This window comes from Biomphalaria glabrata, chromosome 7, assembly GCF_947242115.1.
Source record: "Biomphalaria glabrata chromosome 7, xgBioGlab47.1, whole genome shotgun sequence".
In the NCBI taxonomy this organism is placed as follows: Eukaryota; Metazoa; Mollusca; class Gastropoda; family Planorbidae; genus Biomphalaria; species Biomphalaria glabrata.
Genome location: NC_074717.1, coordinates 38865655 through 38992163, shown reverse-complemented (window position 1 = coordinate 38992163; position 126509 = coordinate 38865655). Strand labels below are relative to the sequence as shown.

Below are 126509 nucleotides of genomic sequence, written 5' to 3'. Positions count from 1 at the left end.
GATAATAATAAAAACCACTTATTAATTGTTGTTTTAAATTATATCCAACTTATATGCATACTAAATAAAATTGTTCTCTTTAAAAAAATGGCAAACATTTTTTATGTCTAAATATAGTACTTAGTATAACAGAACTTAGGCTACATAACGTAACAATACAAATGTTAAAAAAATAAAAACATTTTTGACAAAAAATCTACAACCATTTGCATAAATGTGTTAAAAATATGGTAAATAGTCATCTCCCCTAATAAAGAGCCTCCCGTATTTGTTACTATTAATAGTGAATAGTTGTAAAAGTTGTGTATTTTTTATGAAAAAACTGCTTGCATAAGTGATTTAAAAATAAGATTTGTTTTTCTAAAGCATGTTCTTTCATTCGCTAATCGCTATAGCTGAGAAGCCGTGTTGACAAACATTTTATAAGTTCCATTCATGAGTCGTGTAGGCCTACATCTAACAAAAAAGGTCACGCATGCGCAGAGCGAAGCCTCCATGCACGCGCAGAACGAATTTTAGATAAGTCTAGATCTATCTCTAACTCAAGATCTAATTCAATGATGATAGATCTACTTTATACTTTAACATATGAACATACAAAATAAAGTATATTCATTTCATATTTTAATCAAATATATGTAGGCCTACAAGAAAATGATTTTATTTGAAAAATGGATTTAGGTCGATTAGCTATTTTGATAGCTCCATTCATACTATTTTTATATTCACGCATTCGCTTTACTTATAACATTATTATTTCGTTTAATTGTTTACAAAACACTCTCAGTGACTATATCGACAGTGATACGCAAATTAAGACCCGCAGGTAACACATGGCTAGTATATATATATATATATATATATATATATTTCTCTCTATATATATATAATATGCATACAGAACACTGTTTAATAAGTGCAATTACTGTTTCACTCTATTTTCCTATGGTGACGAAATTGTCAAAATCACAATTACTAAAGTTTCTAAATTTAGAGATATTTTGGGAAAGAAGACTAAACAAGTTAAGTAGAAGCAATACGTAAAAATAACAAGGCTGCTAAGACAGTTTGTGTGGAAACACAACTCAAAATCGGCCCCCGAAGTGGTCCACCCAGGCGGTAAAAAGGCAGGTTTCAATATTTTCAGAAACAATATCGGAATGAAATTCTATCAAAGGCAAATGACAGAGAAGAATGGAGAAAGAAAGTTTACAGATCTTGTGTGGTGCCCCAACGGTCCAGCAGACCAAGAGATAGGTGAAAGTGAAGGAGAAGTTCGATGTAAACCTGACTTAACTAATGTCATATAATGATTATCTAATTGATCTAATTGTTTCTGTAAATCGTCAATTTCTTATTCAAAGCCTCAAGCCTCAAGGAAAAAAAGTTTTTTAAAAAGTTCTCCTCTCTATTTACTCTAGTGTAGTTGTGTACATGTTTTCATATAGCAGATCATGCTATAATAGGAAAAAAACTACTTATGTATTGTTGTTTTAAATTATGTTCTTCTTATATGCAAACTAAATAGATTTTTTCTCTTTAAAAATAAAAGTAAACATTTTTTGGCAAATGTAGTAATAGTTATTGCAGTAGGCTACTTACTTAGCTAGCAATACCATTTTAATAATAATAATAATAATCGATAAAAAAAGAAAAGCTGCTACCATTATCGACATCGCCGTACTACTATCTCACAATTTAAGAAAAAATGAGCTGGAAAAACAACGAAAATATGGGAACCTTGGCTTGGAGATTAAGCGTTTATGGAAGTTATCTAAAACAACAATATACCCCATCGTTATATCAGCCAAGGGGATAATAACAACTGACCTCACAGATACCTTCAAGGCCCTTGGCATTTCTACGAACATCCTCGTTGCCTGTCAGAAGGCGGTACTGTTGCAGACCTGCCACATCACCAGAAAATTCCTCAGTGGAAACTGTTAAAGGGACTACAATGAATTTTGTTTCTCTTTAACGAAACTCGACCCTGGCTGAGAATGAATACTCGTTCTTTTCTAAAATAATAATAATAATCTTTATTATCCATAAGGAAATGTATGCATTACACCAAACTAAACATTATAATTATAGAAAACCAAAAATATACATTCACACCAGACTCATAATCTACATGCGAAAAGTTTATACCGGATAGTTTTTATTTAATGATTTGATTGCCAGGGGAACAAAAGTGTTTTGTGTCTGTTTGTCTTTGCTATCGGTGTCTTGTAGGCCTACCTCTTTTGTGATGGTAAAATCACAAAATCCTGACCCAAAGGGTGATTTTTTATTTCTAGAATCTTTGTAGCTTTTTTTATGAATGTTTGTCTCAAACAGCTGCCCAAATGGGTTTTGTTTTTTGCCAATGATTTTACCAGCTGCATTTAGGTTTCTATGAAGTTTATTTTTATTTTTAATGTTAAGATAGCTATACCAAGCAGAGATATTAAAACTTAAAATATTGCAGATGTGAGCGTGATAAAAAAAATAGCCAAGGCCTTTTAAATTCGACATCCCCTTTGGTTACGCTAATGGAATTCGATGACTGTCGTTTGCGTTGGGGCAAAGGATGGTTAACATTAAAATTTCACCTAAAATAAACAAAATCAAAGCAAAAAATCAGTCACAAAGTCACCTCCCCCAACCGGTTTGGGGGGGGGGGGGGATTTCATTTCATTTAACCCCAACCCCCATGTCTACGCCCATGACGCAATTATCTTATCTTTTTTTTTTTATGGAACGTCTCTAATTTACAAAATGTAAACCTAATGTGTATAATGTTGAAATGACATAGACCTACACCTATTTTATATCACTAATAATAAAAATATAATAATCAACACTTATATATTCTTTTAAATTAACCTTTCCAATGCAACTATACCTCTAAAACAGGATATACTAAACAATAATTATAGAGAGGATACGCTTATCATAGGGGGGGATTTCAATTACATAACTTCTGCATTAGATTAACAGACTACTTTGGCAGTGGGTCCTCCCTCTCGTAAAACCTTTCCGAATCTTAATTTCTTAGAGGAGATAGAGAGGAATTTTAATTTAGTTGATGCTTACAGGACACTAGAACCTATGGGTCGTGACACCACCATGGTGCATAGGTCATACCCCGTCTCGACGCGCTTAGATAGAGTGTATGCTCCTAATCATTTCTATATAAGTGGGGTGTCACATCTGGAAGAAACACTAGAATACACAGACCACAAAGCGGTGTTAGTTACTTTGGACATAAAAAACAAAGAAATTAAAAGAAAGTCATCCCACTGGAAATTTAACAATTCTCTGTTGGAAATTCCCCTTTTCGTGGAGTTAGTTTCTACTAATCTAAATTCTTACTTACAAGATATACAAGATCCACATTTCGATTTAACACAGACATGGCCTCTCCTAAAAAGTTCTATCAAGCAGCAAAGCCAGTTAATATCTACATTAGCTCAGGGACGTAGGAGGCAAGAATATGAACAACTCAAATACACATTATTACATACGGATGATGAAATCGTTAAAACAGAAACTCTTTTAAAACTAGAGGAATTAAACAAGTATACTTATAGGGGTGCTGAGATTAGGTGTAAAAATTACTTAAGTAATGAAGGTCCTAGTAAACTATTCCTATCGTTTGAACAGAATGTACAATCAAGTAAAATAATAAGCAACATCATAGATAGTGAGGGGAATAAAGTAGATGATTATGAAGATATTAAGAATATTTTTACAAAACACTTCACTACTATATACAGTGAAGAGCCAGTATATACTGATGCTCAAGATAATTTTCTAAAATTTTGCAACCAGCTGGACAAGACAGATGAAGATCTTTTAGGGAGTGCATTTACGCTAGACGAACTCAGGACTGCCCTGGACTCGACTAAGAACAATAAATCACCCGGTCCAGATGGCTTAACATTTGAACTCTATAAAACCTTCTTCCCCCTGCTTGGTCCTCTCTTACTGCGGCTATATAGCGACGCCATTAAACTGGGACATTTTCCTCCAAATTTTAACGAAGCATACATCACACTTTTACCTAAGAAATCTGAAAATAACACTTCACCTAGCGACTATAGGCCCATTTCACTTCTCAACACGGACTATAAACTTCTCACAAAAATGATTTTCCTAAGAATGAAACCACTCATAAACCAACTTATCGGACATGACCAGTACTGTTGTATCCCGGACAGAAACATTGACGACATGACGCATTTTTTACGGGATTTTATCATGTACAGTAAGGATAAAAACCTCAATGTGTCTCTTTTATCTGTAGATCAAGAAAAAGCCTTTGACCGAGTAAGCCATAGCTTCTTGTTCAAGGTGCTTGAGAAATGTAAAATAAGTTCCCTGTTAATCAGATATATAAAGCTTGTCTATACCAATGCAACAAGTAGATTGATAATTAATCATTCTCTCAGTAGGAGTATCCTCATACAAAGGTCTGTCAGACAGGGCTGTCCCTTATCCCCCTTCTTGTATATCCTTTGCTTGGAACCCTTCTTGGAATCTGTAAGATCTGACCCATCCATTATTGGGATAAATATACCGGGTCGTTCCTTCTCAACCATCAAAGTCAAAGCCTATGCGGATGATACAACCTTTTTTCCATCTTCAGAGCAAGATATTGAGAATATACTAAAGAAATTTACACTTTTCGGAGAAGCTAGTGGTTCAAAAATAAATATAAATAAATCCTCTGTAATGGGACTAGGGAAATGGAAATTCAAAGAGAATTGCGCTTTCAGAATTGTTGATAAAATCAAGATTTGTGGTATTGTCTATACCTGTAATCCTTTGTTCTATTGTAAAGACCAGTGGGAGAATATTTTTGTCAAAGCCTCAAACTTAATTAAACGTTATCAGCACACAGGTTCTACAATATTTGGTAGAGCTGTATTGATAAATAGTTTGGTCATTCCAAAGATTGTCTATTTAGCTAACATTACAGAGCCAGCTCCTAAATTCATAAACAAGCTGAACAAGTTAATTAGAAGCTTTATATTTAAAAACACTATTAGGAGCATTAAGCACACTACACTCATTCAAAACAAAGAGGATGGGGGGATAAACTTGCAAGATGTTAAAACAAAAATACAGTCGCTAAGGCTAAAATTTGTAGGTCAAGTAGTTAGAAACCCAACAAACTTTCCCTTGACAATTTACTATTATGGTTTAAGATTAAGTAGTCTTCTTCCAATACACAATGATACTCCTCACTATTTTGGTACAGTCACTCATCCATTTTACAGATCTATTTCAAGAGTTTTACCTGGTAATGAACATTTAATACACAACAAAACTAAAGAATCATACACAACACTTAAAAAGCTGTTACAGGAAAGCCTAGTGAATAGGATTAAGTGGGGGAGAGTTCTTGGGGTGACAGAATTCAAGGACACATTCATAAACCTACACAGTAAACATATCCCACCAAAAGCTAGAGAGATCAGTTATAGACTTATCTTTGGGATGACCCCTATGGTTAGAAGACGGGCAAATGACCGTTAATGTATATTATGCCACCTTGAAAATGCTGATAACGAAAAACACATGTATTTGGAATGTCCATTATTCCTCTAAGTTAGAAGTACTGTAATGGACCTATTGGAAGCAAACAGTGGCAATTATGTAAATGTTAACTTGTCTATTATTTTAAACAAGCTGCCAAAACTAAAAAATAAAATGATACATAACTTTAACTTGATTATTGTTTCCGAATACAGGAATCTTGTTTGGGCTACCTGGCTCAAATGTCTACATAATAATAAGGTGTTTGATCCTAATCACTTGGAATTAACATTTAGAAAAAATAATGGACTTTAGGGTAGAGAATTATCTAGTTTGATTTTCATATACCTGTATAATGCTCATGTAGTTTTTCAGAAATAGGGTGTTGGGGGTCAGGGATATCTGATATTGGGTTGATTGTTCTGGAGTAGAGTATACTTGTATCATTTTTCTGTCTTTAGGTGGTTCATTGGTTAGGTAGTATGTCTTTGATATTAAATTATATTTCTATTACTGTTATTATATTTTTAGGTTAATCACTTTTCAATTGTTTATGATTTAATACTTGTGAATTATGGTAACTTACAAATAAAAACATATTTTAAAAAAAAAAAAAAAAAAAAAAAAAAGCCCACAAAAGAGGCAAGATGGCCCATAAAAGAGGCATATAAAGCCCAAAAAAAGAGGCAAAGAAAAGAGGCATAAAGCCCAAGGATTCCTATGATGATAAAGCTAAAACTGAATAGCGCAAATTCTGAGGTTTCCTTTTTAAAAAAAAAAATAACAACAACAACAACAAACTTAAAAATAAGATTTTGATTGAAAACTGGATTTGTAAGTTAATCATTTGTATTTAGGCCAGCGGAGGTACTGGAAAACCTTGACGACCTGATAGCCGGAATAGCTGGAGTTAGCAGAGTAATGTCGGAGAGTGTTGACAGAAATTTTGTTGAGGAGATCACCAACCATTTGTTTGAGCCTCCTGCCGCACCAAAGGGTCGCGGCCTTGACCTGGTCTCTTTGAACCTCCAAAGAGGCAGGGACCACGGAATTCCTCCATACAGAGATTACAGGAAAGTGTGTGGTCTTCGTCCAATTGTAGACTTTGACGACACCGAAGCTCTCGGACCTTATGTTGCTCAGCTGGCAAGAGTTTACAAGTCAGTTGACGACATAGATCTGTTCACTGGGCTAGTGCATGAACGTCCATTGAGGGGGGCCATGGTTGGACCAACATTGAGCTGCATTCTGGGCACCCAGTTCTACAATCTCAAGTATGGGGACAGGTTTTTCTTTGATACCGATGATTCAGCTATCGCATTCTCAAATGCTCAACTCAAGTCATTGCGCAATGTCACTCTAGCCAAGGTCATCTGCGCTAATACCAATGTAAGGGCGCTGCCAAATAACGTTTTTAGTCCCGTATCAAGAACCAACCCTCTGGTACCATGTTCACAGTTGGTGAAGGAAAGTTTGGATCTAAGATATTTTTATTAAATTGAACCAGTTATTACACAAGTCAGACAGATGTATATCTGATGAAACATAAATGGAATTTTACACTTTTGTTATGAAATAAATAATGCCTACACACGACACTTGTAGCACAGAGTCGCAGCACTAAAGGTCCAGAGGCGTCTCTGGTCAAATGTTTGTACGTTATTTCTCCAACACCCAATACATTTAAAAAGCGACCATCTAGATACCCCATTCTTTCTCCCCCTATAATTTTTCAACTAGGTCCAGATAAGTGATAGGATCAAAGCTTATTGAGAAAGCTAAAAGCATGAAATTGCGCTTAGCAACAAAAAAAAAATGGTAAACAAATATTTCTAATCGCACAGATTTATTATTGTTAGTCCTGATCTATTACAAATTCAAATACATGATTGATTCCAACTTATTAATACACTTAATACAAGTGTTTAAAGTGTTTGTTTTTATAATTTGATTTGTTTGTTCTAGGCTTTCAAACAATAAAATGTATCGCAGGATTAAAAAAATAAAAAATAAAAAAAATAAAAAAAAATAAAAAAATAAATTAAAAAAAAAAAATAAAAAAAAAAAATAAAAAAAAAAAAAAAAGCCCACAAAAGAGGCAAGATGGCCCATAAAAGAGGCATATAAAGCCCAAAAAAGAGGCAAAGAAAAGAGGCATAAAGCCCAAGGATTCCTATGATGATAAAGCTAAAACTGAATAGCGCAAATTTTGAGGTTTCCTTTTTAAAAAAAAAATAACAACAACAACAAAAAAATGCCAATGAAATGCAATTTGCATTTACAAACTCTTAGATAAAATCTACTGGATTTGTTGTATAAGAACCTCTAACACATAATTATGATGTCCACAAAAAACTCGGCGAAGGTACTAAAGCGAAAGAAAGTCCCTACTTTAAGAAAACCTAGAAGCGTGCATAAAAATGATTAATAGACGAAGTACGCCGAAAGACCTTAAAGAAAAGGCTCGTCCCCAAGAATCAAATGGCGTGAAAGCGTCATAAGAACGTAGCCTATCGAGGTATAACATTGAGCTGCGGCAATAGGCGAGTGTCGTTATGGAACATGAAGGGTCACGGTGATCAGCTGGTATACATTTAGCTTCGCTGAGCTCTCCTATGAGGACAGGTTTCGTTTGATGCTCAGACAAACAGGAGAAGCTGGCATGGTATCTGCAATTTAGGACCCCTCCTTTATACATTCTCTACAAGTGGTTCTATCCAATGTCTATTTTTTTCGCCCAATTGTTAGTGTTAATTAAATTTAGAAAATCTTAATCGACCACCAGCGGACAATGGTTATGCTTGTCCTAGATGTTGCAAAATATGTAGGTCAAATCTGGGGCTGCGTTGCCACGGGAAATACTTCCTCATTAATCTTCGGACACAAGTGTTTGTTAGTGTCATGGAACCATGTACACGAATAATTCAAGAGTTGCCAAAAACAAAAATATTCTATCAATTAAGGAACAAAGCGTCATACGTAGTAGCCTACCACTATTGAGAGAAATAATCACTGACCTGCACATGCAAGACCACTTAGATACCGTAGTTAAAATAACAACAACAAAAAAAAAAGGCAGTCCGTATATTTGACGTTCCGGATAAAAGACGTGCTACTTTAATGGAAAGAACGAATCTTGCAGTTATCAACTGGGTTGAAACTTGAAACTCAGGACCATCGAAACCACCAAACGTTAGTCCAGAGCGCATACCACACAACCAGGTAAAGTAAGGACCTTGTGATCTTTAGGGCAGATGATGTAAAGGTCATCTGTTTCTGTGGTAAACGATGATGTCATGTGGCCAGCACAACGACCAACCGCTTTTACTTTTTCCAAACTAATGTCAGGTACCCATTAGAGCTGGGTGGACTCAGAGGCGCTCAAAGATCCAGAAATTTAAAATCCCAGTCTCCGCCAGGATTCGAACCAGGCAACCCTTGAGCTTTATCGCTCAGCCACCAATACGGCAAGGTAGCCATCTAATAAGATATATTAGTATCTGAGATCTTTTTGTCTGTGAGATCTATAAGTGTGTGCCATTTATTTGCAACTGATATCTATTAGTATTTTTAATCTCTCTGTTTAAACTCCGCTTTCCAATCTTCGAGTTGAGCTAAGGCTAGCTTTCTACAAAACTGTATTGAAGCATTTAATTTTCATTTGTTTTTTTAAATTCCCTAACCTGAGGTCATCGTGACCGTTACCTTTCAGGGAGGTCTGTAGCCGACTCGTATTGAACTAAAAGGGGAAGGGGGGCGACAAAAAACCTGAGTCGCTATGTGGGAGGTAGAGTGCTGAGGGAAAGGGGTGTGATCGAAAGAACGCAGGTAATACTCCCCCGCCTTTTCTTATCAGTGCAACGAGACACATTTGTCGGTGTAAAACTTGTAGACTATCATTCAGAGTTGGCCGCGGCGTTGTCTTCCCCAAAGACCCCAAACAGTAACGACGCACAGACTAACGACACAGACACAAGACCTTGGGCTGGATAGTGTGTAGTGCACACATAGCAGGCAGTGCGACACTGTGTACTACATGGACCAGACCAGACTGAAGGATATTAAACATCTCGAATTCTCGATAGTCTAGGAAGTGCTGTGTGTGTAAACATTGGATAAATACATTTAAAAAAACAACAGCATTTCAGCGATGGAGGTGTTCCATTCGATTGTTTGGATGTTATTTAGATACAAGGTTATTGTGCATTCGACTTTTTCGAGACATTTGACATAGACTCAGCAAAATATAGATCTAGATCTACAGGTAGGATTATTTAGAAAGTTTGTTTTCCTATTTTTTAAGTGCGTGTATTAGATTTATAGATCTACATTAAATTAACCTCATTATAGTGAGTGTAAAAATTAAGCTAGATCTTTTATTAATTGATTTATGATTGGATGGATACAGTGACATTCTTCTGAGAAATAAAACAAAACTTACATAGATATCATCAGTACCATATTTGGAAATCCCTAAGCTATTTGAGCCATGGGGCCTTTTTATAAGACCAGGTTGCATATATGTCAGTGCTAAATATTTATTTGGGGCCCATAGATAAATGATAAGGTAAATCCAACCCTGGATATCATCAATATCATCATAATATCATACTTTTTAGTTTTACAATATATTTAAGAACCATGTTATATAAATTCCAACAGCAATAATCTTTTAACTTAATAAGTCCCTGGTGCATTGGGGGCACGAAGATGTGTAGATCGAGAAGGATTTTAATATTATTAAATTATAATATTATTAAGGATTATTATATATAGTATAGTCTATGATTGCAGTCTTTTTAATATTAGCTTTTATATCGGATGTTTTTTATGCGTGAGAAGTGCACTGTCTGTTACTGAAGCATTTCTCTTAGTCTGTTGGACCGTTGGGGCACTATGCAAGATTTGTCGACCGTCTTTCATCCTTCCTCTCTGTCTTTTGCCTTAGTTAGAGCCTTTTTCAATGGCTATGTTGTGTTCCTCATCGCTTTCTGTCTGCCTCTTCTTCTTTTTCCTGGTACTGTTCCATGAAGGAAGGTCTTTGCGAACTCCGAAGATCTTGTAATATGGCCATAGATTTTAAGCTTGCATTATTTTTTACTATAGTTAGCAGGTCATCAAGGGGTCCGATCGCTACAGTAACCTTGTCTCTAATCTCTTGGTTTGTGATGCGGTCTTTAAATTTGATACCTAGGATAATTTTGTAGCCATTGATAGGATCCTCCTCTCTAGCTCTGCAGTCAGCGTCCAAGACTCACAAGCATAAAAGAATGTACCCTAGTCGTGGTTATGAATCGAATGTCCTATTGATCAGTCCAGATATTTTAATTGCTGCCCATACCTGACCATGCTTAATCACGTGGAAGGTGTTGGTTGAAATTAGTACCTAAAGACGATACGACGGCCATTTCGTGCGCTTCATTCAGGTCTTTGTCGTATCGGTAGATCTATAACTATTAGTACCCATATCCTAAAGCAATATAGATCTCGATCTGTAATACTACATAGATCAGATCTGAAGACTTCTTGTTGACCGAAATACATTTTATCTGATTATGTATAGGCATGGTGGGTGACTCATTTGGTGAAGCGCTTGGCTTCTGAACCCCGGGTTCGAATCTCGGTGAAGACTGGAATTATTTATTTCGCTATTTCTAGGGCGCCCCTGAGTCTACCCAACTCTAACGGATACCTGACGTTAGTTGGAGAAAGTAAAGGTATTTGGTCGTTGTGCTGGCCACCTGACACCCTCACTTGCTAATCATTGGCCACAGAAACAAATGAGCTTTACACCATCTGCCCGATAGATCTCAAGGTCTCAAAGGGCAACTTACTTCTATTAACTTTTTGTATAGAGGTGATGCAATCTTTCTCTCCTAATTGACAATATCAACGTTGATTTGACCCCATTAAACTATATTGATTTTTAAATTTATAAACTTTAATTTGTGTTGTGTAAAAAAAAAGAATGCATTCTCCTATAATTTGATACCAAGTATAACATTTCCTAAATAACAAACAACAAAAGTTATAGAAGTTTATCATAAGAGGATAGTGAAATACAAAATGAGCAAAATGAATGATGCTATCGGAACGAGGAACATAATTAAGGAGAGAAAGAGTTAATTTATGTATGCACGTGTATGAGAGAGAAAGCCGCGCTCATGTTAATTCGCGCGTTATAGAGCACCGAAGCTTTAAATATTATATATTAATTCAATAATTGTTATACATTTTAAATTGGTAATTCTTCCCAATAGATAAGCATAGGTAGATACATCAGCACTCATGATCTAGCTAAGGGGCTTTTCTTGCTACACACATTGAAATGTCCTTGGCGCCACCTTCTTCACTCGTCCTAAATTTGCATATAAGCAGGTGCCATGTCCAATCACTCCCACTACCTCCATTCGTTCTGGTGTTGCTTGAAACGGATTATTTCCCTTCTGACACATTATAAATAAAGACTTTTACTTACTTCTGTCTAATACTTTAAACTAGAAATTAATACATTGGGGATTTTGTACAGATGCGTTTTAAAAACAGTTATCTCCTTTATATAGGTTACAGGTAGATTTTTAAGGATTTGGTTGTCATTATTTAATCAATAAAATATTGCAACATAGAAAAGAAGTACAAGCGATAAAGTCTTTATGTTTGGATTCAATTTTTTTTCCTATTCAGTTTGGCGATAAGAAAAACAAAAGTTGTGTGTGTGTGTCTGCTGAGGTATTCAGACTTGAAAAGTAAGGGAGTTAACTCTAGTCTAGTAGGCTACTATTCATGCAGACGACAATGCAGTATGTGTCTTTGAGATAACAAATAAAGTATTATATGAAGAGGGAGACTCACAACTGCAAGATCATGGCAATGCGTCTGTCCTCATTGATTACAGCCAACTGTTTCTCTAATCAGATTGAAATATCTATTGAGGGCGCTGTTTCTTTTTTAGTCCTAGCTTTGGTTACTTTATATATCATCGTCGAATCATCGATAATTTATTTGATTCGAAACGTCCACCAGAAAAGATCTTACATTATACATTTTGGCCTTTGTCAATTTTAGAGACTACATTTCTTTTTTACCCTATACCTTTACCTATCCCTTAGTCTGTTGGACCGTTGGGGCACCATGCAAGATTCGTTGACCGTTTTTTCTCCATTCCTCTCTGTCTTTTGCATTAGTTAGAACCTCTTTCAATTGCAGGCCCGTCCATTCTTTTATGTCGTCCTCTCATCGCTTTCTCTGTCTGCCTCTTCTTTTTCCTGGTACTGTTCCCTGAAGGAAGGTCTTTGCGAGCCCCGAAGATCTTGTAATATGGCCATAGATTTTTAGCTTGCGTTTCTTTACACTGAAGAACGTGTACCGTCTTGTTGTCTTTTTTCTTCACGCAACATGGCCGCCTTGCTGAACACTAGAATGTTATAACGACGTCCATCCCCATTACAAACTTACGCACTCAACTATTTCAAATGTCTCTACAACTTCAGCATCATCCCGACTCATAATCTCTTAACTAATCTTTATTTGACCTGCGGGTTTGTCTTAGTAGGAGAAACAGTGTAGACTCTAAATAAATCAATATCTGAGGCTCAGACTGCCGGAAAGTACTGGGCGATGGAAGAAACTCACAGAATATCAAGACTTCTTGGCTGGCCAAAGGGGATGTGAAGTTAAAAACTTTTGGGTCTAGGGGGCATCACTAGGTGGATTCCTGGTTTATGGTGTGCTCTATGGATTGTCGTTTCTATGTTAACGGGTTCGAATCTTGCTTGCCGCTGTCCTACAAAAGGTTAGGACTTGGATGTAGGCCTAATAGTCTTGACTTCTGTAGGAATATCTGGCTTATTGAGTCGTTGGTAATATCATAGTCACCTAATTAAAAATAGTAAAGCCAATACATCTTTTTGATTTCATAGTCACGTGGGTGGCACTATCCACTTCTAATACGTTAAAACTAGCCTTCAGAAAATCGAAAAGACAAAACCAAGCACACTTTTTATTTGACGATCTGGTTAGTAACAAAGTGAATACAAAATAAATAAGAACACAGTTACTTTTTCATTCTACAATTCTTAGTCAAACCAAAATGTACAAAATTTACTGTGTTCCAATTTTTTGCAAACTTTTGTCCCTCGTTTGGAAATTTCAGTGGTAGTTCTTGACCATCTCGTGACCTTTTTAATCACGTTATTCTAAACGGCTATAACCTTAAATACACTTAAAGTTTAAAACACCTTCAACGCATTAAAACCATATATATTTCTTTTACTTATTCATTTTTAGAATATCATAAAACAGAAGCGAATCGATACATTGAACATTTTGGGTGTATCTGGTGTAAGGAATACTGACAAATTTACAAGCTATACCTTTTGAAAACTTTGCCGTAAAGTTGTTCACTTTTGTTCATACATATAAAGAGCTAATCAATACTACAGAGTTCATATAGGCCTATATATATATATATATATATATATATATATATATATATATATATATATATATATATATATATATATATATATATATATATATATTAACACTGTAGTATTGATTTGTTCTTAGTTAAAGATAAACAAATAAAATAAGTACAAGGACCTTATTATGGCTATTAGTAACGGCGGCGACATTGTCAATGTAACCAGTAGGGTGAACGACAAAAACAGCACAGTGACTGTGTGGACCATTAATGTCCCTCCCCGTCTCACCCGGCCCCAGTGTTCGCGTGACTGTCAATGCGCTAAATTCTTGGCCTATATTTGATAGTGTGTCAAGATGTAACGCCATGGGCCGTCAAAGAAATGACAAGTCAAGAGAATTCCTAAATGCTACACGTCGACTCGAGACCTTTGAAGTTTTCATTTTGAGAGACGTATGACGGTATGAGCTGCGTTAGTGCCAGGTGAAATAGAGGGCGCCTTTTTAGTTAGTAGCGGTTAAGTGAGGCGCACAACAATTATCTGACTCTTTCAAGAAGATATGTAAACTCATTAGACTTTGCTTCGAAATAAAAACGCCCAATGCAATATAAGCAAATAGAAATAGTCTTTAAATGAGTGCGAACTTTTTCTTTTGACAATGGAGCATTCTACGCCAGTGATATCTCCAGCGAGGAATTCCTGTGTAATTAAACGTAAAACGACCTTATTTTTATCACACTTAGCACCAACACACAACAGTTCATTTCTCTGAAAGAATTCATTTGTTGTTATCGTTCACCCACCCCCCCACACACACACTGCTACATTAGAAGACGTAATTGTAACTTGAGAGCAAAGCATTGTCTGACTGCCCTGCAGAGCATTGTCTTGCTACCCTGCAGAGCATTGTCTTGCTACCCTGCAGAGCATTGTCTTGCTAGCCTGCAGAGCGTTGTCTTGCTACCCTGCAGAGCATTGTCTTGCTACCCTGCAGAGCATTGTCTTGCTAGCCTGCAGAGCATTGTCTTGCTACCCTGCAGAGCATTGTCTTGCTAGCCTGCAGAGCATTGTCTTGCTACCCTGCAGAGCGTTGTCTTGCTACCCTGCAGAGCATTGTCTTGCTACCCTGCCAAGCATTGTCTTGCTACCCTGCCAAGCATTGTCTTGCTACCCTGCAAAGCATTGTCTTGCTACCCTGCAAAGCATTGTCTTGCTACCCTGCAAAGCATTGTCTTGCTAGTCTGCAAAGCATTGTCTTGCTACCCTGCAAAGCGTTGTCTTGCTACCCTGCAGAGCATTGTCTTGCTACCCTGCAGAGCGTTGTCTTGCTACCCTGCAAAGAGTTGTCTTGCTACCCCGCAGAGCGTTGTCTTGCTACCCTGCAAAGCATTGTCTTGCTACCCTGCAGAGCATTGTCTTGCTACCCTGCAGAGCGTTGTCTGGCTACCCTGCAAAGCATTGTCTTGCTACCCTGCAGAGCATTGTCTTGCTACCCTGCAGAGCATTGTCTGGCTACCCTGCAGAGCATTGTCTGGCTACCCTGCAAAGCGTTGTCTGGCTACCCTGCAGAACATTGTCTTGCTACCCTGCAGAGAAATGTTTTGATACCCTGCAAAGCATTGTTTTGCTGTTTTGTGTTGTTGATGTTTTTTTTTCTGCTTTAACAAAAATATCTTAAAGAACACACACAATACAGTAGATTTGTTAACATTATAAATAATGGTTTCAATAGATTTGAGCCCTTTTAAAGTATATGTTAGCATTAGCGTACAACCTCGGAGTCAGTTTCGTAATGTGTTGTCTGGAAGAAAGAAAAAAACAATTAAATCTTGGCTTTGATTTCGAATTTTCTGGTCCGTGTCACCTAAGAGATTAAAACAAACTTAGGCCTTGCACGTCACAGTTTGATCATCAGTGATTTTAAAGAAAAAATTAAAAGCCTGCAGTTGCAGTTGTGTGTCTGTTAGTTTGTATTACCTGAGACAGACCAGGCTGTAGTAGTTGAAGCATGACGTCAACTCTGTTGTGATGCAACCCCCCCCCCCCTCCGCCATCTGAGAAATAATTTTGTAGAAAGAAAAGTTATTAAATTTCCATTTTTAATTGCTGTTGGAGATAGGATTCGTCTTATACGTTTCTTTCCAACATGTTTTGGTCAAAACATATACATTAAAAAAAAAAGTGAATGGTTTAGCGCTTGGTTTCCGAACTTGGGGTCCTGGGTTCGAATCTCGTTGAAGACGAATTTCGGGATTTTTTGGGGCTCCCTTTAGTTTACCCAGCTCTAATGGGTACCTGACTTTAGTTAGGTAAAGTAAAGGCGGTTGGTCGTTGTGTTGACCACATGACACTCTACTCGTTAACCGTTGGCAAAAGAACGTGGCCAAGCCAGCCGAGGCGTCTGCTGCTGATAACAGAGCGGATGTCCTGGCACCCTGCTCTTTGTAGCACTTCCTCATTGGTTATCTTATCTTGCCACCTTATTTTATAGATCCGCCTTAGGCATCGGAGGTGGAAGACATTCAGCTTTTTTTCCTGCCATGGGTAGGTTGACCATGTACAGCAACACACACGTCCAGTAGACTAGGGCTTTAGTACTGTTAGTCAGCAATATGTTGTCCCAGACTCTTTTCTGCAACCGTGACATGGTGGCCATTGCCTTGGCTATCCTGTTGTTTATGTCTTTATCCAGTAGAGTGTTGTTGGATATGATGGAGCCAAGGTAACAATAGTGATCAACAATTTCTAGTGGTTGGCCATTAATGCTTACTTGAGGTGTAGTGTTTATGTTTTGGACAAGTATCTTAGTCTTGCTTTGACTGATGTTTAAGCCGAACTTCTGGCAAGCAGCAGATAGTTTGTCAACCAGGGACTGTAGCTGAATATCAGAATCAGCCACAATAGCTGCATCATCAGCATACAGGAGTTCCCTGATGAGTAGCTTCCTAACCTTGGTTTTTGCCCGCAGCCTTGATACATTAAATAGTTTTCCAGAGTATCTTGTATGGAAAAACACACCTTCGTTTATGTCGTTGTACGCATAATGCAGTAGACAGGAGAATATGTCAAACAGAGTAGGTGCGAGCACACATCCCTGCTTGACACCACTGTAGTGGTGCTGATACATAAATAAAGGACAAATAATGTACGGTGCGCGTGGTATTGAATGGAAGATTAGTTTAGATCAAGATGGAATTAAATACGACTTTATCTTACGTTATCTTTGTGTTTATTTCGTCTTGTTGTGATCTTTACATCACTCACCTCCTCTCTCTCTATATATATATATCTATCTTTCTCTCTGTCTGTCTCTCTTACTCTCTTTCTACCTCGAAAATATAATAAAGTATTATGGATCACTTAATATAAAAATATTTCTAGTGTCTTGTATAAATAATTAAAAAAAAAAAGGTTTATGGTACTGATTTGGTCACAGGAGAGTTCGAGGTAACAGGATGACTGCTTGGTCGTACTGCGAGAAACTTGACCTAGGCACTGAAAATACACGAGGTCAAGCGAGACCTTGGGTCAAATTCTTCACTCTCATTGGATCGGTAAAGAAGACATTTTTAGAACCATTGTAGTTAACCTGGGAGGGAGGAGTTCGTCTTGCTAGAGATAAAAATGACGACAACGCGGTAGTGGAACAATCTGGAGACACCATTGTAAACATTTTATTGTTTCTGTTTTAATATTCTTATTTCATTTAGGTCAGTGACAATCTTTGTTGAAAATGTTTAGGAAATAACGTTTGAATGATTTCATTATTGCAGCATAGTCTATGATTGCAGCCTTTTAGTGTTTTTATATGCGTGAGAAGCGCCCTGACCTCTATATATCGAAGGTGTCGGAAGTGCCCTGTAGGTTACGGAAGCATTTCAATTAAATCGCATCCTTGAACTAAATAGGAACAGAAGATAAGCATATCACTTTAGCCTTTTTGTTATACGAAATAAATGTATATCTACATTATAATGCCACCAATGTTGTTACCTGATTCAATAAACTGTTAGCTGTTATGAATGAGGTTAATAAGACATCGACAGAGCATGAACATATGCTGGTATTGTTCAGGAGGATGCTCCCGTCACCTCAGCGTGGCCCTCCTGTGGGAACGTCCGCCAAGGGAAACGGATAGGCAAAGTACGGTAGCACACTGCACGTGGTAGGGATGTAACAAAGGCTCGCTAACCCGTCCAACCCCCCACCGATTCGTTCCCCATCGGGGACCATACGCGGTGTGATGGACCCTCGCACGGGTTCGGTGGGACATTATAGGCATACGAAAGGCCCCCACGCGGCTCGGCCTCCGGCCTCGTACGAGAGGGGGAAACTCGTGCGGGGCTCAAGGGGGTCGTGTCTAGCGACATACTGGACGTGAATATATGATCGTTTCGGATAAGGCGGGATTTCGGACAGAGGGATTGGTGATGAGCCGATGCCTCATCCTGGCCATGGATAAAAACCTTTCCTTGGTCAAGAGGTCCTTTAATAGGGAACTGGACGTTCTCGGACCTTCAGGACATCTGTATCAGGTATTGTTAAGTGGAGGTTTTTTAAATAAGCACACAGGCTGGTGTTAGAGATAGATTCTATGTGTCTCTATAATGTCCTCATTAAATCGCTTCGATCTTATGCGTTGCGACTGAGTCGCTACTTTGTAACCTGACTCCTTAACTTCCAAGTCTCTTACTCTATCTCCTTCCGAGCTTTTCACTGTGCACAACTTTCTAATTCATTGATGTAGCGAGGACTTTAAAAAAAGCCACGACAATAATCGGCGGTGTAAGACCTAGATTTGGCGTTGGCGAGGTGTATTCTGCGAGGCCCTCTTGTGAAATAAAACGATGTTTATTTTAAATTTTTTTTAAATTTTTATTTATTTATAAAAAAAGCAATTGAAGAGAAACTAAGCAAAGAAAGAAACAAAATTCAATGACAAAAACATCGTCATTTATCTTACAAGCTAGACCTGCTTCAATAGATATAACTCCCAGCGCTGAAAATCTGTTCGGACCTACTGTACATGTGTACTCTAATTTCGTAAGGCTGGAAGTCACTAATCTTGCCCACTCTCCAAACCAGTTCTTCTTAATGAATAGCCTACATCTAAACTTCGAGAAAACCAAAATGTTCAAAAGTTCACTTAAGGACATATGTCTTTAATTCACATGAGTTATTAAATATAATAAATAAAAAATCTTTTAAATCTATTTCATTATGGCTTTTAAGGACTCTATTTGATCGCGCCTTTAATCATTGAGCATTGTACTCTTCTTGGTTATCATTCTATTTATAAAGTGTTTTGCCAGATAATTTTTTTCAGAATGTAGTTTGTCGGTTTTGTCTCATGCAATCACAGAATATACTGGAATGTTCAAGAACATCCCTTTCAATAGATTTGTACAGAGTAACATAATTCGACGCTCGATAATATCTCATAGACTTATACCATACCCCTAACCCAAACAATACGTCATTCAGTGTCTCCATTTCGATTTCCAGCCTTGGTTTTCGAAACGGTTTCATAATTAGCGTACGGCGTGTTTTGATCGGCTTTCTACCCGTTGGGAATCATAAAAGTAACAGAATGTGAAATCTCCAGCACTGGCCGCAGATAATCCCCGCGATTACGTTGAGACGAACAAAGATCTAAATTAAATTGTGGTTAGACTATACGAAAAACCTGTTACTGTTTCTTTTTTAGTTTGCCGCTTTTAAAAAATACAGAAACCTTCGAGGCAGGAGGCGTCTCGGACCGCGTGGACTATTATTGTGTTATGGTACATCAGTACTATTCAGGCATAGTTCTTTGGTGGGTGAACTGTCTTCTTCGGCCAGCAAGAAATTTCCCTTGCTCTTTTCTCGTTCTCTTCTTGCATCACATAAATCAATGATGTCATTCGGTACTAATGGCCTACTTCCCTTGCACTTTCCCTAAGACTTTATAGGCAAGTGATAGTGTTAAGGTTTTGATAGCATTTGTATCGTATAGTGGGGAGCTATGTTTCGCTCAACTAGCGCCTCCCCAGATGGCGGATAGCTAAATGCCCACCAAATATGGTAGGTACCGGAGAAATCAAATACCCTGGTGTTGTTTCCGGTCGTTGAATTGTAGCACCAAACTGCTGGTAGACAAGTAAACCGTTTTAGGCGTAATATATTTTAACTAATAAAACTTGGAATAACGTCTTTGTGAACAATACTGAATATAGCTTTATTTATAATATAGACAAAATCAAGTTAATATGAAAGACTTTGTTAATATTTCTTAATACAATCTAACTCACAACATTACTACAATGACAAAACTTTTCTGTCTCACGTTCTGGAGTCGTCTCCCCTAAGTAAGACCACATGACGACAAAGCCACCTATGTTGCATCATTCACAACCAATCGCAAACCTCTTTCCACCGTCACCATAGAAACACACACTCCATAATACTGGGGCGGACCAAAACCAGCATCCACCTCTAAAAATGGAAGAGGGGATGCAGTTCTTTAAGACTTTCCATCGTCGGTAGAAATCCTTATTCTTGATTAGGAGTTGTGTGTCCCCTAATGAGATGATGTAACAAAGACGAAACCATTGAAAGCCATGCCGGATTGTTCAATGTCCACTCAATGCTCTTCCTGCTCATGTGTCGCAGGGCTTCGGAAGCAAAAACTATGCTGCCACATCCTTAACTCTTTCTCTCCGTAATTATTTTCCACTTTCCGATGGACTTCTTCATTTTCTCATCAGTATTTTCCCCCCTGCTATGATTAAGCTTGAATAACTTTCTCGTTTGTTATCAGAAAATGTTTTATTTTTGGTCTAGAATTCAAGGGGAATTCATACTCTTTTTCTATAATACAAAGTAAAGTTTATAAAATCAAACATTATTTTAATTTAATGGGGTCAAATCAACGATGGTATCGTCAATTAGGAGAGAAAGAGTTAAGCAATAAAGTTACCGAGAATGAGAACACATTTTTGGAACATGGAATGTGCGAACTCTCTAGTCACGTAGAAAGCTAAAGAAGATCAAACACGAACTTCAAAGATATTGATGGGTGGATTCTTGGCCTCTCAGAAGCCAAATGGACAGATCGTGGAGAAACTACAACAGAAGAAGGGCACACGATCTGGTGCTGTGACTATGAATAGGATAATCAAAACAGTGTTGGCCTTAGAGTTTACAAAGATAAAGCTCATTGCCTTTCGAGTCGGGAGATAGGCCTCTCATTATAACAATTATATTTAACAATTATATATACAAATGAAATATAACAATTATATATAACAATTAGTAAGTTTAGTTCCCAACATTCGATAATGAAGATGAGGAAACAGAAGAGGTTTCTACAAAGTAGACGACTGCATCTAAGAAGATCCAAAAATAAAGGACGCCCTCATTATAAGGCGAGACTCTAATGGGGCGGTTTGGATTAGGAGAAACTAATGATAGAGAAAAAAAAAACAGGCTTTTAGAGTTTGCCAGCTGCTATAAATTCATTATAACAGTACTTCATTACTTATTCCCGCACAAACCTCCCAGAACAGTTACGTGGCATGGACAAAATATTTAAAGCGCACAGCCAGTTTCCTTTGAGGTTCAAATCCTGTAATAACAAAACTAGAAACGGAAATTTACCTGGACCTGTCAGAGGCAGCGACCATGACATGGTCTTGATGACTGTAAAATTGAAATTAACAACAGAACCGTAAGGCTACGAAAACATGCATTAAATAGGATATTGAAAAATTAAAGACATACAACATTGTTGACGCAGACATATATATATATATATAGTGGTCTAATCAACGATATGGATCTGTGATTGTTGAATTGTCCGAGTTTTTTGTGCGAGGTCTGTGATTGTTGAATTGTTCGAGGTCTGTGATTGTTGAATTGTCCGAGGTCTGTGATTGTTGAATTGTGCGAGGTCTGTGATTGTTGAATTGTCCGAGGTCTGTGATTGTTGAATTGTGCGAGGTCTGTGATTGTTGAATTGTGCGAGGTCTGTGATTGTTGAATTGTCCGAGGTCTGTGATTGTTGAATTGTGCGAGGTCTGTGATTGTTGAATTGTGCGAGGTCTGTGATTGTTGAATTGTGCGAGGTCTGTGATTGTTGAATTGTCCGAGGTCTGTGATTGTTGAATTGTGCGAGGTCTGTGATTGTTGAATTGTTCGAGGTCTGTGATTGTTGAATTGTGCGAGGTCTATGATTTTTGAATTGTGCGAGGCCACCGTGGGAAGGGAAATAAGCAACTCCCAACCTTGTACACGAGGACATTGACTCACTGAGACACCATGAAAAAGGAATAAGACTCGGCCTCTAAAGTTTTAGAGAAAATGCTACTTTCTGGGAATTCTAGAACTACCTAGAAATGTCATTTTCACTACAATGCGCTAATTCTCTCTCATTCTGTGACTAAGGAAAGTATGTAAATATTATCTTTTCTTTCCATTGACACCTTTTTGCCTGTGTTAAATTTTATCAAAATCCTTTATTTTTTTATTACAGGCAAGAGGCAAGGGAAACAACTTTTCAAATACTGAAAACTAATTAAGCTTTTTTTTTTTTTTACTATAAAAAAACCTGATTTAGAAATGTCACAGTATAACACAAAAAGACAAAAGTTTTCTTTCAATTTTTCGGACAAGTCATTTTTTTACCTTATAATTTATTATTTATTTTTTTTCTAAATAAGCAATAAAAATAAGACTATATATCTAACTATCAAAAACAACATAAAGACTCTAAAGTTTCAAACTTAAGTTTGAGATATAATACATAAACGTTGGATTTTAAAATTACATATAATTCATAGTAGGACTGTCTGGTTTGGCGGTAATTTTTTTCCCAACGACGTAGGCATACCGGGACAACCAATCTCCACTATTGACACCGAGAGGTCCTGGAGTTCTGTTAGAATCACCACAGACTGAAAAGATAAAATATAGTATCTAGTCCCCTAAATTCCTCAAGGGCTCACTGCAATGCTGTTTGGTCTCAGTCTTGCGTTGACGATAAGTCAACCGGTACCGGTCTATCAACTTGTGGAGGCTTCTCTACTAGTGATTTGGGAAAAGCGGTCATATTAATAAAGTTCCTTTGGACCTTTCAGACTGTATACAATGGCGTGGGACTTCATGACTGAGTGATGTACAGGAAAATTTTTTGTTATGATTAGCCCACCTTGTGGTACATAAAAACAGTTACAATAGGACCTTAAGCTTGTCGGCTGGTTTACGCACCAACAAAAGCATTTATGTTTCTTGGAACCTTTGGGCTTCCATAGAAAATAAAGACAGATCCTTCCGAAAGAATTTCAAGGACTTCGTTCGTGTACTTACATCTGTCTACAACAGAGGACAAGTTAGGACAGTTTCTGAACAATGTTAACTTTAATTGTTGTGTAAACCGGGAACTTGCGTTTTTGTCTTATATGTTGTTGGCAATGTAATCTCTTCTACTGAATAAAAAAAAGGATATACAATATATGTCGTAAAGAATGCCTTGAATACCGTTTAACAAGTTTTTCATTGATTCGTATGCTGGCAAGAGTACCTTACAAATAAACTTTAAGCAGGCTTGGAGAGTATAGAAGCACTACTTCCGGTTCAGGTGCCCAACTGTCTACTATGGGAGATGAGTTGAGCTTCCCTTGCTGAGCTCAAAAGGGGACAGTGTAACAGAGGTGCTCCCCAGGGCCAAGGAAGCCTTATAATTATCAACTCATGTGCTATTTAGCCTTCACCTGCATAGATGAAAGCTGCTGGCAACAGTGTTATATGAGACAAGTGGAGCTCCCACGAAGGTTGCGGGACACAGACTTGAGGGCCCCTGCCAAAAAACAGCTGTAGAAGACGAAAACAAAAATATGCCCCAGTGTACAAAGCCTTGTCTGCATTAAATTTGGCAGAATAAACAGGTCACTGCTGGGTTCGTGTAGTTTTGTGAAAAACTGCTTTCATCCTTCATCTTCAGAATCATAGAGCTTACCATCGTTATAATTATTTCAGGAAAAACATGTCCATTTGAAAAACATTCATTTAGTTTATTTTTTTGTTTTGTTTCATAGGTATCTGAATTTACAAGTTTTAGCTGAAGCCCTAGACTAGATCTAGATGTAGATTCTATGTCTAATCAGAATGAAGAAAGAAAAAAATGCATCTTCAGACTCATTGCTTGTTCACTTGAGCACAGCCTGGCCATTACTACCACTGGTCACTCCAATGCTGGTATCTCTTCTAGTTGCACTTTTGTCACATGCAGATGCAGAGACATGTTCTGTCAGCACTAGAGGTGAGTTTGGTAGACTTTTATGATCTAAATTAATTCTAAATAGTAGATACAGGCTCTAGATTTAGATTTAAGTAGTCTATGTTTGTTTGTAAAATGTTTTACATGTTACGGATGTTCCTTCAGAGTTGAAGGCAGGGTTTGAACCTGGGACCATCAATAAATTCGAACAACAGTCTAGCGGGCAAACTTTACGGCCAGGCAGCCATCAGGACTATTTTGAAATTTAATCTTGATCAAACCCATTTTTCTGCATCATTACAATATATGTATATATATATATATTAGTTTGATCTACCTTTTATAAAAATATATGCTATATATTTTGGTCATGATCTTATATTTAAATCTAGTAGCAGATATTCACAGAATATGAAATTTGTTTTAAATAGTTGTTTTCTTATCACTGCTATGACATTGTCTATTTAGTTAAATGATGTAAGATGTAATATTTCATATCTTAAATTTCTTTTGAGGTCAAATATTTTTACATTTCAAATTTGGTTGAATTTTTTCTACAGATAACTATCCACAACAAGTTCACTACTTTTTCTATAGGGATTCTGACCATCCAATCATTATTGAAGACAGTAACCGTGTCTCCCATCAAATTGCCAACCGAATACTAAAGATCCTTCTTGAGGTAAAATAATATATTCTGTTAATTAAAAACACAATTATGTTTTAATATTTGGCTTTAAACTTTAGGAAATTGTTTTCTTAGGAAAAATTTAATATGTATATAAATATGATTGGTTTCAGTCTATAGCCGGTTATCAAAACGTGAAGATAGATCATTGCTACTTTTATGATAACCACAACATCACAGCTCTGTTAGATCGTGTTTCAGGCAAGACCTATTCAAAGTAAGCTAATATTTTGTTACATCAAAAATTATTAGTAGCAAGTGATTAGACTATCTAAATGAGGATCACAAATTCATATTTTAGTGGGATTTGAGACATAAGCTTTTCAGACTCTCATGTTTAAAATTTGTTAGAGAAAAAAAAAATGTGGATGTTCATTCTGGGCACTATACTATCAGCTATAATGGACTAGCTATATTAGGTCTACTTGCTCAAAATGTTAAATCTTATATCAGCTGCCCCCTTGAATTTTTAATATTAATAGGTCCCTTAGGAGGAAAAGTACATTGTTTTTTCACTGTTAGCTACTGAAGTCTCATTTGAAAAAGCTGTCTTATTAATAGTGAAGAAGATTTGTAATTTACTTAAATGCTAATGACCACTTATGCTGATTACATGTAATAGCTTAGAATGCCCTACATCCTGTAGGTGAAGGTTTTACAATTCGACTTAAAAATTAAACTGTTCATTGGGTGATGAGAGTACTTAAAATTATTGAGTTGAGATTAATGGTAAACGTATGAATGTACTTTTTTATATTTTTTAATTGAAGATCACTTGTTATTTACTAGATGTCTATAAATAGGAAAGTCATTTTACTGTTGATATATATCACAGTGTTATGGCAGATATGTGTTTCCAAGGTCATGTGTTGATTAATGACAACTTGATAGAGTTGTCATCTAATGATTCATGACAGAATGATTTAAAATACAAGGTGCAATCTCAGCACAAATTAATTATTTAAATAATTTAGATTTGTTTTAGAATTAACAGTAACTTGATTTAATCCTTTTGACTCCCAGTGGAGCGAGCATAGGGTCGGTGCAGCACTTCACCATCAGATTCTGTTCTGGGCTATTCTCCTCAGTTGGGTCCATGTCCATTCTGCCATCTTTGCCTCTTGGTCTACTGATCTCCATGTTTGCTTTGGTCTTCTAGACTTTCTTCTTCCCTGTGGGTTCCAGTCTAGGGTCTGTTCTGCAATGCTTTATGTTGCTTTTCCCAATGTTTTCCCAATCCAACCACATTTGTGTTTTCTGATTCCTTGCTCTATTTGTGTTTGCTGGGTTCTCTCCCACAAACTATTATTTGAAATTTTATTCGATCATCTAGTAATTAACATTAATCTAGAAAAAAATAATTTCTATGGCAGTGGTCTCTTGAGAAAAAAATTATATAAGTGAAGTATACACTTTATTTAGAGATCTAAGCATATATGAAAAAATCATTTCTAAATAATGAAATTTCCTTTTTTTTTCTTGTGCAATAGACATTGCCAGCCACCTACAATAAACCACAATGAAATTCCTGCTACAATGGTCAATCTAGAGGCCTGGATGGTGGCTGGCTTTGACAAGGGTCCTTGGCTGAATACTGGTCAACTTGTTGATGCTGGACCATTGGGACCTCAAGGAAGGTTTGAAAAAAAAACTTTTTTTGCCTCACTTTTTTTAGTTTCACTTATTTATTTTTGGCCATATAATTATTAGTTTAACTAATTGTGGTTGGTTAGACAGCGATTTATATTGGACTGAAAATACTGATTGCCCAGATGATGTAACTTGGAGATAGTTGATAAGTTGATGAGTTAGCTTGTGCTTGGATTCTATTATTGTCTTCCTTGATGTCAAGAAGTCAATGCAATTACTATGTAGCAATATGTTGTTTTTTTTAAGAAATATGGACTGTAAAATAAACAATAAAAAAAAGTCTCAAGTTAGTCAAAATTTTAGTCACTGTAATGCTAAACTCTTATATATATATAAGATATATATAAGCATATCAAGATTCATCCTATTAATTTGTTGAGTGTTTTCTAATGCTATAACTTTTCATCTATCACTGAAAGTATAAAAATCTAATTAGCATTTTTTTGGACTAGACAATTATTTATTTATGTATATAAAATAACTGTTATACCCAAACAATGACTTCTTCAGGATGGGTTGGTTTTTGCCAAAGTTTTTTGTTGACAAAAATTGGGAGAATGAGAAAAAGATTCTGGACCACTGGAAAGCACTCAGCACTAAGCTTGTCAAGAATCTTTCTTGGTGGGGGAGGAGAGAGCTAGAGGAGATCAAACCAGATTATGAACAAGATGCTTACAAGAATCCTAAATGTCTGGATGTTAAAGGAAAAAGACCATCATGTGCCACTTTGTTTGCTGCTAATAAAGGTTAGTTAGTCCTTTTAACATTTCATCCCAATCTACCAATAACATATAAACAAGAATATGGGAAGACTTAACCACTGCAGAGATCCAGAGCAATGTAGATTATACCCTGCTGAGCCTAAATTAAAACAAATGATGAACACAAAACTAGGTTATAGTTCAAAACTCTCTAATGCTATTGACTATAGTATGTTAATTTCTTTTACTGCCTTTTTTTCTTTCTTTTACTTTTGGTTCAGCAAAGTTTCATCTATCATATTTTTTCTATGTATTTGCATTAGGGTTGTCTTGTTTACAAATTCAATTGTATGCACTTAACTTGAATTGATAGGGAACAGGATTCAAACTATCAGACTTTAATTTTCATATCAACAAGAGAATTACAGTTTAAAATTGATGTTCTACTAATTTACTCTATTTGTTAATAAAATAGTAAAATGTGGTGCGCTTTAGTATTTTATGTGGTTGTTTTTTTTTTAAACATATCTGATGCTGGTTATAACTTTTTTAAAAGCTGAATGATTTTATAGATTTTGAATTTATTTTAGTATTCTTAAAAGTTGCTATTGATATGACTAGACTAGGAACACACATATTTTTGAAGTAACGTCTGTATTTCATAAGATAGGATAAGATACGCTAATTATTTTTTTTTCCAAATGAAATCCATTTTTATTCAAAGTGAAATATTCAGCTTTTACATTACTAAAAACTGCTATTAACTTCAGAAGAGTGATAAATTATTTTTTAAAAAGTAGCGATTTATGCATGAAAAACAGTGTTAGCTATGTTTATAAACTATTAAACTGATCTTCTTAAACTTTTAATACTGTTACGTTCCTTTCTAGAATGAGACTCTTTAAACAGTACATTAACACTAAAACAACAACGTCATCGCTTAGAACTCATTTTAATTCTCATGAACACTAGAACACTATTTCGTTTCTATTTTCTCCATTTTCTTTTCTCCTCTCCGTTCAACACGCATTCGCACCATTTCACATTTACATTAACATGCGCACATAACACCCCCCCTGTTTAACAAGTTCGATGTACATCAAACGTCCCAAATATAAATTGTCACATATCTTATCAGCCTATTCCAAGTTAAAACTACTTTAAATTCTCTGTAACATAGAGAACCATAATGTACTACAAAACAAAATCATACACAATGACATATTAATACCAATACAATTCTAACATTAGATTTAACATATAGCATTTATATTCACCCATTGTGACAGTAACAATCACAATACTAATTGTTATTATGAACAATTGACACATATATATATCTATGCATATCTCTATGTAATCATGCAGATTTCATTAATACCACTCCCCGCCTATAATTCAATTTAAATCTATATCTGTTCACTAATCATTGTTGTGTATACTCCCAATTGGACAATCCTCTGTGGAATATCTACTACACTCCGTGCCAGAATTTACAATTGTAAACAATAAAATAGATTAATTCTTAACAGCATGTAAGTAATCATTATATACCCTACACAATCTCACCAACCTAAGTACATCGTGATAATGTATCTGCCACAACATTTTCTTTCCCTGGTATTGTCTTGATCTCAAATTTATAGTCCATCAGTTGTAATGCCCACCTAGCAATTCTATTATTACCACATTTATTTAAATTAATAAATGCCAACGGAGCATGATCAGTCCATAATTGAAATTTAGCCCCCATCAGATAAAAACTTAGCTTTGTTATGCACCACACAATTGCCAGCCCCTCTTTTTCAATAGTTGCATAGTTTAACTCTGCAAGGGTTAGTTTCCTGCTTACATAAAAAACAGGGTGTGCAATTCCACTATACTCTTGCATCAAACAGCCCCCTATAGCTATGGATGAAGCATCCGTTGCCAAAATAAATTCTCTAGTACTATCGGGCAATTTTAATATTGGGTTTTCAGAAAACACCCTCTTAATCTTGTCTAGCGATCTTTGACATTGTTCAGACCAAACTATAATGTTAGATTTCCCTTTCTTGGTAAGATTTGTAAGAGGTTCAATCATTTCTGCAAATTTTGGAACAAATTTTCTATAAAAATTGCATAGACCTAAAAGGCTTCTAATTTGTTTTTTTGTTTTTGGTACACTAATATCCATTATTTTTGCAACTGTTTCTTCCAGTGGTGTAATTGATTCATTTTTTATCTTGTATCCCAAAAAAGGAATTTCACTAAGTCCAATTTTTATTTTTGTTGGTTTCAATGTCAAATTGTTTCCCTTGATAATAGCAAATATCTCTCTTAGACTCTGTAAGTGTTCGTTCCAGTCCTCACTGAAGATGCAGATATCATCTAAATAGCAAATAGTGTCTCTTCTGTGGCCCAGTATCTTTGCCATCATCCTGTTAAAAGTGGCTGGGGCATTTACTAAGCCAAAACTCATCACATTCCACTGATAGACTCCGAATGGTGTCTTAAATGCGGATAGTGGTTTAGCTTCTTCCTTTAGAGGTACTTGCCAGTATCCTCTAGAAAGGTCCAACGTGGTGAAAATTTTCGCTTTTTTCAATTTAGTAAACATTTCCTCTGCCTGTGGCATTGGGAATGGGTCAAATTCTGTAACTTTATTTAGTTGGCGGTAATCTACACACAGTCTAATGTTACCACATTTTTTTTTAACCAGTACAACTGGTGCAGCACATGACGAATTAGATGGTTCTATCACTCCCAATTGAAGTAGTTCATCTATTTCTTTCTGTAATGCTTCTCTGTGATGCAATGGTACAGCATATTGAGGTAGTTTATTTGGAACTCTGCCTGTTAATTTGATATCATGTTCTATGATATTCGTTTTTCCTGGTAAATCTGTAAAAATATTCTTAAAATCTTCTAATAATGTTGTTACTTCCTTAGCTCTGTCTGACGAAATTCCCTTCACTTCCACATCTTTCCATGTTTGACTGGCATCGGTTGAAATTGTTTCTATGTGTCCCAATCTTTCTTCTGTCTCAATGTCTACACTCACGGATGTACCCATGACCAATGGGTCTTCTTTACTGCTTTTTTCACTTTTTTGTTTCGACCTAAATTCTTTTAGCATATCCACATGAAATATTTTCAGCCTTGAATCAATATTAATTTCATAATCCACATCACTAATTTTCCTTGTTACCTTATAAGGGCCCAACCATTTCGTGAATAGTACATTCTCCTTATCCTTTAGTAATACCAAAACATCTTGACCTACTTCTAGTTTGGTCAATTTCCTGTGTTCATTCACCCTAGACTGTGTTAGTTCATTTTTATCAAGCACATGTTTGCTCGCTTCCTCACAAGCCTTTATTACTTAATTTCTAGTTTCTGTCACTATATCGTAGCTTTCTTTATTTCCAACATGTTCTTGTGGGAGTATTAGTTCTTTTAGGATTGTCATTGGGCCTCTTGGATTTCCTCCATAAATCATCTGAAATGGCGAATACCCCGTGGTTTCGTTACGGCTCTCTCTGTATGCGAAAAGGATTGAGGGTAATGCCACATCCCATTCTTTGGGATTGTCATCTGCTACTTTCGACAACGCTTTCTTTAACGTACAGTTAAAACGTTCACAAATACCGTTGCTCTGCGGGTGGTACGGGGCTGTAAACCGTTGCCGAATTCCAAACATTTTCAAAAATGTTGTCGTTAGTTGGCAGTGGAACTGTGTGCCCCTATCTGACAGTACCTCTTCATGAAATCCAAACCGTGTAAATAATGTATATAACGCTTGAACTATATCACTGGCTTCAATTCTTTTTAGTGGGATCGCTTCTGGCCATCTTGAGCAAACGTCTATTACAGTTAGAATATATCGATGACCCCTATTTGATATCACCGGCATGGGTCCAATCAAATCAATCGCAATCTTCCTAAATGGCCTTTCTGGTATATCTACCTTTTGTAATGGAGCTCTGATTTTTTTAGTGCCTTTCATTTGACAAACTTTGCACGACAACACATAATTTTTGATGTCTTTGCTAATAGATGGCCAATAAAAGTCCCTAAATATTCTTTGTTTTGTTTTGTGAATTCCCATGTGGCCTGCATATGCTTCATCATGCCCATTCTTCAATATAACATTTCTAAATTCAGCTGGTACAACAACCTGTATAATTTTTCTTCCTTGTGACTCAATTTCTCTTACCAAAATTCCTCTCTCTATATAAAATCTTCCTCCTCTACCTCCTTTCTGGGCCAACTGACGCATCTCTGGGTCATTTTTTTGTTCTGTAATAAACCTTTCCTTGTTGAATACTACATCATTAAGTTCTAATGTTTCTGAGTTTCCTATTAATCCTTCTTTTTTTTTTTCTTATCTGGTAACTGAAATAATTTTTCCAGATCTCCTGCATCCAGGTCCTTACATTTGGATCGAGTAATACTCATTCCGAAACACTTCTTCCAATTTCCCATATCCTTTTCATTGCAATTCTTTATACCTGGAATATTTCCGATAATCAAATCAATATGAGCATGGTCTATTACACATGCATCCACAATTCCAGTAAAATATGGTGTATCAATTTTAATTCTAGCAACTGGTAATTGTACAGTCTTCCCATCAAACATCACACAATTCCTGGTTTTGCCGGTATATTCTTGTTCTTCAACTAATTTCTTATTAACACCCACAATTGTACTGCCTGAATCTCGTATCGTCCTTGCTATTTTGTTTCCCACGAAAGTCTCAAAATACTCAAGGCTTCCTGCATATGTTAACATTGAAAGGCTTTGATCTCTTCTATCTCTCACTCCGCCGTATCTTCCCTGTACATTTCTTTGGTATCGCCCTCGGTTACTATAAAAATGTCCTTGTCTACTATCCATTTGGTTCCTTCCTTGTCCTCTAAATCTATTTTGTTCATCATATCTAAATCGTCTTCCATTGTTGATGTAGTTGTCTCGTGTATCTCTTGTTCTGTTAAATGCAACTATTTCTTCTATGTCACTGCCTCTGGATAGTTTCTTATCGGGATGTGCCACTTTATAAGCCCTTATCAGTCTCACTATGTCTTCTATGGCTTTTGGTTTCCTCTCCAACAAAAATATTTTTAATTCCTCCTGACACTCATAAATTGCTTTGTCTATCATTAGAAATGTCTTTAATCCGTCAAAGGTCTTTTCTATTTTAGCGGTTTCAGTCCAATTTTCAAAACTACTGGTCATTCTGTCCAGGAATGTCTGTGGGTCATCATTTGTTTCTATCGCACAGTTAACAAATTGTTCACGGTAGTACGCCTCTGTTTTTCCGTACGTTCGTAGTAATTGTTCTTTCACCACGCTATAGCTGCTCTGGTTCATGCATATCTTCGATGGAACCTCTGCTACGAATGACTTCGATAATAAGAATGACCATTTGTCTTCGGGGTATTCCAGTTCCCTCATTTCAATTTCAAATTTCTTCAAAAAAATGTCTATGTCCATTTTAGCTTCTTCGAATATTGCACCTTTATACTTTGCTAGTTTGTTCCCTGTAGTTTCCCCTTTTCTTTTATCACTCTCTTTTTCTTGGGTTGTTTTTAACTTTTTCTCGGCCGTCTCTTTTTCGAACGCCAATCTTTCTCTTTCAATGGCAACTAATTCGTTTTTCTTTTCCCTTTCAATGGCTATCTTTTCTCTTTCTCTTTTGTCCTCCTTGTTTAATCTTTCCTTTTCTTTTTCTCTTTCTCTTTTGTCCTCCATGTCTAATCTCTCCTTTTCTTTTTCTCTTTCCATTGATAATCTCTCCTTTTCTTTTTCTCTTTCCATTGCTAATCTCTCCCTCTCCATCAACCTTTCTTGTACGTATTTTCTTAGTTCTGCCCCTTCAAGCTCTAACAACCTTCCCTCTTCTTTCAACGCTGCTACCTCAGCCTTGTCCGCCATTTTCTATTACTATTAATCAAATTGAATAGTATCCTATCGCTAGATCTAGACTATATAATATGATATCTCTACTATCTGTTGACAGGAGATCAACTGTGTATAAAGGACTACGTAGGTTTTACCTTTACGTTGGGCGCCACTTGTTACGTTCCTTTCTAGAATGAGACTCTTTAAACAGTACATTAACACTAAAACAACAACGTCATCGCTTAGAACTCATTTTAATTCTCATGAACACTAGAACACTATTTCGTTTCTATTTTCTCCATTTTCTTTTCTCCTCTCCGTTCAACACGCATTCGCACCATTTCACATTTACATTAACATGCGCACGTAACAAATACCTCTACCTGTACATCTATGACAGGTGTTGATGCTGGACTCCTAGAAGAACAAATTAAAGCACTAGATATTAATGTGGATATTGTCTGGCTGGATGACAAACTTCATCAATTTGTTGTGGAGCAGCTCAACAATAGCCAGCCGGTATTGTTCTTTAACTGGCACCCTGATACTCTGATCGCTTCTGGTCAGTTCACAAGAGTTAACTTTCCAGAAACTCATGCTTCACACAAAAATGTAAGCTAATCTCTGTCACGTTCATCATATCTAATGGGACACATTTGTAGGTTACATATCATTGAAAATAATATTTGTTATTACTGGTGAGATTTCTTTTTGAAGGAACGTTTTGTAAATTATAAAATGATATTAGAGACCTTTGTGTGAAAGCTATATACACCTCATTGCATTGCATGCACTGGTCTACAGACAATTACTTTGTTAAAAAAAATTGTGTGCATATTTTATATTTCAAGGATGAATGGGAAAGATAATAAATTATTAATTAAACTCAAATTTTTTGGCCTTATACATTTCTTAAACATTTCCTGTTGATTCTATCAGTGATTTTATTGATAAAGATTTAAAAAAAAAATGTTTTATTTTTTCCTTTTTTAGTTTATATCTCAACCACTGTTTCAGGAGCCAGTAGATTGTGATTTTCCTGTCAACCAACTGACCAAAGTCTTGTGGGGTCCTTTGGAATCTGATGCTTATGAGGCCTATCATATTATTTCTCAAATGAGTTTCTCTGACATGGAGTATGATGGACTGATTGCACAGCATCCACATTTTACTGTTGACCAAATAGCTTGCCAGTGGATCAATAACAATTCAGCCAAATGGGACTTGTGGTTGCCTGATAGGCTAAGAGAGAAACCCAAAATTTACTTAGGTGGACTTTTCCCTATGTCTGGTAAAATCTGGTCACAGCCTGGCATTGTTGAAGGTATTACAAATTAATATCACAATTGTCATAATCTGACACAATTCAACAAAGCATCATTCATATATTTAATGTATACTTAAGTGCATATATTTTTAGAATATACGTAGGTTTACATTCTAATTTACTTTTTTTTATTTTATACCCTTGAAAGCCTAAGAAAATATCTTATCACATCATAAATATTTATAAATATTTTTTTTGACATAGATAATTAAATTCTTTCAAGTACAGCTAATCTTTGTAATTGGACATCTTCAATAATCTGACACTCCCTCAGTCCTGAAACTTTCAGACTAGCAAGATTCAACTGTTCTATTATTATTACAATTATTTATTTTTTTTAAGGAAATTTAGTCTGGGGATTAACTCCTCCGCTTGTCACATCTGATGAACTCAAAAACTAATGTTAGATTCAAATATTTAGTTGAACTAAATGCAAATCAGTCAATCACAGCCCTTAAGTTTTCTGTGTATACTTAATAAATGCTCTATTTTTTTTTGCTATCATATGTATAATCTATTTAAGAATGTATTCTTCAACCATACAATACAATTTTTATTTTCGTTTTCTGCAAGGCACTGCCCATAAGATGTGCTTATTTCTAAATGCAACACTGAACACTAAATCTAAATTGCTCTAAATCTTTAGGCAGGCACGACATGGCCTAAATTGTGCCGATGTGCCTTAAATCAAAAATCAAATCAAAAAATCTAAATCTTTAGTACTGCAGAAGAACAATTTTAAAAACAATTTTAAATATTATTTTGCTAAATATATACTTTTTATAAATGTTTTTAGGTGCCAAGTTAGCTGTAGACCTAGTTAACAAGGATCCTCAAACTTTGCCAAACCACACCCTGGAGCTGTTGGTGCATGATACCAAGTGTGAATATGATGTAGCGATGAATCAGTTCATTACTCTAGCTCAGAAAAAATTACCACCAATAGTTGGCATTTTAGGTGATTAAATTAGATTTTATGTTTATTTGGTTGTTCATCATTTTGTCTTTAACAATTGATTCATACTTATAAAATTACATAGGCTTATGCCATTGTGGCTTTATAAAGTAATGTATATGGTTTTCATGAGTCTTGAATCTTGATTACAAGAATGGTTGATTACATGAATGGTTATTGTTAAGATAATTTCCTTCATTTTCTCGCCACTCAAATATTCATCTAGTAACCTTTTTTTTTTGTCTTTTTTTTAAAAGCTTATATCAACTCAATTTGTCTGTCTGGTAAAAAGTTGAACACCTTATTTCTTCAACAGCCAATCTCGAATGAAGCTGAAATTTTGCACAATTATTTCTTTTACCTGACAACCCAAGAATAAAAAAAAATAAACCAATTAGTTATTTAACTATTGGTAATAGATTATTTTGTTTGGTATCTCGAACAAGGGAAAGAAATTGTATTTGACTGAAGTGGTGATATAAGCTGAATTAATCCCCTTTATAGGTCACTGCTCTAAATTGAAACAAACAATATATAACTATTCAATCTTCTCTAGTTATAAGTAACTCTCTAGCAGAGTGGTTAGCATGTTGACCTGAGGAGGCGTGAGAGTTTGAATTCAGGTTGTTCCCCTTTTTTTTGTAAATGCTTTTAAAATCCACCGAGATATCCCTTTCTTTTACCCCCCTCCTCCTTTTCCAATTTTCCCAACTTGTCCAAATTAGTGACAGGATCATAGCGTATTGAGAAAGCTACAAAAATAATTAGTAAAAATATTATTAATCGCACAGGTTTATTGTTGTTGATCTAGATTTATTATTAATTTAATTACATAACTGATCGAAATTAATTGAGACAATTACTCTTTGTATAAGCTTTGTATATTAAAAAAGCATTTTTTATTGTTTTCTTGTTTTCTTGTTTTTATTTGCCATTAATATATAATGTTAAGCTTGCATCATTCTTTATTAACAAGTAATAAAACAGAAACAATGGATATTTCTATTATATAGTTGCTTCTAAATTTGTAAAACAAATTTGAATATCCATTTATCTACATATCTATTATAACTATTAAAGGGCAAGCTATTTTTAAATTCATATATTATAAAGATAAAATACTGTATAGCTTTCATTTCAAGGCAGTGATTTTTATTAAACTATAAATAAAGGCACAGGATGTTCTGATCCTGCTGAGAGGATAGCCGCCCTTTCTAAGCATTTCAATATGATGATGGTCAGCTATGGAGCAGAAGCACAGTCATTGTCTGATCGTGAGAAATATCCATACTTCTTCCGTACAGTTCCATCAGTAAAGCTTTACCTGTAAGTATATCTTAAGTATAACAGAAAATATACTTTTTATTTATTCTGATAAACTGATGGTTCTGCAAGGTTGACATTGTCGGAAGTGGTAATGAATATAGGCACTCCACCACCTATAAAATGCTTCCTAATGTTCCTCAAAGTAGCCTCTGACAACCAGTCCAACTCCTGGCTTTCATGTGTTGCTCAGATATTGACTAAACCAGTAAGCTTTACATAGGAGGGGCTCATTATCCATGGCTGGCTACCCATATAGGAGAAGGAAAACTCTGAATTCAAACCTCTACTGCAAAAGGCTTTGGGAGTCAACCCTGAGGAAAAATCAGGAGCCAGCAACCCTTAGGCAGTTTGCAGCACACAATGCTACACCCTGGCAGAGCCTGTGGGTCACTGTTCCCAAACTGTATCTGCACTTGCCAGATCAGTTGTGTATAGAGGGAGGAACTGCTGTGTGTGGGCAACATTGTTCTGGCCATAGCTAATGCAGAGGCATTCATCCCATTTCCATGAGGTAATTCATGGTCATTTTACTACTGAAGAAGGTTAAAGATAAGCTGGTATAAGGTACACTATTGGAATTGAAAGCATGCAATATAATAGTAATATTAGTTTTTCAATTCAGATCAGGTGGTTGATGCCTTATAATAGTGTAAAAATATTAAAACTCTCATTGATAACGAAAACCTGAAATATACTTTGGTACCTCTTGAACATTAATTAAGTCAGTGTTAGGACATTTTTAATTGGTATCATAGAAGGCAACACTTTTGTCCTAATTTATTGCAGGGCAGGGCATCAGCAGATTCTAAGTATGTTAAAGCAGACCTGTTTTCATCCTTTAATACATGTATTATAGAGAAACTAGTTACTTTTACATTCTGTAGTTCTGTTTGCATCGGTAAATAAAAAATGCATATTTGCCAGGCAAATCTATCCAAGTCTTTTTAAAGTTCTTGCTAAAGAACTGGGCTCTAAAATGGTAGGAGCTGTTGCAGAAAGTGGCCAGGAGCTTCCAGAGTACCACATGACTTTGCAGGAAAGACTGATGGCAGATGGTTTTACTTTAATAGTTAAAAGGCGGTCACTCAATGGTACACAGACTCCTGACATAGCACAGGTAGGCCTACTTGCATCATCAGCTTTGTATTCAGTTAATTAAATTCTTAATTTTCGGAATTAAAGACATTGCCATTACTTTTACTACTAATTAAATTTCATTATTTTCATTCCAAAACATACTTCAAAAATGTGATACCAATTTTATAAAACTTTTTAGATTTTAAAAGAGTTCAAAACTTCAAATGTGAGAATAATTATAGCAGATGTTTTTAGTAATGTGGCAAGGGAAATATTTTGTGAGGCTTTTAAGCAGGTAAGCATTGTTTAATTAAGCTGTGTGTGTTCTTAAAGTGTAATACCAACAACATGCCATTTAAATTGTACTCAAAAAAAAAAATCAATGGGATTAGGGTAGTTTGAAATGCTTAAATAAGTCATTATGTTGAGTATGAAAGAGCCTACAAGAAATAGAAAAAAAAGCTTAATTCAGTCATTCAGTGTATTAAATTGTTTTGAACATAATGATAACAGAGACGAAAACCATGTCCGCTTAGTATGGCTTCAATACACTGAATGACTACACAACACACATTTCGTGAACACATTCTTATGGATGAGTTTCAAGCACATGTAAACATAAGAACGAAAACCCATACAGCATATAATATTCATAACAGTATAAAATAAATAGATAAGATAAAGACTAAGTACAGACATGCTATGGCAATCATTAAATATGACCTGTAAAATACTAAACTCCATAATCCCATAAGGTAGGATTTTTTTTTCAGATTAAGCAAAGCAACAGAATTTATATATAGATTTTACTTCCTTTAAACAAAAGTTTATTATTTCTTTTTTTTTTAATAGACACTGAACAACAGAGAAAAATTTTATTGATTTCACAGGCTAGCTTTGTTTTTTTAACATATCTTTTTGAATCAATTCTTATCATCAATTTAAGAAAATGACAGCGTTTGAAGGCTATGTCTGGTTCCTGCCATCTTGGTATGCACAAGACTGGAAAAATGTTGACTATTACAATGGGGAGCCCAACAATCATGAAATTTACCCCCACAGGGAGAATGTGCCTTGTAAAACCTCAGAAGTAGAACATGCAGCAGAGGGTCACTTTGTTTTGTCCAAATCTTTCTTGGCTCCACCTGGCACAGTTGTTGCAGGGGGCATAACTGTTGATGAGTATAAAATGAAGTATGCCAAGAAATGTGGGACAGTAAGTTAAAAAGTATTTTTTAAAATTGTAATGATCAAGTGAATGTCATCTTAAAATATATTATGTATAAAGTTATATTTTTATAATTATATTCTTTTTTATATATGGTATCTAGTTATTAATTTATTAGTGCTTTTATTATTATTTGATGAAAGTAAAAAAAAAAAAACTAATGTAAAAATTGAAAGAAATAAGATGTATCATTAAATATTTGTTTTATATTGATTCATCAGATCTCACCTTTGCTAGCTATGTAAATGAAGTAATATTTCTTTGCCCCAAACCCTCTGGTTCATAAGTAAATATTGTTACAGTTGCTAGCTATTAATGAAAAAGTAAAGTTCCCCTTTCAGACCTTGTGATCTGTAGGGCAGATGATGTTAAGGTCATCTATTTCTATGACAGAAGGTTAATGAAGGTGTCATTTGGTCAGCACAACGACCAGCCACTTTTACTTTCCCAAACTAAATGTCAGGTACCCATTAGAGGTGGGTGGACTCAGCAGCATCCTAAAGATCCTGAATTTTAAAAAATTGTCTGCACCATAATTTGAACCCGAGACTCCTTGGTTCAGAAACCAAGTACCTTACCACACCACCACAGCCCAGTGGTTAATGAGAGTGTTATTTGTCAAACCTGCTGACCAACAACTTTTATTCCATGCTGAATTCAGGTAACCATTTAGAGTTGAGTGATTTTCATTGCAGACGTCAAATAGTGGATACGAATTTTGGTGCTTTTTGACATTTTGTCAATTTTAACAAACATCAATATTTCAGACTTACTGGCTCCACATTGTCCTGAATAAATTTTTCTTACAATGTATGTCATCTTAAATTACATCATTCTACAGGACTGAACATTTTTCTACAAATTTATACTGACCTATATATCTATTTAAAATTGAATCTCAAATCCTTTGCAGTCTGTTGAAGAAAGTAACTTTGCTAGTTTTGCCTATGATGCAGTGTGGGTTTATGCCAAAAGCTTGGATGCATTGCTGAGGGAAAATCTTGCAGCTCTGGAGACAATACATACCAAAAAAACAGCCAGGTTGGCAAAAAATATTTACTAGACACCAACAATCTTATTCATTTCAGCTAATGAAAAATCTGATCTCTTCATATATTTGTAAAATTATAGTTTTCATGATAAATTCATATTTTTTATAAATATATTAAAGAGATCTAAAATTGTAACATTTTTTTTATTAATTTATTAGTGCTTTCAGACGTGCCATAGCTAGCATTCATTTTAGTGGAGTATCTGGATTGGTCAAATTCGATGGCAGTGACCGTAATGGTGACATATTGATTTTACAAGAGTTCGGTAATGAAACTCGAACAGTTGGTAAATATTTATCTGGTGTGGAGTTTGATGCTATGCCTAATTTGACACTAGCCTTGAAAAATATCAGCCTCTTGTACACTTCACCCAAAGAAAGTCAAGGCGAGAGTAAGCATTAATTTATTGTTATTAGATCTATAATGTTTTTAGATGGGGCCTGGCTTTTATTGTGGTGAGCATTCAACATTACACCCTGGGAGGAAATTTGTTTTTAGATATTTTTGGCTTTTTTAACCCTTAAAGTGCTGAGCAGTTTAACAATGAGTGAATACAAAATGAAATTACAATTATGATTTTTTTAGGCTAAACAGCCACACGCATCGTAAGGGTTAAACAAAGATTAGTCTTCTTTTCATTTATATTTTGTTAAATGTGTCGTATAGGTACATATGCTAAGCTACTTAATTTATTTAGCACTGCTAACAGACATAATACTTTGAAAATATAAAAGCCTTATAACAGAGCTTAAAAAGCAAACAAACTTATTTACTTTTTTTTCACTTTGCAGCCATAGATGAATGTATGATAGAGAGCTTTAGAGAAAAGCTTGGCGTTTCCTGCACCATTGCTGTTATCATAATGACTGTGATAATTTTCTTTGGCTTTGTCATTATTGCTATCATTATCCCTATAGCCATGAAATACAGGTAGGCCTGATTTATTTTATGAATGCTGTGTAAAAAAAAAAATTAATAATTGTAATAATCACTTGACAATTTCAATAACAAAATTTAAATGGAGGCATATTTTAAAAATTGTGGATTTTATTGAAGGAAAAACTATTTCAAATTTTTTATTCTTTTATTGACACTGCATAATGTGTTCTCTTTTCTACCTAATGAATCCCTTCAGCATAGAAGACTTAAAAGTAAAGTAGCAATTATATATAAAACACTGAACCATAATCTTTAAATACAAAAACAAAATTTATTAAAATACTCAGAAAGACACAAAGATAAAGGCATATTTCTTGTTCTATATGCTAGGACAAATTTTTACAAATACTCTTTACTGGTGCTATTAATTAGAGCATGGAATGGGTTGCCTGAGCCAGCCAGGAAAATCAGTGGCTTGGCAGAGTTTAAGTCATTGATTAACATGCATGACTAGATTGACCTAGGGACATGCGTAGGATGCTATCATCTTTTTTGAATCAACATCTGTATTTTATAAGATTAGAAGATATGATAATGCATTATATCACTGTTGTGCAATGTCATATTTTATTATTGTGCAAAATGACACAACACTTGACTGTTGTTATAAAACATTTTTATTTATTCTTTGTACTTGTCATAAAATGCAATTCATTTTATCAATGCATTTCATGTTATGCAATACTTTGCAGATGTGATGCTAAACTAAAGAAATTTAAGGCAACTCATGAAAGGATCAAAGAATTAGGTCTCCTAAAGAAAGATTTCTATCCCATCCTCTCTGTGGATGATTGGGAACTTCCACGTAAAGATGTTGTTCTAAACAGAGTCTTAGGGGAGGGTGCATTCGGTGAGTTCAAGATTGTTTGACATGGTTATTTTATTTTTTTTTTTTAATTTCCTCCTTGCTTGCTGAGCAAAATATTACTGAAAATTACAATATATTTTATTTTTATAAAATGTGACAAGATTTAAATTAATGTCTTCAATTCGAAAGAATAATGATGATATGATGACACAAACCCATTTGCAACCTGCATATTTTGCTACATCCAATTCAGACAAAACCATGGTTAGTCATTGTCTTAGGTTGTCATTTTGTTGTCTATGCCTGTCTTTGACGAGGCGCTTCTTTGAGTCTCAAATGTATGTGTTAATAATTAACCTCTCCAATAAAAATAGCATCTTTTGTGCAAATGTTTCATAACGTTGCCTTCATGTCTTATGAAATAGGAACTGTTATGGGTGGTGAATTAAAGAAGGGAAGAGACTGGGTTGCTGTGGCTGTTAAAACACTCAAACTAGACCACACAATAGAAGAAAAGGTAAAAGTTAAAAATGTTGAAAATTAATTGATCAGGTTACACTAGAAAAATACATGATCAAATAACATACATTTTATAATAGGAAAAATTGTAATAATTTTCTTTCTCCCCAGTTGGACTTCTTTCGAGAAGTAGATATGATGAAAAGTTTTAAACATGAAAATATTGTGAAACTGATGGGTGTGTGCACCCGCAAGGAACCTATTTATGCTGTGATGGAATTTTTACTTCATGGTAGGTTTCTACAATTAAGAATAAGCTGCCTGCATTAGATTTTTATGAATGAATGATTAAAGTGTTGTGAATTCCTGACCAATGCTTTGTCTCTCAATGATGTATCACTACTTACTAATAAACTGCATTCTTCCATATCTTCTAAAACTCTCAGGCCTCTAACAGCAATAACCATGTCTCAAGGGTCGTAACTCCCCTTTAACCAATAGACCAATGAAATCGCAGCTAAACATAGACTTTGTCAAACTTTACAACCCAGATTCCATCTAGTACTATTGACAATTCTATGTGCCAGGACAATCATCACATACCGTTTTTGTTATTAGGTGATTTAAAGACCTACCTTCTGTCCAGAAGAGATCTGGTTGGTCAATGCATTAAAGAGGCAGAAGATGTCAAAGCAGAAAGGTTGACCCAGATGGCCGTAGATGTGGCAAAAGGTCTCAGTTTTCTGCACTCTATTAAATATGTACACAGGTAATTACTTACACTTTTAAGGAAGGAGGGTTACTTTAGTTTAGTAGTAATATAAATTAACCAGTAAATAAAACCTTGGCATCTTACCCCATTAACTTTGCTTGCTATTACTAATTAATATTACTTTAATAAATAAATAGTTTGATGTACTTGACAGGGATATAGCCTGCCGCAACTGCTTAGTACATGCCAAAAAAACTGTCAAAATAAGTGATTTTGGTATGACAAGGCACACATCAAGTGCAGACTATTATCGATTCTGTCGCAAGGGTAAGTCTGTTAATGTAGTGAAGAATTTTTTTATAATTCTGACATTTAGTTTCAAGAAATTTAATAATAATATAAATTATTGTCAAATTTCTATGGGGTTTTGGAGGAAAAGATAAATATAAAAACATTTCTTTAGCAGTTTAGCATAGAAAGCAGAAACATTTCAAAAAAAGAAAGCAACTGAAAGTGTAAAAAGTTTTTGTCTTTTCCTCCATGTAGATAAAATTTGAAATAATTTATTATTTTTTTATACTGTTGATTTTAGGTTAAGTTTTCCTTCTATAAATAGAAACCACACATTAAAACAATAATGTCTTGTTGCTCTAACTAGCCATGTTGCCTGTTCGATGGACAGCTCCAGAGGCTTTGAAAGATGGTATTTATTCAGCCAAATCTGACATCTGGTCCTTTGGTGTATTAGTATTTGAGATAGTCACTTTTGGAAGTTTTCCATATCAAGGACTATCTAACAGTGAAGTCTTGGACTATGTCATCAAGGGAAACTTGCTCAGTTTGCCAGAGAAGTGTCCAGCTGAATTGTAAGTTTTTTTTTTTTTTTTTTTTTTAAATGTTACATTCAATTATAAGTTAGTGCTATTAGCAATTATCTATTAAAGAGAACTAATAAAATAAAACTAATAAAAAATAATAATAAAGTAAAAAGTAAAGTTCCCCTTTCAGACCTATTGATCTTTGGGGCAGATGATGTAAAAGTCATATGTTTCTGTGGCCCATGGTTAACTAGGGTGTCATGTGGCCAGCAAAACGACCAACCACCTTTACTTTTCCCCAACTAATGTCAGGTACACATTAGAGCTTATTGGACGCCCTAAAATCCTAACATAAAAAAATCCCAGTCTTCACCAGGATTTTAACCCCGAACCCTCAGTTCAGAAACCAAGCACTTTTTACCACTCCACTCCTCCCAATGAAATAAATGCTGTTTATATAATTAATGAATGGGTTGAATTGAAGTAAATATGACAATTTTTAAAAAAAATGCTTAGTTACTTTTCAAATGTAATTTTTCTATTTACATATATACTTTAAAAATGTCCACAAATTGTTTTCTGCTCGTTTATTTACAAAGAAGTACAGTAAGTACAAAATATATTTTACTGATTTACTTCCTTGTGTTTACAGGAAGTCCTTTATTCGCTGGTGTATGTCAAATGATCCAGGCTACAGACCTGACCTTGTAGACATCCTCAGTTACCTCAATTACAGTCCAGCCTTTCTTATACCATGTCTTGATGCACCAATGACTAGTATAATTCATGATGACAGTAACTCACTTGAGTTGCAGACAAGCAAAAGTGACAAAATCAAAGACAAAAAGAAAACCTTTTCAGTGCCTGGCCTCTCATCTTTGGCCAAAGTTGGCAAGTCTTCCTCCTCTGCCAAATCCCCCATATCATCATCCATGTCTTCATCTATCTGCTCAGGAATGCTGCACAATAGTAGCGTCTGCAGTTTAAACTCATTTGGTAATGTTGTTGGCCTTCTAGACATTAACGACCTGAAAGATGAGGACATCAGTTTTAAGAAGCACAGCGGGGATATTTACAGACATTCCTTAAAGTCCTATAGGGATGTCGAGACTGAAATCAGGAAAATGGAGGCAAGAAAATCAGTGTCATCAGACCGCAGATTTTCATCCACTGCTGGAAGTGACAGAGGCGACTTAAGCAGTGGTTACATCAGCCAGAATTCAAAGGGTGAATCCAAGCATATTTGCCAAACAGTGACTTCTTTATAACAAGGAATTTTGAGACTTCTATAAAAATAATAAAATACCATTATTATTTATGCACAATCAAGATATTACAAAATATGTTTTATTATATAAAATTATTAGGTGAACAAATTTTAAGCAAGGGAATTAGTTAGAATCAAAAAGATGAAAAACAACTTTTTTATATAAACAGAATTAAAAATTATTATTTTTAGCAACCTTTATAAGGGAAACTACTGTTGGTTTAAATGCTGACTGTCAGCCCGTCCGTCCATCTGTCACACTTCGATCTCAAAAACTTGAAGCGTTATTGAAAATCCAATTTCACTGCTGTCTGTATAATTCCAGAAATATGTGCTATTGTTTTCTTCTCTTTTGTTTTTGTAATTAAATATGGAAATTGTTTTTACCTACAGATACACCATTTTTAACAAATTTCAAGCCTGTTTAGCTTTATGGATTTAGCTGCCATAATAACACACAAATGTGTGAATTGAAAATGATGCAATCAAACTGTGTTTCGTCAAACTAAGTTTAAATATTTAAATTTATGTTTGCTGGTGTAACATTTATTTAATAGTCTTCCAAAGTATATACTTGTTTATTTAAAAATGAAGTATGCATTTTGCATTCCCATATCACATGACCTACTGCATTTCTCTTTAATCTTTGGACTCAAAACCAAGCCTTATCTTATAAACAATTTTTTTATAAGAAATTTAAAGGGCATGTTAATCCATAACCCTTTTCATTTCAAGTGCGTATAGTGTAATGTAGAAGTATGACTTATCCAAAGAGGCTGCCTACGAGTTTTGTAATGTAAACTCATTTTATTATCTATCTTGTTTAAATCCTTTTTTTTTTCCTGCTTTTCTTTGTGCCTTTAGCAAATCTCAAGTCATTCCAGAAACTATATTTATTATTTTATCTGCTTTTTAAAAATTTATCTACAAAAATTTGGTTGAGTAAAATAAATAAAAAAAAACTGTTCCACATTTATTTTATATATTATCATGTATAAATGTCTTTCATTGTCTTCGTATTTTAGTAGGCTTAATTGCTCAACAAAAAAATAACTATGGTCATTTAATTGTTTTTATGTGAACTGCTGATTTTTATGTCCAGCAGGGTGTTGCTTTAGTGGTTTTTAGGGTTCCTCCTTCTTATAGATGCTGCTTGACATGTTATAAATTTTAATATAGACATCTCATTGTTCTTTAGTTAAAATACTCTCATTATTAGAACCTTTGTGGAAGTCTAGACTATCCCCATTGTAACTGGTTTCCACAGGAAGAGATTATATATGAAATTAGATAATAGTAAAGGTGTGTTAACCAGAGTTAAAGACTCTGCCTTGCTGAAAAAATAACTGAGTTGTTATATTAACATTCTGTTTAATCTGGCCAGTAATCTCTCTATATATCAATTGAGCTCCAAAGTTTTCTATCAAAATTTCTACCAATACAAATATTACAAAAATATATTAAGAACAAATCAGAATTGCAAAAGACAACCAAAAAATTGAATTGCACTGCTTAGTTTTCAGTCATTTTATTCCAGCTTCATGCAGGTTACTTCAGTTTTATATTGCCACATAACAAATGATGAAATTAAATAAAAAATGTTGACTTAAGATTGACATTTTATCATTTTGGCTTTTAAAATTTAACTTACATACTGTAGACCTAAGTTTATTTTAAATATTTGTAATGATGATCCACAGAATAGTACAGTAATAGGATATGATGACTTAGAAAGCAGTAAAATAAAAATATGAAGCCAGAGAATTATTAATTTATAATATCTAGAATGTTGAATTAGTAGAAATTTGTTTATTTTATTTAACTAAACATGAGTGTTTGCATTTTGTGTGACATATGACTAGAGAGAGATTTTTCCAAAACATTTCTGTTTAAGCTCTAATATTTTCTAGCATTTTATAGGTGATATTAGATTTGTTGTAATTTTTACCTAAATATTCTACCTTTTTTTAATCATGCAATTTAATTTTTTTTCTAGTATTTTTACATTTTTTTTTGTTAAACCAATTTTTTAAAGTTGCTTTTAGTACTTTTTTTGTAGATCATATTTTTGTTTAATTAGTGTGAAGTTAGTGATAGCCTATAGAAAGAAAAAAAAAATTCTAGCTACTTTTAATAGCTACTGATATATTTTCAGCTGTTAACATGTGATATTGCAATGTGCTGAAGATATTTCATACACATCTTTTGTTAATATATGCTTATTAATTCTACAATATTAATTGCATAATATGTTATATGTTATGTACCAACATCCTTCAGTTCATTATTGGTGCAAACATATATGGTACAAAACAATATCATGAATGATGAATTTGTATATTTTTGTAATGCTTCAGGCTACCTCTAGACTATTAAATATGACTTATTATATATACAGTTCTTTTTGTTCTTCTGCTTAGCTCATCAGATTTGTTTTTTAAAAAATCAAGTAACTATTTAAGACATTGCGATCTATAGGTCAGATGATGTTTAGGTCATTTGTTTCATGTGGCCAGCACAATGACCAAAGACCTTTACTTTTCCCAAAGTCAGATATCCATTACAGTTGGGTGGACTCACAGACATCCTAATAAACTCAATATTCAAAATTCTATCTCTTCCCTGAGATTCAAACCTGAAACCTGTCAGTTCCTTCCCTTGAGGCGGGCTACAGATCAGTGTGCCAACCTGTTTCAACTCTGTCTGTTTTGTAAAAAATGTTGAACATGTTATTTCTCCCCCAAGTTGAAACTTCAAACAATTATTTATTGTGCCAATCAAAATATTAATCTATTTTAAAAAATTAACCAATTAGTTAATTATGTTCTGTTTTCACAGATAAATAATTATTGCAGAAAACTAAACATAAGAATTAATTAACAGAGATTTCATGTTGATAAAAGTTGACATTCAAAGCCATAATTTTTATTACGTCACATCCTTTCAAGTAATTTTCACACAAACATTCACAACAAATAATGACGTAATATGAATATATTAGCACAACTTAATCATTGGTAATTATTATAGTGTAAGATATCGAAAAGGGAAATAGCTTCTACATTACTGAGATATATAGTTATAAAGTTAGAGTTCTTCCACTTTGGTAAAAAAAAAATTTTAACGAGCTTGAAGTGGACTGGTTGAAGATGGCTGCCTGGTCGTGCGGTTTGCTCGCTGGACTGTCGTTCGGATTTATCGACGGTCGAGGGCTCAAATCCTGCCCGCTCCCATTCCCCGTCGTCCTGCGGGAGGTTTGGACTAGGAAGTAAACTATCTTCAACTCTGAAGGAACATCCGAAACATGTAAAAACATTTTACAAACAAAACATTTTACAAACGAACACCTCATTAGGCCCTATCATTGCTTCTAACGTCGACTCTAGATATAGTAGATTAGAATTATGCCATGAAATCTTTTGTGACTAAGACAGAAAAGGCGAGATTCCTTTTTTTTTTAGAAACATCTAACAGTAGATATTTTATGGATCTGACCGTGACCTTTGTTGTAAATTTTTCGTACGTTTCGTCTGACTCACAAGGACGCCAGTAAAGGATCGAGAGAATTCGTCACTTGATGTCTCAACATTTCAATAACAATATCTTTTTGAGCAATGTTGCTGTGGTCTAACTAAGACTAAGTATAGTTCCAGCAGACTTCATTTTAGTCAAATGTTTTTTATTTTGCTCAACCTTACTGTATAGATTTTGGATGCGCCTTTTAGAAGGTTATTACGTCATAGCCAAAAAAAAAAAAAAAACTCCCACAGAACGTGGAATGGGTTGCCTGATCTAGCCAGGAAAAGCAGTGACTTGACAGAATTTAAGTCATTGGTTAATATGCATGACTGAATGCATGACGCGTAGGACGGGCAAGGTTCTAACTCGGGATCATCGTGACGACAGAAGCGCAGAGCCGTAGAACACATTTTTAGATTTCCATAAAATCCTTTATTTACATTGTTAACCGTCAGCCATAGAAACAGATGACATTAGGAAGATCTACCCTAAACATCGCAAGGTCTGAAAGGGACACGCACCTTTACTTCATTGTAAACATCCCAGTGGCGCGCTCATGGAGGGCTCTGGCCTGCTTCAATACATCATTCCATTGAGATCTCTCCTGGGCCTTTCGTCTCCACACCCTAACCCCAAGCTGTTGCAGATCTACCTCCACATCATCAATCCATCGCATTCGAGATCTGCCTTTGGGTCGCCTGCCTTTTGGTTTTTTGCCTATATACATTTTTCGGTCCTCTGTTCTCTGACACATTGTAAACACATTTACATTTTAGATAAAGGGCGTTTTCTATTAGGCCCTATTGCCATTCCAATAATGGCGACTCATTATGCTGTTGTTGTTTTTAGGTTTGAATGTTCTTTTGCTAATGCTCGCGGCTACTTCATAGCTGTCCAGAGCGTCAACCATTTTTAATTGACTTAAAATCGCAGATCTTAAGGATGCAAAGTCCAATTAAGGCAACCCTTGTTGACTAATATAATCTGTAATCTGGATATTGAGGTGCTGAATTATTTTAGTTGTGATGATGAAAATTTAATTATCACATCGTGGCAATCTGTGTCATATTCTTGTAGGCCTATGCTTTCGAAATTAGATAGGAGAATTCTAGCATTAAAAATATAGATAGATAGATAGATAGATAGATAGATAGATAGATAGATAGATAGATAGATAGATAGATAGATAGATAGATAGAGATAGATAGATAGATAGATAGATAGATAGATAGATAGATAGATAGATAGATAGATAGATAGATAGGCCCTAGGTAGATATAAGTAAGGGAGAGATCCCTAACAGGGGCTCGATGGCGAATGGACCTCACGATGACCTTTTGATCAGTTTCAGAAATTGAAAACTAAGACTATCACAAGATCTTCAGGTCTGCAAAGACCTTACTCCAGGAAAAGAGATGGGAATGCAACATTAAAGAATGAACTGGCTTGTCATTTAAAGACAGAGAGGAATAGACAAAGACGGCCGACAAATCATGAGTGGTGCCCCAACTGTTCAATAGACTACGGGAGAGGTGAAGGTGGTCGTAGAATAAGGGACCGCATTGACCAGGCATGCACCAGTTACCTTACGATACGACAGTTCCGGCCAGTGCTGGTGAATTAACCACATCACCATCCAGACGTCCAAAATAAAAATAAAAAAAACTTGTTTCTGATCTGCGGCATTTGCTGCTAGACGGAATGGTCGTATCGGATGGACATTGGTTCGGGCCCTAGTCGTTGCGGTGCCGGGTATGCTACCTTGGCTCATGGTTGCGCCCAGGGGCAAACGGCTGTAAGAGGAAGCGATTAGGCCTGATGGGTAGCAACTAGAAAAAACCAAGACTTCCGTAGGGGTGCCTAAGTGGTGCCAAAGAGTTCCCATTGCACTGGTTGGGGTTGATGAGAGAACTCCTACAGCCTTGTCAACAATCCAAGCGCCATTCCTCAAGGGGCCGTTTAAAAAATGGCCAGTGAAAGGGAGCACTTGTTCGTTTCAAGAGCCTGGCTCAACATTATCTAACAGTTTTAAATGGTCTTTTTTCGTTATATTTAATTCACTCACATTATAAAGTATGTCCCTAAACGTCCATCTGTTGCCTTTAATATGTAAAATGTATTTATCATTCAATGTTTCAGCACTTAGATTCAAATTTGTATTTACTATATTTAATCTAGATACGAAATTACATTTTGGAACAAAATATTCCGGTACCAAAAAAATCTTTACTTTCGCTTTCTTTTTTGTTACCCCCCCCCCCCCCCCCATTTTAAGTACCGGATGTTATTGTATCACATGATTTGAATGGAGGAGGAAACTTTATGTCAACATAAGGTGTTTACTGAACACCAATAACCTAATCTACATTCTGATGGTTTTCATAAACATTTATTGATTTGATTAAGACGGGTTTTTTTTTTGTTACCCATAAAAATGTCAGGAATTAATGAAGATGGAACCTGCTACACGGGAGGACAAGTTGATGGTAAATCAAAAATTAAAACACAAACATAACAAGTTTTAGGCCTATTAATATTAAATTTTAATATCATAATAATCATATTATTAAATATTATAAATATAAAATAATAATCATTACTATTATAAGATAAGATATTTTAGATATTATAAATTATATAAGGTCTATATCTAAATCTATAATAATTAAATAATATCTAGATCTAGTCTATCTCTAGACTCTAGCTAAGACTCAGTAAGAGTAGCTAGAGTGTAGTCATAGTAGGCCCTAGACCCCTAGTACTAGAAATAGATTATTATAAATTAATAAATGATTATAAATTAGATCTAGAATCTAGGACTCTAGGCCTAGGTCAAAATCTAAATCTTATAATAAATATAAATAATATTGTATAGATCTATACAATTATAATATCAAAGTATCTGAACTAGAGGTAGGCCCTATATACTAATATAGTCACTATAGACTTTCCAAACTTCATAATTAGCAGCCCAGTTTAGGCAGTTTAGCATGCAGTGTATGATGATAATAATGTATCAATGACTCTATAATATGATAGTGTTTGGCATTTTTCCTCTCATCGATCAATTTCCATGTTCTGTCTTGTATGGAATCCACCATTCCTTGTATGAACCTCACCTCCTTCCGATGTCTTCTTCCGTGCACTCAATAGTAGTATCTCTGAAGTTGGCCCACTCTTCTTCAAGAGTCAGTATATCTGCAAGAGCCTCGAAACGGTTCTTTAGTTTCAGTTGGAACTGTGCTGCAAAATTGCAGACTTTGAGCTTGTCTACATTAAATGGGCGAGTTTGTGTGGCTCATTTTGGTTGGCATTTCAGTTGGAGCTTACATTTGCCACTGACAAGGTAGTGGTCTGAGCTAATATCCACCCCTCTGCGGCTACGCATGTCTAATAGAGATGACCTCCATCGTTCGGAGATGCAAATGTAATCTATCTCATTGAAGGTTTCTCCATTTGGTGATTGCCATGTTTTTTTGTGTATTTGTTTGTGCTTAAAATATGTGTTTCCAATTGAAAAGCTGTTGATGCGCAGAGAGAAATCAAGCGCTCACCATTATCACTGATGTTTTCTGCAGAGCCATATGGTCCCATTATGTATTCAAAGCCAGTTTGGTTGGGATTGATTTTGGCGTTAAAGTTCGCATCAGTAGAATCAGGTCATGGCTGATTGATGAGAGGAAAGATGCCAAACATAGACGAGACCAGAAAAATGAAACACAGGATCGCAGCCTAGCAGAAGAAGCCTATAGGAAAGCTGATTTGAAAGTAAAGAGAAGCTGTCAGGGAGATAAACGGGACTGGATTGAACAGAAGGGTCAAGAGACACAAAGAATCTCCATCATATTGTCCGAGATCTCACTGAAGCAAAGAGTGGACATGGAGTACTGATAAAAGACAAGCAAGTCAAAACTTTTCTAACGAAAGAAGAACAGTTTTTATAATATATTTTTTCCTCGGCGACAAATAGTTTTTATAATGTATTTTTTGAACATTTAATATCATATTACTGCTTACTGTTAATGTTATTGGAAATGTGTCAACAGTAGACTTTTTAAAAAAATTAGAAGTTAGGATTAGGGTAGTCTGCAATCTTTACATGAGTAAATATAAAAACACATAATCCAACATCATTCAATATTAAAGGAAGAGCAATCTGCTTATTGTGTAACTTTTTCGACAATATGTTGGCCAGTTCCTTTATCTGGGTACATGCAAAGCAATATTTAGAAATCCTAAAATTGTAGCTTTAGGTCATAGTCTAATGATATGACATCTTTATATTATTTAAATTGAAAATAGTAATCTAGTTACATTGATCCAGTTGATCAAGTTCTTATATTATTTGGACTATCATTCTGATGGTCCTGAGTTTGAACTAAAAAACAAAAATCCAGGTATGCATCAATACCTGACTGAGGAAGATTGTTATGATCCGCTGGCTAGACAAAATCTCGATTGAGGAACTGTGCCAAAGAACAAAGCAGCAGCCCATTAAAGTAGACATCCTTCAGAGACGCTGGAGATGGATAGGTCACACCCTTTGTAAGCCTGCATTCAACATAACTAGGCAAGCCCTAACCTGGAACCCCCAATAAAAGAGGAGAAAGGGATGGCCCAGGAATACATGGCACCCTCATTTGGAAGCAGATGCAAAGCAGCTGGGCAAGATGTGGGGACAGTTGGGGAGACTCGACCAGAACCGAGAGGCCTGTAAGACGCTGGTTGGTGGCCTATACCACGAAAGGGACCACAGGCTGAGATGAGATGCTGAGTTTGAACTCTGCCCACCTTCATTCTCAGCCTTCCTGCAGGAGGTCTAGGTTAGGATGTAATAATATGAGGTAAAAATCTTTTGTGAGGAAAGAACATCTGAAAAGTATATAAAACAAAAACAAGTTTCTTCGAAGAACTCCTCACTCTGATCTGGAGGATAGAGGATAAAAATATTCTAATTAGAATCCTCATCCTGGAAGGCATATAACTTTGGGTACAATTGTCCATAGTATAGATTAACTCAAGTTTTTAACATTTATTTATTTAAAAACATTTTAAAATTTTGATACATTATCATTTTTGTTTCTTGATTATGATATATACTTTTTTTTCCCTTTAGAAATTGCTTTAGCTTTGATTGATGCTGCTTATGATACTGATCACATGACAAGAGAGGTCATCGCCAATTCTCTTTTTGATCTGGGCAAAAATAAGCCAGCACTCATTCTGAGTTCTTGCCATTCTTATCTGAAGAAACATTCCAAGGTTTATACTTTATTATAGAATGTTTTTAGCTTCTGTATTTTAGTCAGATGTATAAATAATGTATACATATATGTGTGTGTTGTGTGTGTGTTGAAGAATAATGCTTAATTATTCTATATATATGAAAATAATAATAAATAAAATATCATTTTATACAGCTTTCTCTTGAACATCGTATCATCATTCTCAACACAGTAGAAAAAATTTTAAAGGAAAGACTTGAATTCGTCAACCCAGAGTTGGCAATCAGCCTTATCAAACAAGCATCTTCTGAGCTAACGCAAAATAAGGTATTTTAACTGATTTTTGCACATATTATTTTCTAATTTTTAAGCTACTTCTAAATTTTTAATAAGGTTCAGTTCTAGAAACTTTTCATGTAATTTAATCTTTGTTGTTGTTAAATTATTTAAAAGATGAATAAATTTATGATTGTTTATCAATAAATATGTCTTAAACTTTTGTGTTCATTTTAAAAAACAACAATCAAACAGGAAGTGTCACCAGAATGGCAAACAGCTGCGAGCGGAGTGTTGGTTGCTCTAGGAATGAAATTCTGTAATGACGTGATGGGAGAAATGCTTGAAAAGTTTCAACCTGGGATATTGCCACATTTTTTTGTTGTCCAAACAATAGGCAACCTGGCAGCTGCTAATGGTATCAACACAAATATTTGTTTATAAAACTTTTTTTTATAGACAGTAACTTTATTTGCTAAAGTTTGCAAATAGGTATATTGATATTATTCTACTAAAATAACAAAGTTTCTCATTTAAACACACAATTATTCTTTTGAAGTATACTTTTGTTATCTCTATAGACATAGCTCTTTAAAGCATATTTGAAGTTAAAAGCCATTCATATTACTATAAAGACAAATTGTGTTAACTACTCTGAGTTTTTTTAATAAAAATTTTCTTAGGATTCAATACCATCTAACATCGATTTCTTTGTCATTTCTTCACAATTTTTTGTTTTAACTCTTTCTCTCCGTAATTATTTTCCATGTTCCATTTTACTAATTTACCCTGTTATGATTAAAATTCAAAAACTTTTTTGTTTGTTAACAGAAAATGTGTTATTTAGGTATAAAATTAAAGTAGAATGCATGCCTTTTTAATATAAAACAAATTGCTCTATAATTTAATTTTGGATCATGGAATTTAAAAATGAAAACTTACAGACTGTTGACAAGTCTCATTAAAACTAGATGACCCTGACCCTTTAGTTCTGAAGCCAAGCACTTGACCACTCAGCCACCATGCCCTCTATGATCTCTATTTAATATTTAAGTTTTTGTTGAAATGTTACCATTAATAATTTTGCTACCTAAAGTTATTGTTAAAAAAAAATCAAAACTTCATGTGTACCTAAAAATATTAATTAGTTTTACCTTTTTGTTTTAGTTTATGATATGGTTCCTCACCTGACCGCTGTGCTGGGAACAATGTTACCAATGCTGGGATTAGCCAAGTATGACAATATGCGTTGGGTTTTTGCATCTGGTAATTATCTAATTTCTGACTTAATCTACTTATTGATAAACTTATTTTATACCAAGCAATGGGTCAACAGAATGCACACGTGCCTACCTAGGAGCAAAAAAAAAAACAACAGAGAAAATACTTTAAAAAAAAACAATGCTTATATTAAGTGTAATTGTTTCAATTAATTGGGATCTGTTATGTGATTAAATTTATAATAGATCTAGACTAAAAATAATAAATCTGTTTGATTAGAAATATTTTTACAATTGCTTTTAGCTTTCTTAGTGTGCTTTGATCCTATCACTTGTCTAGATAAGGGAGAAGGGGGTATCTGGTCAAATGTTACAGCGATTGCTTTTTAAATGCATAAATAAAAAAACAACAAGATTGGGTGTAGGAGAAATAAAGTGTATAAACTTTTTACCTGACAGACAAACAGACAGTTGATATTTAAGCTTTGTAAAAAAAGAACCGATACATTATAGCTAATGCTAGTACATGCTGGTGTTGTCATCTCTGATTGATTATGACTATCAAATAATTATTTATTGAAATTTGCAGCTCTGTCAAAGTTTAGTGAAGCCATCTTAGAATACTGTGCTAACTTGGATCAAGCTCCAGACAAAACAGTTTCCATTGACAGATTTTCTAATGAAATTTTCTCTGCATATGATATTTTATTTAATGTTTGGCTTCAGTCAAAAGAAGCAAAGGTTTGTATTCAAGCAAAAAAAAATTTGCATCTTATAAATCTAGCTAGTAAAACATTTGAAAATATATTTGCGAAGTTTATAATTTTAACTTAACATCAATCTGCTTTTTTCTCTCTTTTTACTTTAAGTGTTTCAATTGTAAATCTTTTATGATTGAATGCATTTAATTTTATCTCAAAATTCAATTCTTTTGAAATTATAATAATGACATTCTATCCAAGAGAAAATGTTTGCTGGTCATTAAATTATTTTATGATATGAGACTGAAAAAATGTATAAAATATCCAATTCAGCTGAGGTTGGCAATCATCGAAGCAGTTGGTCACATGACCCACATCATTAGTAAAGAGAAACTTCAAGAGCAACTGCCAAAGATCTTGCAAGGAATTTTCTCACTGTACAAACGTCATCCAGAGCCATATCATATCACTCAGGTAAGTCATCCAGAGCCATATCATATCACTCAGGTAAGTCATCCAGAGTCATATTATATCACTCAGGTAATTCATCCAGAGTCATATCATATCATTCAGGTAAGTCATCCAGAGCCATATCATATCATTCAGGTAAGTCATCCAGAGCCATATCATATCTCTCAGGTAAGTCATCCAGAGCCATATCATATCACTCAGGTAAGTCATCCAGAGCCTTATGATATCACTCAGGTAATTCATCCAGAGTCATATCATATCCCTCAGGTAAGTCATCCAGAGCCATATCATATCTCTCTGGCAAGTCAGCCAGAGCCATATCATATCACTCAGGCAAGTCATCCAGAGCTATATCATATCACTCTCATCTCCTTCTGTTTATTAAATAGGAAGAACCTATCCTGAATAAAGGTTTATGTTTGTCAGATTGAAATAAATGTCTCTCAAGTATAACAAGTACAAGAGTTCATTGATTCTAAGGTCACAGGATGTATGGGTTTCTGTGTAGGACACATTAGTTGTTAGTTCACTGATTCTCTGGTAGGTCACATTAGTTGTTAGTTCACTGATTCTCTGGTGACTGGATAGGATAATGTTTAATGGTTATTAGTTTTAAGAAATATATTTTTGAAATTGATATGAAATTTCCCTTCTTGACCCATAATTTTCTGAGACAGGAATTTGTAGATCACTCATTTCTGTACATGGCTTATGAGAGTTAAGTGGCTAACCTAACATCCCTCTCCCAGCCATGCCTGCCCCTAGTCCCAGAATGTGGATCATCATTATGTAACTTTATGTGAACCAATATGACCATTCCAGTCTATGAAAGATAGGGATGTCTGCAATACATAGCTTTTAATACTGTGCAAATACCATTTGGGAAAACATTTTAATGTAGTTTAAATTTTTAACACAAAAAGAGATAGAATATTTTTAGAAGCAAAAGTTACTTACAATAAACTTTCTGTTTCCACCTTCTCTTTTATGGTCAAGAATTTAGAAATATCATTTTAGTTTTTTTTGTTTGTTTTTTTAATTTTGTTTGTAATAGTTCGGAATAGGTGTTCCACAAACTATTGGAGCAATTAACTATTAGACAACCATTAATCTCTCTGTGCGAAGTGTTCCACTATGGAAAAAGTTTGAGAAACACTGGACTAGATGATCACATGGATCATATTGAGTTATTTTGTAAGTCAATTATAAACTGTCTTGTTTTAACAGGGTCTTTGCATGGTGCTAGACACAGTCTGTGTGGAGGGAAGTCTTATTCTAGAACCTTATCTCGACAACCTATTGAATATCCTCTTCTCCCAGGTGAGAGCAGTATTTTTTCTGAGGAAGATATATGTATATATTTACAGTTCAAATTCAGTATGTTTAACTGAAAGATATGGAGTACTTGACTACTTAACATGTTGTCCTTGATGAATGAGTAGAGTTACATCTGATATTTTGTTTTATCCTTCTTTCTTTGTATTTTTCATAATATTGTTTCTTTTAAGCTAGAGATTTACAATCTGTTTTTAGTACAAAGCATTTTTTTTAAAATATGTAAGTTGTGAATCAAGAAATATGATGAAATATATCTTTGGATTGAACATTCTTAACCACTGTTATTAGCCAACAGCTCAAAGTCTCCGGACATTTACATAGGCACATTGTAAAGTTGAATTGTTGACCAACAGGTTCCAGATAAAGAACTACAACAAATCAAGTGATATATCTTGAAACACTTCTTTTTATTTTCAGATATTTCAACCAGTGGACTATTCTAATCCTTTGAGTATGAAGAATCACAATGAACTTCTAAGATCTTATGCAATTATAGGTCAGACTCCTATTTGTTTTTCATTTTATATGAAACAGTTTTCATTTATTGTTTTTATTTACTGTGTTGTTTTTTTTCTATTATAAATTAATTTTATTACTTTTTTTTTATTTAAGCTCGGGCATATTCTGGAAAACTGGTTGGCATTCTCCTGGGAAAACTCGAAACAAAAGATGAAAGAATCAAAATTGGAATTTTGTCTATTTTTAAGCATGTGATCAATGCTGCAGGTAAATAAATTTACATTGAAATGTCTGTGATAAATATAAGAGAAGTAATTTGGGAATTGAATCTGCTAAGTGTATTAATCTAATTGTGTTTTGTGTTTCTGATGTACTACACATTTAAACATGCTAATATCTAATTTGTCAACAGTATCTGCCATGGAGGATAAGAAGGAAGTCATTGTATCTGGGTTGAGAGGTTTGTGCAATGAAACCAACAACAAGGTGAGAATCATATTTATATTTTAAGCTTATAAGATCATTGTACTGCAGCTATAACTTTAGAGATATATTTAGTAAATAACAATAATTTTTCAAATAAATTACACTGCTTACTTGGTCCGGCAGGGTTACATATATGCATGTTTTTCTTATTTTCTATACAGTCGTTTACCCCTGCAGCAGTAAATCTTTGTTGCTTAGGAAAAGCAATTACTTCTAAGAGATTCTAATTTACTTCTCTTATTACTAGGTCAAAAAAGTCTTTGCTCAAGTCATCATTGCCATGGCCCATCATGGCTACTTGGAGCTGGAGGGAGGTCACCACATGGTGGAGTTTATTGTCAGGCAGTGTTCCCTGGAAGATGATCCCAAGGTAAATGAATTTTGAAAAACCAGGTCATTTTTGAGCCTTGATAGACTTCCTTCTGTGGCAAAAACTTTGTTAGGATGTTTTAAACATGTTAGGATGTTTAAAACATCTTTTAATTTATTTGACCTTCAAGACTAATGGATTCAACCTTTAAAAGGAATGTAGTGTTGCCTGCATATCAAACTTCTTATACTCTCCCTAGCCAATCTCAACATTGATCTGCCTGGAACATGTCTATTTGAATAGTATGAATACATGGCTTACTAAAAAGCATTCACTTGGCTCATTAGCAGCATTACCTACTGTTTGTTAAACAAGAAAGCTAATACTTTTATAACACTTCATATAAAATTATAATAAACCTTCTTGGGTGTCAAACTCAGGACCAGATAAAGATAACTTTGTATATTTAACTGAAGCCTAGATATGTTTGCTGATTGCTAAATGGAAGGTGGGAAACCTTCTTCGAGATACCCCTTCCTCCACATGTCTACAAATTGGATTGGAAATTGGAGCATAGCACATTGAGATTGCTGTAGTTATGATGAGATCACCTTCACCTACCTTTTAGTCTGTTGAACTGTTGGGGCACCACGCAAGATCTGTTGATAGTCTTTCTCCATTCCTCTCTCTCTTTTGCCTTGGATAGAATTTCACTTAATTACAAGCCTGTCCATTCTTTATGTTGTCTTCTCATCACTTTCTCTGCCTCTTCTTTTTTTCCTGGTACTGTTCCCTGAAGGAAGGTCTTTGCGAGCCCTGAGGACCTTGTGATGTGGCCATAAACTTTCAGTTTGCCTTGTTTGGAGAGATACATCCTATAAATAATAAAGTCATTTATTTAGCCCCTGTAGAAATACTTCAAAAGAAATTAATGTAAGTTAACCATTAAAAGAGAACTCTTACTGTATTCATAGGGCAAGAAGTCCCCAGATCCTGAGCATGTCAGTAATCAGTCCTTAAGGAGTATGTGTGACAACATCTTGCAATTGGTGACTACAACTATAGACAAAATGGAAAGTGTGAGTAACCCTTTAACACTATTTTAAAACTTATATTTAACTAAAGTACTTATACTCTGTAGTGATCTGCTAAATCTGTTTAGAAAGAAAATCTTTAACTTGGTTACTGAAATTTTCTGTGTACCATACTTAGAAAAAAAAACTTAAGATCAATACAGCAACAGTAATTGATTTTAAAATATATTTATTTACATGTCAAAGTAAAGCTTGAAAAGTAAACTAATTTTTCCATTAAGAGTGTTGTATGTTCTGAAATGATATATGTATTTCCAACAGAAATCGTCTTGTCATTTTACTTTGTACATATAAGAGAATACATCTTTTAACATTTTTATTTTCTCGTCTAAGGAGGTTTTCATGCTAGAAAATAAGCACAGCATATGATGCTTTTCCAGTAGATTCAACTGTTTAATTTTTTTGGTGGACTCCAAACTGTGTTACTTCTCTATGACAGGTTTTGTGGCCCTACCTTTTAGAGCTGATTGTCCCTGAACAGTACACGTCTGCTGTTGGACCTGTTTGTAAATCATTAGCGTTTCTGGCACACAAGAAAAGGGATGAAAGTGCTCAAGATTTCTGGATTGATTTTGAAACACAGCGTGGGTTTTTAATCAGTTTTGTTACCACAAAAAATTAATGTCCTATTTTTACATGCACTTCCCTTGTCAATCTAATTTTATAATGAGAATATGGATCAGAATGGAGGAAAATTTTGCATCATCTGTATGCTGTTAAAGCACACAAAAATTACTTTATTTAAAAGAACAAACAAAGACATTTGTTGTCATTTTCCTAATTTTGTTTACTCTAATTTTTTCCCCTAAGTCTCATTTTGAATTTAATACATTTTGAACTGCTACAAAATTTAATTGTGTTAAAAAGTTGTATATAATATAGTTTCTTTGTTATTAGTTCGTGTAACTTGATTTAAAGTTTTGTCTTTTATTTATATTTTCTTTCCATTTGTTTAATGCCTTAACTGAAGTTTCTAAAGCTTACAAATATTTATTATTTTTAGCCAACATTCCCAAGCCATCACAGATTCTGGCAAGGCTAATGGTAAAATTGTTCTTCCTATGTTTTAATGCCAACTTCATTTCAATACTTTAAAAAAAAATGTTTTGACTTAATTTTTTTTTTTTTAAATAAACTTTCTATAGTTTCATGCAATACAGTTTTTTCTCCTGTTTACTAGCAGCATTAATATTTCTTTAGTCGATTTAATTCTAAATGTTGTAATAGATGTCATAGTGTTTAAAACAAACTTTGACTCCGCTCTCCAGGTACTTGTAGGCCATCCCAAAAATGGTCGTGACAGAGGCATCCATTTATTGAACCTGATGAAAAGTATTTCTCCCAATCTTGATGACAGTATCGTGGGGCTGTGGGATGCTGTCATTCCTAAACTAATAAGTTATCTTGGAGGTAAGATTTCAAGAGAATTATGTAATCACAGCTAATCACATTTAGTGCTAAATGTGGCACTAAGCAAACTTTGCCTTTTTATGGCTTACCTGAAATTTAAACTTTCAAGATCAATTAATCTGTGAGTTTAAATAATTATATTTCGAAGCCCTTTTTGAAATGTATACATCATTTAACTTTATAATTCCTTGCTTTCAGCTGGGTCAGAGAGTGGTGATGAGGAAGAAGAAAAGTCTGCTGAAGCTGAAAAATGGTCACAGAAAAACTGGGAGGATCTGTTGCTGAAGGTAATGGAATGTGTATTTGTTATGGCTTTCAAACACCTGCTAAATAAATGCTACATTTTTGTGTTTTTTTTTATCTTGAGAAAATGTTTGTGTGTGTGTGCATATTTTGCATTGCTCTAAAATAGAAAGTTAAGAATTTAGTGTAAAATAAATATATTAATTGTATGACTTTAATATTTTATTGATTTAATACTTATGAGAAAAAGTCTCAAAGAGTGCTTTGACAAAGAAAGGTATTGAAATAAATTCTTTCTTTTTTTAGATGCTTTCCAAAAGTCTTGATGTTGTGGATAAAGAAGAGTGGATTGCTGATTTAGGAGTAGCCATTGGTCAACAAATACCACTGTATGCTAATTATGTTGAAGAAAGGGTAAGAAAATAAATGATTATACATTTTTAATATTAAAGCTAAATTTTTATCAGCTGAGTTAATTTCTGCACCATTGTGATCAATACTTTATATTTTATCTTTATAAATTGTTCCATTGTTTATATATATTCTATGTTAATGTACCACTGAATTATATAAATTTTATTTTTAAAAAAGTTATATTTTCTTAACTATTGATTTTTAATATGCATTTGAAATTATTTCTGTTCTCTTTGCCACCATCTGTCTTTCTAACACAAACACATTCTTTTTTTTGGAACAGAAATATTTTAATAAAGTTATATTATAATGGTAAGGTCATTTTATTGATACAATTATTTAACTGATACAAATATTTGACTATCGTTTTCCCTACAGAACTTTGCCTTCAAGTGTTTGGGCATCATCATGAGGAAGTCCTCCAAGAAAGACTTTGTGGAGAAACATCTGGAGCTCATTTTCAACACAGTGAAACATGTGGATCAGATTGAGAGAGAGGTTGGCATGGGATAGGATTTCAGTATTGTGTCAAACATATCTTTGTTTCATTTATTCTCTTTGTTACAAACATTCCATCTAGGCTAAAGACACATCTGTTAAAATTTAGTAGAATTAACCAGATTTTGCTGAGGGCATGCCAGCTAAGCAGTAAAGAACTTTGTTTCTGAGGGGGTCTCAGGCTCCAAATCACTTGAAGACAGTCATTTTGAATTTCTGAGTTTTAGAATGCCCTGTTCTGACTTGTATCTTCTGCAACTTCACTGCTATTTCATTAACTATTCTACACTAGCCAAAGAACATTACAGTTAACAATATTAACTTGATCAAGACCTTCTACTACTGTAAATGATACATTTATTCATAACTGGGAAGTCTGTCTTGTCTACTTATCCATCGATACTTATCTATCTCTAATACGAATCAAGATTCTTTTAAGCTATCGCCATAGTGTTCTTCTTGTTCTCCATCCTGCTACATCATTCTTCTGTGTCACTACTTTTACTGGCGCTAAAAACAATACACAATATATTTATCTATCAAAACTAACTTACTCTCTAACTAAACTAGTACACAAAAGCCCCTTAATCCACTCAACTCTGATACCTGACACTAGTTAGGGAAACGTAAAGAGGGTTGGCTGTTGTGCTGACACATAGCACCTTAGTTAACGCTATGCCACTGAAACAGATCATCTGCCACATAGAATGCTTTTACCAGATTCCGTGGCTCTGCAATATTTTGAAATACATAAAAAATAAAAAGCCTTGAAGTCTTTGAGTGATTTGGAATTCATAAAGATTTCTAACACACAATCCCTTGCATCTCATTGTGTGTTATAGTTAATGTCAATTAAGTATAGAATTTTATTTCATTATGTTTTTATTTCTTCTGTTGTATTTTTTTTTAATTAAATTAAAATGTAAAATTTGTGTTTCCTTGGAAGGGATGTGCTATTGCTGTTGGCTATGTGGCTTCATCACATCTAGACACTGTCCTTGCCAGACTTGAGAAAGTAGCAAAAAATGACATGACCAAAAAATCATCTGGAATTCTGGGTATTCTAAAGGTAAATATTTTTAAACATACTCCTAGAAACTGTTTCCTAATGGCTGTCACTAAAGACATTTTATCTCTTGAAAATGCAAACATTTCTAAATACTCATTTGTTGACAACTATGTACATCAAGCTTTAAAGACATTGTCTTTTTATTATTACATGCAATGTAGGAAAGTAGGAAATGGAAAAAAAAATGTGCACATTACGTAGGGGGCATAGAGTTGATATTTGCAACTTTTTAATCAATGTATATCAATTAGTATCATCTCTTTGGTGGAATTTAAAATAAACATATCAGTGGAATTTTTTTTAAGAGTTTGAATTTTGCTATCAACTACTATTCTCTTCAGTTTTCTGTTCATCTTTCATATTTTTATTGCATATAATTAAAGCAATTGACAAATGTAGCTTTATGATGTGATAAACTGTCTGGATCTGGATAAATCTTTTGTTATGAACATAATAAAAGAGTCGAAAACCATGTCCGCTTAGTATGACTTTAATACGCTGAATGACTACACAACACACATTTGGTGAACACATTCTTACGGACGAGTTACAAGCACATGTAAACATAAGAACAACAACCGATACTGAATATAATTTTCATAACATCCTTTAAATGTGTTAAATAATTGAAGAAACTTCCAGTATGGAAGCTTCACTTTTACTTACCCAAATCTAATCCTTCTCACATGGGAAGACCACAATGTCCTGACAGACTAATACAAGTGTTCTAGCTAAATAGACATTATATGCAAAATAGTATTTTTTTAAGATTTAAAATGTCTTTGAGTTAAAATACTCTAGAAAAGTTAATATTCACACTAAATTGTATGCACTCCTGTTCCCCAAACATGTTCCAATTCTCTTGCATTTGTAAAACAACATCTTCATATTAGCATTTCTTCATTATTGCAGGATAAGTCAGAGGTGAATGTTGAGCAGGTCAAGGCCACTCTTATGTTGTGCTATGGATTTGTCGCCCTCTATTCCCCACCCTCCCTTATCATATCCAGGATGGAGGCAACAATTCTCAGGTCCATATCTCCATACTACCCTACTGTCAAGGTAAATATAATATTTAAACTGTTTAGCCACTGCACCAATGAAGGTCAATGCCATGTGATTTGATCACAAAATCTGGGTAGTAGTAATGTAAGAAAGGAATAGTGCACTAAATACTTAAATGAAACCAATTGGTGATGTTTTTCAGCTTCTAATGTTTGTAACTATTTTCAATCAATTTTTGGGCAGGAAACAAATGTGAAACAAAACCTTATTCGTTGTACTGACCTTATTGCTCAAGCTTTGAACCCCAGCCATCTGGAGCAAGAATACAGATTTACAACTAGAGGAGAGTTTCTTTCACACATGGAGGTGACTTTATTAATTTTTTTTGTTTGTTTTATGCTTACTTCGTGTGCATGTTAGTATCTATTGAAAATATATCTTAACACAAAAATACAAGTATGATGGTAACTGTATTCCATTGTTCATTTTTTATTTAAAATAATTTTGTTTTTAAAATTCAAAGAAAAAACATGTTTCTGTGAAACCAGAAAAAAACAAACTTATTGATGAAAAGATACTAAAATATCATCAAGTTTTTTTTTTTGAAGCAAAATATTTTAATTAAAAAAAAATATTTTACAATTATATGCCCTATATTTATCTAGAATTATATAAAAGCAGAGCCAACAACACATTTGGGAACAGAGACTCGAACCCTGGCCATGAATACATGTGCAAATCTTGTGTATCCTTTAACACTGTTGTGGTTATGTTAGCTAAGCTATTTCATTTATTACATAACAAAACACACACACACACAAAATAAAGACAAATGAATTGATTATGAAAATCGCTTTTAAGAATAAAAACTTATAAAAATAATACTAAAGAACAGGCTAAATATTAATAGATCAAGGAAAACAATGAAAATATTCTTCATAATATCTCCATTTTTCTTCTAAAACATTCTTTTACAGTTAGTAGAATGATTAATCTTTATACCCAGCTCAGTCTTTGAAAACAAGACAAATAATATTTTTTCAGTTCATAGTGACATTTTATGTTATGCTAAGTTATTGTTCTATCAGTAACAGTCATAAATCTTGGTAGACATTGTGATGTTGCTTATTCAGGCTGTCTTGAAGTCAACCAATTACTCTGCAATCGTTTGGGTGTAATTGTTCGGGTGTATTACGTGTAGTTGAGCAACAATCCAAACAAGAATAGAACAACACCTATTTTAACAAGTGAAGAGATGTAGTCAACTCTGATGAACAATTGTACATAGATTTATTCTGATAAAAGGGCCACAGTAGAAGTCTCTGTCACTAAACACGTCGTTACCCTGGAGTGTTCTATCGCTAACTGATTTTTCGGTCTCTAACCCAACATATCCCAAACGTCACTAGTCCCGTTCAATATACGTCTCCTATGGTGCGTCGCTAAATAACTAACCTATATAAATAAGGTGTCTAACAGATTCCTCCCCCCCTTGAAAAAAAAATATGTCAATATTTTTCCACTACTGTCAAGTCTTACAAGGGCATTTTCAATTTAAGGGGAAGACAAACAAACATAAAATCTTGACATCTTCATCTTGACATCTTCATCCTAACTTGACAGTTCCTCATATTCAATGTCAATGTTCATAACATTCCAGAATCATCTTCATTAGTACACAGTTCATCATAACATTCCAGAATCATCTTCATTAGTACACAGTTCATTATGGAGGAAAATGTGGCATCTTATGGGCACGTCATACACTCACAAATGTTCTTCACTGGTAGTAATCTGATAAAATACAACATTTCAAAAAACAATTATAGACTTTATTTACACATTCAATAAATTTTTTCTTACCACCCTTTTATACGCTTTTGTCCATTTTTCTTTTATACTCACCCTTTTCCATAGAACTAACTTTCGTCAATGATATATGAAATGATTCACACAAAAAAAAATATCCATACTTACTTTTAAATGCTTAACATCAAATTTACTTATCTCCCTTTTCCATAACATATAAATGGTGTCAATATATTAATATATTTTACATGATCAATATAATCATCGTTTATTTACAAAATTATTTCACTTCAATGTCATTCTAGACAATAGATCAGCTACAATATTCACAGATCCACTAATAGCTTTCACTTCAAATTTATATTCCTGTAGTGCTAAGAACCATCTATAAACACGACTGTTTTTCATGCTCTTTTGCTGTATATACTGAATAGGTTTATGATCAGTTAATAAAATGAATTTCCTTCCTATTAAATAGCTCTCTAGCTTAGTAATTACCCATATTACAGCTAAGGCTTCTCTTTCAATGACACTATATTTTTTCTCTGCCTCTGACAATTTTCTGCTTACATATAATATAGGATGTAAGTTATCATAGTTCTGCATTAAACAACCACCAATAGCATTACCAGATGCATCAGTTGTGACATAAAATATTTTGTCTTTATCAGGTAGCCTTAATATTAGTTCATGACTAAAAACATCTTTAATTCTGTCAATAGCTTTCACACATTCCTCATTACAGACTACTTTTTGAGGTTTTCCTTTTTTAAGTAAGTCATTTAATGGATTCACTATTTCTGCTAAGTTCTTTATAAACTTTCTGTAATAATTTACTATTCCTAATATGCTTTTAATTTGTCTTTTTGTTGTAGGTATTTCAATATTAAGTACTTTCTTTATGTTATCTTCAATAGGGCTAATCATGTTGTTATTTACTTTATGTCCTAAGAAAATTATTTCCTCCAATCCTATTTCTACTTTTTCTGCTTGAATTGTAAGTCCACTTTCTTTTATTATTTTGAACACTTCTTTTACATCTACCAAATGTTCCTCCCAACTATTATTAAAAATACATATGTCATCCAAATAGCAAATAACATGTTGTTAAGTTTCCTATAATCAATACATAACCTTATATCTCCATTCTTCTTTTTGGCTATCACAATTGGTGAAGCATAAGGAGATGTTGATGGTTCAATTATACCTGATTCTAGTAAATTATCTATTTCTTTCTTTACTTTGTCTTGTAAATGTAGCGGTATTCTATATGGCTTAAGCTTGATAGGTTTTGAGTCTGTTACTTTAATGTCATGTTTAATAATATTAGTTTTTCCTGGTATACTGGAAAAAATTTCTTTGTATTCCTGTATTATTTTAGTTATATCTTTTGACTTTTCCTTATTTAAATTATTAAGATTAATCTTTTGCCAAGTTTGATTCTCTTTTGTTTCTATTACAGGTATTTCCTTAATATCATTTTCATTATGATTTTCATTTGTTATTATCATCAAGCATTCTTCTCTTTCTGCAAAATTCTCTTTTGTTTCTATTACAGGTATTTCCTTAATATCATTTTCATTATGATTTTCATTTGTTATTATCATCAAGCATTCTTCTCTTTCTGCAAATTTATTTTCTATTTCCTCCTGAATGTTTTGTATTAACTCATCTTCTCTATCATGATACAGTTTCAAATTATTTATGTGATATGTTTTAATTTTCCCATTTATTTCAATTTGATAATTCACATCACTAATTTGCTTTATCACTTTAAATGGACCTTTCCATTGTTTACCAATTTTATTTTTCAGGTCATTTATTAATATTAATACATTGTTTCCTACTTCTAGTGTTTTCAATTGTCTTTTCTTATTTAGATTCTCATGAGCACTTTGTTTGTACTTCTTATTGTTGTTATATGCTTGAGTCCATATCTCTTTCAATTCTGTTGTGATTGTTGTTTCACTGTCATTGTTTAATTTATTCTCATTGTCTATTAGATTTTCTTTAAAAACATCTAATTCATCTCTAGGTTTTCTTCCATGTATTATTTCATATGGTGAAAATTGTGTTGCTTCATGGATGTTGTTTCTATGAGCAAATAGTACATAATTAATGTAATGATCCCACTTGTTCTGATTATTCTGAATTATCTTTGTTAGTGATCTTTTTAATGAACCACCATATCGTTCACATAAACCGTTACTCTCTGGGTGGTAAACCGAAGAGTATATGTGTTGTATATTGTATTGTTTAGTCCATTTCTTAAATTGTTCTGACTTAAACTGAGATCCCTGATCACTCAATATAATTTTAGGTATACCATGTCTTGTAATTACTTTTTGAGTTATGGCATTAATGATATTCTCTGCACTTGTATTTGATAATGGGATTGCCTCTGGGTATCTACTAAACATGTCTATTACTGTTAGAATGTATTTGTTATTATTTTCAGTTTGAATTAAAGGACCTATTAAATCAATAGATACTTTCTGAAATGGTGCTGTAGGTTCATCCATTTCTTGAATAGGTGCTTTATTCACTAGGCTTTTGTTAGATCTCTTTTGACATATGTCACATGAGTTTATGTATTTGTTTATTGTTGCTTTCATTTTGGGCCAAAATACTTGTTTTGACAAATTCCTATAACATTTCTTTACTCCCCTATGTGCTGCTAAATTATTATCATGTGTCATGATTAAAACATCTTTCCAATATTTCTGTGGTAAGACAAGTTGTTTTATTTTCTTGTTATCATTACTTGTTTGTCTAAACAATATTTTATTCTCTATACAAAATTTCTCCATTGGGTTATTATTGTTTTTATCTGATATTCTTGAATAAATTTTCCCAATAATATTGTCATTCATTTGTTCTAATGCAAATGTGGGTGTTGTTTCTTTTTCACTTTGAAATATTTGTGTTTCAAGACTATTTTGTGTTTCATTTTCTATCTCTCTTTCCTTAACATCTGTATTTTCTATTTGTATTACATTACTGGTTTCTTTTTCTTTATCATTACTTATTACATTTATTGTATTTTCCTGTTTCTCATCTTGTTTATCCATTGATCTTGTTATTACCATACTTGTTATATTTTGTGTTTCTATGTTTTCATGATTTTGTCTTATGTTTTTGTATTTGTTTTGCCAGTCTTCTAATTCTTTTCTTGAACATTCTTTAACTCCTTTTATGTTTCCTACTAACATATCATATCTCATTTCTGGTATTGCAATGCCATCACAATAACCAGTGAAAAATGGAGTTTCAATGTACACCCTTATAGCTTTAAATTCCCTTACAGTGCCATCTGCTAATTCTACTTTCCTAGTAAACCCTTTATACCAATGAGGTTTGACAAATTTAGTTTTTACTGCCAAAGTGTTACAACCTGAATCCCTGATTAATTCCACCGGAATTCTATCTACAAACCCTGGGTACACTGCAAAATTGTTCCTATTTCTTTCCATGAAATATACCCTATCTGTACCTTTATTTTTGTATTCCCTACTGTAACTCCTATTTCTATAATTTTCCCTGTCATTCCTATCTCTACTCCTATATCTACTGTTATTTTGTTCATTGTATCTATTTCTACTTCCAGACCTACTATTCCCTCTTCTACAGTTAGCTGCTATATGACCTTTTCCTCGACATTTAAAACATGTTATTTCACTATATTTTCTATTTCCACTATTTGATCTGTTTCTATTTCTACTTCTATCAACATTTTCTTTAGTGTATCCTATTAAATCTACTTTGCTCTTATCTCTATCAGAAAATGGTTTATTTGGATAGGCATTTTTGTATACCCTCATTATTTCTGTTATTTCATCTATAGTTTTTGGATTTCTTTCTCTAATAAAAGATTGTAATTGAGGATCACATTTATTTACAAAGTTGTCCACTAGAATAAAATTTTTTAATCCTTCATAAGAGTTTGTCACTTTTTCTAATTTTACCCACTTATTGAAAAAATCCTTTTCCATATTAATAGTAGTTTGGGGTTCTATTTCTAATGATGGTATATTGTCAAAATATTTCTTTCTAAAAGTTGTAGCATTATGACCATAAGCATTCAATAACTCTCTTTTTAAAACCTGATAGCTATCATCAATATGATGGTCATGATTTTGGCATATTGTTAGAGCTTGACCATGAACAAAGTCTATCAGTATTTCAGACCATTCTTCTTCAGGCATATTAAATGTAGACATTTTTGCCTCATATCTTTTCAGGAAATCACCAATGTCATCCTTCTGTTCATCAAAACTTTGTATTTTTCTTTTTAGCCATGTTTGCGAATTAGGGTTGTCTCTTTGTGTGGTACTATTTGAGTTATTTGTGTTATTTCCTTGTTCAGTTTGAGCTCTGGTTTGTGCTGCGTCCAATCTCATCTTCTCCATTTTAGCTTCATGTTCTCTAATCTTTTCTCTCTCTTTGTCTTGCCTTTCTTGTTCTTCTTTTTCCCTTCTTATTATTTTATCTTGCCGTTCCATTTCTTCCCTCACAACTTGCTGTACATAAGCTGCTAAGTCTTTTCCTTTTAACTCCATGGCCTTTCCATCCTGCATAGCTGTTTCCTTAACCTCCTTAAGGTCCACATATGATGATGTAGCCATTGTGTTTTATATTTTATATATATTTTTACTTAGCCTATATTGGTTATGGCTATACTTTAAACTTATTTTATATTTAGGTTTTTACAAACTTTTATATAAGTTTTAAATGTTATGTCTCTATCTATAGATTTAGTAAATGAGTAAATCTAGTCTGAGTTATTATGGTTATATTCAAATCTGTATATTAGGTCTAGTATCACACAAATTTAAATCTAGTATATTATAGTATATATAATAATACAATTTAGATCTATAGTTATCAAGAGCACTATGACTTTTAGATCTAGTATGAATAACTATGATCACTTTTAAAACCTGGTATGACTGAAGTCACAGTGAATTGTTTAGAGTAAATTCAAAGACTGTCTAGAGTCTAGATCTAGAGTAGATTGTGGTTCTATTCAACCATATGAAACAAATATATGTATACAATGTCAAATATATCTTCAACAAGATATATATATCTAGAATGTACTACCTTCATTCATTTTTCAATTCATAATATTTCAAATTAGAGTCTAGATAATCAAATGTACCAAAGAGATGTACAAAATTTGTAGATCTATATTTAGCCAGACGACAGTGTTTGACTACATAGCCAGTTTCGGCATTATTCTCATGGCAAAATCATATTTGATTTTAACCGCTCAAACTAAAATTATTTTAGTCTGATTCACAGTAAAAGAATCCTACCCGCACTTTCTATCATTAAGTGAAAAAAAAAATACAGATCTAATTAAATTAATAAAAATAAATAATTTAAAATAATATAAACAAATGAAATAAGTAAATGAGACTATCGCTATGGGTTGGGATGTGACAATATGGCACACAATGATAACGTCACGAAGTAACCAGGCAACAACGGATATGACGTTTACACAAACAAAACAAATTACAATCCTAAACGTATAACTATAATATAGTTTTTCATCTAAATTATGTCTTTACCCCGAACGGGTTTAAGGCTTCAGCACCACCTGATTTTACTCAGGCTAACATACCAAATTTAGACAAAATCTATTTCTAAGGGCAATCTAAACATATACTAATAAGAAAAATGGCACTTAGCTTTTGATAAGAAAGATCCCTTTGTTCGGACTCCCGAATATGCTAGATCACAACAAATTCCACTGCCTCTCTTCCAGTTCTGACTCTGTTCTCCGGTGCTACCAGTATCCCACGTAATGCCACAGATGTCCTGATATGCCACAGCAAAATGTTCCAGTTTCTTTGACGACTGTTGATGACCGTATGTGTAGTTCCGACGACTTTGTGTACACAGTTACTGACGAATAGGTTAACGGTTCTTCTGGCGATGACTTGACTTGTGTAGACGACTACTGACAAATAACAGTCTCTTGACGGCAACTTGATCTGGACGACTGACGAATAACAAATTTCTTGACGATGACTTGATCTGGGCTGACGAATAACGGCTTTCTTGACGATGACTTGATCTGGGCTGACGAATAACGACTTTCTTGACGATGACTTGATCTGGGCTGACGAATAACGGTTTTCTAAAATAGTTCACTGCTTCTGCTGCTACTCTGGTAGTACGACGAAGTTTGCTGTTGTACTCTGCTTCACTAGACCAAACTGTCCAATGTAGACTAGGTGAGACCAAGGTCACCTCCGACGACGTTCCGTTACACGATTAAAGGTTTTCAACGAAATTAAGTGGATGTAGCTGTTTCCACAACTTCACTATCAGCACGTCTAGATATCGTCTAGACCAACGAATACTACATAGATCAATGTTCAGTACTGATAAATATTACTTCACTAACCTTCCAAAGGTTAAACACAGTGACCGTTATAAACGTGGTAAGCAACCGGTTCAATGAGCAAACTGCTCCACAAGAATCTCTCCAAGGGTAAGACGACAGAGCGATTTCGATTTAGTTAGCTACCAAACTTGTAGTACTCACAATACTTCTGACAGCGGGCAAACTGTCCTTCTCGAACTGGCGAGGTAAAACTTGATACTCAATGTGGCTCCTACGACGAAGAAAAAATATGTCCAACAGGTTCACTAACGATCTCTCACCCGTTATGAATGAACGGTTTCTCTGGCTGTAGGTCGATTCAGCATATGAAGATCAGGCGTTGATAATATACTGGTTAAGTAGACCAGACGTTGCGATGATTACGGTCCTGACGAAGGTCACCCTGAGTTAACGGCTCGTTGAACGTGTGATCAAACAGGCGACGACTGCATGTAGATCTAGAACAAAGTCACTCTGCGATGATGCTGTGTTCAGCCGTACTCCGATGAAATCTTATATCTTCGAGTGCACGACCCTCACCTGAGTAAACGTTCTGCTTCGAGGTCCGGTTCGATGTTCGGCTTCATCAGGGGTCCGGCTTCGAGGTTCGGGGTCGCCACTGTGATGTTGCTTATTCAGGCTGTCTTGAAGTCAACCAATTACTCTGCAATCGTTTGGGTGTAATTGTTCGGGTGTATTACGTGTAGTTGAGCAACAATCCAAACAAGAATAGAACAACACCTATTTTAACAAGTGAAGAGATGTAGTCAACTCTGATGAACAATTGTACATAGATTTATTCTGATAAAAGGGCCACAGTAGAAGTCTCTGTCACTAAACACGTCGTTACCCTGGAGTGTTCTATCGCTAACTGATTTTTCGGTCTCTAACCCAACATATCCCAAACGTCACTAGTCCCGTTCAATATACGTCTCCTATGGTGCGTCGCTAAATAACTAACCTATATAAATAAGGTGTCTAACAACATACACACAATTGATATGCACAATTCAAATTAATATTCAGTTAGAAGTTTTATTTATCAATTCATTGAACATTGTTTCAATAATTCTTATAAAACTTAAATATTACATTATATCACTTTTCATGCAACAATTACAATAGCACTAACATTATCATCTGTCAGATGCTTTTTAAAAAAAATGAAAAAGAAATTTCTTGAGGAATACCTGGTAAACTTTTTCAGAGTACTTTACGAATTCTCCTTAACGTGTTCAAGTAAACTTGAGCCAAAACTTTCAGAAGCAGAAGTGTTTGACCTGGTTCAAGTCTGTACAGACAGTCTCTTTTCACTCTCTCCAACTGGGCTGCCAAACAGGAAAGGGAAAGAAGAAAGTCCTACAGAAATCTTGGAGGTAGAAGCCATGATGACTGCAGCCTTCTCAGCCATGTTTGAGATCTTTAAAGAGTTGATCAACAAAGACTGTACACCGACTGGTCTGGAGAATATTTTCAAAGTAACTTGACTTATTTAAAATATAAAAATTTTACTGACTATTTCATTTGCTACAAAAGAAAATTATCATCTTTCAATTTTTTCTATGCATTATCTCATCTTATGGCACATAAAAACTTTGCTATCATTTTTGTTTTTGGTTAAGTCATTTTCCTTTGAGACAGTCATCTGTGGAGCACATGTTTTAAGGTTTGCCTGTCTCTGGTGGCTAAGGGTTAATAAAATTGGGCTGGGAGGTCCTGTAACCAGCACACAACCAACTGTTTTGGATTTCCATATAAAACGTCAGTTAACCATTACAGCAGAATAATCTAAAAATTGACTCGATTTGAAATCTAAGTTGGGCACCACTTGGCCGTCACATATTTGGTGACCCCCCACATTATTCTTGTTCACATGTTATGTACATTTTTGTTAACTTCAAATTCAGTGAATTCAGTATTGTAGCAGTTTATCTGTTTATGTGTTGCAGCATTTGGTTCCTTGGATTCTATCTCAAGAAGAACATGAGAGAGAAAGAGCCTTAAACACATGGCTTGTGGTCCAAAGATTTTATTTGGAAACTCTTAAAGTCAAGGTAAACAATACTTGCTATTGGTTCTAGCAATGGTTCACAATTAGCTTGTTAAAAATTACAAGCTTTGAAAAAGTGGATGTTTATTTAAAAATTTTTTTGTTCATATTTTCAAGAACCCTCAAATTCTGGAAAATGAAGGCATTTTATTGGGCAGGATGGTGCCCAGATGTTCAGATCCTGTTACTTCTATTAGACAACTGGCTATTGACAATATTCATGTAACTCTGCAGATAGCCTTGAGACATGAAGGTTAGTTATATTTTTTTTGAAATAATTGGATTTGGTCTTAAGCAGTACATTTTAATTGTTTCTTTCTAGAGAACATAAAATGAAAATTTTGGTAGCTGAGGAGTACAGTGTAATTGTAAAACTGAAGGTTCTGGGTTTGAATGATAGTTAAATAGTTATTAATTTTTAACTGGCATCTGACAGCATTATAGAAATATAGTACCCTCATAAACTATGGGTCATAAATATAAATCCTATTTACTTTAACATCACAATATATATATATATATATATATGAATATAATGTAGGGCCTTTTGATTACAAATCCAACATTTTTAGCTATTTAATGCAATGAAACATCACTTTTTCCTTAAGGAACTTTTTTCATTTACATTCAATATTTTTTTAACTTCTTTAGTAAGATTTAAAACCAACAATATTTGTTTCTTTGTGCTATTACACATTTATTAGAATGGAAGTTTCTATAACAGTTTTTTTTAAATAATTTTTTTTTATTGTTGTTTCTTTTTCTATATGTTGTTTAAGGTAATCCACCAGAACATAAAGACCAGATGGTTGATGCTCTCCCCACCCTGAAAGAAAGGTTGAAGAAAAGTGATCCAAATCTTCTATTCAGTGTTGTCAATGATCTCTCAAAGGCAAGAACTGTTTTTTGAGTTCTTATTGAAATCATGTTTTATTATTTTTTCTGCACATTGAGAAAGGTTTTGTCAGTGAAAAAAACTCTTTAATGCTGAATGCTAATATCTGGTGTCTAACTACATGTTTGCAGGTCATAGCTAAAAAACTTCCTGCTGATTGCCTGATTCCCTTCATAGAAACATTACAACAGGGTTTACTGGACCTTCAGTCCCATAGTTCATCTGGTGCTTGTGTAGTCCTAAATGGTATCATGAAGATAAGAGGAGGGGACATCAGACCAAAGGTAATGGTTTTGATTCAATTCAATGTGTCCAAAATATATACTATCTCAATTAGAATCGAATATGTTATTGTTATTTTTACATTTCGCTGTTAATCATCATTATCTAAGCATACGTTTCTGCCTGCCTGAACAATAACTTATTACATCTAACTTTCATTTTGTAGGTGGAGATATTTTTAGAAAATTTGTATGAGAAACTCTGCCAGATCCAGTGCCCTCAGACCAAAACTGGGACATTGCGCACTATTCGAACAATGGCTGCGCACCATTTGCTACCAACAGTGACCTCTCTACTTACATATCCCTTGCCTTATGATGAGTAAGTTTTATTTGCACCATGTGCTTGGGAAAAGAACATTGGTTTATTTTATAGTGGTTGGGTTTTTACGCCAATGTTCTTAATTGGAATTGTGTGGAGTACTTCTTACTTTGTATTCATTTATTATGTTTAATGGGTAAAAGAAGCCAATTTATTTCCACACATTTTGTACCCATGCACTTCAAAAATGGGATTATCCTGTTAAGAGTTAAATATGTTATCCTTTCTTAAACCTCATTACCCTGTGAGTGGATCACAGGACAAGTTAGCTATCTATCTGCCATCTAAAAAAATGTTCAGTCCATTCTTCTAAGTCTCTTTTTCTTTAGTGTCTTTAAACCATAGAATAAATTGCCTGAATCAGCCAGGAAAACCAGTGACTTAGCAGAGTTTAAGTTTCTAATTAACATACATGACTAGATTAATACTATCATAGAATGCAATTAAATTTTTTAAATATTTTTTTAAATGTAATTTAAAATAAGAAATGTTTAAGGATAAATCAGTCCATTACTTTATGCCCCTAAATCATCTTATTATCTCAAAAATTTTTGAGTCATGAAGCCATCATACTTTCTGTCTTTAATTTTACTTGTTTAATATTATCAAAACTTTTTTTTTTTCTATCAATAAAAAGTAATGTTGTTGAGATTTGGAAAATCCTGGCACAAGATCCAAGTCTGACTTCTCAGACTTTAGAACATTTCCTGGAACTTTTGCTCAAGTCTCTTCCTTATGAAGAGAAACCAGATCCCAGAGATAAGGAGAAGAAAATAAAAACAGCAACTACAGTCCCACTGGCTGTAAGTATTATTACAGAGAATGATTTTCTTAGAAGAAAATCAAATTTCTTTATATTTCAAGTTTGTACATTAATGAATTAATTGTAGTCTTAAAGTATGACTGAATGCATTAATGTTCTCCATTGATTAATCTGCATTAAAACTGAACTATGTGAATGCAGATACAGTCCTTCAATTGCAATAGCTGGTACATTGTAGGTGTATATAAAGCTTAGATGCTGTATCACAAAATTGTTGAATACATTGGGCTAAAAAAGTTGTGCTGTTCAATGCTGATAGTAACTTTTTAAAATATCAGAATGAAGAAGTGTGAATTTTTTAACATTTCTGCTCAGATGTGCCTACCTTTTTACATGTAGATTAGACCCAAATTTGAGTGTCTTAGTTTAGCAACTTTTATTTGCCCATTCAATCTTGTTTTGTGATAATGAATCAATCATATATTTTTTTTTGTGCTATTTCCATTAATAGACGGTGACAACATAATAATTTTATAGTATCATTCTGTTTGATGAAATATTTCAGGTAACTTATGCTTTCACTGAAATATTCAAAGTGGAAGAAACTAGAGACAATGTTTTGAAACTTTTCCCTCGTCTGTTTGCGGCACTGATTGTTAGGATTGGCTCATCTGTTGCTGCTAAAGCACCCAAAGAAAAGGTAGGCTAATTGTGTTGTTACAGAAATATTAAGAAAAGATTATTGCTTCTAAAGCAGTTATGAAGTTGCACAAAGGAATAATATGAACACTTTCTTCAATGTCTTTTTGTTGAATTTCTGTAGAAAACTGAAGTGCAAGATGTAAAGGTGGACAAAAAAAAGAAAGGTGTTGTGGAAAAAAAATCTAGCAAAGTTGTTCCTATTGAGTAAGTCCTTCATATAGTAAAGTTGTTCCTTTTGAGTAAGTCCTTCATATAGTAAAGTTGTTCCTATTGAGTAAGTTCTTCATATAGTAAAGTTGTTCCTATTGAGTAAGTCCTTCATATAGTAAAGTTGTTCCTATTGAGTTAGTCCTTCATCTAGTAAAGTTGTTCCTATTGAGTTAGTCCTTCATCTAGTAAAGTTGTTCCTATTGAGCAAGTCCTTCATCTAGTAAAGTTGTTCCTATTGAGTAAGTCCTTCATCCAGTAAAATAAACTGTTGGAATATATTTTACCTCAAGTTGGTAGTTTTGCCAGACACAAAATGAAAAGAAGCCTAAAAATGGAGTCCCTGTTTCATGAAAAATGAAACTTAATACAGGGTTCGTAGCGCTCCTAAAAACTCCTAAAATCTCCTAAAAAATGAAAAGTCTCCTAAAATCCTAAAATTCTCCTAAAAATTGCCGAAAGTCTCCTAAAATTTTGTCCACTCTCCTAAAATGTTTACCCAATATTTAAAAAAAAAAATCTTGCTTATTTCTTGCTAAAAATGTGAGGGGAAAAACAACAGCGTAACTAGGCATTCTGATCGCATGACCTTACGGGCTGGCTGAGCTGACCAGTGACGCGTCTACACCGCCTTTCACCCATTTGTGAAGCGCGACCTCGTGATTGAAGAAGGCCTTGGATCAAGCAAGCATTTCACCTGGCAGTATTTTTCTGAAGTCATTTATTGTTACCACTAAAGACGCGCTAGATCTAGTCTGTAGTGACTATTGCCTATAATTAGAGCAATTACAAGACTAATTTGTAGGCTTACACTCCTCCGGGCCCTCCCTCACCTAAAATCTTCTTGTTGTAAGTGTAAGACTAAGAGTGACTTCGCATGGAAAGTCCGTAAATCTTCTAGATCTAGCTAGTATCTAGTAACTTAGTAACTATAATAGTATCTAGATTTAGATCTAATTTAGATCTAGTGAAGATAATTCGCACCTAACCTGAAAACTCCGTGAATTTTGTCAATTTAATGATCTCGATACATCTAATGTCTAGATTACTCTAGAAATACGCTAGATTCTAGATTTACGCTAAATCACTTTGAATCTAGTGAAGATAATTAGCACAAAGAAGTGAAAAGCCCGCAAATTTAGACTCTAGATCTACGGTATATTCAGTGAAGATAATTCGCACACAGCCGCGAAAAGTCCGCGAATTTTAGTGACTTATGTCTAGACTCTAGATTTACTCTAAATCACTAGAATCTAGTGAAGATAATTCTCACACAGCCGTGAATAGTCCGCAAAATTTAGTGACTTAGAGTTAAAGTCCGCGAATTTTAGCGAATTAGCTTTATAGTCTAGATGTTCTGTAAATTTAGTGAAGATAACATTCACACGGCAGTGAAAAGTCCGCGAATTTTCGTGACTTTGATCTAGACTCTAGATTTACGCTAAATCACTAGAATATATATAGTGAAGATATTTCTCTCACATCCCTGAAAAGTCCGCGAATTTTAGTGACTTACATCAAGAGTCTAGATCTACTGTAGATTTAACGAAAATATTTCTCATACAGCTGTGAAAAGTCCGTAAAAATTATTTCACTCGTAAAAAGCCAGGGAAACTATATGGTTGAAAATGATTCTGCTAGGAAAAAAAAACGCGAATAGGTCTAATTCCCCCCCCCCCCCCCCCAAAATCCAAAAGTCATTTTTTAGTAATCAAATGTCAACTAAACATTCAAATAGGCCAATATTGCCCTTTATATTACTGGCTCTGTTTATGAAAATGATTTAAGTTAACTAATAGAAAAATAAAACATTACCTCAAATGCACACCATGACTCTAGTATCTATAAGATACACATAGGAACTAAAAATGTACATTTCCATCACAGAGAATATACATCATGAATAAGGCATCTCTAAGAATGTTTCTTATTTTTAAAAAAATGGAAAAGTAACCATTTGTAATGTTTTTAAATAAATCTTTGAAAAAAAATGGTTGAGGCTTTGGGATGACAGTCAAGTTGTTACTAGATTAAAAGATAACTTTCATTACATTTTCTGTGGACATACCACAGCTGATAACATTGTTTCTGTGGCATATTGGCAAGATATTTATTATTTTAAAAATCAAATAACAATAATTGATTTGATAAATGCTTAGTTTTGTGTATGTTTTACTATGTATCACACAAACGGATAGGAAACACACACACACACATCATACATTTCATCCTTAAAAAACCTCCTAAAATCTCCTAAAATTTTGTCATGGAAAAGTGCTACTAACCCTGTTAATATCAGGCTTAAATAAAAATAATTGAACAAGTATAGTAACTTAAAAATTTAAAACACTAGTCTTACAATGTTAAGCACTTTTGAAGATTTTTTTTTATTCATATGGTCACTATAATCTTTATTTGTTATCATCTCTGGTTAAAAAAAAACATTTCTTATTTCTAAAGCTGCAACAACTATTTGTTAGTGAAATAATCTTTTAGATTACCTCCTTGTTGTTGCATTAGTTTTATTATAACTTTATTTTTGTATCTTCACTTAGGGATGAACCATATTAACACATGATGGAGTGAACTGCACTAACTTAAAGCTTTATATTTAACCCCTTTTGATTTGTTCATTCCTTATAGAGTTGCTATCAGTGCCATGAGAACATTTTTGGAACACACTCAAATGACAGACATGTTGGAGCAACTTGAAACTACTGGAGCCTGGGCTTTGATGGAAGATGAAGAGCAGTATCCAGAGGCAATAACTTTATTGGCTCGGTGTGTAACATGTCTTTATATCTTCATTTGTGTTGTGTGTGCTATTTTGACTGTTTTAACTGTAAATTATCTATGCTAAATCTGTTTACTGTGTTTAATATATATATATATATATATATATAATATAGACAAACATCAACAAGAGAATCTAAATCTACCACCAGCGTAAAATGGTTATCTCTGCCCTAGTTGTGGCAAAATATGTAGACCGCAGCTGGTGCTGTATAGCCACGTGAATCTTTGGACTTGAAGACAACCTTTATATTATATATAGGTATAATGTAATTGATTCAAGAACATCACTTTTGTATCTTTTTTAATTTTAAATATTTCTATGTAGAGCTTTGATAACTGAAGAGAAAGAAACTCATATTGGAGATATTGTCAATTCCCTGACCTCAGTTCTGTCAAGTCTGTATGAATCACAAAGGATTACTGTAGCAGCATTTTTTGCTGAGGTAATATTGGTTCAAATAGAATGTGTTTGCATTCAAAATGACATTTATTTTTAATGTGATAAAATTAATTGTCTTTTATTACGAATTTTTTTAAGGGCACATTTTTACAGATCTGAATTAATTACATTGTATAGAATTTTATTATGGTAAAAGCAGCTTTAAAAATATTAATGATTAATTAAATGAGAATGTTTTTAAATTTCCATAATATCCTGTAGCTAATCAACCAAAAATGTAAAGGTGATGAGGATCTGGTTCAACTCATTATGAACAGCCTGTTGGGTCGACTGGTGGATGAGTCTCACATTGTGAGAATGTTGTGTGTCAGAGGGCTTGGCAACATTGCCAGTGTGGGCAAAGAACAGGTGAGCCAGATGTTAGCTTTTATTATTATAGCTTTTATATAGCGCTACTTTCATGCTTATAGCATGCTCAGAGCGCTTTTTGGTCCAATCTCATTTGTGGACCAGTGGGGGGGAGGGGGTATCAAGGAGTTGGTTTTCCGTGCTGCCTTTAGGCGCTCAGTAAACACAACTCTGCCCGAGTTGGGTGTCGAACCCCTTCTAGGTAGCCAAGCCAAGTTCAAGCGCACTTGGCCTCTCGACCACGCTTCCCACTTAGCTTGGCATAATCTCCACACCATATCACAAGGGCTAGACTGATTGCACTTGAGTTCTTTTATTCTAAGTTTAAATACAAACACCTCTGTTAGGAATGAATTCTTGTATGTACAGTTATACACAGTAAACAGACTGCTGCCAAAAAAAAACTTGCATTGAAAAACACTCTTCTAACAAACTCATTACCCACTAATTATGGAGAATTCGGTCTATGAATGATATGGGCTATTTTAAGAAAAAGAATATTGTTTTATGTAAATTCTAAGAAGCTAACTACACTTCTCCCATTGAAAAATAAATTAAATAAATATAATAAAGTTACCTGATTGAGAATTTTAAAAAATTCTATTCGATATTAAACAATATATGGGATGACTCAACCATGACCTGTCTCACCTTTCTACACCTGTTTTATATCATAAATATTTGTAAAGAACCTAAAGTACATTCATGTATTCATAAGCCCACCAATGTCATTCAATTTTTTTTTTAAATCAATATTTTTAAAGTTTTGCAATAAGTATTATAATACAGGCTTAATTTTTAAACATGTTTCTATGGGAAAAAAAGTCTTTTCATCATTTCTAACAAAAGCTTGTTAAATAAATTTCCCATATTTCATTGTATCTAGTGCAGGCTAGGTAAACATTTGAAAATGACTTTGAATGCTACTTTTAGCTTGTATGTGTATTTGTAAACCTAGGTGCAGACCTATGCCACAACTATTTTATCTGCCATGATGGCTGGCATGGATGACAAGGAGGACCCTGAAGACTTTATCACCATTGAAGCCATGCGAGGTTTGTCTCGTATCTTAGGAGAAATACAGGAGGAACATATCCGTGCTATTCTCATCAATGTCTCTCTCAAGATAAGACCCTGTTTAGAAAAGGTCAGTGAATGACAAGTTACAGTTGAATTATTATTGACTCTTTATTAACTGCTGGGTGTTACCTAAATTTCAATTCTTATATATCTTATCTTATATGATACAGACGTTACTTCAAAAAAGAAGATGATTACGTCCTACGCGTCATATGTCAGGGAAAGCTGGAAAGGAAAGAGTTACATCTGAAATTATTTAAAATTTATAGATTGCTCATTTTAAAAAGTATTTAATGGATAATTTCACATGTAATGTTGAAGAGAAACTGGGGTATGAATGTAGATTTTGTGCTATCATACAAATTGTTTTGCTCTTATTAAGTACCGGTATTGTTATTTGTAATGCACAATGGTATCCCAACTCCTGCTCCCTGATATTTTATTAAAATGCACAAGAGCAGATTTAGTAAATCAAACTGTTGACACAATGAATTAAAAACACTGGATGGGCATAGAAAACAGTTGAATGACAGTCACGAAACATCATTGAAAGCATTCAGTATTGAGGGTGCCAATGGAGAGCCTGCATTTTAAGAGATTTCCAATGCTTTGCTGTACACATTTGTTCAACTCTTAGTGAAAGTAACTCAATCCAGTAGCACCATAGAGATTTGTTTCGGTCATTACACCAGTGACTAAAACTACCCTTCCCTTCTTCTGTGTGTTGAAACAGTAATTTAACTTTCTTACAATTAAGAATGAAACTTGCTATATATACTTTTTCATGATTTAATACAATCTACTGTAATGAATGTTACTTTTATGAAAAGAAGCCTCAGGTCCTTTTGCCCTTGTATAAAGTAAGAACAAATTATTTTATTTCTTAGGATAAATGTGCTGTACGAGCTCAAGCATTTAGACTTTTTGGCAACCTGTCACGGTTTGGTGATGGACCTTCTAAGGCCCCGTTTCTGGAACAAATACATAGTAATTTTATAAGTCTACTTTTGCATTTGAATGACAAGGAAGATGAAGTCAGGCAGGTAAGTAGCACTAAAGATTGTTGAATGACGCTACTGAAATACGAGGTTATGTTTTGTTTCATGTAGGAATAAGGCCTTGAATAAAATCATGATAATTTTTGTCAGTCTCTTCCACCAGCTTTTTTTTTTTTGCAATTTTCTTTTCTTTTATGTTGTTAAAACACATTAGTGTGTCTTCAGTGTTAACTTTTACTAGTCAGTTCTTAGCATTTAAAAACAAATATTTATATCTTCATACTAATTTAATAACCTTTTAAACTGCATTTAATAATGATCCTACAGGCCTGTAAATTTGCCCTACGTAGTCTTGGTCCATTGATGAAATCAGAAGTGATCAATGACAAATTCCAGCGTCACCTCATAGAAGATGGTCATCTTCATTATGGCGAATTTATGAATGACTTATCGAAATTGATAGTAAGTCATGTAGTAGGCAAAATTATATTATTACTAACCATATATTACCCGCGGGTCTTAATTTGCATATCACTGATATAGTGTATTAGAAACAATTTAAATAAATAATAATAAGTAAAGCTAATGTGAATGTAAAAATAGTATGAATGGGGCTATTAAAATAGCTAATTGACCTAAATCCATTTTTCTAATAAAAACATTTGCTTGTAGGTCTATATATATTTAAGTCTAGATACTATTATAATGGATGTAGATCTATATATTATATAAGAGTAAATTCAAGGGCTCAATAAGCTTATTAATTATTGTATGTTAGTATAATTAATATTTCCCATATTGGGCCTTATCTTGCCTGTCCTATCACAGTGTGTTTACAAAGCGCATGTTAGATGCCCGCAACACTTGAATGGAAGTATTAAAATGTATGTCCACGCTGCGCTTAAGACACATTTAGCAGGAATAGTGAAGGAATTTTTGTAAAAGTGCTTTTGGAACACAAATTTGAAGGTTAATTTTATTAAATAATGAAATGGATAGACTATATTTTATATGTGTTAAAGTAAAAAATAAACTAGTAGATTTAGGGTTCGAGAGATTTTAAGTTCTGCACATGCGTAACCTTTCGGTCTTGCCTAATAAAAGAAGCGCATGATTAATGGTATTTTTAAGTATGTCAGGACGTCTAATTTCGCAGATATAAGAAATGAATTTATGTAAAAATGCTTTTGAAACACAAATTTGAAGGTTAATTTTATTAAGTAATGAAATCAATGGACAATATTTTGTATCTTCATGTGTCGAAGAAAAAAACTATCTTTGCAAAGTGTAGTTCTTTTAAATTAGATCTAGATCCTTTCAGTATTGTCTCATGTAAACATGGCTATAATACCTAGATCCATGAAATAATAATACTTTCATAGAGTTGGGCAACTTTTTTTTTAGGGTCTTAAGCTTGCTTATTTTAGGGCTACTTTACATACGTTACTGTTCCAGTTAGTACCCAAGGAACATTTATGCCAAGTTTTATCAAGATTGATGAAGCGGTTTTGATTTCTATTCGGGGCATACATACATACATACATTTTCAAAAGGTTTAGATAATAGTGAACAAATAGATGCTATCTTACTAGATTTTTCTAAGGCTTTTGACAAAGTTCACCACCATAGTTTGCTTAAAAAATTAAAATATTTCGGCATTAATGGTCCACTGCATCAGTAGATTAAAGATTTTCTGATAGGTAGAGAACAAACTGTAATAATAAATGGCTCTAAATCAACACGGATAACATTAAACTCAGGTGTACCTCAAGGAACAGTCTTGGGTCCACTACTATTTTTAATTTACATAAATGATTTACCATATTGCATTACTTCAGGAACAAAAGTCAGATTATTTGCAGACGATTGCATAATATATAGAACAATAAAAACAACACAAGACACAGATATTTTACAAAGAGAATTAGATGAATTACAGAAATGGGAATCAAATTGGAGCATGTCTTTCCACCCAGAAAAATGTCAGTTGTTAAGAGTAACAAAAAAACTAAAACAAATTAATTCCACTTATCTTATTCATGGCAAACCAGTAACACAGACTAAAAACGCAAAATACCTAGGTGTTATAATAAATGAAAAACTGTCATGGAATCCACATATTGATGAAACTACAAAAAAATCAAACAAAGCATTAGGATTTATTAAAAGAAATTTCTATAAATCAAATAAGAACATAAAACTAAAATGTTATTTAACCTTGATTAGGCCAATAATAGAATATGCATCCTCCGTTTGGGACCCCTCAACTCAAGAAAACATTAAGAAACTGGAACAGACACAAAATAGAGCCATTCTTATTAGAAAAAGACATTAACCAACCAGTCGATGACCTCTGGAATTTCATTAAAAACCATCTTAAAAGCATTATAGAAAATCATATACCAACTAAATACACATCAAACAAAATAAATAAATGCTGGTTTAATAATAGACTAAAGAAGCTTTGTAAACAGAAGGTAAACCTATATAAAAAATTTAAAGAAACTAATGCAGAAAGAGTTTACAAAAAGTATATAAAAATTAAACACTTAACCCAAAAAGTAAGCAGACAGCTGCAGAGTGAATACATAAACAATGTAATATCTAAAGATAACAACAAAAACCTATGGTCATACATTAAGTCTAAGAAAATGGAAACAACAGGCATAGCGCCATTAAAAGATGAACATAACATAATACATAATGATAATGAAACTAAAGCAAACATCCTAAACAAATACTTTGCATCAGCATTCTCAGCCCCAGGAGACAAAGACATATTACTGAATTTGAACCAAGTAAACAACATAGAAGATATAGTAGTACAAGAAAATGGAATTCAAAAACTATTAGCCAACACCAAACCAAATAAAGCTTCTGGACCTGATGGTATTCCAGCTAGATTACTCAAAGAACTAAGCAATGAGCTAGCCCCAGTGTTCAAAATACTCTTTCAGGCTTCACTTAACCAGGGCAGAGTACCAAAGGACTGGAAAGAAGCTAATGTCACCCCCCTATTTAAAAAAGGAGAAAAATCTGACCCAGGAAACTACAGACCAGTATCACTTACCAGCATCACATGTAAAATCCTAGAACACATAATATGTAGCAACATCATAAACCACTTAGACAAACATAATGTCCTCACACCATACCAACATGGCTTTAGGAAATATAGATCATGTGAAACACAACTAATAGGACTAATTGATGATTTTTCAAAAGGTTTAGATAATAGTGAACAAATAGATGCTATCTTACTAGATTTTTCTAAGGCTTTTGACAAAGTTCACCACCATAGTTTGCTTAAAAAATTAAAATATTTCGGCATTAATGGTCCACTGCAAAAGTGGATTAAAGATTTTCTGATAGGGAGAGAACAAACTGTAATAATAAATGGCTCTAAATCAACACCGATAACAGTAAACTCAGGTGTACCTCAAGGAACAGTCTTGGGTCCACTACTATTTTTAATTTACATAAATGATTTACCAAATTGCATTAGTTCAGGAACAATAGTCAGATTATTTGCAGACGATTGCATAATATATAGAACAATAAAAACAACACAAGACACAGATATTTTACAAAGAGAATTAGATGAATTACAGAAATGGGAATCAAATTGGAGCATGTCTTTCCACCCAGAAAAATGTCAGTTGTTAAGAGTAACAAAAAAAAATAAAACAAATTAATTCCACTTATCTTATTCATGGCAAACCAGTAACACAGACTAAAAACGCAAAATACCTAGGTGTTATAATAAATGAAAAACTATCATGGAATCCACATATTGATGAAACTACAAAAAAATCAAACAAAGCATTAGGATTTATTAAAAGAAATTTCTATAAATCAAATAAGAACATAAAACTAAAATGTTATTTAACCTTGGTTAGGCCAATAATAGAATATGCATCCTCCGTTTGGGACCCCTCAACTCAAGAAAACATTAAGAAACTGGAACAGACACAAAATAGAGCAGTGAGATTCATAACAAACGAATATTCACATTTGACTAGAGTAACACCTTTAGTAAAATCACTAAATTTAGAAAGCCTTCAGGACAGAAGGCTCAAAAGTAAAGTAGCAATCATACATAAAACACTGAACCATAATCTTCAAATACAAAAACAAAATTTAATAAAATACTCTGAAAGACACAAAGATAAAGGCACATTCCTCGTCCCATATGCTAGGACAAATTTGTACAAATACTCCTTCTTCCCTAGTGCTATTAGAGCATGGAATGGGTTGCCTGAGCTAGCCAGGAAAACCAGTGACTTGGCAGAATTTAAGTCATTGGTTAATATGCATGACTAAATGCATGACGCGTAGGACGTAATCATCTTCTTTTTTGAAGTAACGTCTGTATTATATAAGATAAGATAAGATAAGATAGAGCAGTGAGATTCATAACAAACGAATATTCACATTTGACTAGAGTAACACCTTTAGTAAAATCACTAAATTTAGAAAGCCTTCAGGACAGAAGACTCAAAAGTAAAGTAGCAATTATACATAAAACACAGAACCATAATCTTCAAATACAAAATTTAATAAAATACTCTGAAAGACAAAGATAAAGGCACATTCCTTGTCCCATATGCTAGGACAAATTTGTACAAATACTCCTTCTTCCCTAGTGCTATTAGAGCATGGAATGGGTTGCCTGAGCTAGCCAAGAAAACCAGTGACTTGGCAGAATTGAAGTCATTGGTTAATATGAATGACTAAATGCATGACGCGTAGGACGTAATCATCTTCTTTTTTGAAGTAACGTCTGTATTATATAAGATAAGATACACCTTACTTAATAGATTTAAATTAATTTCACTTTAAAGAGTTATTGTTAATTACTAAAAAAAAAAAAAATTTTTTGATCGTACAGATTCAAGAGTTAAGTGAGAAAATAAATTTCTATGTGATGGGTTGTGTATCATTCTTTAAGAGTCCATGGCCTGAAATAAAAAGCAATGCTGCAATGTTTGTTGGTGAGTTGAATATTTGAGTTGCTAAACTTATAGTAGTTTGATCAATGCTAAACAGCTTCAATTGAGTAGGCTTAGAATTATTAGGAGCACATTTTTCCAATATAAATTCAACTGTGTAAAATGTTTCTATAATGTAGAATCCACAACCTAATTGGTTTGTCATTGATTTAAGCTTCTTATCCTATGTAGATTGTCTACTTCTCTTATCCTATGTAGCTGATCACATCAAAATCAAATTGTTTTTCTTTCACTCAGACCTAACATTTTTAATTAGCATTATTTTGATTATTGTTATACAGATATTTTTGTTTTAAATTATTAGATGACAAATAGATTGAATTCTGTTTTTCAATACATAGGTTTTTTGCTTGGCAATTTGCCAAAAGATATGCAGACTAATATTACTAAAGAACACATTTGTTCAGGTAAGACATTTCATTCAAGACTCTATTACTTTCTTTTGACTTTTCTGAAATGGAGAATGTTTTTTTTTTGTTTTATTGAAATGTAAATTAAACATTAGTACACAGGAAAATAAAATTATTTCTGATTAATGATAAACATCTTTCAATGAACGAAGTTTTAAAATTTACTTTTTTTTTCTCTCCAGCATTGATACTGTTGTTAAAAGATTCCTCGCCTATTGTGAGGGCTAAGGCTGCTGAAGCTATGAGTTTGTTGTATGATTACTAGCAATATGAACTGTTGAAGTAACAACTTTAATGCATGCTAGTCTACCTTTCCTAATCAGTCAACAACATTCTTTCTGCTTGTGTTTGACTTGGACACATCCACAGCTCAGAAACATAAAACATAATCAAATATCTCTGAAACAAAATTGTTGAAACGTGGTGCGGAAAGATTATTGTTCAGTGATTCATGACAAAGTAAGAAAAAAACAACTCTCTGGAGAAAAGAAATTATCATTTTAAAATCCTTAAAATTAAAAAGAAAAGATAAATTTCAATCTGTGAATACTAAATGCAGTACATATCTGAACCTTGAAGAGTAAGCTTTGATGATGTATATGCTTGTCAAATGAATTATTTGTGTGCATACTTTTTTTTATAAAGTGTTATGAATTGAATAACTTTATAACTTAATAATTTGTTACTGTATTTATGTAATCAACTGTTGGCTTAGTGATTTCAAAGTGTCATAGTTGCCAGATTTTATTGGCAAGTTCTTTGTTAATGTTATAATTGCAATATATTAATTTTTCATACTAAAACAATTATGGAACTACTTTGCTTTAAATTGTCTATGTATGCTTATTCAATGTGATATTGTTATTAGAAAATACCATTTCAAAATGTGACATTTACATTTTTTTGTTGACAGTATTCCTTTTTCTAAACAATGAACTGTCATATAATAATACTCCTATATAATTTTTTTTCCTTTGATCTTAGAAATATTTTTTTTTACTTATTTTGTGTGATTTTTTTTACCATGTCATTTTTTTCTATATTAATACAAATGTAAAAATGCTTTTTTTAAATTGTTTTTTTTTTTGTAAATTTCTTTTTAAATCAGTTCAACTTTCAATGTGGGTGAAACAGTTGAAATCAAATTGCTTTTCTAATTGCATTATCAGGTATAACAGGTTTAGAGGTTACTAATGAATTTTTCCATATCATAACATATTGAGTAATGTATAATAGTGTAAGTGTATTCAAAATTCGTTGGCCTCACTCCATCTCTGGTTTTATTTAGGTTTAATCAATCACTGAAAGAAGAGAAGATTTTCAAACATCTTGATCTACTTATAGTGTGGTAGGCCTGCCATTATTTGTGAAAGGAATATATATTCCTAATATATATATATATTGTGTTTTGAAACACCAGGGTGACATTTTTTTGCTTATGTAATGATTATCCTTTGGAAGGAATATCTATAAATTGAAACTAACATTCTTATCACAGTAACCAGTTGTACAATAGAAAATGTTTTAACCAGAACAAAGTTTTACAAGATTTGTTTGTTTATTACTTGTAAGCTTTTTCTTGGGTGGGTTAGAATTTTTTGATTAAATAGATCTATAACTAGTTTGTTATAAGCAGATTTCTTTTAAAAAAAGCTTATCAAAATCCCAGCTAATCCATGTGTTTTGAAGACTTTTCATTAATTATTTTTAGGATTAAAACTGTTTTGTGGGTTGATGATATCTGCTTTGTCTCAATTTGTTTATAAAAAAAAATGTCAACTACATAGAAATAGCTAAGTCTTTCAGTATTATTCATCATTCATTAAGATCAATATCATATAGTATTGTTGAATTGTCCATATGTTTCATTTTAGAATGTACCCAGCTGCAGATTGATAAGTTTATACTGATTAGTCTCTGGTCGCTAGGCAATCAATAAAAAGATGAAATATCATGACTTTAGATTTGTTTGTTTTTAAATAAACATAAGAAAACATGATAATACATCAGCTGATACAGAGAACATAGCAATGACTATTCTACTTCTACATGCTGAAAACTCCTACATAAGGCCAGCAAACTTTTGTGTGTTTACTCCTCTGAGGTAGCAATGTTGAGATACATATTAGCTTTCTTCACCAAGTCACTCTTTTTATCTTTAGATTTACAAGTGATGCCTCTCTCTTTGAGCCAAGCTGTCAGTGTCACTGTTTTCACTTTACTCAACTGTAATCAAAGACACAAAGTACTTCAGAGAAAATCACTTGAGAACAATGAGAAAAAAAAGGCTAGCTGTCAATTACTCTTAAATCTGATTTCACAACACTGAAGTAATTAATCTAAGATCACACTACATGGGCAGAGTAATAATTTAATGAAAGAAAAATACTGTGTTATTGTAGCCACAGTTACCTGATTGACTCTGGCTAATGATTCCACATCTACACTCTGAATTTCAGATTTTTTTCTTGGCTTTTTACTTGGAGTTTCACCCTAGGGTTTAGGTAATGTAAACATGCCAAAACATTTTTTTTCATAAGTACCATTTTTCAACAATTATTAAATGTAATGAAATAAGAAATAAAAATTACAATACTAAGAATATTGTTAATAAAAAAATATATATTTTGTTCACATGTAAGCCAATACAAAGCTTTAAAATCATAACAGCAAAGCAATTGAGAATGCATAAACTTACCTCTGAAATTTTTTGTTTGTTTGACTCATCAATAGATGATTTTATACTGCTCACATATCTAGGGCTGGTTTGTGAAACTAGTAAGATTTTATTGGTTTCTTCTGGTGTCACTTGTTCATGTTTTGAGGCAAATATTTTCTTGCTATTGACATCTGGGTCAATGTGTTCATGTCTGGTAAACAATGAGCTCTTCTTTGCATTACCCTCTGAGTTTACTAATTCATGTTGGACACCATTACATGATGGCATCTTGCTTGTGATTTTCTTAGCTAATAATTTGCTTGGCACTGCAGGAGATTTGAGAGATAAGGAAACATTTTTGTTCATTGTGTTTTTTTTATCTTTACAACCGGTTTGCTGTTTCAACTCTGTTGGTAATGAATGAGTGACTGGTGTGTTGCGTTTTACTTTTGGTCTAAATATTGGTAACAATCTGGCTACTGGGGCTTTTAAGGAAGGTGAACATTTTTCAGATGTAGGTAAATCGGCATTGTTGGGGCCAGCTTGAGTGTTGAACAGTCTGTCTGTTGAATAAGGCTGACTATTGAAATGTGTATTTTTTATAGAAGGCTGACTATTGAAATGTGTATTTCTTTTAAGAGAAGGCTGACTATTGAAATGTTTTTCTTTTGAATTAGGTTGTTTGTTAGTATCTTGCTCGTTATCATGTGTATCTATTGGAGTAGGATGAATGTTGAAATAAGGACAAGGTTTCACCATTCTGTCTAAAACTTTTTTCTCCTCAGCTTCTTTGTTGCATTGAGCTTCATTATTTTGTACTGAGTCCTTTTGAAATCCAGACTTGGAGAAATATAATTTATTAATGGGTCGAACAGCAACTACAACTTGAGGTTTTCTTGACAAATTGGCATGATCAGTAAACTGAGAAAACAAACAATTAAAATATATTTACAATCATTCTTGGATAAGATTTCTTTAGAAAAATCAAATCTAAGTAAATAAAGTAAGAAACCTAATATTTGACCCCTCTGTATTAAGGTTGACCAATGATATTTTTAAAGCAACTTTTTCTACCTTCATCTTATGCCTTTGTTACAATGTAAATGCCACTTGGGTCTAGAACTCTAACAGGGCTACATATGATGATGACAGAAAAAGTTTAAAACCTAAACCCAAAGACCAACCAACCCTTGAAACATCAAAATATACATGGTTTTAATTGTTCAAAATGATGTCAATAAGTTGTTGTTTTTTCAGACTTTTAAATATAATGACCACCCTTAAACTAGCATTATATTATCTTAAATATTTATTGCCATCAACATCTGCTGTAGATTCAAACTGTTACTAAACAGACATGCTGAGCTAATGTCTTTGATGTACAGATTAGAAACTGAGTTCTTACCTCTGTTGCATTTTGCAATGCTGGTGAAGGATAGTAAATTTTTGGTTGAAACCTGAAAGCAACTCCACAAACTGTGGAAATCTTAGAATGAATGTCTTGAAGAAAACTGGTGAGTATAGGTTTGGGATCAGATCTTGCAATAATCTGAACAGGTGAGAGCCTCAGGCAAATGTTAGGATAATTACGGAAAAGTTAAGAAAAATACATGTTCAATGCAACGTAAGTTAACTGAATAATTAAAATAGCTAAAAACATTAATATGATTGTCACGAACCCCCTCACTTCATTATGTTGGCTCTTTCATCTAGCAATGATTCTAACGTTTGGTGCGAGTAGTTACTTTGAATAATAACTCATTACTTTAAACTAATATTACTATACAGTGTCCTAACTTATTCACAACATCAAAATGACAACATATATATAAAACTCGTGAAGTCAACTCTTAACTAAAACTAATATTTAATATTCTATTTAAGGCATCAATTGCCTCTTTAAAATCAAGTACTAATATAAACACATGTAGAATGAATAGCATAAAACAACAAGAGAAATAGTCTTTCACCCATGCTCAGCCAGACCAACCAGTTCCCTCCTCAATGCACGCTCTTGGATCCAACATCACAAGGCTACATGAGTTCAACTTTTGTTGTCTTTCTGTCATTTGTGTAGACTATCGTCTGTCGCTCATTTTCTAGCTTCTACCTTCTGTCGTCAATGATTTACATCTTAAACTACTCAGGCTATCTCTACACTGACTTCAAGGACTCTCAAGACTGTCACTGACTCAAAGACTGTCACCGAGTCAGACTGTCGCCAAGACTGTCACTCTAAATAAAGAAATAACCAGGATATTGCTAACAACTTGCTAAAGCACAAATTCTATTTATACTTAATCAACTACCTTCCAATGCAATAACTAATACAAATCATGTTCTTACCCTGGTGCTTTAGAACTACTCCCTACATGCTACAGCATCTCTGGCTCACAACACACGCCCCTGTTGACACCAAATGGCGCTGTGTCCCGGTCTGCCCCAAACGTCTCTCTAGTCTCTGAGTATCTAGCCACCGCCTAAACTAACATTACTAATTGTCTGTGTCTGTCCCGACCCACATATCAGTCTCTCTACAAGACAAACACCTAATTGACATTGCCGTAACCTTTGTCTGGTCTCTGTCAAGTCTATCGGTGAGCCTTGATAACACCTATGAAACTAATTAATGTGAAACTAATTAATAACTCTCACACACTCAACACTGTGACAATGATGACAATTGAACTGAAATATACAGTATAACTTTTTAATGCTTATTTTATAATAATAATAATAACAGTGCTTTTCTAGAGGTCCAAATATTAAGAGGAAATGAAATAATTAAACATATGCAAAGTTTTGGGTGTGATGTACATAATTTGCCACATCCATGTCAGGCATAACTGTTGTCTGCATATGATTGTTTTAAGAGAAGACTAATTTATAAGAATTTTTTATCTTTCTTTAAAATGGTTAAAGTAAAAAGATATCAAGATAAAGTAAGGATATGTAAAATGCTTTCCAGTGCCAGAAATTAGAAACCCTATTTGGCAGTAAAGAATTTCATCATCTGTATCAGGCAGTCTATAACCATACTAGGCAAGAAAATGTTCCAAAACAAGTACATTAAAAAATTGGTAGGTAGTGAGTAATTCAACTCAACCATTCAATTTCAATAAACCCAGAATGTATATTTACCACATTCTTCCAATATCTTTTAAGGTCTTGATATGTGGAGAAAGGACCATTAGCTGGAAGTGTAATTGACAATGATGAAATTCTCCCACGTTTCATGCTAGTTGTGCAAGATTAAGGTTAAAAAATATAATTGGGTAAGGTAAATTAAAAATGTTTATGATAGCAATTTATTGGAAGACTTAAATCACCACACTAGTTTCACTACAGGGTACTAAATTAATACAAAATTTGTATGACACGCTATTAGTTTACTAAGAGCATTTTCTGTGGGCTTAACATTTCAAATGATATGCAGGACACTTTCAAGACAAGATATGTGGGACACTGTCAAGATAATCTTACACCAGGCTTCAAAGTTTAAATACTATTTATTTTACTCCTATAACAATTGAGTATTCTTTAGATGTTCTACATAAAGCACTTTATTTGGCACAAGAGTCTCCAGATATTCAGTGGGTGAAAGTCAAAACCTGCAGCATGGCAACAAATGAAAGGATCCACAAAGACTGGCATCTTAACCAAATTTTAACACAACTTTTCAGTAAGATTTAAGTAGCACCACTTGTCCCAGATGGTTTTATGAAAACTCAACCAAAAAGAAAAAAAAAACCTGAGTGAAATCTAAACTATACCAGTACACAGACATGATTTTTGTTTTGTGAAAGAATATCTAAATTTAAAGATAGCTTAACACAGAGGTCCTCTTGCCCAAGTTATTGATGAGTTGAAATACTTAACCCGTTTTTTTAAATATCTCGCAATTCAAGATTAGAAGATTCTGACATTCTTAGGAAAAGATTAGGCCTGTACACTACAGTGTTAATAACATTACAACTTTAGGCATAGGATTATTTATAGGAAAAACATGTTGTAGTAGGTGTATAGTTATTAGATTGATCAATTTGATTAAAAAGGAAAATGTTTAACACTATTCATCGATGTACCTGCCTCCACCTAGACAAGGTTATGAAAAGACATTAGATATGTAAAATATAGAGCTCTATAAAGTCACATGAAAAAGTGCTCCACAAGATGAACCATAGTTGTTTCAGGACTGAAGGAGGCCAATCAACAGAGCTTAACATTATCATATTACAGAGTGATTTTGATATGAAAATAGTTAGCTCTCAGAATGACCAGTTAGCAGTGAAGAAAGAAGAAATAAACCAACCTACAGTAATGTAATACCAATAATGGACTACTAAGAGCACTAAGTTTGAACTCAAATTGAATCCAAAGTTAAAAAAACGAAGGATTTTTGATGATGACAGCCCATACTATTTTATTGAATAAGACACAAACAAGTCACCTTGGTAAAACATGGCACCACCTATCAGCTATTGTAATTTCTTGTATGTCTTCTTCAGTGGACTTGACTAGAGCTTGGTGTTCCTCTTGTGTTAGATCCAAGTCCCTAATCTGGCAATGAGGCAAAACAAGATTGAAAGCTCATTTAATCATTAAGTGTCATCCATCATTTCATAAATGCATTGCAATTGTTTTTTTGTTTTTTTAAATTTAGAAATTGAAGAGTAAAACAGATCAATTTCTTGTACAAAAAGTTAACAGTGAAATAAAAAAACAAAATTCTCATTGAAATGGGACAGAAATGAAATAAATATTCTAACAGAAAAAAAAAATCAAGGAAAGATAATGAAAAGAAATCCAACATTCTTGCTTTAGAAAAAAGAAAAGAAGGTATTAAGATGATAGGCCAGGATGCTGAGCTGTGACTTTTGACAGTCTCCTGATCAGGGCACAAACAATGTTTTACTTTATCCTTCCCTCCAAGCTAAGGCTAAGATTAAGATTGCATTATTGATCCTCATTTGAAATAAGTATTAAGATGATATGGACTCTTTTGACTATTGGTCTAATTAGCTTGCAAGCTCTTCATGGGTTCAACATGGAAACAGGAACCTGAACAAAGATCTAAAAAAAAAGGCTCTAACAATTTACCTAGAAATTTGACAATTTATGTATACCTTTTGGGAAAAAATTATTAGCTAATCTTAAATACAGGAAAACATTTGATTTTACCATTATAATTTTTCATAATATAATCATTATAAAATTAAATTTGGTCTGGAGAATCTTGAACACGTCAGTGAAAATTTCTGCTTACATTCATCTAAAAGTTAAACAAATAGACCTTCAGTAACATTTTGCAAACTGGCTTATGTAGAATTCAGTCTAGACTACTGTCTTCTTTTTATGTTTGTAAATCTAGATCTATATCACCAAACTAGAATTTTATATAGTCAGAGTAGAATTAAACAAAAGCGCAACCAAGATTTAGAAATAGAGGCTGGTTAATAAATCTTTCTTTTTTTATCTATCATTCATTAGTTATTAAATGCAAAGTAATCCCTATTACAAAAAGTCATCAGCTTCATAAAGAAGGAATCGTCTTTAAAAAAAAAACACTTTTTTTTTCGTTGCATGTTCAATTCAATACAACAACCACAATAATCCACCAAAGAAAAGAGGCACAACACACTGGGAAGTTTGTTGATCTTTTTCGCATTCCCTAGTAAAAAGTAGCACTTATACAGCCTCACAGAGTAAGGAACAAAGGAGTATATGTAGCAGTCAGCTCTTGCCTTAATGGACACAAAGATTACTGTTGTAGTTGTATTTACTGTTCTATAAACTTTTTTTGCTGCTGTTGAACAGCTCATTCTAATAATGATCACTGGCCTGAAGGCCTGAACACAGAGGTGGCTATCATAGAACAAAAGCTTACTTATTTCATTGTTTAAAACTATGATTCAGTTCTAAAGATAGTACAAATGCCTATTCTGATACCTACAGTCAGTGGAGGAAATCTAATTGCTGTGGCATAGAGAGACACAAATACTTCATCCTTTGTAACAAACAGTTCTGTCTCTGAGAATGGAGAATTACTTTTTGAATAGAAAAAAATACTATAAAAGATTTTTTTAAAAGAAATTTTACATTTTATGTTATATATTTAACAAACATAATTCAATGCATTAGGATATACAGTATGAATGTTTATCTGATCTTGGGATCAAAAAACTAAACAAATCTCAGGCAATCTTGACTTTAAAAAAAAAAGTTTTTTCTTAATAAAACATGATAGTGTCTCTAAGGAAGTATTTTACCAGTTCATAATTTAAAAATTCTAAGTTTAAAAATAAGTACAAGCAGCAAAATAATGCCAATGTCTAACTAAATATATTTTTTGTATGGTCAACTTTAGTTATGAATTTCAAAAAATAAAAAGGAGCAATTAAAGAAAATGTTATTCTATTTATATTATTAATTCTTCATTCAAGTTACATTTAACTCTAATCTGTTGGCCTCAGGCTAAGATGTATAATTAGTGCACCAATGGTTTTAGAATTGGACATTGCACATATATAAGTAGTCTTGTTTATTCCGAATAACAGACAAAACTTACTAACTGCATTGCTGTAGCCTTCATGTGATAAAAAATCTCGACCTGTTCAGATTTGGAATAGTTCAGAAGAGCATCAATGTATTTTAAATAATTTTTACAGTTAGGATTTTTCTTTATATCTTCTATAATTTAATAAGCAGTTAATCAATTTTATTGAACTTAGTTGAAACATTCCTTGCTATTTCTATGCATATTGATCAATTATCTTTAGAGCAAATTGTTTTAATTTCCTTCAAATTCAGAAATATGAATTTACATGGTTTGAATATTAAGGTTATAAAAGATAATAAATATGATGATAAAGCTCTATCACCATATTACAAGGTCTTCAGGGCTCGCAAAGACCTTCCTACAGGGAACAGTACCAGGGAAAAGAAGAAAAGGCAGACACAAAAAAAGCGATGGGAAGACAACATAAAAGAATGGATGGGCTATCTAAGGCAAAAAGAGATGAATGGAGAAAGAGGGTAGAAAAATCTTGTGTGGTGTCCCAACGGTCCAACATATTAAAGGATATGTGAAGGTTTAGCTTTAAATTGGTAGAAATTAATTTTAAATTAAGTATTTCAATTAAATTCATCTACTGTATATTAGATTTGAAAGCTATAAATTAAAGTTTATACACTTGAAGTCAATACAAAACCATAATACTCTGGAAACCCAAAAGCCTTGTTTGGCATGGTTACAAATTAACTTAAGTTACTTTCATACTGTTTAGTGAGTTATGATTAAATTTGTTATAGCAGAAAAAAAATAAAAGTTCACATTTCATTTCTTAATTATTTTTGTCTTGTCTAAAATCCAATACCTTGAATATACCAATCTGCAACTTTGTTCCATGCAGGAGCTAGCCTGGCTGTCAAAGTATATCTCAAACATTCTTGATATACTGCAAGGACAACTCTGTAAGGTTTGCTAAACTAGAATACATACAAATAGTAGCCTATGTTATCTTTTTAGTAAGATGCTATTATTGTGTGTAATCAATGCTACTCAAAACTATATTTTAATAATATTCATTTGGTGTAAAAAGAAAAAAGTCAATTGGGGGACAGAAAAGAAGAAATAATCACACATAGAGTAGAAGTGATAAAACATTTTTTTTAACAAGCTACATATTTTTTTCAATGTTTTATTCATAAGAATTTTCTAAGCTTCCTACTCCTTTGTCTTTCAAAAATATTGATTCCCCCTGTTCTCCCAGTTGAGTTAGAAGGAAATATATAAAGTAATAAGCTAATACATAACTTAAACACAAATGTGAAAAAATTGCTTGCAATAAAACAAAGAAAACTAAACATATGCATATACAATCTACTTGACATACATTTCCTTTACCTTCATCCCCTGTTTCTGTAGTCTGGCCTGAAGTTTTCCTGTTTTAAAAAGTGTTTGCTGAAGAAAACATTTTGAAAACATTATAGAATAAATAGTCATGTTAAGACTACTAAATGACACACATAGGCAAACCAAAAAAGGTATGATCCAATCCAGGTTAATTGAAGAAAGATTGAAACATGATTTTCACTCATTTTATTTCTTTAATGTGCTACCAATCATTATAATTTTGATTAGTTATAAATTGTATTGCTTTAAAACAAATACAAAGATAATTACTTGTAAAATGACATTGAAAGTATTCTCTAATCCAAATACAGGACTGGCAATGACATCAGGTTCAGTAAAGATTATTTCCCTTAAAAAAACATACTAGTCAATATTCAAGACTGAAAAAAAAAACTAAATGATTATACAAAAATATATGAGAAAACAATAATTTTTCTTTGTTTCCAAAATTTATCTTGACCTCCCATAAATCTATGGATAATGATAATCATAAATAATCTTTATAATAATAACAATTTTTATTATCCATGAGGACATTTTATTTTTCAAGCACCAGTAACTATCCATTATAAGACCAAACAATTTATATGATAGCACACCAAATATACATTCATATCAAAGTTTCTCTTTAACATTAGACGTGAAATTTACAACAGCAAGTTACATTTTGTTGAACTAGTTACTAGAAACAAAAGAGTTCTTGTGTGATCTTGGTGATTGGTGTCTTATATTTCTTTTGTGATAGTAAAATGTTGAAATCTTGAACAACAGGGTGTTGTTTGAGCTTAAAATCTTCTTGAATAGGTGTCCTAACAGCAGCATTTAGTATTTTATTAAGTTTTTACTTTTAATATTGAGATATCCAAACCATGCAGGCAGATGTGTTGAAATTTAAAATACTGCAGATGTGAGCATGGTAAAACAGTGACATGGCTTTTTAGCTAACACTAAAAGAGAACAATTTTTTTTAGTAGCCTTAATCGATGTTGTCCTTTTTTGGTGATATGTGTTTGCAGTCAAATTTAATTTAATGTCTAAGACATTTCTGAGGTACTTAAAGGTTTAAATATTTCAATGCGCTGGCCAGACATTGATACAATATCATTTTCTTTCTGATTGAAAATCATTATAGTATACTAAATGTAACACAATAGGGATGTCACAGCTCCTTGGTGTGCTCCTGTGTTAACTAAACAACAATTCCAAAACACAAAAGTTTAAAACATTTTTTAAACAAACAGAAATGAAATTAAATTTCTTTAAAAAAAAACAAGAAAAAAGCTAATGTAATAATGGAAGAGACTAAAAGAGGTTTTGTAAGAATTTAAATGAGGATTTAAGTCATAGAAAATTACCATAAGATGTTGGAAATCCACACCATAAAAGCTTACCTGCATTTAACAATATGTAGTTGCAATACTGATGAGGTAGCAATAAATTTATTAGTTGAGTACAGTTCAACAGTAATGCAGCACAGATCATTGATATTTGGTGGAGGTCCAAAGAAAATTGCTGGCTCTGCCATAATGTTTACATATAGTCCTATAATTATATGGCCTACTGTGTTAGTAACACTAAGTGACTGAGTAACACAGTGTGTCAATCTGTGGAGTTAAGTCTTATATAACATTTGAGACCAAAAGAAAATCTGCTGCCGAGGACAAACGCAGACAGTGAAAAGAAAATCTAAATCGACCACCTGCGGACAATGGTTATGCTTGCCTTGGATGTGGCAAAATATGTAGGTCACAGCCGGGGCTGCGCAGCCCCAGATCTAGATACTAAGATAGTAGATCAATTGTCAATGACACTATCTTAGTATCTATTATCTAATCTATCTATAGATTAGAATAGAATAGATTCAAGATTGTAGATAGTAGATACAAACACAAACAACAATCACTTGGTCTTGATTCACACACAAAACATTTTATACATGATAATATCATGATGATATATTCAATATTGATTCTAGTCTAGTCTACCGTGATATAATACTTATACACGCACACAACCAGTCAGACGAGTGTGGCAGTGCAGTGCTTTAATCCTTTATGATGATCAAAACAACCTGAATGAAAGTGGACTAAAACTACTAAAAGTAGATGTAGTAACTAAATTGACTAAAAGCCGTAAAAGGGTTAGGCCAGTTAGGGCTAGGGCTTAGGCCAGGGTTAGTTTTAATATCTTTATATTCTATAGATAGCCTTTATGGATAGCGGGGTTAGAGGAGGTTTGTCCAAAACTGATGTAAAGTTGTTAACTTTCCCTTTCAGATCTAACTATACAAAGAGTCTAGTAACTCTAGTTAGATAGACTAGATGTAGATGTAGATAGATTAGAAAATATCATTCCAAGTTAGCCTCTATAAACTTTTGAAGTGTATAGCAGACAACTTTTACTATTTTCACGAATAATTGTAGAAAAAGAGAGATTAATATAAAATGTCTTAATAGCAAGCCACGGCTAAAATTATGCGTTGCCAAACTATAATATTTTCCATACATATTCTAGAGAACGAATTTTCTTTAAGATTTTTGCTTAACTTTTATTCCATAATATTAAAAAAATTAAACACTTAAAATGAATTATATAAAGACTATTAATATTACGAATAATTTCCAATGAAATATAGTATAGATAATATGAAAAAGTAGCTATTTTAAAAAATAATTTACAACACAGCTTTCCATTGTAAGGCATAAAAGAATGGTAAAGATATGTACGGTTAAATAAAAAAAATGAATTAAAAAGCAAAATAATAGGGCTACCTTAAGAAAGCATTGTAAGGTATGCTTTCTACTGTCGTTAAGTTTTAATATTTTAATTTAGTTTAATTTAATCTTCTAGTTGGCAATACTGTTTTATACCTTACTCGTGGTTATGTCCAGACTCCAGTGTTTACATTTTAGAGTCTTATGTCTAAGTGTGTAGATCTGGATCTAGACTAGATCTAGATTTGATTTAGAGTATATTGTCTAGGATTCCTCTAGCTGTTAGTTACTTTAAGCCATCTAGATCAATAGAGTCTATAAATGATTTAAAATCTATAGATTTTATAATTTTTATATCAATTCCCTCAAGAGTCAAATCCTTGCCCTGGCAGTGGCATGAAATTTGAAAAAAAATGGGCAAAAGTAAAACAAAACGTTTCGGATCAATAAAACCAAATCCAATCGGTCTTGTTAATGGGAAAATTATTAATGAACAAGAAGCTCAAATAAATGACGATCAAGCAGCCAATATTCCAGCGGCATTGACTAACATAATTGAAAAGGTAATCTTAAGTTAAAAGGGGCTTAAAAATTGTGTTAACCTCAGACCCTATCTCATTGATTCTGTTACATTCGATTCTGTATCTCGTTCTTCCCTTTGGGAAAAAAAAGTCAGTTTTACAGTAGTCTACTTTGACCCCAGATAAAATTACTTTCTCAAAATGAAAAAGGGAGTTGTACATGTCAGAAGTGTGACAAAATGGTGCATATGCAATATTTATGAGGAAGTCAAGTTGGGTAGTAAACAATAAAACATTCAAATAAAGAAGACTTATAATACAGTGAGGTGACTGATATGCAAGACGAAACCCAGGTGGCCGACAAACATCCTTTACTCTAGATTCATCGAGATTTTTCCAGTACCATTTTTATTATGAAAATTGCTTTTTATCAGATAGCACATACATATTATCTTTCATACTTATGGCAGGCTCAGTGCGCTATTATCCACTCTTTTGGTGGAGGAGGTATCTGGTGCTTAGCAACAGCAAACACATCTCAGCTTGAGTTGGGATTAGAACTTGAACCCCCTAGCCCGGTGGTTTGTGCCACTCAACCACATATCCCCCATTTATAAAGCAGAGAAGGGACACACAGCATGGTATGAAACTGTTGTGTCCAGCAAGCTTGGAGGGATATCAATTAAAAGTTCTAAGTATGGTTGTTGGTTGAAGACAAGCAATGAGAAAAAATTGCTATCAAGATGAGACTTAGACAACCTATCACTGGCAGGGACAGGGTTGCGTACAACCCCTTGATGTGACATCAGTCACAATTTAAAGAAATGCACAGACAAGGAAAACAACTCCTACACAGGATGTGACAAAGTTTGCTGGCTCATCTTACAGTACACATTCTTAAACCTCAATCATAATGCTTTATTATAAATTGTTTTTCTTCAGACTCTTCTGTGCAGGTACAAAAAGATTAGCTAAAGTTTTTATAAAGCTATATGTATATATATATATATTATATGATACTTCCCCACTACTTAAAACCTAATAAGAATTAAAAATCATATAGCTGCCACTTTTTGGACATATTTTATTTTAACTCTAGAATATTCTAGAGACTTGTTAGACATTATCATGTTTTTAAACCATTCACACACACTGATGTTAATGATGGACTGACTTGTACTTTGTATAATTTTTTCTTGATTGTGGTCCAGCTCCAGGCACCTACTAGTGAAGAAAGAGCATGTGGCTGTCAACTAATGGCCGGCATTGTGTCACAACCAAAGGCCATTGGGTACTTGCTGAGAGAAAATGTTGTTAAAATGACTGCACCACTTTTCTTAGACAAATGTTTAGACGTCAGGAAGAGTGCTCTTGGTGCTTTAAGGTACATACTATCTTAATATGTCTTTGTAGGGAAGAAAATTGTTCACATGTTAATTGAGATAAATTGTGTTGATATACCTAGCAATACAAGTAGGTGATAGATGAAAGATTAAAATGAAAGTATTTGGCTAGCAAACTAGGTTCAATGCTTTGAGCAGAGTTGCCTACAAGTACGCATCTTGCATATTTTGTACGCAAATGGACTCGAAAATATGCGAGTACGGTTTATCATCTGAAAATACGCATTTCCCCATCTAAAGCAAACCCACCCCCCAAATTGTTCTTTCCTTGCTAATCATATATAGATCGGTGTGTCAATGCCTGGAAGTGGACTATTCTTAATTAAACTACCCGAAGATTTTCTATATTTTTTTTTTTTGCGCACTGACGCATGAACATTTAAATGTTTACTAGTCTAGATCTTACTGATCTAAATAAAGCTGAGTTCCTTTCGATGTGTCAGTTTATATGAAGTCTTCAAACTGATTAAGAATTAATTGATTGACTGGTTCTAATTAATCTAGACTGGATCTAGAACTAGAGATATTTTACGATGCCAGGCACCTATAATAGAATTTATATAAATCTAGATTTAGATTTAAGATCTAGACTATAGATTGTTCTAGATTTAGATAACGATTATAGATCCAAATCTAATTCTAGTCTAGATTCTAGATCTAGATGTGACCAGGTGTAGGTGTGTAGGCCTACTAGATTTAGATTTAGATCTAGAACTAATCTAGATGAAATTACATCTACTTATAGATTTAGACTAGACTAGATCTTGGTCTAGTTCAAGGCTCTGGATATTTGTAAGTAGATCTAGATTAGATCTAGAATCTACCCAAAAGCAGCAATTTCAGCCATCTTATAAAGAGATTTATTGATAGAATCTACCCAAAAGCAGCAATTTCAGCCATCTTATAAAGAGATTTATTGATCTCCTTATCATTTATGGAATCTATAATAACAAAAGGGGCAAAATTAGCTGTTGTAACTTTGTATATGTCTAGAGTAGTAGAACTAGACTAGTATTTCTCAATAGAGCCTACAATGCAGCAGGATTGTTAAAATACCTTTAAAAAGCCTTATGCACAATAAAAACCAATCAACTTATAATGAAACTGCCTACAGATCTAGATCTACTCTGGGGAAAACATAAAAAAACAACATTTAAATGTTACATTTTCCATGAATATCAAATATTTGGTATAAAATATTTTACCGTACATGATAATTTTGTATTTAATATTTTCATTTAGAAACATGAGTGTTTATGGTCAAGCTGATGTAAGTGAAGTCATGATTGACCATGATGTGCTCACACCATTGACAGCGCTTTTACAAACGGTACACTTTTTTTTTTCTCAGTTTCAAGATAATCATTTAAAATGACTGAATCTTTCAAGATAATTAAGTCTTTCTAATTTTCCATTATCATAAACAAATAGAAACAGTTATCAGTAAAATCTCATTATGATGTTTAGCTATGTGATTAGCTTTACAGTTTCAGGAAGGATGATAATGTCCTTATTTTCTGGAATTAAATATTTGAACACTGTATGTTTTTTATATCATACTGCTGAAACAGAATTGAGTTGTTGTTTTTTTGTGTAGTTTAAAAAATTATTATGTTTTTAAAATGTCTTACGGCACAATGAGAATAACAGGTGTATTTTCTGTTTGATACTTAGTATAATAATGGCTGGCTCCCGGAGAAAGAAGCTTCAAAATATGACACCAATGTTGATGTGTTAATTGAATCTTTGGAACTGCTCTCTAATCTTTGGTAATAAACTTAAACACATTCTCGATACTCCTAAACTAATCATTAAAGCTTGAATAACCACAATGTAAACATATATTTATTGAAACAAAACAAAAGACTGCACTTTTTTTCCCTTTTGTTTGTAATTATTCTTTTTTGCAAAATATTTTTAGATCTATGTTGTTAAAATAAGATATTATGTCATGTTGAAATATATTCTTATATCCAACATTTGTTTGTTCTTCCCAGTGAAAGCAATAATTCTGCTGTGAAAAGGTTTAACAAAGAAAACTTACTGACTACAATTCTTCCTTTATTGAATGTAGAAGTCTATGGCTATCAGTTATGTAATGCAGCTGGTAAGCTAAATTTTGTTTTTTTAAATTAATACCACTCCATCTACTGCCAGTTTAACAATTGTTCAAAGTATTTTGTTTTTTTAGCAATTTTATTATGTGATTATGAACTACTCAAATTTGTGTTACTACAACTTAGTTCTAGATCGAAGAATATATCACTGTTTTTTTTAAATGTAAATTGCAATATGAGACCAATATTTTCTTGTTTTTACTACCATTAAAAACAATTGATAATTTGGTGACATATAAACATACTTAGTAGAAAAGACAAACCTTGAACACAGAGATAATTTAACATGCTGTGTGGGTAGCCAATCTCTGATAACTGTGTTGATTTTTGTCTCAACATGCCATTTATGAAATTAAATATAATCATATTGTCTCTGTTGAACTAATTCTGTGATGATTGCCATTAATGTCTATTAAACCAGATTCTTTTTTTTTATCAGCCAGGTGTCTTCTGGTTGTTAGTGAGAATAATAGTGAAGCTACTACTGTCTGCCAGAAGCTAGATGTTGTGTCCAGTTTTCTCAAAATAATTGAATCAGATCCACATGGTATAGATGCAGTGTTGTTGAGAACACTCGTCACAGGTGTGTAGTCTTTTAAAACATTTGTCTTCGAATTGAATCAAAAACTTTCCCCATCAAAACTTGTGGATCTATAAGAGCAGTTGAAAGTAGAATCTGACTTTTATTGTTACATGTATACGTTTATTAAAAATGGTCTTTATCCTATGAATTGATTTTTTTTAAAAGTATATGCTTGAAGAGAGAGTTAAAAAAAAATTTCCTGTCTTTGGCTAACTGCTTATAACATTTTACCTTTTACATTATCTGCCCTCTAGACCCCATGGTCTGTAAGGGGAACTTTTTTTTTTACTTAATTTATTGATTGATTAATCAACATACTCTTTGCAAAAACAAGTATTGCAAACTCTTGTGATATGCATTAAGATAATTTAAGAATTTTAATAATTGAAATTTCCTCTACCCATTTAATAGATTGTTCACTTTACTCTTATTTGAGATACTGTTTAGAATAAGAAGACAAATAATCTTGTTCTAAGTAATCAGGTGGAAGAATCTTTTCTCTCCCAGGAATTTTGTTGAATCTGCCTGAAGTTGATTTGTCTCTGCATTATAAAGGAATAATAAAAGCAATATTACAAGTCCTAGACATGGACAGTTTTAGTGTGATTGATGCAGCTTTACAAAGTAGCCAGTTGGACTCAGGGGTAACTACTGGGCTTAAATCATCCCTCTAATATTAGTCCTTCCTCGTTAAATTCATGCTCATTTGCTTTTTAAAATTGCTTCATTCTACAATTGTGTCATTTAGGAGAACACGTTGGAGAATGAGCTGACCTGGCCTGAGGTGGACAAACTCTTGACAGCACAAGGTGTTAGTTTAGAACTGCTGGCCAACATGTGCTGCTCTGATGGTAAGGGGGACAGTTTAAAACAAGTCAAGTAGTGTTACCACTTTTAACATTGAATACCTTGTTCTTCTTTTACCTTTTGGGTCTGTTACAGAGGAGTGGGAGGATGTGGAAAATTCAGAGTTGTCTTCTGATGACCAAACTATGGATATGGAGGAAGACAGTGCTGAGAGCGCTTCGGTAAAAAAAAAATTTGCTTCTTTGCTTAATATAGACTAATAGTGCAATATGCAAAATAGTGATAAATATATATTATAATAATATATTATTATTGGATATATATATTTATATCCAATCAGTATTTTTTTTGTTTATGTTGATTTTTTATCTGTCTTATTACAATAGTAAAAGTATAAGTTCCCCTTTCAGACATTGCGATCAAAAGGGCAGATGATGTTAAGGTCATCTTTTTTTTATTTGGCCAACGGTTAACGGGTGTCATATGGCCAGCACAACGACCAACTTCTTTTACTTTGCCCAATTTAAGTCAGGTACCCATTAGAGTTGGGTGGACTCAGATGTGCCCTTAAATCCTGAAATTTAAAATCCCAGTCTTCACTGAGATTCAAACCCCAGGTTCGGAAGCCAAGCACTTAACCACTCAGCCACCGTACCCCTCCATTACAATCAGTGAACTATAAATTCTGTATATTACAGGAAGCGCTGTGTCTACCAAGTGAGATAGCATCAGCATTTTTAGAGGAAAACATTTTATCCAAGGTATAGTGTCTCTGTTATATCTCTAGTCATTACTCTAGTAACAATGATGTATTCTTAAACATCTAAGCTTTTAATGATATCTTTAAATTACCCCCTAATAGAAACTTGTGCAGATTTGTGCTAAAAAAAATGCTTGTGACTTATTGATAAACTTAACATTGAATTGTTAAACTAACACATTTGTCTGCACATAAGCTATAATAATGTTTGTCTCTTTGACCTAGATTCTCCTGAAAGTTTCTCCTTTGACAGAAGATCAAACTAGTAAACTTCAAGAGTCACATTGCGGAAAAAATACTTTGAAAAAGTAAGTTGTTGTTTTATAGATAACATGGTCAGACCTGATTCAGGTTTTAACATTTCGTTTTGCATACCTTACTCAAATAATTATCTAAAATCTTAAATGGAGTCATTATTAATGTTACAATAGTGTACCTTTAATATAAATCAATCAAAACTTACAAAAAGAGATAATATTTGACACTATTGTGCTGCATAATTATTTTTATTTTTTTTTTACCTTTCTAGGTTTTTTATTACATTAGAATAATTATCATTGATTTCTTTTTTGGACTATTAAAGTGTTTAATTTTTTTTAATCGTTACCTTGTCCTGGTGATTTTGATCCTTTTGTTTAAAAATGTCCTGACAGTAAATGTTACTAAATTGTATTATTTGTTTATATATATTGTTTGTAGGCTGCGTGATCTACAGACTAGATGCCTACTATGTATTAGTAACATTGTCGGTGCAGTTGATGAATCTCTCCTCTCCCAGTCCACACCGCTGTCTACCATATGGACTGGACTTTATCAACTGCTTCAAATCTCTAGTGGTATGTTGGACACACTATATGTTTGTTATATACAGTTTGAATGTAGTTATCTCTCACAGAGATCTTGTGCTGTCTAAACCAATTAGTCTTATCTAAAATGTTTGATCTTAAATGGTTTCTACATTCTGAGCATCTAATCTTCTCTTTAAATATTTTTTGTAAACATTTTTATTGTTTGTGTCAAAACAATTCTGTAAATAGAAAAGGGAAACTATTTACACAGAAAAATAAATAATTATAGCTGTCTACATTATTTTTGTTTAATTAGTATACCATCAAATTTATTTTTCACAATGTTTTAACTGGTTATAAGGTTATTTTTCTAATAAATTTATCTTTAAAATTGGTATTGCAAGTTCTATTTACTTGTAATTAATGAGAAAAAAAAGTTGAATCAAGGAAAGTGATGATATCATGATGTTTCAACTTTCAGCGACAGAGGATGAAGATTTGAGGTGGGCACTTACTAGTGCTCTGAGGGCTGTGATTCAACGTATGACTGACTTGCAGCAGACTGAAAGTGTGAGAACAATTTCTGTTTTTTGGCTTAGATAAAAAAAATTTTAACCAGTCAAACTGTATTAACAATCAATTACACTGAGCAAACCTTTGTTTTTAAACATTAGCCATTTTTTGATGACACATTTTATTGTCTTAAGCTAATTACCTTCTCTTCTATCCTGTTAGTAAAATTTTAAAAATAAGGTGAAGATGCTGTTAGGGTTAGGGGCATATGATGTAAAGCTCATGTGTTTCTATTGCCATTGGTTAACGAGTGGCCAGCACACCAAACTTTATTTAGGAATTTGTTAGGAACCTATTACTTTTGGGTGGACACAAGGCTGCTAAAAATCCCAAAGTTAAAAATCCTGATCTTCATCAGGATTTGAACCTGACCTTTGGTTTGGAAGTCAGGTTATTTAACATTTGGCCTCATGCCATCTAAATGTTTTTCCTCTTCTTGAACTTAAAAAAAATATATATTTTTATCACCTAAAATAGACCTTTAAACCTTCTAGTTTTGATTGGATGACAATTAGAGTAAGGTTAAAAATCAATTGTATCTTGAGTTGGGTCATGTGTTGCCTACTAACTCTTTTATTTGTCTTGTGCTCAGGTAAGCAGCATACAAGCTTCAGATATTGATTTCCTGGTGGGCGTGGCTAAAGCCACCAACAACAGAGAAACTCAGATCAATGTCATCAAGATCTTATCAACAATTGGATGCATGAGTTCTGTCACACTTAGTTCTTTACTTCAGGTGATCAAAGCTTAGCAATTTTGTTTTAAATTTTTATGGTTATACAAAGTTGTGTGTGCATTCTGAGATTAGTTTTTTTTGTGACGAGAATAAGAATAAACTTTTTTTATTCCAAGTGTACAAACAATCTTTTAGACTAGTATTAGTAGTAATAGACTAGTATTACAATGGTCCGCGTAATGAAACAGAACAGAAGTTATGAAAACTATAATTTAGACTTTTACTGCTGAGTTGTCGTATTGATGATCTAGCCAGCCTATTACTGCTGAGCTGTAAGCTCTTTTGCAGGCTGTACCTAGGAAAAGTAGAGTGATGCTTTTCTCAGCTGTTCCACACAGCCATACTAAGTGTTGGTTATGATAGGTTTATGTGGTGATAAGATTTGTCAGAGGTGAATTAACTAGGGGCATTCAAAGAGGGCATAGTTGACAGCATTATATAAATGATGGGGGAAAATGTCTTACTGCACTATCTGCTTAGACACTGCCATTATGAAAGATTGTAGATTGCATTTTGCAGAGGAATAAATTGATACTGTCCAATTTGTCTGGCATGGTCATTTCTCTATTCATTCATCAGTCTGTTGCCCATTAATCTGTTTAATAAATATTTTTTTGAAAGAATTTAAGTGAATTAGAAATAATTTTTCCAATTATGTTACCATCTGATTAATTTTAATTTCTTTGTCTTTTAGAAAATTGGTGCTATACTTCTAGAAGTGGCTTGTCATAATGAAGACGTTATTGTAGTCTCTGAGTCCCTGGACTCTCTGTTTGATGTCTTTAAAGAAGATGATACAGATGGCGTAGCCAAAGAGATTAGTCTAGTGGACCAGCTTGTAGCTCTACAAGCTTCCTTTAAACTCAGGGTAATTGAGACTTATTTACATGTTAACGTGTGCTACTCATAACTTCAGGGTTCATTTATCAAAGACTTTCAGAACTACTCTGTTTTTTTTGCTTTCCAATAAAACATGTTAAATATTTATGGCAGTACCTTTCCTGTTTAACAGGTTTTTGAGGTGCTCCCACTAATGTATTTTTGCAAAAGCTTATTACGTATTGTACAGTAATGTATAGATTTTGCGGATGTTGCTTAAAAATCGCATAAATTAAAAAATATATTAAAATGATTATTTCTAACTTTTAAAGATTATAATGTATGGGTAATGTATAACACCTAAAATTACATTCCTACTTCAAGGAATTCATTTATGGTGGGTGAGCCAGAACACTTACACTAAACATGGAACACTGTATGGCCATGCTGCAAACTACAACCTTGGTAGATCTACAGACATGCCTATAGTCCTGCATTATGCGGAACCATCCCTCAAAAATCATCAATGAAGCTTACATGTTCCACATTCATGATTTTTTTTATTCCACCGAGTCTGAGATCCGACAAAAAAAAATCTGCTTTTTTTTCTTTTCATTTATTAATAGTTTGAAATGAAAATACTGTAAAATAAAATATTTATAGGTCTGTGTTTATTGTTTACATTTCATCTCCTCCCGGACCCAGTGTATCCTAAATTTATGAAGATATGGTTGATCTAGATCTATACGTAGATCTAGATCTAGTAGTCTAGATACCTGATCTATTCTTAGAGTCCAGTAAGCACTAACAAGCCAAATGCTCCATTCAGATCCCTTTCTTTTACCGACAATGGATCTAGACTAGATTGTCACTAGATCTAACTGGTTTCTAAGAAAAGGATTTTAAAAAATAGTAATACGTTATTAAGATCTAAAAAGATCCAGATATAGATTCTATATAGTAATATAGACCTAAATGTAATTAATTAACTTAGGCGCAGTAAGGCTAAGGCCTAAATAAGCCATAAATCTATAGATCTACTTATTACAATCTAAACTAGTTTCTAGATCTAGAATCCAGAAGTAGGACTAGATTAGATTACTAGAAATAGAGTCAAATAGTCTTAAAAGGTGATAGATCTAGATGTAATAAATTTAGTTCTCAACAAGTCTGTAGATTGGCGTAGATCTAGAGATAAATATTTAGATCTATGATAGGTATAGTTATTATAATCTGTGTTCTTAGACTAAGAGGACTTATTAGATGTAGATCTAGATCTAGTAGACAGTAAATTATTCTAGACCTACAACTAGAGACATCTAGAGTGACTAGAGTAGAGCCCTAGAAATGGATAGATAATCAAGTACATCTAGAATAATCTAGAAATATACTTGGATAGATTTAGATCAAGTAACAAATAAAAATAGATAGTAACATTTGAGTCTTTGGTCATTAGAATACATTTTGGTTAAAATTCATCATATAGAGTAAAGAACTATTGATTTCAAACAAAGGGCATAATTATGTATTACAGGTTTTCATACTTTTAATTATACTGTTTACATCTAATGTACAAAAAGTAAACTATCATTGTTATTTCAGTAATAATTGAAGTCTTTATTTATTGTGCACACTATGGCTGCTGAACGTAACCGCATTTATGTTTCACATTGGGGCCCAAAATTCCACATTTTCAACCTGAGTGTTCCACATTCTGGGTATTGGGGTGGACATGTCTGGATATATTTCTTACTTCATTAACTTTGAAAACTGCATCGCCAGTCAATTAATGGCTAAATTAAATATTTATCTAGACATACTAGCCTTGGCATCTTTGGTAGATAATTATGATAACATTCATCATTCAGCACAAATTATAGCATCTTTATTTCTTTCTTTGTTATAGCATCTTTATTTCTTCCTTTGTTACAGCATCTTTATTTCTTCCTTTGTTACAGCATCTTTATTTCTTCCTTTGTTACAGCATCTTTATTTCTTCCTTTGTTACAGCATCTTTATTTCTTCCTTTGTTACAGCATCTTTATTTCTTCCTTTGTTACAACTTTTTTTTTCTTCCTTTGTTACAGCAATTCAGACATGCCTACAGTCCCGCATTATGCGGAACCGTCCCGCAAAAGCATCAAAAAAGCTCACATGTTCCGCATTCACGATTTTTTGTTCCGCCAAGTCTGAATTCCGACACAAAAAAAAATCGCCGATTTTTCATTATTTATTAATAATGCGAAATGAAAATACTGAATACAAAATAAAATATATCTAGGTCTGTGTTTATTGTTTACATTTCATCTCCTCCTGGACCCGTGTGTCCTAAATTTACGAAGATATGGTTGAGCTAGATCTAGTACTCTAGGTCTAGATTCTAGATCTATTCTTAGAATCTAGTAAGTGCTAATAAGCCTAATTTTCCATTCAAATCTCTTTCTTTTCCCGACAATGGCGCTATTCTAACACTAACGTGACTAACTAAACTGGTTTCTTGGGAAGTTAGGTAATTCTATTCTTTTCAAATACTGAAATACTCAAATAGGTTATTAGAGATCTAGACCTAGATAGATCTAAATGTAATTAATTAACTTAGACACAGTAAGGCTAAGGCCTAGATCTAAATAAGGCTATATATCTACTTATTACATAGTCTAAATTAGTATCTAGATCTAGCACTAGATTACTAGATTTAACTAGATCAGTAATCAGTAGATGATACTAATAAATCTAGATCTATCTTAGTATCTAGAGAAATTGACTTAGAAGGTGATAGATCTCTAGATTTCTATGTATCATTATGATTATCATATGTAATAAATTTAGTTCTCAATAAGTCCATAGATCTAGACATAAATATTTAGATCTATAATATAATTATTATAATCTGTGTTCTTAGACTTAGAGTACTTATTAGATGTAGGTCTAGTCCTAGACTAGTGCTACTAGTAGACACTCTTAAATTATTTTAGATCTAGCACTAGAGACAACTTCTAGAGTGACTAGAGTAGAGCCCTAGAAAAGGATAGATAATCAAGTACCGGTAGATCTAGAATAATCACATAGGAGTTAGAACTATTGATGTCAAACAAAGGACATAATTATGAATTAAAGGTTTTCTTACTTTTAATTATATTATACTATTTACATCTAATTTATAAGAAGCAAACTAGTATTGTTATTAAAGTAATAATTAATATAATTGAAGTATTATTTATATTGCGTACAGTATGGCTGACAAACATAAATGCGTTTATGTTCCACATTGGGGCCCAAAATTCCACATTTTCAACCTGAGTGTTCCACATTCTGGGTCTTAGGGGTAGGCATGTCTGCAGCATCTTTATTTCTTCCTTTGTTACAGCTTCTTTATTTCTTCCTTTGTTTTCCCAGATAAAAGAAAAGAGGAAAGAGCTGGGAGAGAACTTTTCAGTTGTGATGATGGCCAAGTCCAATCTGGCAGGTTTTATCAAGTACAAACTAAGCAAAAGATAAATCAGCTGTTCAAAAGTGTTCTTACTCTTGTCCTGGAATATGCAACATTTGTTTGTGATTTTACTTTGGAAGTAAAGGAAAGATCTTGTCAAATCTGATTTTATTGGTAATTATTTTAATCATGTGTTTGATATGTAGGTAAGAGACCTATAGGACATTAATTTATATAATAAAAAGGTAGTTATAATACACTGTATATGTTGAGGGTGATAAGGGATACATATTGGGTTGTATGATACAGAAATGATAAGCATGTTGCGACATGATAATTGTGACTTGAGATCTGATTGAATGTGTGTTGAAATATGGCTGATAGCGTGGTTGGTGTGCTGAAACCTGATAGGTAGTGAGGTATTAGTGTACAAAGATTGTTTTGTATACAATGTTCTAACATGAAATCTTGTTTGGCTATAGATGTGTGGTTGCCAACTTTTTTTTTTTAATGCCCTTACTTAATACATTAGTTTATTTGTTTCCTGGTCTTTCATTGTCAACTTTAATGTTTAGCTGTGTGTAGTTTGAAATAATAATGTTGAATATTTGCCTGTATGCTATGTCAGTAAAAATGGGCATTTATCAGTCAATAAGATTCTAGTGTAAATAAATTGATTCAGAGGGTCTCTTTAATATTTGACTGGCACTTAAAAGTTTTCTGAATTTCTGAGAGTTAAAAAGATCATCCATTTCATTAGTTCAGTGCCTTGAAAACATTTTGACAATAAGATTTGTGTCAACTATTTAGTGTTTGTTTTGACCTAAATTAAATAATAAAATGTACAAACCACATGACTGATATTGATTTATGGAATGGATTTTTTATTCGTTATTCTTGGAGCAATAACATTTTTTTTTTCAGAATAAAAATGAAGAAGTGTTACTGAAACATATTTGTTTCATAGTATTATTAGTTTTATTATTGTTTTTAAATGAATTCTACTTAGGTAAGAGGTGTAATAACCTGTCAGATTATTTGATATTTAGGAATTAATGCTGGTGTACTTTTTAAAGAGAAAGTTTTTAGATACATTTATTTCTTAATTCTTTGTGAAGCTACACTATAGAAACATCTAAACCAATTAAATCATAAATGCTATTTACAAGCAGGCTTTTTTTTTTGTTGTTGTTGTTGTTGTTGATGCATTAAATTGTTGTTTGTTTGTTGTTGTTGTTTTTAAGTTTTCCTGACAAATATTTGCTTGAATATATCAGAAGATTACATTCTGTGGTGATGGCATAAATATCTACTGCATGAGTGTCATCTTTTTATTTTTATATGGAGTATTTAGGCAGGTAATATTCTGTTTGAGAATATGTAGACTGAACGAATCATTCTGACATTCATTTAATCAAATACTCAAAATAATGAAATTATCATTCAGGTATCAATAAGGTTTGCAAATGTCAAAATATGAAGTCTCAATACCATACCACTTCATTCCTAGCATTCTCTCATCTGATATTATCTTCTCAACTCAGATTACGAAGATTAAATTTCAAAAGTCAGGCCAGATTTTACTGTTAAGTAATCTCAAATCAAAATAAACCAGTCGGACTATTCTTTGATAACAGATTTACTTACATAGAGCAAGCATGACATGCAATATAACATATATTTAATCAAGGGAGATAATTTTAAGATATCTTCAAATTTCAAGTTATTTCCCTTGCCATAAATTTAGAAACACTATTTACCATTCGACAGCTTCGCTGGGTAGGTCATCATACCGTATTGGGGGATGATCGCTGGCAGGGCCGGCACTAACAAATGAAAGCTGACAATGCCGTTTTTATTTAATGCCATCCCAAAAATGACAATTTTGTCTATTTTTCAGTAGATTTTTATGAGTTTTCAGGAGGTTATAATAATTTCAGGAGATTTCCAGGTCCTGGAAATTCATGAGGCCGAGGGATCCCTGTTATTTCAAATAAGTTATAATGGTTTCATTGATTAATTTACATCTAGAATTATCGCATGGCCTTGATCGCGGGCGATCTTTTTTTTTTTTTGAGAGCTTAGAGGATGACGGCGTAACAGAGGTCCCCCAGAAGCACTGTAAAAGTTCAACTTCGGCGCCAATGGCATAGAGGAAAACTGACAACAGATGGTCTATTAATGAGGCAACTGGAGAGCTGTAACACATTAGAGACTCAAAGAAGACATCTTTCCGAAGAAAGATGCAGAGGACTAAAAGAACACTTCACTTGACTTCCGGTGGACGACGGCTTTATGTGCATTAGTTGTGGCATAATATGTAGGTCGCAGTTGGTTTTGCGTGGTCAATCATCCTTAGTCTTCGGAATTGAAGACAATACCTTTTTATTATTATTATAGATGAGATATTTGAACGTGTATTCTAAATGAATGAATAATGACTAGCTTGCGCTTTGCGAATGACAAAGATGGTCTGGCAGGGACAGATAAAGAACTAGCTGACTTAGTGATGTTCATAGCAAGACTTTCGCAGCATATAGTATGCAAATCAATGTCAAAAAAACACATGACCAATAGCCAACCGGGCTTAAAGGCGAAAAGCTGGCAAGTGTCATTAGTTTTAAAAACCTCCGAGCTATCGGAGCTATCGAATGAACCAATCCAGAACTTCTGGCCAGAAATACACAGTCCACATCAGCACTTGCTTAAAACATTTATTGTAAGATAAAGACATAGTCCTCGACAGTAAACTCAGACTGATGCGCTCCTTTGTCATGGCTTCATTCTTATTTGCTTGCGAATCTTTGACGCTAACAGCAGAAATAAACAAGATGATCCTAGCAAAAAAAGGATCATTGTTATCCCCTAGAAAGACCGCAACACAAATGAGGAGATTAGAAACAGGATCCCAAAGACCATTGGCTTCACGATGACCTGATGACCACAGTATAAAAAACGCAAACTCAAACTTTATGGTTATATCACCAAATTCTTGATCTCTCGTCAGGGAACAGTAGCAGGAAAAAAAAAATAAGAGGCAGACAGAGAAAGCGATGGGAAGACAACATAACAGAAAGAACGGGCCTGCCATTGAAAGATATTCCATTCAAGGCAAAAGACAGAGAGGAATGGAGAAAGATCATGTGTGGTGCCCCAATTATAGGATAGGTTAAGGTCAAGGTCTTAATGAATAAATAACTAAACCAAAATGCACTGGATAAATTGGATCAATTAAAGACGGTAACGTTAAAAATAATAGTAATTAGTTTTGACAGATCGGACAGGAAGTAACAATTAATATGTCTACCGTTTACAAGGCTCAAGGGAAACAAATATTTTACTTTCATTGAACTAACGTACATGTACATTTTTTTTTCACAAACATTCGGATTGGATCTCTCTCCCCACCCCCCTCGAAACATCTCCCTATCCAGTCTGCTCTTCTATAAATCCCCCCCAGCCCCCAACCCTCTCGCTATCCCCTCCCCGCTAAACTGAGTTTAAAACTGGAATATCAAATGTTCTAACGTAAAACAGAGGTTTGGACATTCACATTTTGTGGATTATTTGTACGTGAAACGCGAAGAGAAATTGTGTGTGGTAAGTGTCAGTCTCCTTATGGCTCGGGAAGAAACAAATCGATATCTCTAATCAGTTTAGTGCTCAGGGATTTGTACGGTGAACACACAATAAAGTTTTCCTGTGTTTTTTTCTCTCTCTCTCAATTGATGAATGCACTCATTAGCTGAACACCTATCTGCTGTCTTCACGTTACAGCAGGAGAAAATGTTCTTCAGCTGAACTGTTTTTAAACTTCTTTCTGCTCCCAGAATCTTGTTTCCACCCCTCCCCATTTTTTGTTCTCTCTCTTTCCACACCTTAAATCATTTTTGAAATACTGAATATTTGACGAAGAAAATTCATGCTTGGCAGTACATGCTACACTGCTCTAGTGGCTACATGACATCTTTCTGTTGGGCTACATGACATCTTTCTGTTGGGCCACATGACATCTTTCTGTTGGGCTACATGGCATCTGTGTATCTAGGTAATGTGACATCACTCTATTGGGTTACTTGACATCATTTTATTAAATAATGTTGATACATGTGAAGCAGGGCCGTTTTTAGACCTTTAATGGTCACAGGCATGGGGTGTACTGGAAAAGGGTGTGTGGGTGTGGGGAGGCCTCAGAAGCGAAAATCTGGCAATGTAGAATGTTTTAATTTATCCTAATGCTCCACAACTTCATCTCCTTCTGTTTCTGTCAGTAACAACTGGGCCGATTTTAATGACAGGCCCGTAAAAGGTTTTATATTCTCTTATTAAAGGGGCCCACGGATGGCAGTGACTGACCCTCGCATGTTATAGAAGATCTTTCCCACACCTTACACTGCTTATAATATACAACTAGACTAACACATTTTCAGTAATATCGTTATAGCCTACACCCGTAGACCGCGCTTCAGGGCTTCAGTCACACAGTATGATTAACAAATAAGCATTTAAACCGTTTGAGATGAGCCGAGGCTCTTCGAGCTCTAGGCGTGTAAGCCTGCTTGAACAACCGTTCTGTCTGGAAGAGATCCAAGTGAATGCTTATGTAAAGCATTGCAATTTCCGATGTATCTGGCACTCCGGGCACATGGATTAGAATGCATGGCCGAAGGCCGAGTACACCGGGAACCTCCGCCATTTTCCTAACTAACCGTGCAGGACTCGCCATTTGTGTAACGGTCCCTTGAGGAACGACGCATGGATTATCGACAGGGACGTGGGAGCTCTCTTTCAACTCCGCACCATGCAATGGGAAAGCTCTCGCATTCCCTTGGACACTCCCACAGGAGTTTTGTTTAGCTATTCATTTAGCCTAATCACTTCCTCAAATGACCGTTTCCACCCGAGTGCCACGTTGAAGCAGAATAGCGTACCCGGGATAATTTAAACCTAGATTTCTTATAGTCTTGTAGAGCGGTACGCGGTCTGTGGGCCGAATTGTATACTTAGTGTTGGGAAGTTCGTTCAGTTAAGCACCAAACTGCTAGTAGACAACTAAACTTCTATTATAGGCGCATTGCATTTTAATATTTTTACTTATGCAAATTGCAATAACTTGAAAAACTTCATTGTGAACGAAACTAAATGAAACTTTTTATTACAATATAGACAGAGCGATAGGGATAAAATAAGCTGATATTTAAACAAATATAACTCACAATAAAAACTTGTTTTTATACTCTGGCATCGAGACCGAAACCAATCGTTATAGAAGGCCTCACCACTGACCTGCAACGTCACAGCATGTGGGCAATTTAAGCCAATAGCTCGTTATCTCGTAGTGGCAACGAGCTTAACACAGGTTAACCACAGTGCCGTTATCTTGCATCATTCTACAAGGTAAGGTAAAGTTTCTTCTTCCGACCTTGCGATCTATATGGCAGATGATGTAAAGGTCATCTGTTTCCGTGGCCCACGGTTAATGATGGTGTCATGTGGCCAGCACAACGATCAAACGCATTTACTTTCCCCAACTAACGTCAGGTACCCATTAGAGCTGGGTGGACTCAGAGGTTCCCTAAAGATGCTGAACTTCGAAATCCCTGTCTTCATCGAAATTCGAACCCAGGACCTCCGTTTCGGAAACCAAGTGCTTTACCACTCAGCCATCGCGCCTCACATAATTCTACACGAATAATATTTAATCAATGTTTTCTGAGCCTCTCTCTCTCTCTCTCTCTCTACAACCAACAATAAATACTCCTTTCTATATCACCTAGGAAACACACTCCATAACACTAATGCTAGGGCCGAATTTCACACATAGTCCGCTCCTGGATGTGTTCATACACATGTTATAAAAAGCCTTAAGGTGTTGGTACGCATAGACACGAAAACTCTCTCAAGGGGTACTTGTCAATACAAAGTTGAGATTCCCTGTTCTGGTGAATTAATCTCCCCCCCCCCCCTACTTGGACACCTTTCAATACAATGAACTAATAGCAGTGGGAACTGTTACATGACCACCTTACCCCATGGAGGTAATTCTAAGGTTGTGTAGTTTTGGTCTTTCAAAACGAACTCAGCAACGCTTACAAATCAGACCACCCGGTAGGGCGGAAATCACAAAAAAACGCCTGCTGCACAGGCATTGTGGGTGAATCACTGAAAACTGTTACTCATACTTGCAAATTACAGTGTAAACATGCATGGAGACGTTTGACCTTTAACCTAAGAGAAATTAGTTTAATAGGCTGTAAACGAAAGTGTGTTCAACTCAGACCAGAGTACTACTTAAACTTTATCCTCAACTTAAACCCAGTGCCGGAGTTTAGTAAGTAGAAGCCCAAGCAGGATTTTCGCGGAGGCACCTAACCTCTTCTAATTCATATAAACGCAATTAAAAGGCCTAATATGAATGGCTCTAAAAGCATATCATATATGTAAAGAAAGAAATTAGGTAGGCCAACTTGTAGATTTAATCTCATTCCCCTTTTTTAATATTTAATATATTTTGTTAACAATTTTATATTTTGAAATGTGGAGCCCTAGGGCCCTAGGGCCAGTCTTGCGCTGTCGTAAATCCGGTTCTGCTTTAACAACGAACTTTGGGTTATTTTTGAGGCTTGGATTTCTCAGAACTGAGTACTATGGTAAACTTTATTCTAAATTTGAAACATAAAACATGAGAAATAAAAATTAAACAAAAGTACTGGTAATGCAAGTAGAAGTAATCTAAATTTAGGATTTTTTTTTCAAAATTATAAAGTTATTTTGCACGAAGAAAAACCTTACATATTAAAGGTCAAATCATGGTCAAGACTCAAAAGTAAAGTAGCAATTATACATAAAACACTGAACCATAATCTTCAAATACAAAAACAAAATTTAATAAAATACTCTGAAAGACACAAAGATAAAGGCACATTCCTTGTCCCATATGCTAGGACACATTTGTACAAATACTCCTTCTTCCCTAGTGCTATTAGAGCATGGAATGGGTTGCCTGAGCTAGCCAGGAAAACCAGTGACTTGGCAGAATTTAAGTCATTTGTTAATATGCATGACTAAATGCATGACGCGTAGGACGTAATCATCTTCTTTTTTGAAGTAACGTCTGTATTATATAAGATAAGATAAGTCAACGTACAACTTTGCTCAAAACATCGTATTGTTGTAATCTTGCACAGGCGCACCAGAGCACTATTCACACACTCGGGCGTAAGCCTGTTAGCAGAAGATGATTGCGACTAATTGGACATCGTAAAACAGACAAAATATTGTTAGAGTCTTCTGTGCAAGTTGCCATGGTAACTTAATCCTAACTCTAACCCAAAGTATCATGCTAAATCACAGTTTATTAAACCTACCATACAACGGAAAGAAATGTTAATACATCAGTATGTGTAATGTGTATGATAATACAATAAATGTTACAGCTAAATTTCAAAACGATTAATGTAACATTCGTGTAACATTGAAAACATACACAGTATAAGCTTATTATCAACTTTGTCTGTCTGTCTGGTAAAAGTTTGTACATGTTATTTCTCCCAAACCCATTTAAGTTGAAATTTTAAACAATTATTTATAGTATCAAACAAAACATGAATCAATTTAAAAATTAACCAATTAGTCAATTTTTTTATGGTAATAAATCTTATTTTGTTCGACACCGAATAAAAGAAATAACTAGTACATAATTTAGATATAAAATTGTAAGTGCAGAGTTATTCCCCCTTTGATGAGGTTGTTTTTTTTTTGTAAAGATTTGTTTCTATTGTGTTTGTTGATAGGGTTAGCCCCCGCATTAGTGACTTGCCATAGGCCCCGCGTATTGCTACGGCCTCCTCTGGTCTGCACATTCGTGACCCTAAGACAACTTAAGTCAACTATACGTTCAAATGACATAAACATGACATATAATGACATGAACGTATCACAAACAGCTGATACGACTGACCTTGAGATATTAACATTGGCGCCTCTAGTCTGCTGGTGAAGGATGTGGGAAGTGTGTGGTGGTGCTATCTTATTACGATGTGTCCATATTGAGCGCTTCAAGTCATGACAGTTTTTTTTTGTTTTGTTTTTGTTTTTCTAAGCGGAATGAATTATCGAGCAAAACATGACCTATGAATATTGATGTCTACACCACGGAAGATGGCCGTCTCAGGTTATCTTCTTAATGCTAACACTTACACAGAGGCGGAGAAAGAAGACAGGGGAAAATTTGACGAGGGGTGTGAAAAAGAAAAAAAAATTTGACTGCATGTGTTTGCTTGAAATAGCACATTAAAAAAAAACTGGTTTAGATACATACCTTGATACATTTTACTAAATTGTATTGAAGTAACACTATTTCTTTCAGTAAAAAAAAATAGTTAATTTCTACATTCACCTTCACCTAAGCCTTAGTCTGTTGGACAGTTGGTGCACCACACAAGATTTGTCAAACGTCTTTCTCCATTCCTCTCTGTCTTTTGCCTCTTTCAATGACAGGCCCGTCCATTCTTTTATGTTGTCTTCCAATCGCTTTCTCTGTCTGCCTCTTTTTCTTTTTCCTAGTACTATTCCCTGAAGGAAGGGTTTTAAAGGACCCCAGAAACGTCCCATATCTCAACTAGCTTAGAGCCTTTTCAAGCATAAATACAACATTGGCCAAATCTTCCTTTTTTTTTTTTGTTTGTTTTTCTTAATGCTCGTCTCTACATTTCTCCATATCACTTCCCCCCCCTCCTCGCTCTCTTGCTGTATTGCTTGTTTTAAAAGTCAACTGGATCTTAAATAATAAAATGTAAAGAGCAGATCACTTTGGTTGTCTTGATTATAAAATCCCCAAATGTCGTGTTCACCAAAAATAATATAACAAATTAAAAAAAAAATTAACCTAATTTTACCCACCGGCTACGCCTGATTCCAACAACTGTTTAGCTCACTGGAAACTCTAAGAATATGGACTATTTATGAGTTTTAATATAAGCATTATCTACTCTGCTGTATTTAAAAAAAAAGTATGAAGATTAAAATTTATCGCAGCATTTGAGCTTTTTATAACTTGCAAAGCAAGTCAAGTTTATGGCTAAGGAAAATTATTTTAACAAGAAACTATAAAAAAATATTTTTTAAAAATTTGCAAAGCTTATATTTAGTGTAGTTGTATCAATTAGATGAAATCTGTCATGTCATTAAATTTGTAGTAGATGTAGAGCAACATTAATAAATCTGTGCTATAATAAATAGTTTTTGTTTAGCACAATTTCATGGTTTGAGCTTTCTCAATGCATATGATGCTCTCTCTTGTCTGGACCAGTTGTGAAAAGGGGGGGGGGGCGAGAATGAAGGGGGTTTCTGTGCAAATTGTACCGTAATCACTTTTTTAAATAGCATTTATAAAACTCGAGGGCTTTAGGCCCTTACACCTCCTCGAGCCAACACACTAACCACTGTACCAGAGACAAACCTACAGAGTGAGTTGATATATAAGCTTTGTAAACAAGCAAAATATAAAACATCCTTTTTAAAAAAAAATAGCTTATCTAAAGGGGAAGAACTCCGCCCTTTAAACTATATCTATCAATAATGTACAAGCTATTTCCCTTATTCGATATCAAACTAAAAAACTAATTACCGATAATTATTTTACTAATTTGGTATTTTTTTTATTGATTCATTTTTTTAGGTACAATAAATAATTGTTTAAAGTATCGACTGGATTGGAGAATGTGTGTGGGAGAAATGGTGTTAACAATTATTTAAGGAAACTAGTTCCAACTAATTTAGACATATCCGTGAATACTAAAGGATTAGTTTCCCTTTTTGGTATCAAACAAAATAACTAATTACCAGAAATTAACTGTATGATTGTTTACTTTTTTTTTACATTGATTCATGTCTTGTTTATGCCAATGAATAAATGTATGAAGTTTCAGCTTGATTCGAAAATGGGTGTGGGAGAAATAGCGTATATACACTTTTTACCAGACAGACAGACAAATAAACAGACAGACAGAGTTGATGTACGCTTTGTTAAAAATGGGTTTCATTTCTTGATCAATATTTTTTACTATTTTTTCTTAAGCTATGTAGGCCAGTGCATCTAGGAATGCAACTCTTGTGTGCTCGAAAGACAATTTAATGTCAAAGTACTTAGAGAAATGAGCGACAACTGCTCTGCTATCAGCACATCGCTATTACAGCCCCTCTCCGTGTCACTCTTCAATCCTCAGAAATCTTAATTGACTATGTATTTCACGTTCCTTTCTCTACATTTACCGTAATTCCTGGAAGTGCCCCGGGCGCTGTAATTTAAGTGACATTTTGTTTACGAAAATAAAACTTTTGGCATAGAGTTTACTTCTAATCAAGTAAATCTTCTTCCACGTGAGGGAACGGGTGGAGGGGGGAGGCGGGCTTTAAAGATATATTTAATTTCATGAACTGCAGTCTGACCCTCTTTTTTTTTTCTTTTTTTTTAAATCTCCCCTACATTCCGACATAATACGAAAAGAGAGCAACATATAACTCTTTTTTTGTTCTTAACTCCTCGTTGTTCAGATTCGGTTTCGTAATGCACCTCCGCATAAAAAAGTAGTCCAGATGTAGCATGCGTTATTTGAGATCTTATTCTTTATGATGGGATGTACTCATGCGAGAACATTTTTTTAGGCACTATTCCAGTTCGGGATAGTGTAGATTTACCTGAATCGGGTCTAAATAAGAGACAGAGAATAAGAAAAAGCAGTGAAATAAAACAAACGAATTGAAGCTGATCGCTGAGATCTTAAAACGAAACGATGGAAAATTTTTTTTTTTCGAATGGGGAAATATGGAGGAGAGATGACAGTCTGTAGCATTATGCTGTCATTTTATTTCTTTATGATCTATTGACATTAGAAGCACATTATTATCTTTAGTGATATTCCATGTCTCAATACCCCCCCCCCTTTTTTTTATTTTTCCACCAGATTTCTTTAAAATGAAATTTACCTTTTACAAGGATTCGCTAATTTAATTTCAGGGTCGGCGGCAACTTTAAAAAAAAAATCTTCCTTAATTTATTAAAAGCAACATGTTTGTTCGGTCTTGTGCCATCAACCAACACGTCACGCGAGTTTGGTGTGTGTGTGTGCGCGCGCGCGCGCGTGCGCAAGCTGCATTCATCAGCTCGGAACATATTTAATTTTAAAGATCTTTAAAAGATGCAAGGGGAGATGACTTGCAGGAAACTGGATGAGGAAGGCACTCACGCCACTTCATATAAGAGTGTGTTAATGTCTATGAACCTATAATAGCCTATTCATCTTTGCATGATCCAATCTT

General features: G+C 33.7%; 5 protein-coding genes and 1 long non-coding RNA gene across 8 annotated transcripts; 4 read left to right on the top strand and 2 right to left on the bottom strand.

Annotated features, from left to right (window-relative positions):
- The first annotated feature begins 6447 nt into the window (after positions 1 to 6447).
- On the top strand, positions 6448 to 7506 carry LOC106063788 (peroxidase-like protein). Its single transcript, XM_056034385.1, has 2 exons — positions 6448 to 6915; positions 7492 to 7506. The coding sequence occupies exons 1-2, from the start codon at positions 6448 to 6450 to the stop codon at positions 7504 to 7506; spliced, it is 483 nt and encodes a 160-aa protein (XP_055890360.1).
- Positions 7507 to 9400: 1894 nt separating this feature from the next.
- Positions 9401 to 47490, top strand: LOC106068865 (uncharacterized). 3 transcript variants are annotated; one of them, XM_056035401.1, is made up of 23 exons: positions 9401 to 9790; positions 24023 to 24246; positions 24765 to 24886; positions 25006 to 25109; positions 26383 to 26529; positions 27053 to 27288; positions 33530 to 33741; positions 34123 to 34453; positions 35253 to 35414; positions 36584 to 36737; positions 37662 to 37854; positions 38014 to 38109; positions 38761 to 39030; positions 39956 to 40083; positions 40253 to 40485; positions 40886 to 41024; positions 41726 to 41883; positions 42267 to 42358; positions 42472 to 42592; positions 42919 to 43069; positions 43227 to 43339; positions 43671 to 43878; positions 44483 to 47490. In XM_056035401.1, the coding sequence occupies exons 2-23, from the start codon at positions 24093 to 24095 to the stop codon at positions 45096 to 45098; spliced, it is 4140 nt and encodes a 1379-aa protein (XP_055891376.1). In that variant the 5' UTR covers positions 9401 to 9790; positions 24023 to 24092; the 3' UTR covers positions 45099 to 47490. The 3 variants fall into 3 exon arrangements, with proteins under 3 accessions (XP_055891376.1, XP_055891378.1, XP_055891377.1); XM_056035403.1 differs by having other exon boundaries at positions 9402 to 9790; positions 34147 to 34453; XM_056035402.1 differs by lacking the exon at positions 9401 to 9790 and adding an exon at positions 23616 to 23872.
- Positions 47491 to 50907: 3417 nt separating this feature from the next.
- LOC106068837 (maestro heat-like repeat-containing protein family member 1) lies at positions 50908 to 91322 on the top strand. Its single transcript, XM_056034744.1, has 41 exons — positions 50908 to 51102; positions 53733 to 53878; positions 54037 to 54168; positions 54373 to 54535; positions 55285 to 55383; positions 55927 to 56078; positions 56372 to 56512; positions 57737 to 57829; positions 58265 to 58343; positions 58460 to 58573; positions 58719 to 58792; positions 59040 to 59162; positions 60077 to 60181; positions 60636 to 60780; positions 61200 to 61240; positions 61465 to 61606; positions 61805 to 61893; positions 62156 to 62263; positions 62642 to 62761; positions 63708 to 63830; positions 64743 to 64892; positions 65079 to 65201; positions 65501 to 65580; positions 74282 to 74519; positions 74991 to 75095; positions 75209 to 75344; positions 75871 to 75983; positions 76118 to 76270; positions 76435 to 76589; positions 77227 to 77392; positions 77918 to 78052; positions 78176 to 78258; positions 80905 to 81042; positions 81383 to 81500; positions 81719 to 81865; positions 82824 to 83012; positions 83833 to 83988; positions 84271 to 84405; positions 88835 to 88937; positions 89297 to 89362; positions 89548 to 91322. The coding sequence occupies exons 1-41, from the start codon at positions 51051 to 51053 to the stop codon at positions 89628 to 89630; spliced, it is 5013 nt and encodes a 1670-aa protein (XP_055890719.1). The 5' UTR covers positions 50908 to 51050; the 3' UTR covers positions 89631 to 91322.
- Positions 66414 to 72178, bottom strand: LOC129927208 (uncharacterized). The gene is made up of 2 exons (XR_008778819.1): positions 71748 to 72178; positions 66414 to 66629 (listed from the first exon to the last, which is right to left on the bottom strand). It is a non-coding gene; the product is annotated as an uncharacterized LOC129927208 (long non-coding RNA).
- On the bottom strand, positions 89545 to 101815 carry LOC106068883 (uncharacterized). The gene is made up of 13 exons (XM_056034745.1): positions 101331 to 101815; positions 100210 to 100288; positions 99931 to 99987; positions 99401 to 99512; positions 98593 to 98634; positions 97978 to 98054; positions 96475 to 96584; positions 95166 to 95262; positions 94977 to 95062; positions 93430 to 93610; positions 92064 to 92945; positions 91778 to 91858; positions 89545 to 91591 (listed from the first exon to the last, which is right to left on the bottom strand). The coding sequence occupies exons 1-13, from the start codon at positions 101462 to 101464 to the stop codon at positions 91457 to 91459; spliced, it is 2073 nt and encodes a 690-aa protein (XP_055890720.1). The 5' UTR covers positions 101465 to 101815; the 3' UTR covers positions 89545 to 91456.
- Positions 101816 to 102839: 1024 nt separating this feature from the next.
- On the top strand, positions 102840 to 116362 carry LOC106068844 (HEAT repeat-containing protein 3-like). Its single transcript, XM_013228351.2, has 16 exons — positions 102840 to 103216; positions 104386 to 104558; positions 105820 to 105907; positions 106252 to 106346; positions 106575 to 106684; positions 107134 to 107277; positions 107785 to 107921; positions 108026 to 108128; positions 108220 to 108305; positions 108783 to 108845; positions 109070 to 109152; positions 109544 to 109680; positions 110114 to 110202; positions 110798 to 110941; positions 111636 to 111809; positions 115157 to 116362. The coding sequence occupies exons 1-16, from the start codon at positions 103067 to 103069 to the stop codon at positions 115256 to 115258; spliced, it is 1878 nt and encodes a 625-aa protein (XP_013083805.2). The 5' UTR covers positions 102840 to 103066; the 3' UTR covers positions 115259 to 116362.
- The last annotated feature ends 10147 nt before the right edge of the window (positions 116363 to 126509 follow it).

What these genes read in the sequence shown, in the direction of transcription:
- LOC106068865 (XM_056035401.1), top strand. Translation starts at nt 24,093, where the DNA reads ATGAAGAAAGAAAAAAATGCATCTTCAGACTCATTGCTTGTTCACTTG. An exon ending in CCTATAGCCATGAAATACAG is followed by an intron (nt 41,025 to 41,725) that starts GTAGGCCTGATT and finishes AATACTTTGCAG; the next exon opens with ATGTGATGCTAAACTAAAGA. An exon ending in TCTATTAAATATGTACACAG is followed by an intron (nt 43,070 to 43,226) that starts GTAATTACTTAC and finishes TGTACTTGACAG; the next exon opens with GGATATAGCCTGCCGCAACT.
- LOC106068844 (XM_013228351.2), top strand. Translation starts at nt 103,067, where the DNA reads ATGGGCAAAAGTAAAACAAAACGTTTCGGATCAATAAAACCAAATCCA. An exon ending in TCAGTTATGTAATGCAGCTG is followed by an intron (nt 106,685 to 107,133) that starts GTAAGCTAAATT and finishes TTTTTTTATCAG; the next exon opens with CCAGGTGTCTTCTGGTTGTT. An exon ending in ACAGTGCTGAGAGCGCTTCG is followed by an intron (nt 108,306 to 108,782) that starts GTAAAAAAAAAA and finishes TGTATATTACAG; the next exon opens with GAAGCGCTGTGTCTACCAAG.
- LOC106063788 (XM_056034385.1), top strand. Translation starts at nt 6,448, where the DNA reads ATGTCGGAGAGTGTTGACAGAAATTTTGTTGAGGAGATCACCAACCAT.
- LOC106068883 (XM_056034745.1), bottom strand. Translation starts at nt 101,464, where the DNA reads ATGGCAGAGCCAGCAATTTTCTTTGGACCTCCACCAAATATCAATGAT. An exon ending in AGGCTACAGCAATGCAGTTA is followed by an intron (nt 98,055 to 98,592) that starts GTAAGTTTTGTC and finishes CTCCATTCTCAG; the next exon opens with AGACAGAACTGTTTGTTACA. An exon ending in CATTGCAAAATGCAACAGAG is followed by an intron (nt 92,946 to 93,429) that starts GTAAGAACTCAG and finishes TTGTTTTCTCAG; the next exon opens with TTTACTGATCATGCCAATTT.
- LOC106068837 (XM_056034744.1), top strand. Translation starts at nt 51,051, where the DNA reads ATGTCAGGAATTAATGAAGATGGAACCTGCTACACGGGAGGACAAGTT. An exon ending in CTAATTATGTTGAAGAAAGG is followed by an intron (nt 62,264 to 62,641) that starts GTAAGAAAATAA and finishes TTTTCCCTACAG; the next exon opens with AACTTTGCCTTCAAGTGTTT. An exon ending in TAAAGAACACATTTGTTCAG is followed by an intron (nt 89,363 to 89,547) that starts GTAAGACATTTC and finishes TTTTCTCTCCAG; the next exon opens with CATTGATACTGTTGTTAAAA.